We start from the raw sequence: 144,179 nt of genomic DNA on the forward strand, positions 1-144,179 counted from the left end.
GGCACTCTGCAGTGCTCAGAGTGTGGGAGATTCATTTTGAAAATCCCGCTCAAAATAACAGAGGGAATTACTCCCGTTTTTACACAAATTCGGCACTCAGAATTTCTTTAGGAGAATCCCAGCCAACATATCCCATCCAACCAGCATGACATCACATTGGCATGAATCACTAATCATTTTCAAAAACAAAACACAGGTAAGTATTGCCTGTCACCAGTCTTTGAGCAATTATATGCTTTTTCTTTAAGTTTGATACTGTCTTTAACATTTTTAATTAACCACAGATGGTGGGGGTGTCCATGGTTAACCATGGACTTCCTCTGGGGATTTTTCTTTCACATTGGAATGTGTTTACTCTGTGTATTCTGAAATATCCCTTTAAATGTCTCCTACTGACCTACTAACCTATTCCTTAATCACATTTTCCAGTTCACTTTAGCTAGTTTTGCTTTCATGGTCTCCTCACTCCCACTATTTAAGTCTAAAGTATTAGTTTTGGACACATTCTGCTCTCCCTCAAACGCAATGTAAAGTTGAATTATATTATGATTGCTGCAACTTCTATCTTCATCTCTGTTCTGATTGACTGTAATTCCCATGTCTGACAATCTCTACTGCCTAGAACAGTGCTTCCCAAACTGTGCATTGTAACCCCTTTTTGGAATCGTGGAAAGAGAAAATAGAGGGCTATAAAGTCCACTCCTCTGGTACTTGCCCTGTACTGGCACCAAGGTTCACACTACATCCAGCCCTGCCCTTGCCCTGATTATCTTTCAGTCTCTGAGCTGTGGTGGAGGACAGTTATGGACCCCCTGATCTTATGACCTGGCGAGTGAGCAGTGAGATTTCATCTTCTGTGGACTGCAAACCTGGAACGAGAAGCTACCATTCCCACATTTGCACAGAACGGGGTGGCAGCTGCAGGGCTTCTTTCTGGGACAGGGTGAGGTTAATTATCACCACCTATATAGAGGGAAATATCCAACTGAGCAAATCTGCCACCATCATCTTTACAGGGGGAAATGTGCAGTGCAGCAGAGGTCATATGCGGACAAGCTTGGCTAGGAAGCAGGATGAGAGGAGCTTTACTGAGTCTTCCATCACTAGTGAATATGGGGCGTTTGACTGAAGAGACTTTCTTATTTAGATCATGTATTAGATGTTGATCTACCAGAAGTAAATTTTAATAATTATGTACTGAATGTTACTGTGCGGCTTTATTGCTGTTTTAACTTTGTTGGTGTTGAGAGTCACATTAATTTTCAAGTTAAAATAGAATCAGACTGGAAAATAGTTTGCAAAGCACTGATCAAGGCAGAAGACACCAGTAGATTTAATCCAAGTCGCATACTATCCTGTCCTGGAAATATACACACCACTTCTTAATTATCTCTGAGTCAAAATCCTGGAATATCTTCCCAAACAGCAATGGAGAAAAACCTTCACCACATAGTTCAAGAAGGCAGCTTATTATTACGTTATGAACAACTCTGGTCAATAAATGTTGGCCTGACTTGCAACCGAAAAATAAATAAATGTAAAACACTAAGGTGTATTCAGTGTTGGTACTGTCTATCAACATATGTGGCATTACATTTCGGTTTTATTTTCCAGTGACCACTATTTACATAGGTTCCTGGCCTGCCTTCTATCTTCTACCCTCAGTGAACTTGAGCACATCCAAAGCCCCGGTACACATATTTTAATTTGCAGTAAAGCAGTTCAACATTGCTTCTTGATCCAAACACCATGGGGGCGATTCTCCCCAAAAACTTCGAAGTGCTGAATTCGCAGGAAAACTGGAGTAAATCATGATTATTTTTCCAGTGGGAGTTCACACTCGAATCTGCCACTGTGCAATGCAGAGGTCACAATCGTGAATATCATGAGAAGTCGGGGGGTGGGGCCTATTCACACTGGAGTCTGACGGTTCCAGAACTCTGCGCATGCGCAGATGCCCTGAATTGTCAGCCTGCATGTTGCTGGCCAACTCGATCGCTGGCCAGCCCAGGACCCCCACAGTGCTGCCCCTCCAGCGCCCTCCACAGATTGTGCCTAATCGCAGCCCCCACAACCATTCCCGGGCAGGCCCCAGCCCCCACCCGCCGTCCTGGAGGGCCCCGAACTCCAACCGCCCCCCCCTCTCCCTCCCACCAGCAGTGATGATTCCCACCCCCCAGCAGATCCCCCTCCCCACGGGAGGCAGACCTCACAGCAGACATCCCCATCCCCAGCAGACCCCCCCATGGGAGGCAGACTACCCCCCCAGCCCGCCCCAATCACTGGCCTCCCTCCAGTCCTGACCAATCCCCATGCAAGTGGCAGTGGGATTCCCATCCCCATCGATCGCCCCCTAGGCCCCACCCCCAGCTGTCCAAGCACCCTAGGCCCTGCCCCCTTGGCACTGCCGCATGCCCAATGGGCAGTGCTAAGGTGCCCCCTGGGCATTGCCACTTTCTCCCTTGCCCAGTGCCATTGACATAGTGGCACTGCCAGGGTGCCCATGCCCAGGGGGCACCATCCCTCCTGCTGCCCGATCCGTTGGGGGGCCCCGATTGCCCTCCCTTCTCTCCAGCAGGGTCAGGCCGCAAGTTCTCCAAAACTGGGGAGCTAGTCTGAACCCTCCTAGACTGAAATTGTATTGGTGGGGTGGGAAATGCTCGCAGGCCCGGATACTTCAGTCCCGGGCCCGATAATCATATTTACATAAGATTAAAAGTAGATTTAAATGACTTATATGCTGTTCCCGTTGGTTTCTAGTGGGGTCCTGACTGCGGCGGATATCCGGCGCTGGGAGATGCGCACATGTCGGGAACGCATGTGCGAATGCTGCGAATTGACTGGCATGTGATTCTGTCGGTCCGCTATGCTAAAAAATTAGCACGGCAGGATGAGAGAATCACTCCGCCTTAACTTTAAAATTCTCATCCTCATATTGAAATCCCTCCATGGTTTTACCCTTTCCTATCTGAAGTCTCCAACGTGTTCTCTGAAGTGGAATGTGAGTGCTGTGTAGTGTTCTCTAAACTCGGACATGAAAGCAGTGTGCAATCTCCTGACCTGAGAGCGTGAGCGCTTTCTGTTACCTGAAAGCAGCAGTGTAAGCAAAGTGATCCCTGTTGTTTGCTGACAATGGCTTTATCAGTTTTATTTATTTGTTCATTGGATGTAGGTGTCACTGGCAAGGCCAACATATATTGCCCAACTTTAATTGCCCTTGAGAAGATTGAAATTGCAAGTTGCAGGAACTTTTAATTACTCTTCAGCCTTAGGGTCAAATTAGACATTCCAGAGAAAAGGTTGGGTGTGTCATGTTCTCCAAGAAAAGAATCAGAAAAATGTTCCAATCCACTTTTGTTGCTGTCAAAAAGCAGAAGTAGTTTTAAGTGATAATTTGTTTCTATTGGTGGATATTAGAAAAAAAGTTAGAGAAACATCGAAACGAGAAGCAGGAGTAGGCCATTCGGCCCTTCGAGCCTGCTCCACCATTCATTTTGATTATGGTTGATCATTGAATTCAATATCCTGATTCCCCCCTTCCTCCCATATCCCTTGATCCCTTTCGCCTCAAGAGCTATATCTAATTTCTTCTTGAAATCACACAACGTTTTGGCCTCAACTACATTCTGTGATAGTGAATTCTACACACTCACCACCCTCTGGATGAAGAAATTTCTTCTCACCTCAGTTCTAAAAGGTCTACTCCTTATCCTCAAACTATGACCCCTAGTCCTGGACTCTCCCACCATTGGGAACATTCTTTCTGAATCTACCCTGTCTAACCCTGTTAGAATTTCACAAGTTTCTATGAGACCTTCTCTCACTCTTCTAAACTCCAGTGAATATAATCCTAACAGACTTCGTCTCTCCTCATATGACCGATTTGCCATCCTAGGAATCAGCCTGGTAAACCTTCACTGTACTCCTCTATAGCAAGAACATCCTTCCTCAGATAAGGACAGCAAACTGCACACAATACTCCAGGTGTGGACTCATCAATGTCCTACACAATTGCAGCAAAACATCTCTATCCCTATACTCAAATCCTCTCGCTATGAAGGCCAACATACCATTTTGCCTTCTTTACTGCTTGCACACTTTACTGTACCTGGACACTTACTTTCCTTATTTGGAGCAGTTGAGAGAAAACATTAATTGTTTGAAAGAAGATTCTAAAGTGTGTATTTTTGAGTGTGGAGTTTGGAATCATCACATGGAAACTGGAGTGTTGTGAGGCCAGTAAAAGTTATGTCTTTTAAGGCAGGTTTCCATCCACTCATAACATCAACTGAGATCGTAACATTGCAAAAATACGTAGCCCAAAATGTTTCACAATATCTAATTGCACTTCGATCTATTTAACTCTTGACAAATAAGACAGTTAACTCTTTATTCAGTAAATATATCCCAGTTTTGTAACATTGCCACATGGTATATTATTTAGTTTTCATTGAGGTCCTGATTGATCTGTTGCGTGCTTCCAGCATTTCCTGTTGCATGCAAGAATACATTAAAGCAAGCAATGATGTCACATCATTCCTGGTAAATTAACATTGCATAAATATGTAAATCTATTTCCCCATATTCCTGCAATGGACTTCTCTTTCAGGTATTTTTTAAATTGTCTTTTGAAGGTGACTATATAAACTGCAATGTCACACCTAACAGGCATTGCATCCAAATCCTAACCATTAATTGTGCCACATGTGTTCTCAGATTCCAATGTGCTTTAGTTATCCAGCCTTCAGTTACAATAAATTATTTCTCTTTACCAACTTTTTTATGATTTCAAATATTACCATCTACTACGACAATAGACATGCCCAAAACTCCTTTTCTCTTCTCAATGGAGATCAAACCCAGCTTCTCCAGTCTTTTTTTATTCCTGCATGGGACATGGGCATTGCTGGCTAGCCAGCATTTATTGCCCACCCCTCGTTGCCCTTGGATGGCAGTTGAGAGGCAATCACATTGCTGTGGTTCTGGAGTCACATGTAGGCCAGACCAGGTAAAGACAGCAGATTTCCTTCCCTAAAGGACATTAGTGAACCAGATTTCTTTTTCTGACAATCGACAATGGGTTCATGGTCACCAGTAGATTCTTAATTCCAGATATTTTTTATTGAATTCAAATTCCACCGTCTGCCGAGATGGCATTCAAATCTGGGTCTTTAGAACATTAGCTGATTTTCTGGATTAATAGTTTAGCTATAATATTACTAGGACATCGCCTCCCCTGTATATCCACATAACTTCAATTCCTCAGCCCTGGAACTATTCTAATAAATGTCTTCTGCACCGTCTCCAAAATGAATTACATATTCTAATTCATACTTGCTGGTTTAGACACTTGTACTTTCCTACCTATCTTTGTGCCATCAGCAAAGTTACCAACCACAGCTTCAGTCTCTTCCTCCAAGTTATTTTAATAAAATTTAAAAGGACTCAAGCACTGATCCCTGTGGTATCTTTTGTTATTCATTTACAAAATTTGAGCATCGCTATCTAGGCCAATATTTATTCCTCATCCCTAGTTGCCTTTGAAAAGATGGTGGTGAGCTGCTTTCTTGAATCACTGCATTCTCTGTGGTGTAGGTACACCCATGTGCTGTTGGGGAGGGAATTCCAGGATTCTGACCCCATGACAGTCAAAGAAGAGCAGTATATTTCCAAGTCAGGATGGTAAGTAGCTTGTGTTGGGGGGCTGTTCATATTCCCGTGGTGGTATTCCCATTTACCTGCTGCCCTTGTCATTCTAGATGGTTGTGGTCATGGGTTTGGAAGGTGCTGCCTGAGGAGCCTTGGTATGTTCTGCAGTGCTCCTTGTACATAGTACACACTGCTGCCACTGTTTGTCAGTGGTGGAAGGGTGGCACAGTTGTTAGCACTGCTGCCAGGGGCCTGGATTCAATTACAGCCTTGGGTGACAGTCTGTGTGGAGTTTGCACATTTGCCCCAAGCCTGCATGGGCTTTCTCCAGGTGCTGTGGTTTCCTGCTATAGTCCAAAGATGTGCAGGTTAGGTTGATTGGCCATGCTAAATTGTCCCTTAGTGTTTCAAGGTGCATAGATTAGGGGAATTAGCAGGTGAATATATGGGGTTACAGGGATAAGAGCTCGGTAAAATGCTCTGTCAACGTCGGTGCAGATTCGATGGGCTGAATGGCCTTCTTCTGCATTTTGCTTTTATTTAGCACAGTACTTATTTGATTTGATTTGATTATTGTCACATGTATTAGCACACAGTGAAAAGTATTGTTTCTTGCACGCTATACAGACAGAGCATACCATTCATAGAGAAGGAAACGAGAGAGTCTGACTGCAGCAGGGAAGAAGCTATTCTTGAGTCGGTTGGTACGTGACCTCAGACGTTTGTATCTTTTCCTGATGGAAGAAGTTGGAAGAGAGAATGTCCGGGGTGCATGGGGTCCTTAATTATGCTGGCTGCTTTGCGAGGCAGTGGGAAGTGTAGACAGTGTCAATGGATAAGGAGTGGTCTCATTGCAGTATGGTAGAGTTTGATCAGAACATGTTCTGACTTATTTGGTTATATAGTTCCATCTTTTATTCTATTTCTTGAAGCCGTCTGCATGGCTAGAGGTGTCTTCTTTCATATTAGATGATCAAATCTGCCTGTTCAGGCAAAAGTAAAAGATCTGATATCACTGGTTCAAAGTAGAGCTGGGGAGTTCTCCTTAATGTTCTAGCTAAAATTCATCCTTCAACCATCATACCTACTGCTCATTGTCTGCTCATTTACGGCATTGCTGTGCAAAATTTAGTTTCCACATTTCCTACATTAAAACAGTCACTCTGCTTCTAAAGTAAATGATTGACCGTAGAGGCTTTCGGCCACGCTGAGATGATGCTCGACACTACATGAAGCTTGTTTTTTTACCATCCGAAATCTTCAGGATTTGTGTTTCAAATATTTACTAGTTAACCTTTGACTAAATTACACAATGATTGCAACTATTCCAATGTTTTAGGATCACTGCTCTGATTTATGAATATTAAATTTATGACTTTTTAGGACTTGAATTGTCCAAAGTCAAAGTTAGTTCCATGTTGTTATCCTGTAATAACACTGTTCCTCCTGTGGTCTGCGCTGTTGCACTTCTAACGAAAACACAGTGCTGCTTGGGAGAACAGTTGTAGGTTATTACTGGTAGATAGATAACAAGTTAAACTGAAACTCTGAATGGTGAGGTTAACTTGATTTGGAAGTACAGAGGCTAGAATGCCATTCTAAACATGGGTAGAAGTTGATGCATAAAACATGACCCTGGCAAAATGTGCCTTTTAGTCAGCTTAACATCAGTGATAGGAAAAGTGATGCAAATCTTGCTAAAAGAGAGAATACAAGAACATCTAGAAATGAGAAATATAATAATGAATAGCCAACGATCTCAAAAGGAAAATCCTGCTTGACCAACCTCATTGAATTTCTTTGAGAAGGTAACAGAGAAAGTAAACAATGGCAATATAGTAAATAGAAATTTTCTGCATTTTCAAAGGGCCTTCAATAGACTAAAGAAATAAGTCAGAGAAAGTGGAGTCAGAAAACAAGTGGTAGAATTGACTACTAACTAGTTTCCAGACAGAAAACAGAGAGTGGGAATAGATGATGGTTATTCAGAGTGGCAGAAGGTGGGAAGTGGTTTTCCACAAGGATCAGTGCTGGCGCTACTGATGTTCACAATTTGCAATCATTATTTTGGACTTTGGAATTAGAAACACAACGACGAATGACGTCAAATTTTTGGGAAGAGGAACAATCAATACTGGGGAGTTTTGTAACAAGTCACAAGAGGACGCTGGTAAATAATTAGCAAATGAAGTTCAATATAGATCATTGTGTTATGGTAGGAATGTCAAGGAGACCATTATACTTGCATGGTGCAAGGTTTGGTGGACTAAACTACCGGGAGAAAGGAATTTCAAAATTCATATGCATCAATCACTAAAAGTTATAGTCTGGATTAACAAGGCCATAAAAAATAAACTAAGTACTCAATTTTATTTCAAGAGAGATGGAACTGAAAGTATGGCATTCAGGCTAAACCTACATTGAATCTTACTTAGTTCACATCATCACTATAGCAATGCAAAGGCAATTGTTAAAACCCAGGCCAAAAACTCCACGATGTTTTGTGAAGGTGGCCTAAATCCTAAGTTTTACATTTGATTTTGGCATGGATGAGCATAAGCTGTTCCACTTTAGGTATGACTTAAGTGACCCACAAGGAAGCTTTTATCAAACAAAGTTTATTTAAGACCACAGTTAAAATATAAAAGTACAAGACTTAAACACGACACTGTGTGAACTTTAACAGCTGGCTATCTCTGTTGTGATGTGGAGATGCCGGCGTTGGACTGGGATAGGCACACTAAGAAGTCTCACAACACCAGGTTAAAGTCCAACACCAGGTTAAAGCACTAACTTTCGGAGTCTCAAGCTCCTTCATCAGGTGAGTGAGGACTTGTGTTCACGAGTGTCACAAGTCCCCCCCCACCCTCCCCCCACCCATCCTCAGAAGCGGCGCACAACTCATCACTTTCCCAAAAATGACTGAGTGTGGGATGATTGCGATCTGATCTGCGCCAGAAAGATTGATATGGGTCGCTTTGGTTTTCTCGCCGTTATAACACCAAGGATGGAATTGTTTCCCAGAGGGGTTTTCTGCTCCTGCCGAAATTAATGAACTTTTGCATGGCTTGCCGCATTTTCCAGCCCCACCATTTCCACGTCAGGGCCATAAAATTCAGTCCTTTGGGAAAATTGCGACTAATGTTTCCTCTTGTGGGAAAAAGCTTAACAGAAGCCATCAATATCATAGTCACCAGGAGTTACAACAGGGAATTCAAAATAAATGTCTTTACAAAAAAAGTGATAAGAATGCGAGCTTGCTACCATAGGAACTGGATGAAGCCAGCAGTACATATTAAATGCATTTAAGGGGAAGCTAAACCAGCATTTTGGTAGACTGAACCAGGGCACGACTTACTCAGTTAATGGTAGGGCGTTGGGAGAGTTACAGAACAAAGAAATCTGGGGGTGCATGTTCATAGCTCCTTGAAAGTGGAGTCACAAGTGGACAGAGTGGTGAAGAAGGCATTCGGCATGCTTGGTTTCATCGGTCAGAACGTTGAATACAGGAGTTGAGACGTCTTGTTGAAGTTCTACAAGACATTGGTAAGGCCATACTTGGAATGCTGTGTGCAATTCTGGTCACCCTATTTTAGAGAGGATATTGTTAAACTCGAAAGAGTGCAGAAAAGATTTACTCGGATGCTACCGGGACTTGATGGATTGAGTTATAAGGAGAGGCTGAATAGTCTGGGACCTTTTTCTCCGGAGCGTAGGAGGCTGAGGGGTGACCTTATAGAGGTCTATAAAATAATGAGGGGCATAGACAAGGTAGATTGTCAATATCTTTTCCCAAAGGTAGGGGAGTCTAAAACTAGAGGACATAAGGTTAAACTGAGAGGGGAGAGATACAAAAGTGTCCAGAGGGGCAATTCTTTCACACAGAGGGTGGTGAGTGTCTGGAACAAGCTGCCAGAGGTAGTAGTAGAGGCGGGTACAATTTTATCTTTTAAAAAGCATTTAGTTACATGGGTACGATGGGTATAGAGGGATATGGGCCAAATGCGGGCAATTGAGATTAGTTTAGGGGTTTTTTAAAAAAAAAGGACTGCATGGACAAGTTGGGCCGAAGGGCCTGTTTCCATGCTGTAAACCTCTAAGACTCTCTATGACTATTTGAGGGAGAAGAGACTAAATAGTTACAATGGTAGATTTAGATGAAAAAAGATGGAAGGAGGCTTGAGTGGGGCATAAATACTGGCTTGGATTGGTTGGGTCGAACAGCCTGTTTCTCTATCTATATCTTATGTAGTATAATCCTGTTAAATGGTCTTGTGGTGCAGTGGTCACGTCCTTGCAACTGGGCCTAAAGCTTCAGATTCAAGTTCTACTTTAGGACTAGATGGCCACAGAAGGTGCATTCTTAATGTGGCCAAACTGGTTGATTATCAGCCTGTGAAACTTTCTAATACACCTCAAGGCAACTGGTAACAATGGGACAGTTCTCTGGTCATCTATTCTGCAGAAAGCAACGGCAAAGCACTGCACTAATTTGCCAAGCATACATTGTCAATATCCCCATAGGATATGGTACCTGAAGGAGGAAGAATGTTATCCTATGTAAGAGCCTTTGTTTAAAAAATCTCTCTTGATGCTGCTTGATCAGTTGAGAAATCACGAATTTTCTATTTTTACTTCAGGATCCAGCATTCACAACTGATTCAATATACTATAGAAAATACATATAAATAGCTGTGTCACACAGAAGACAATGGTGCAAGTCACAGGAGGAGGAGAATGGGAAAGTGACCTAACCTTTGTATGGTAAGATGACAGGGTAAAACTGGTAGGCTCTGTGGAACAGTGACAGAGTATCACAAGAGCATTGATTCTTTTGAATCAGGGTGGGTTGTATTCTTTGTGTGGAAATGTTTAATTTTCACTGTGCTGACACGATGAACTGCAGCCCATTTTGTTATTTTTCTAGGCTGATGAGGATGCCGGAAAATGTACCCGTGCTTCTATTCCCATCTGGCATCCCCAGTTCATTTGATCAATTACTTACATTTTCTTCTGACCTGAAAATACTAAGTATTTCTCCAATTATCTGCTATTGTCTCGTGTAAATTTATGCCAGTTAATTATCTCCCATTCTCTGATTTAGAACTTTATCGATTTGTTTGTGCAAATGTTGCGTTTGTATATGCATGTGTAAATACGCCTTTTCAAATCTCGCTCATCCTGCAGTTTGAAAAAAAATGTTTGGATGAGAATTGTCCATCCCAATTATCCTGACGCAGCATCCATCAAATCACATCATCAAATCTCAAGTATCTGCTGGCTACACAGATGCTGACTGACTGGGTTAATTTATACAGCATTTCTGTTTGCATATTCCTAGTGTTTTCTTGATGATCTTAGACATGGCGATGCATTTAAAATAATCACAAATATCGAGATCTGAAAAGCTGCGTTTATATTTCAGTGGTAAAAGGCCTAATTCAAAGTTGTTCACGGTCAATTGTCCACGAATGGACACAGGTATCGCTTTCCACGTCCCCTCTGCAGAGGGCAGAATCTCCACATTTAATGTTGCAACGCTGATGCCGGTTTAGCACACCAAAAACAGAAAATGCAGGAAAATCTCGGCAGGTCTGACAGCATCTGTGGAAAGAGAGCTGACGTTTCGTGTCTGGATCACCCTTCGCAAGAGCTGATTTAGCAGTTCACTATACAACAGGGATTACTCATACAGTTTCTTGGCGGCAGCGGCGCATGCGGTATAATTTACATCGATACAATCCCAACTCCTCCTTAATCCCAATTAACTCCCAAATCCCAATCTCCTCCTTAGATATCAAATTTCTCATTGGTGAAAATATAGATGAAAGATTTTTTACTTTACTCCTCACACTTCAAGCGTTGCTATCTAAAAGGAGTAACTCTTTCTCATTAAATTTGCTCAAAATGTTATAGAACATAGAACAGTACAGCACAGAACAGGCCCTTCAGCCCACGATGTTGTGCCGAGCTTTATCTGAAACCAAGATCAAGCTATCGCACTCCCTATCATCCTGGTGTGCTCCATGTGCCTATCCAATAACCGCTTAAATGTTCCTAAAGTGTCTGACTCCACTATCACTGCAGGCAGTCCATTCCACACCCCAACCACTCTCTGCGTAAAGAACCTACCTCTGATATCCTTCCTATATCTCCCACCACGAACCCTATAGTTATGCCCCCTTGTAATAGCTCCATCCACCCGAGGAAATAGTCTTTGAACGTTCACTCTATCTATCCCCTTCATCATTCTATAAACCTCTATTAAGTCTCCCCTCAGCCTCCTCCGCTCCAGAGAGAACAGCCCTAGCTCCCTCAACCTTTCCTCATAAGACCTACCCTCCAAACCAGGCAGCATCCTGGTAAATCTCCTCTGCACTCTTTCCAGCGCTTCCACATCCTTCTTATAGTGAGGTGACCAGAACTGCACACAATATTCCAAATGTGGTCTCACCAAGGTCCTGTACAGTTGCAGCATAACCCCACGGCTCTTAAACTCCAACCCCCTGTTAATAAAAGCTAACACACTATAGGCCTTCTTCACAGCTCTATCCCACTTGAGTGGCAACCTTTAGAGATCTGTGGATATGGACCCCAAGATCTCTCTGTTCCTCCACAGTCTTCAGAACCCTACCTTTGACCCTGTAATCCACATTTAAATTAGTCCTACCAAAATGAATCACCTCACATTTATCAGGGTTAAACTCCATTTGCCATTTTTCGGCCCGGAGAGTTATTGGAGAATGCAAACAATTAAATTGTGCTCAGAGAGTATAACCTATTCTCTCTCCATAGATGCTGTCAGACCTGCAGAGATCTTCCAGCATTTTCTGTTTTTGTTTTGGATTCCAGCAATTTGCTTTTAATTAAGTTGTGCTGCTCTGCGTTCGCTCGGACGAGAGTTAACAAATTTAAAAAAGTTACAAAATCTGATTTAAAACGTCAAGTATGTTCCTGATACTCAGAACGCCAGCCTGCATCTGAAAATACGGGTAATCTTACTTAAAAAAATGTTACCAGTGATGTGAGCAGTATTCGGTCCAATCAGCATTGCGGTTTCAGTGAATGAGTGAAATGATCTGCTGTTTACTAGGAAGAGTGGATCAGTCAGCGAGTGGAACAGGGACTGGCGCGGTTCTCAGAATGGAGACACTGACCGCCCTAGCTGTTTGTTTATTGATATCTGTGGGTGAGGATCACTTTCTCACATCATTTATTTTAGTAATTGGAGAAACTACACAGTAAAGAAATCCGGAGATGTTGTTATTAACACTTAGAAAAGTCTGTGTTGTGTTGAGTTTGACCGCTTCTCTCAATGTGATTTTCTTTCCTCAGCGGAGCCCCAGGGTTTAATCATCCAGACAGAAAACAGTCAGATTAATGTGACCGAAGGAGGAAACGCTTTTTTCTCAGTGAAGCCGTTAGCTGCGGTGAAGAGTGGGAACTGGGAATTCAAGGATGGAACTGTCGCTCAGTGGGTCGGTGCAGGTTTTATTATAAATAATGATTACGAAGGTCGGGCTGAGTTATTCCTTCCTAACGGATCGCTCCTGCTGAAGTCAGTGACGGTTTCGGACAGCGGGAAATACACTGTTAAAATTATACCAGAAACCGGCAGTGAATCAACAGCAACCATCACTCTGAATGTCCTTGGTAAGTGACACTTTTGCCATTATATTCGTGTGATTATTTAACATATGGAAGTCTAACTTACACCATATGCCGTATAAAAGTTTGAAGTACAGCCTGACTTCTTGAATTTTCCAATATGGGAAGTACAGGTAATAAATAATTTCTCGGTCGGAATGGCATTCCGCTGATAGTTTTAGGCTTTTAAAATTGCCTCCCTACATGAAACCATGTAAGAGAATCGAACTATCTGATCAGAAAGTCTTGGTATCTCTGCTAACTGCGGTGGAAGATCCCTGGTTCACGGCGCGGCACATTGAACCAATGCATTTGAGTTGTGTAAATCTGCGGTGAGGGCCCACCTGATCACAGCGCCAAGTGCACTCTGATCTCAGGCACTTTCTCCTCTCAGTTCTCTTATTCCATTAATTCTGGTCAGGCTGAATTTTCGTTAAAATTGCAACATTGTTAGAAAAATAACTCACTAATAACCGATTGTTGAATAAACATAGCCTAATAATGTTCGGCTAGCCTGTAATTTGAGAGTAATTTACCTCGGCAAAACTGAAGTGTCCAGATAATTCTCGGTGTTGTCAATTATTGTGCTTCGAGTGGAAACTCCGCACTTTAATATCTCAACATACCTTAGAACAAATTAATGATCCCTTGTCATTTTCTGTCTTGCAGTTTCAGCTACCTAAACTTAAATTACTGTTTCTCGTCAGGTTGGTGCTGCATAAAGGAAACGTGGTTAATATTTCTGTCAAATCTATATCTTTTCTGTTCGCAAATCAAGTTAATTAGCTTTTGTCAGAGGTGTTAACATAAAAACATAAAATCGACAGGTGCACAAGGTTCTGCTGCAGATAATTCTGAAAATAAATTAAAGCAGTGTGAAATAACAATGGCTGTGACAATCTGCCCTGTTTCAGATGAAATAAACCTCAACATGATACATATTAAAATTGATTAATAGCTCGATTACGTTAGTTTGAAAATGGTTTCTGATACTGCTTGCTGATGCAGCAGTTAGTGAATGCTAGGGATAGAATATTCTTACTAGGTGGTTGGTGTCTAGCTATAGAACTTAAAAAGGAGTTCAGCCTCAACTGGAACAGCTCCTGTTCAGGGCATCACACTGTAGGAAGGATGCAAATATAGGCATTAGAGAAGGTGCAGAAAGGATTCACAACAATGGTTTCAGTGTTGAGGAGCTTCAGTTACACAGATTGATTGGAGAAGTTAGAACTGCTTTCCTTGGAGAAGAGCAAGTTCAGAAGAGTTAAGACGTATTCAAAATCATTGGTGATCTGGATAGCATAGAGGAGAAACTGTTCCTCTTGGTGGAAGGATGGTGAACCATGGGCACAGATTTAAGGTAATCGGTAAAAGAAGTAACATGAGGAAAAACATTATTTTACAAAAGTGTAGCTGGGATCTGGAATGCAATGCCTGAGAATGTGGTGGAGGCAGGTTGAATCCAGGCATTCAGGAGGATTTTAGATTATCATAGAATCATAGAAACCCTACAGTGCAGAAGGAGGCCATTCGGCCCATCGAGTCTGCACCGACCACAATCCCACCCAGGCCCTACCCCCACATATTTACCCACTAATCCCTCCAACCTACGCATCTCAGGACTCTAAGGGGCAATTTTTAACCTGGCCAATCAACCTAACCCGCACATCTTTGGACTGTGGGAGGAAACCGGAGCACCCGGAGGAAACCCACGCAGACACGAGGAGAATGTGCAAACTCCACACAGACAGTGACCCGAGCCGGGAATCGAACCCAGGACCCTGGAGCTGTGAAGCAGCAGTGCTAACCACTGTGCTACCGTGTAAAGGAAAGTATATGGGCTTTGAGGGAAAGGAGGAATAGTGACATTAGCTTGGGAATACAGAACTTGGATACGCTAAAAAGAGAGACATGGTGCTGAAGGATTTTATCTTACACTCATCAGGATAAATAAAGAATGCCAAATTTCAAAGGATCAAATACCATAGAAGAAAAGGGTGCTGATTGGTTATCAAGTCAACTCTGACCAAGGTTTTGCCATGGACAAAGCGACAGGGAATCTTAGGCTCAAAAAGCTACTGGGTAATTCATAACAATAGCAAGTTTTGGATTTATTTATTTTGTTTGCAAAGAACGGGTCCCCATGTTTGAATGTTCTTCACTTCTGGCAAGTGTAAATGAACCATGTTATGAGCTCAACTGATTATCTTAAATTAGTTATTTCATGGTTATTAGAGAGTCAGGATTGCTCAGCAAGTAATAGACAATTTAGTTTGGGTTTTGCAGGTGCGGGCTGGTTGAGTATGAACTCTGCCCTGCTTATTAGAAACAATTGAAGAAACATGCTGTTTGGATGAATCAGACAACGATTGGGATTGCACCAACACTAAAATTTATGCACAATGTTGCTCCATTATCTGGTAGGTAGTACATTCTTTTGGACTGACTGCAGGGCCTTGTTAGTGGAAATAGTATTTATGCAGCCACTGAAAGTATTGTAAAAAAATTTGAACAACATGTTAAGAAATCCATTTCACAATGCTACTCCACAGTGGTCACTTGAATGATATTTTCCACTAACAGGATGCTACTCTCACTCCAAATCGACACTCTGCCTACCAATGCAGAAAGTTGCTTATGAGTTTCAGATACGTAAACCATAAATCTCAGCAGTTGACTGATCAAATCAAACTGCAATGGTCCTTCAGTAGTTTATGATAGGCAGTGTACAGACTTTATTCAACTAGTCTGCACTTGCAAAACCTAAATATACTATTAAATCTGATTCTGTGATTGGGCAATTCTCGCTGAACAATCCTAAGTGCATTAATCACTTCATTCAAACAATTTAAAATAATCAGTCAAGCTTGCAATGTGGCTTATTTATGCTTGCTGGAAGTAACATATATTGCTGCACAGGGGGCAAAAGAGTTCTCTGTCAAAAAAGTGGAATATGTTCAAACTTTACTGCTGTTCTGAATTACCCTGGAGCTTGGGGAACATGCAGTCCCCCAATGCTTTCCCAATGGCCTCAGCCATTCAGAGCCGACTTGCCAAGCAATCTGAACCCTTTCCTTCAGTAACATGATTTTCTGTGGTTGTTTGAAATTTGGCACTCTACATTTGCTCTGATGAATGCAAGATACAATGCTTCAGCAACAAGTCTCACTTTTCAGCAATATTCGGGTAACACAAGGTGAATTTGTTTGATTGTACTTGGAAAGAGAGGAGCTTAATCGGCAATTCAGAGTCCGAGAAGGATCAATAACATGTATTCCATATTATTCAAACACATTTTTCTGACTGCTTTTTAATGTTTATGATTTGAGTCAGGTTTATGAGGGGAGGCGGAGTGTAATTTTTAAGTCTCTTTTATGGCCAAAAGACACAAATTCATAGAATCAATGGTAACATGCCGTGGTGGTCAGCTGACCCAGTAGACAATGTAACCAACGGCAACATGCTGTGGTAGTCAGCTGACCCAGTATAAATTGAAAGCAGATGGAGATCAGGGAAAGCATTTGCGCGCAGGGCCTGGCTCAAGTGGTCGTGTAATGAAGTTTCTTCAATAAACTTTACTTTGATGTACTTTGTGGAGCTGCTTGCTTCTGGAGTATCCTTACTGCCGGATGAACATTGGTAGGAAAACCCATCATAGCTTGGTTTTAGTGTAAGGCTTGAGGTGATGCTACAGACTCAGGACGCAACAGTGGCAGAAGTTAAAAGCAAACTTACGTCATTTGATTGTCCCCCTGTCTTTTCGGATGCCGAACAATGGAAGGCAAAAGAGGAAATGTGGACCCTTATCACTATAATACCGAGGGGAAAAAGCAAGGGATGGCCTTTGCTGGTTCCAGCCAGAAGTAACATAAGGAGCAAAATGTTTCCTTACTGGACTGCAGATGCCCTAAATAAAGAAGAAGGGTTACAGCTCCTATTGCAATATCTGCATACATTTTATCAAAAAGATGCACTTTTGGAGAATTATTAAGAGTAGGTGATTTTTGACAGGATAAGTAGACAAGAAAACCAGTCCATGGAGGAATATATCATGGAATTCGATAAGGATCGTAACAGACGAATGAGATTTAAATTGGAAATTCCAGATGCGGTATTGGCCTTTAAGTTGTTGGACTGTGCATGCCTGTCTCAGAAGGATAGTCTTCTTGTAATGACGGGAGTACAATTCTTTGATCAAATGGTAACATTTTAGAAAATATTTTTCGGAAAATAATCGTTTCCACCACTTCTTTAAAATTCAAATTGGAATGCCATAGCAGCCAGAATAGAGGATTCAATAGTAGCTCAGCTACATCCACAACCAAATGGTACATGAATTTTGATTTGATTTATTATTGTCACATGTATTAACATACAGCGAAAAGGCTTCTATACAGAGACAGTTACACTAATGACAGACCTGACGTTGAAGACGGCTTGAACCGATTTGATAATGGAAATAGAAGACGCACATGGGATGGTGATAAAAGACGTGCAAACCGAAGAAATGGTAAAGGGATAATGAATCGCTGTTTTCAGTGCGATTTCCCCATATCACCACATGGTGAATTATCCAAAAAGAAGAAACTGCATCTTTGAAGTCACACACAAAACAGAATATGTAGAAACCGACAGTGATGACGATAAAAATCATGAAGGCATTATTTTGTTCATAAGTACAGGTGTTGTTTCAAGTGACATACCATTGTTATTAAGCAGGTCTGCTATGAAAAGAGCCCAGATGACTATCGATTTGAAGCGTGACAAAGCTGTGGTATTTGGATGTGTAAATCTACATTTTACGAGGTCAGGCTATTGTTGCCTTCCCTTAAGTGGACCGAAAACGTCTGACCAGAGGATTCATGATGCATTCGTGTCAATTACAAACAACAACTTGATAGACAAAAAGAAGATTATCCTGAAACTTCAGAAGCAGTTTGCACATCCAGCTCTACAGAGACTGAAAGCACTACTTCGGGATGCAGGTGTGCTAGATAGTGGTTATAATCTTGCAGAGCAAGTATCAGCCCAATGTGAGATTTGCACAAAACATAGAAGGGCACCTCCATGTCCATTGGCTTCGGATTTCAATGATACAGTGGCTATGGATTTGAAGATTTGGGATAAAGCGAAAGGCATCTATTTGCTGCACTTGGTGAACATGGCCACCTGGTTCAGCATATCTACAGTGATTTGTAGCAATGAGAAAAAGACTATCTTGAACAAAATTGTAACTTATTGGACTGGAACAGGGTTGGGGCACTGTCTAAATTCTTGCCGGACAATGGGGGTGAACTTGCGAATGATAAGTTCCAAGACACTTGTGAAAATTTAAATATTGTGGTGATGCACACTGCAGCAGAAAGCCCATTCAGCAATGATCTCTGTAAACCGAATCATGTGAACATGTGAATCTGTGAACATAAATCCATAGATTTATGCTGCACAAGGTTTTGGCTGATCAGCCAGGCTGTAAATTGCAGATTGTATTAGCAGGGGCAGTGCAGACAAAAAATCGGTGGGGGGGCTATATTCCGTACCAATTGGTATTTGGGAGGAACACAATGTTACCATCAGCATTGCTGGATACTCCTCCAGCATTAGAAGAGACAAGCATTAGCTCCATCCTTTCCTCACATGAATGCCACGCATGCAGGGAGAAATGCCTTTATTAAAATCAAGGTTTCAGAGCAGATATGACAAACTCTAATGCACAAGATAGTCAGAGGTATATTTCAGAAAAAGTGATATGGTCTATTGTAAAAGAAAAAACCTAAGAGTGGAAAGGGCTAGATAAAGTCATGGAGACAGATGGCAGTGTGGTCATACTAAAACACACTAACCAGACAGTGCGAGCCCACTCTTCAAGTGTAGTGGAAATTGATTGTGAATTTGGAGCAGTTGAACAAGATATAGAAATGCAAGAAACACTTAGTAGCTCACTTACACATACCTTGAGTAACTATGACAATCAGACAGCGATAGATGAGAAGGAATCTGATGACCAGTTAAATAACAGTGAAGCAGGAGATGAAGCCGTTACTCCAAAGTTTCAGCTACCCAAAGTGGGCACAGTGATACTGTATATACCCAAAGAACAAAGAACAATACAGCACAGTAACAGGCCCTTCGGCCCTCCAAGCCTGCGCCGCTCCCTGGTCCAAACTAGACCATTCTTTTGTATCCCTCCATTCCCACTCCGTTCATGTGGCTATCTAGATAAGTCTTAAACGTTCCCAGTGTGTCTGCCTCCACCACCTTGCCCGGCAGCGCATTCCAGGCCCCCACCACCCTCTGTGCAAAGTACGTCCTTCTGATATCCGTGTTAAACTCCACCCCCCCCCCCCCCTTGAACCTATGACCCCTCGTGAACGTCACCACCGATCTGGGAAAAGGTTTCCCACCGTTCACCCTATCTATGCCTTTCATAATTTTACACACCTCTATTAGGTCACCCCTCATCCTCCGTCTTTCCAGTGAGAAAAACCCCAGTTTACCCAATCTCTCATAACTAAGCCCTTCCATACCAGACAACATCCTGGTAAACCTCCTCTGCACTCTCTCTAAAGCCTCCACGTCCTTCTGGTAGTGTGGCGACCAGAACTGGGCGCAATATTCCAAATGCGGCCGAACCAACGTTCCATACAAGTGCAACATCAGACCCCAACTTTTATACTCTATGCCCCGTCCTATAAAGGCAAGCATGCCATATGCCTTCTTCACTACCTTCTCCACCTGTGACATCACCTTCAAGGATCTGTGGACTTGCACACCCAGGTCCCTCTGCGTATCTACACCCTTTATGGTTCTGCCATTTATCGTATAGCTCCCCCCTATGTTAGTTCTACCAAAATGCATCACTTCGCATTTATCTGGATTGAACTCCATCTGCCATTTCTTTGCCCAAATTTCCAGCCTATCTATATCCTTCTGTAGCCTCTGACAATGTTCCTCACTATCTGCAAGTCCAGCCATTTTCGTGTCGTCCGCAAACTTACTGATCACCCCAGTTACACCTTCTTCCAGATCGTTTATATAAATCACAAACAGCAGAGGTCCCAACATAGAGCCCTGCGGAACATCACTAGTCACAGGCATCCAGCCGGAAAAAGACCCTTCCACCACCACCCTCTGTCTTCCGTGACAAAGCCAGTTCTCCACCCATCTAGCCACCTCCCCCTTTATCCCATGAGATCCAACCTACCATGAGGGACTTTGTCAAACGCTTTACTGAAGTCCATATAGACGACATCCACGGCCCTTCCCTCGTCAACCATTCTAGCCACTTCTTCAAAAAACTCCACCAGGTTAGTGAGGCAGGACCTCCCTCTCACAAAACCATGCTGACTATCGTTAATGAGTTTATTCCTTTCTAAATGCGCATACATCCTATCTCTAAGAATCCTCTCCAACAACTTCCCGACCACGGACGTCAAGCTCACTGGCCTATAATTTCCTGGGTTATCCTTCCTACCCTTCTTAAATAACGGGACCACATTAGCTATCCTCCAATCCTCTGGGACCTCACCTGTGTCCAGTGATGAGACAAAGATTTGCATCAGAGGCCCAGCGATTTCATCTCTCGTCTCCCTGAGCAGCCTGGGATAGATTCCATCAGGCCCTGGGGATTTGTCAGTCTTTATATTCCCTAAAAAACCGAACACTTCCTCCCTTGTAATGGAGATTTTCTCTAATGGGTCAACACTCCCCTCCGAGACACTCCCAGTCAACACATCCCTCTCCTTTGTGAATACCGACGCAAAGTATTCATTTAGGATCTCCCCTACTTCTTTGGGCTCTGAGCATAATTCCCCACTTTTGTCCCTGAGAGGTCCGATTTTTTTCCTGACAACCCTTTTGTTCCTAACGTATGAATAAAATGCCTTGGGATTCTCCTTAATCCTGTCTGCCAAGGACATTTCGTGACCCCTTTTTGCCCTTCTAATTCCTCGTTTGAGTTCTTTCCTACTTTCTTTGTATTCCTCCAGAGCGCCCTCCGTTTTTAGCTGCCTGGACCTAACGTATGCCACTCTTCTTTTTGACCAATCCCTCAACTTCCCTGGTTATCCACGGTTCTGGAATCCTACCCTTCCTATCCTTTTTTACAGGGTAAAGTGAGTGGAGGGATGTGACTATAATCAGAAGAGCAGAAAATGCCTTACGAAAATATAAATACTGGCTCAACATTCAAGAGCAAGGGCAAAAAGCGAAATCTATAGATTGGGAAAATGGGTGGAAAGATGGAAGCCAAAAAAGTGAGATTTAAACTGAGTCAGTGAGCAGTCATGAACCCAGGAAAAAGGTCACAAATCTATGAACGAAATTAACAGAGGTCTGAAAGTAGTAGCCCTGACAGGGATAGACACAGCAGAGGTTGGAATTTAACAAGGGAGGCTAGGAATCAAACTGATGACAGTAATAGGATAGGGAAGTTTTGGTGATTGCCAATAAAATAGAGATTATGGAAATAAGAGGCCAAACAAAGAGAATTGGACAGTTGGAAAGAGTTTGGGGATGTACACTGAGATGCCAGAAAAATGGCAACCTACTCTGTCCCATTGGTGGGCTTGCACAGAGAAAGTTTTGCAAGATGCTTGCACAGACAACGTTTTGCAAGATGGGACTTTTAAAGCAACGGCCAGATTAGTAGTCCCTGAGTATGAGGAACACTTGGAGGTGCGAGACATTAGGGTTGATAGACCCACAATGGGGAAAGTGACACTGAATTTTTTTTTTTGCTATCCTAGCCTCTAATAATTGGGAATGTAAGTCTATAGATATCAAAGCAGCATTTCTACAGGGTGAAAGATTTCAAAGAAAAGTTTTTGAAGCCACCCAAAGAAACAGGCAATACTCAGACAGTTTTGGAAACTGAAGTAATGTGTGTATATAGAAATCATAGAAACCCTACAGTACAGAAAGAGGCCATTCGGCCCATCGAGTCTGCACCGACCACAATCCCACCCAGGCCCTACCCCCATATCCCTACATATTTATCCACTAATCCCTCTAACCTACACATCTCAGGACACGATGGGCAATTTTTTTTTTAGCATGGCCAATCAACCTAACCCGTACATCTTTGGACTGTGGGAGGAAACCGGAGCACCCGGAGGAAACCCACGCAGACACGAGGAGAATGTGCAAACTCCACACAGACAGTGACCCAAGCCGGGAATCGAACCCAGGTCCCTTGAGTGATGCCGCAAGGAAGGGGCTGATATCTTTCTGTACAATCTGTATTGCTGAAAACTGGCTGTGTCCAGTTAAAAGCGGATCCTGCAATGTTCTATTGTAAGTCTGAGGGAAAATTGGCAGGGGTTTTCCTGATGCATGTTGATGACTTCCTATGGAATGGCACAGACAAATTTGAAAAGAGGGTAGTTAATAGGTTAAAGATGGAATTTAAAGTAGGAAGTCAAGCGGCCAATGTTTTTCGATATCTTGATATACAACAAAACAAATACGGAATAACAATGAATCAATAGGGACATCTTGACAGCATTGATCCTATTCCCATAACTAGAGAAAGGGTGATTGAAAAAAGAGGAACTGGCTACGAAAAAGAAACTGAATTTTTGAAGTGTATGATAGAACAATTAAATTGGCTGTGCACACAGACAAGACCGGAATGTCCAAGAGCTAAGTAATATGTTGATGTGCTTCAGTCCGAGAGATCTTGCAGGCCAATAAAACAATAAAAAGCTGAAAGGAGAGGAATGTGTAATTAAATTCCCAGCGCTGGGAGAACTGGAAGATATAAAGTGTTTGGTGATGCTTCACATGCCAATCTACCAAATGGACATTCGAACAGTGCCAGTTTCATAATATTCTTGGTGGGTGAGGAAGGAAAATTTTGCCACTTAGCCTGGGAAGCAAAGAAAATAAAAAAGTTGGTCAAAAGTACATTGGCAGTGGAAGCAGTAGATATGGGGATATATCTGTCTGACACATTAACAGAGTTATTTTTCAAGGCAACGTTGAGGAAGAAGATACCAATTGAGTGTTATGTGGACAATGTTCACTTTACAAAGTGTAATAAAAATGTGACTGAGAATTGATTTGGCCAACATTAAACAAATTCCAGCTGGAATAGCCAATGCCCCTTGATTCATGCTGAGGCACTTTGCAGTGCACAAAGTCTGGGAGATTTATTTTGTAACTCCCACTAGAATTCTTTACACAAACTCGACACTTACAATTCTTTTGGGAGAATCGCCCCTGGTATTTTTATTGCTTGCTACTGGAATATCCTTACTGCCAGATGAACACAGCACAGATGAAGACTATTCAGCCTATCATGCCTGTTCTGGTTCTTAGACAAGACATGCTAAGTCCTATATGCCTGCTGTTTTGTCTTTAAATTTGTAGCTTCCATAATCTTATGTACCTATCCAATTCCTTTTTAAATTATTTCAGGAATCAGTTTACATCACTGTTTCAGGTAGAGCATTCCATGTTCTGTCAAATCTGAGAGAAAATAAATCACCTCATTTCCCCTCTTGATCTTGTGCCTATGATTTTAAATCTATGACCTCTTACTATTGATTCACTCACCAGAAGAAACAGTAATGCTCAATCGATTCTATCAAAACCTCTCATCTTGAAATCCTCAATTTGGTAAGCTCTTAATCTTCCCTGTTCCAAGGGGAACAGTCCTAACTTTTCCAATCTCTCCTCATAACACGATATTGGATGAGAATATAGGAGGCATGGTTAGTAAGTTTGCAGATGACACCAAGATTGGTGGCATAGTGGACAGTGAAGAAAGTTATCTTCAATTGCAACGGGATCTTGATCAATTGGGCCAGTGGGCTGACGAATGGCAGATGGAGTTTAATTTAAACAAATGCGAGGTGATGCATTTTCGTAGACTGAACCAGGGCAGGACTTACTCTGTTAATGGCAGGGCATTGGGGAGAGTTACAGAACAAAGAGATCTAGGGGTACATGTTCATAGCTCCTTGAAAGTGGAGTCACAGATGGACAGAGTAGTGAAGAAGGCATTCGGCATGCTTGGTTTCATAGGTCAGAACGTTGAATACAGGAGTTGGGACGTCTTTTTGAAGTTGTACAAGACATTGGTAAGGCCACACTTGGAATACTGTGTGCAATTCTGGTCATCCTATTATAAAAAGGATATTATTAAACTAGAAAGAGTGCAGAAAAGATTTACTAAGATCCTACCGGGACTTGATGGATTGAGTTATAAGGAGAGGCTGGATAGACTGGGACTTTTTTCTCTGGAGCGTAGGAGGCTGAGGGGTAACCTTATAGAGGTCTTTAAAATAATGAGGGGCATAGATCAGCTAGATAGTCAATATCTTTTCCCAAAGGTAGGGGAGTCTAAAACTAGAGGGCATAGGTTTAAGGTGAGAGGGGAGAGATACAAGTGTCCAGAGGGGCAATTGTTTCACACAGAGGGTGGTGAGTGTCTCGAACGAGCTGCCAGAGGTAGTAGTAGAGGTGGGTACAATTTTGTCTTTTAAAAAGCATTTAGATAGTTACATGGGTACGTTGGGTATAGAGGGATATGGGCCAAATGCAGGCAATTGGGATTGGCTTGGGGTATTTTACAATAAAAGGGCAGCGTGGACAAGTTGGGCCGAAGGGCCTGTTTCCATACTGTAAATCTCTACGATTCTAACCCAGTTGCATTTTGGTGAGCCACTTTGTGGATTTATGTTTATTATAATTATGCTGAATAAACTGGAGAAGATGAAATGGTGGCACATATTTCCAGTATTCTGCAGTACAGTGATAAATGTTTGCTGATTACTCTCAGAGCCTTAGTACATCACCCGATCATTTGACAGACATACCATGTTATGTAGGGACATAGTCCACTCACAGGAGTGGCCATTGATGCAGAATACAACTGTTTTGTATAAAAAATATATATTTATGGAGGATTGAACAGGTAAATTTAAAATACTCAGTACAAACACGATAAATGTAGTTCTATACAAATTTTGCTATTCTCCTCCTTAAAGTGCCAGAGCAACAATGATCTTATTTCTGTGTTTGTACTTGACAAAAAAAATCCTATAATTAATAACTGCTTGCATTTATATGGCACCATTAATGTAGTAAACTTCTCAATGTTTATTTCACAGGAGCCATTCTAAAATAAAATTTGACATCAAGATGTGTAAGGAGGTATTAGGGCAGGTGGCTAAAAACTTAATCTAAGACAAAAGTTTTAAGGAGATGAGAGAGAGGCAGAAAGGTTTAGAGAGGGAATCCATCCTAGCCAGTTCAAGACACTACTACCAATATTGTCAATAAAAATCAGGGATACACAAGGAAATTTATGAGAGGAAATAAATACAATCTTATGGCGGTGGATGTTATGTATTACTACTCATGCTTGTCATACTCCTTCAATAGAACACAGTTAGAATATAACAAAAAGAATTAGCATAACCTTTACCAATTAAAAAATGAAACATGACAAAATGCAATTCTTAACAGCTAGCTATCGGCACAGTGGTTAGCATGTCTGCCTCACAGTACCAGTGACCCAAGTTCACTGCAAGATCCGGCTTGCATCACTGTCTGTGTGGAGTGTGCATGTTCTCCCTGTGTCTGCGTGGTTTCCTCCGGGTGTTCTGGTTCCTCCCACAGTCCAAATGACAGGCGGCTAGGTACATTGGCCATGCTAAATTCTCTCTCAGTATACCTGAACAGCCACCAGAGTGTGGCGACTAGGGGATTATCACAGTAACTTCATTGCAGTGTTAATGTTAACCTACTTGTGACACGAATAAATAAACTTTAAACTTGTTCCAATTTAGCAGAATACCCCACAGAAATGAATCCCTTTTTCAGAACCATTTAGCAAAGAAACCAAAGATGCTTGCGCAGGAACTAGATTTCCAGCCTTTTGACACTTCTGGAGAGTGATCCAGACAGAGACCCATCTTCTAATTCTAAATGCAGCAACTTACAGAGAACACGCCACCTCCAAACAGCAGACTCTAAGAGGAAAAGGCTTTTTCTTTGCAGATTCCAGTCTCCACTTCAGACAGAGCAAAAGATACAGAGAAATCAACCTCTCTCTAAAAATCTCGAAACAGACTGCCTTGAGTTGTCTGTGAAAGCCTAGCTCTACCCAGTCATATGACCTTATCTGTCAATCAATCCAAATCAAGCCTCACTCTGAAATATCCCAGGGGAAAACACAAAACATCAGAACCTCGCATTAATTCAGATCAAAACAAACACCATCAATTAAAATCAATTATGCTGCTGTAGTAACAAAACAATGCTTCTGGATCCAGACAAAACAGCTTCAATATAATGGAAGACACTAGTAAACACATTCAGCACAGACATGACTAAACTACATTTCTTAAAGGCACAGTATTGTCATGCACCCTGCTTCTATTTTATCAATCCAATCATTTGCAATGGCTTCTCTTCCTGCTCCTGGGTTGTAATCCCTGGCATTTCTCAAAGGTTTATCTTTGACCATCACCTATTTCTCATGTACAAGCTGCCTTTTGGTGACATCACTACTTAATTTTCACATATACATTGAAACCCAACTCTACTGCACTATCACCTCTCTGGATTCCTCTACTTTTGCTGAATTATTATAAATTTCCTCCAATCAAATTCTGGGAAGATTGAAATCATGATTTTAGATCCTTGGTCCCTAGCTACCAACTCCATCCCACCCTGGCAATGGGCTGGGATTAAGCCAATCTGTTCACAACCTTGGTGTCACATTTGATCCAAAGATGAGCAATTAATATCATTAGTGCCATCAACACTTTCTGAGCTGAGCTTATTTAGGCCTTTGACTCCAGACCCAACTCTTCCGACACAATCCTGGTTAATATCCCACATTCTTCCCTCCGTAAACTTGAGGTCAGCAAAATCTCCACTGTTGTTTTTGTTGATCTGCTAATAGTAAGGATTTTCTGTAGAACTTGTGGGCTTAATCTTCTAGCTATTCCCACTGGTGGGATCTTACAGTCCACAGGTGGTGATCCTCTGTGGTGAGTTCCCTGGCAACACGGCCAGAAAACAAGGGGGCACTTGATAGACATCAGCGGAACCAGATGATCCCGCCTCCAGACAAAGATGGGCCCATTTGCTGCTGGAAACTAGGTTGCACAGGGGTGGGGGAGGAGAGGGGGGGCGGGGGGCGGGGGGGGGGGGGGGGGCTGAAATCCCACCCTTCATTTGATTTGACTGTCTCTGCTAAAAAAATTGGTACCAGCCAACATAAAAATTGTTCCTCAAATATGCTGAAGCATTTGTAAGCAACTTTGAATAGTTGTATTGAACTACAATGCAGTGCTGAATGACTTGGATCTGCTGCTGTTGCTCTGCAGGCAAACAGGAAAAGCAGGACTTGCATTTATGTAACACTTTTCATGGGGAGGTGAGAGTAAATGCCCTTGATATCAAGGAAGCATTTGACCAAGTATGGCATCAAGGAGCCCTACCAAATGTGGAGTCAATGGGAATCGGGGGAAGACTTTCTGCTAGTTAGAGACATACCTGGCACAGAGAAAGATGGTTGTGGTAGTTGGAAACAAATCATCTCAGCTCCAGGATATCACTGCAGGAGCTCCTCAGGATAGTGTTATTGGTCCAGCAGCTGAACTATCTTCAGCTGTTTCATCAATGGCCTTCCCTCCATCAAAATGTCAGAATTGGGGATGTGAACAATGTTCAGCATCATTTATGACTCAGAGACTCCGTTCAGAGCAGAAGGAGGCCATTTGGCCCATCGAGTCTGCACTGACCACAATACCACTCAGGCCCTCTCCCTGTAACCCCACATATTTACCCTGCTATTCCCGACACTAAGGGGCAATTTAGCATGGCCAATCAACCTAACCCACAGATCTTTGGACTGTGGGAGAAACCGGAGCATTCAGAGGGAACCCACGCAGACACAGGGAGAATGTACAAACTCCACACAGTCAGTGACCTAAGGCCGAAATTGGAACCTGGATCCCTGGTGCTGTGAGGCAACAGTGCTGACCACTGTGCCACCATGCCGCCCTCAGATACGCCTCAGATACTGAACCCATTCATGTCCAAATACAGCAAGAACTGGACAATATCCAGGCATGGGCTGACAAGTGGCAAGTAATATTCGCACCACACAAGTGCCAGGCATTGACCACCTCCAACAAGAGGGAATCTAACCATTGTCCTTAGACATTTAATGCCATTGCCAATTCTGAATCCCCTCTGAATCAATGGCCTGGGGGTTACCATTGGCCAGAAACTGAATTGGACACATAAATACTCTGGCTACCAGAGAAAGTGAAAAGCTAGGAATCCTGCTGTGAGTAACTCACCTCCTGACCCTCCCAAAGCCTTTCCATCATCTACAAGGCACAAGTCAGGAGTGAAATGAAATACTCTCCACTTGCCTGGATGAGTGCAGTTGCAAGAACACTCAAGAAGCTCAACATAATCCAAGAAAAAGCTGCCCACTTGATTGGTACCCTTTCTATAAACATTCACTCCCTCCACCACCAACGCACACTGGCAGCAATATGTAACATCTACAGGATGCACTACAGGAACTCACCAAGGTTCTTTAGGCAACACCTCCTTCCAAATCCACAACCACTACCATCTAGATGGACAAGGGCAGCAGATACCTGGGAACACTAGCACCAGTCCAAAGATGTGCGGGTTAGGTTGATTGGCCAGGTTAAAAATTGCCCTTGGGAGTCCTGAGATGCGTGGGTTGGTGGGATTAGCGGGTAAATATGTGGGGGTGGGGCCTGGGTGGGATTGTGGTCGGTGCAGACTCAATGGGCCGAATGGCCTCCTTCTGCACTGTAGGGTTTCTATGATCTATACAGGTTCCACTCTAAGTCACTCACCATCCTGAGTGGGAAATATATCACCATTCCTTCACTGTCACCGGGTCAAAACTTGGAATTTCCTCCCTAAAATCACTGGATGTACCTACCCCTCAGGGACTACAACAGTTCAAGAAGGCAGCTCAGCAACACCCACTGAGGGGCAACTACAGATGAGTAATAAATCCGTAGACGTAAAAAATAAAAAGCAAAGAACATCACCAATTGTCTGAAAGCTAAGGAAGGAGAAGGAAGAGGTTTCTAATTTTCCCAATTCACTGCAAGAATTCCAGACTGCATGAGTGCTTCAGTCCCAGTTCAGCAGCAGATAAAGCTAGAGATGGTAGAGAAACAGGCTGAGAAGTCCAAGCATGTAAATAAAAGATCAGCCTATGTCTCAAACTGCTTTAATGCCAATCTTGAAGTGAAGTCACTGCTGTAAGGGAGGGAAAGGATAGACAATCTGCTTGCAACAAACATCAACAAATAACAATATAATAATGAACAGATCATGTTTTATATGTTGATTGGGGATAAATATTGGCCAGGGCACACCTGCTGTTATTCATGGTAGTTGCTGAAAACCTCCATCCTCGTTCATAGCTGGGATTCTCCGGTGCCACTGAAAGTGAATGGTGTTTTGGCTGAAACACCAAATTCTCCGTTATTACTTGCAGTGGGGTGGCCATGGATGAGATCAGAGAATCCCACCCAGTGCCTGGATATTTTATTTCTAGCTAAGTAGGCAGGCAGAACTAATTTAATGTCTCTGCCAAAAGACAGTACACTATTGTTTCAATACTGTGCTGAAGTTTCAGCCTAGATTGTTGTGCTCAAGTCATGGAGTCAGACTTAAAACTACAGCCTTCTGATTTAGAGGCATGAGTTTTGCCAACTGAACCACAACTGACATGTAAGGGAAAATTGGAACAGTGCCAGTATGAAGCAGTGGGGTGGAGGTTACAGGCAAGTGTAGAAGTGGATGTTTGTGCTATGGGGCTATTCAATGGTGTTCTTTTCTTGGAAGATGGAATACAAAAGAATGACTGCAGTAATGTGTTTTTGTCATGGATCTTCTGTGACATTCAGGCATAAATCAATCAGTTGGTGTGGGACCTTTTTGGTACCAATTGACCACATGTGTGCTCCATGCAAAAGTATAAAATCCCTCAGACAGGGAATGCATGAGCTTACAGGTAACAGTCATATTGGAGAACATGGCTGTCCCAAAGGAGGAAAGACTGAATACTAATAGGGCTCAATGTTAATATCCCCCATGATGGACCAGAAGAAATTTAAATATTAGATATCAGGAATATACCCAAGCTCATTACGTATGCTCTTTATGGCAGTGGGTTACATGTTTGTGATTCTTTTTGGAGAGGTGAAACACTTAAGGATATTTAAATCAGGTTTACACAATGCAGTTGTGAGCAGATTTAAGTTTAACAGCTGTACGCCAGATCTTCATGGGCTCAGAAAGCCAGACGGCTAAATCGCGACGGGAGTAGCCAACTGCAGATCATTCCTTTTTAGAGAATTACTTGTGAGCAAAGAAGAGCCCCTCAAGCAAATCCTTGAGTCCCCTCATTATCATTATATTATTAAATGTTTCACCTCTCCAAGGAGAATCACAAACATGTAACACACTGCCATAAAGAGCATACATAATAAGTTTGGGTACATTCCTGATATCTAACCTTTAGATTTCCCCTGCTGATCACGCTTCCAAACCTCAATGATCCTGGTTGTAATTCATGCTCTTAATTTTTCCACATGACAGCTAGCCAGGTTAACAATCTGGCAAGAAGAAAAAATTAATAGAGAGGTCCAACTTTAAATTTTGCAGGATCTCCAAGTGCCTGGGATTTCTATGGAGGCGATCTTACCAAAATTTCTAAGTCCCGAATGAGCATGAAAACAGGAGCATTTCAGAACCGTTTTTCCGGCAAGGCCAAAAGTCCAATCTTATGCCACTCTGTGAATAAAATGCAAAATCTGTTTCCTGCCAGTCGGGGAGGGGTAGGGCCTAAGCTGGCTGGAAAGCCGGTAGTTCACAGCAGAGGGCACAATAGTGTTCTGTTCTGTGCAATTGCAAAAAGCAGAGATCTGTCACTGCCTCCCTGCCTCTTCCCACGATCGCTGACCTCCGCAGCCAATCACTCCCCCCATCCCGGCCAATCCCTGCCTCCCATCCAATCACCCCTGTTCCCGCCTAGCCAATGCCCCGTCACCCCAGCATGGCCCGGTCGATTGCCGGTTGCAGAGTGCACAGCATTTCCCCCATCCAATGTCAGTTGCAGATGCACAAGTTGCACCTGCTTGCCTCCTCTTAGGTCCTGCCCCATCCAGGCTCTGCCCCTCTCAGTAGGCCCAGCACCTTTGGCACTGCCCGGTGCCTGGTAGGCACTACCAGTGTGTCAGGCTGGCAGTGCCAGGGTGCCCAGTGGGCAATGCCAGGGTGCCAGACTTGCATGTCTTTCACATAATTCTTTGAGTTCTAGAAAGCACAGAAATCAATGGTTTTCCTGAACTGTTCTATTTTCTATTTAGCAACATATTTAACAGTTGCATATGTGTACAAAGTATATAGGACAAATTTTACATTGTTCCATATTGTAATTTTGGTCTTCAATTCACAAGATGCAACAGTATTTAAAGATTCCAAAGAAGCTCATGTACAAATTAATATAACTTTACCTGACTGTTCTGTACATTATGAACATGAACAATAATCTGCTGTATTTTGACAGAATCTATCTCTAATCCTATCATCTCATCCAATAATGCACATCCTGTAGAACACAGTGATATGGTGACTCTGACATGTAGCGCTTCAGGGCCAGTGGATTCATATTACTGGCGTGAAGGAGATACAATTGTCAATCCTGGTGGTAGAGTTGGTCTAAGTGGAGATAATACAACCCTCACTATAACTGGAGTATTGAGGTCGGATGGAGGATTTGTGTGCCACGCATACAATGCTTTTGATGGAAGAAGCAGTGACCCATATTATCTAAATGTTAGCTGTAAGTGTTGCAGAAAATTATTGATCCATTTTATTCAATGTGTTTATTATTACCAAACCAAGTGAGTTTAACATGTGAGAGGATTGGATAAGAAGTAATCAGATTTAACTTTTGAGATATCCAAAAAGTATGTTATAATATTTCGCTTCTATTTTTGGGTTTGAAATATATGCAATTTTATCTTCAGTTGGTTTGGTGATACATGAGAAAGTTGACTGATAGGGCATTTGATGTCATGGTGTTGATTCAAAATTCTATTTTCCATTGTGTAATAAAGTGTATATTCAACTTTTATATTACCTGTTACAAATGCCATGATCCAGGATGTTTTGCCTTGGATTTGCTTAAAGTCTATCAGTCATCTTAGCAACGTCTTGTCAGAATTGGCATAGAGTGTGAAAGAAAGCTTTAGATTTTATCATCTCTCAGTAATTAATTATTCCATTAAGTATTGTACTTCTACGGATGGTGACCTTGTTGTCAGAATTCTAAAGCAAATTACTTTTATCCCAACCAATAGAATCTGATCAAGTTCTTAAAATTAAACATATCCTAAAGCTTTGACTAATATTTAAAGTAAATAGAATCAATGTAAAATCTAAAATAGCCTAGTATCGCTCATTGACATGTTTAAAACTAAAATGCAACTGTTTAAAAAGTATCAGGAAGGCACGTGGAAAGGATTCTGCACAATAACTCTATCAAAGTTGTAAGTTTGCTCAGGTTGATACACAGGGAAAATATTTTCATGTATCTTTATTTTGTGAATAAATTTTGAAATTTGAGTAATTTGTAATCAAGAGTCAAATCCTAAATTTAAATTTGACACAATTTTTTTTAAAAGGACAACTAAGAATAAGAACAAACGTGGATTTGTGCAGAACAAACTCTTGTAAACAGCAAAGAGAAAAATTACTTATTAATCTATTTCATTGGTGTCAGTTGAGATATAAATGTTATTGACAACAGCATGTGATTGCTTGGTGTTATTTCTTGCACTGTTATTGTCTCTCATTTCAATGGTTTATATTCTATGATACAAATTTGTGCATTGTATATTTTTAAAAATGCCTTATTTCTCAAGTTTTGTCTCCCTAAAAATCTGAACTAAATTCTCCCAAATTCCACATCCAAATATTAAGAATCATCCTGTTACCTTCAATATCCACCTGTGCCTGACACTATGTTAAGGTCAGTATTTCCAAGATGTTTCTGAAATGTAACCTCTCAATCATTTACACAAAGGTCTTTACAAAGAGTCATAATCAATTTAGTCTCTTCCCTCATGTGATCCTTGAGCATCTCAAGACAACAATGACCATGTCCAAGATATAACCCTTTTAAACGTCTTCAATATCGATGAACATTTTAACAGTTAATCTAAATTACTGCAAAATATGAGACTGAAAAATACTTCATTTTGCCACAAAGCTTTTTTTCACATGTGCTCATGGGTATGTTTGTATACCTGTTAGTTTTGTTTCAATATAGTAAATTATATGTGGCATGAACAGAGTTGGTAGTGGATGGATTTGATTGGGCTTTAGTAAAATCAGTTCTGTGGTGATGGACTGCATGCTAGTTTTACAATCTGAACTTTCTGAACAACATGTTGCAACTAATTGTTTATTAATTTTAGATGGACCGGAATCTCTAACTATATCCATTAACCCACAACATGATTTATACATTTTGGGGTCAAATGTGATTTTTTCCTGTTCTGCTGTTTCAAACCCCATTCCTGAATTTCAGTGGTATCTCAATGGTAATTCTCTTCAGTATAATGGACAGCAGCTAATCATTTCTGATATTTCCTTGAATAACACTGGTAATTACACTTGTGAGGCCTTTAATAATGCAACAAAAAGATACAGCATGACAACAATGGACATCGTTGTCGTTGGTATGTAATGATGATTATCTAAAAAAGTAGAATTGTTGACATAACTAGTGAGCATTATTCTTGTTTGTTGCTGTCATGTGATGGTACTAGTTGTCGTGGTAGTTGTAGTTGGAATTGCACATCATTGTGTCTTTCTGAAAATTTGCTTAATTTTGTCCCTAATGTAATTGTGTGTTTATTTTATGTCAATTATGAAAATGTAAACAAAAGAGAAAAAAGAAGCATCTTTATTCTGTTTGTGCCTGTACCCTTTTTGAAATAGAATGTGAGGAACTGGAAAGTAACAACCCATCTGCAATGCTAGTTTTACAGCCAGGCAACAAGTTGAAATATTTCCACTGTGTTTTGTTTCATAACCTCAGTCATTGGGAAACACGTACTGACTGGGTAATAGAGGATGTTCAGAGTATGAGCTGCTTAGTATAGGGGAAAAATTACTTGTTAAAGGAATTTTTCACACGGTTCATGCCGGAGGGATTTTCTGGTCCCGCTACAGTGAATGGAGATTTGGCTGAGCACCAAATTTTGCATCCTCGCTGCAGTGGCAGCAGGACTTGAATGGTTGTTAAGATCAACCCTATATCTGAGAAATTTGCTTGAGTTTATCAATTCAATAATGGAGTGGGTTAATGAAGGTAGTGCCATCTTGCCATGCATATAGAATTTCACAAGGCATTAATGAAGTGCCTCATAATAATTGGGCAAGATTCTCCAGTCTTGTCTGTGGCGGGACCCATTGTGAGCGAGACTTGTAAAACTGGGCATTCCAGCCAAACTTTATTCCCTGTCAGTGGTGCCAGAAAATCCCAACTGTGAACGAGGACAAAAGATTTCGGCCAACGTTAATAAAATTGTGGACATGAGATAGCATGGATAAAAGTTGACTGAAAGGCAGAAAACAAAGAGCAGTAGTTAACTGTTTGAAAACTGTATGCAACCACGATGTCTCCCAGGAGTCAGTATCAGGATAACTGCTATTTTTTCACCAGATGAAAGATCCAGAACTGGGGTGCAAATTCAACTTTGCAGATAACACAAAACAGAAATATAGTAAACAGTATCATAGAATCATAAAATCCTTACAGTGCAGGAAGCCATTTGGTCCATCAAGTATGCATCAACTCTCTGAAAGAGCATCTTACTTTGGCCCACCCCTCTACCTCATATCCATGCATCTACCATGGCCCATCCATCTAATCAACATAGGACACTAAGGGAAATTTAACATGACTAAACGAACTAACCTGCACATCTTTGGACTTTGGGAGAAACCAGAGCGCCCGGAGGAAAGCCACGCAGACACTGGGAGAATGTGCATACTTCATGCACAGTCACCCAAAGCCAAAATCGAACCTTGGTCCCTGGCGTTGTGAGGCAGCAGTGCTAACTGCTGTACCACTGAGACTTCAGGATAAAATAAATTAGTGAAATGATACATGGCAGAAGAAATTTAATGAATGGATGTGAAAAGTGGTGTGCTTTGAAAAGAAGAAAAGTCAACTTTTAGTAAACTAAATAGCACAATTTGAAAAGGGTTTCCAGATTACAGAGACACCTGGCAGTTTTCAGACACAAACTATTATAGATGACAGAACAAGTAAATAAGGTTGTTTGAAAAAAAAAGGGCCAGAATTTTCCCGGTGTGTTTTCTGGTGGCAGAGGCAGCTCACCATTGGCTGCTGGTGCAAGTTTCCAGTCCCATCAAAGTCTATGATGACTTGAATGTCTCACCCACCCTGCTGCTGGGGAACCTGACGAGTGGCCTCATTTGGCAGGACAGGCCAGAAAATTCTGCCCATGAGATTCTGCAGAAACAGGAACAATACTTAGCCTTTTGAAATCAATGAATGGCCCTCATCCAGAGAAGTAGGCTTGATTTTAACCCACCAGGATGTGCCAGAGGGTAGGGGTGGAGTGGAGCTGAGCTATGGGGATTCAAATAATAAATTTTGGAACCTTACTTTGACTGCTGGATTTAAAGGAGGCAGGTGACCAAATGGCTCTCAGATGGAATGGTCACAAATATATTACGGGTGTTATGTGCCTTAATTTTGACTTTCAGTTTTAATGCCGGCAGGCTGAGTTTCCTGTTCCTTGGGCAACTGACAGCTGAAGAGATGTGTGAAGAACCAGATCAAATTATAACTAGCTATATGGAGATATTATGTTCTTGTACTCAAATCTCAGACTGTGGAGGGAGAGGAAAATCCCATCCACTATCTATTCATTTCTGTTGATTCACATTTTACCATTTTTGTGCATAACTTCACCAATTTCAGCTCCTAAGATAGATGCAATGTTGTGGACAGGAGGGGGTTTAATTAAACAGCACTGATTTCTCCTCTTACCACCCATCTGTAAACAGAAAGGTTTTTTGATTTTGATTTCTCCCTTTTCAAATGGTGGTGTATTTCCCAATTCATCGGGTTTTGTTGAAATCTAATTTCTATTAATAACCCCACGGCAAACCTGAAACAGGGTGAACTCAGAGGGTTAGATTATTTGCATATATGAAAAACAGGGGAGAGGGGGGTCACTACTTAGTCTCCTATACATTCAATAAATGAGGGATGAAGAAAGAAAGATTTGCAAGGCAAAAACCACAAAGTCTGAATCCAGAGTCCAGAATCAAAAGTGCACTGCTGAATCAATTTACAGAAGTCAACAGGGCTGAACTGATGCTGATAATTCGCTTTTCCAGTAGAGTGACCATCACAATGAAATAGGCATGCAGAGATGAATTAGTCTTGGGCAATGATATGGAATATCAGAAGTTCCAATAGAAACCGTGCAGGTGGAAACAGATAACCAAACCCAAACAGAGCTCGTTTTCTGAGCTGTTGCTTGGTAGATGGAAGATGGCAGACTGATTTACAGTATACTAAGACAGTATAGCTTGTTCTCCCATCTGGAGTGGGGGGAAAGGGGGGGGTGGGGAGGTGTCATGTCACAACCCCATATCTCCACTTTGGCTTTGACAAATGGTGTATACTTCTTTGTCTGTATTCCTGAGATTGTTTATGTTTCAACCATTAAGAATTTGGAAGGAAGTTTGCAGGTCTTTCTATCTGAGCAGACTAGTAGACATCAGTGGCCAGGCCTGACTTGTGAAATGTAGATGGCCTTTGTGTATTCTCTTTAAATTAGGTATCTGCAGCTCAAAGAGTCCTGAGCCTCTCTTCAAATATAATGAGGAGCAAGGAACTATGATATTGCCAGATCGATCTTATTATTTGAGGGTCACAGCCACACACAGCTTCAGTTATCTTGAAAAGTCATCGTCCAGTTTTAAAATTTTAGAAAGCAGTTCTCAGGATATGGATATTTCATTTATATATGACAAAAAATATAGAATATGAGGTCTTAGACTCGTTACAGTATACACTGTGTTTACAACATCAATGAGCATGATTTTAAATTGTAGCACAAAATATATTTGATAGTATTTCCACTATTATCAAAATAATTTTATATGAAGTTGTAAAGCCTTACATGCTGTATCTTTACAATGACACCTCGTTGGAGAAGCACTTAAAATCATTGTAAATATATGATGAATGTAACATGTATTGAACGCAAATAATTCCGCATTCTATATTGTTATATTCACATATCATAAAATATTCAAAACAATTCAAGCATTAAAAGATGAAATCCAACTATAATCTTCAGAAACTGTTAACTGAATTCTGTTTCCTCCACATTCTTTTACAAGCAATTAATAATCCGCTGTGTTTTGACAGAACCTGTTTCTAAACCCACTATCTCATCCAATGACACCAACCCAGTTGAATACAATGACACAGTGGCTCTAACATGCTATGCATCAGGGACAGCAGTGTTATATCGGTGGCTTATGGAAAATAAAACTATTGACTCCAGTGACAGGATTGGTCTGAGTAATGATAACAGCACCTTGACTATGTCTGGAGTGTTGAGGTCTGATGAAGAATTCACATGTTATGGGTACAACATGATAAATGAAAATGAAAGTGATCCATATCCACTAAATGTTAACTGTAAGTGTCACAACAAATCACTTAAGTACATCATTTGCAGTAAGTGATTTTGAAATGTGCTGATTTTTATACTGCACCATTTGAAATAGTGCATCATATCTCTAGTAACTTGTACCTAATTTTAGTTTCATTAACATAATAATGTTGACTGATGGAAATTGCAACATGCTCTGCTGTCCACTTTTCAAACCAGTTTATATTTTGAATCAACTATTATAAACGAAAGAAATTGACAATTACATATGTACCCAGGCAGCATGAACCATGTTTTCCATCATTCTGCTGAATATCTGAGTTATCTTGATGTTTCGATCACAGGGTAATTAAATAATTATGAAAACAAGATTCATTTCAGTACTTAAAGCTCATGGCAATTAACAATACAACTAAATAGTCACAATTCAAATTTACCTGTATGGAATCTATCAAGAAACGTAAAACTAAATAAAATTGTCAAATTAACTTATTGAAGTCACATGAACATGAAGTTCACAGATATTAAGTCATTAAAATTGACTTAATGTCATTCCACCATAATATACTTACTAAAGCATAAGTGGTGTAACATTTTGAAAATGGTAAACATATATCTGTGTTATTTTCTAAATTGAAGCACAATTGATGTAAAAAAAACAAACCTTATTTCTTGGTGCCTTATATGGGTAATAAAGAATCACTGATCCTTTCAGTTCAAAGGTTTTCCACTTTGATTTAGAAAATTCTCCTGAATTATTTAACCATAGTCAAGAGTACAAATTCAGGGCAAGTACAAATATTCAAATATTGGACTGGGATTAAAGCTTCAACAGTTAGTGTTATAACTGTGGGAAGATGCCAGAGTGAACCCCGGTTCAAAAGACTTCTACTTTGTTTTAGAAAATAAAGAGGAACAGTATCACAGGAGTACTAATTAGAGAAGAAAGATCATTTATTAAACATAGAAGATTGGAAACTCCTTTACTTCCCCCTTAGACAAGTACATACAGATTTCAGTATCAACATGAATTATAAAGTATATCTTAAACTATAGTGTTCTCAGTAACAGAAAGTCCCTTTACGTGCACAGATTGTCTGTGGTCAAATACACACACTCCACTCAAACCCAAAATGAATATCTATGGATTTTCCCTGTAAACCACCCCCCCCCCCCCCCCCCGAATGACCCCCAGGTGATTGTCACAGCAGAATTTCCATACTCGACTCCTAAAAAAACATGCTTTACAACCTTCTTACAGAGCATGCTTTCCATCAGCGGCTTGCATTCCGAAATCCAGTCCAGGTTTTACAAATTACTCTTTCAAATAAAGCTTCCATTCTACGTTTCGCAAGCAATCTAGTACCCAGATTTTACACTACCCCTATCAGGATTTATTTGCCTTGACTGCCGTACAAACTATTCACAATTGCTTCAATTGTCGATTCCCAGACTCTATTAAAATGGCATCAAACTTTTAATTTACCAGCATGAATCTAACTATATGTTTTATCCTGCTTTGCACAGAAACATTAAATTAAACCGACTTAAAATTATACCTTATTTCTAATGTTTGCTATTACAAATACAAATCCCTGAAAACTACCTTTGTTTTCTGAACAACCTTGATTTCAAAGGAGGAAAATTGGATGCATTTGCAGTCCTAGATCACTATGGTTCTCAGGCATAGATATATGTTTCATAATAGTTGGGCATCAATGTCCTCTACAATTGAAGACAATTATGACTAAGACTCACATGTGAAGAAGAATGTGAATATGCCTTTTTAGGGATAGCAGACTGAAACTGACAAATGAAAGGCTAACACAGAAACAAGAGGATGGATTTAATAGGGTGCTATGTCCCCCATAACTGCCTGAAACTAACCATGAAATTAAAGCTGTTGGGCTTCTCACAATGCATTGACCTCCTGTGGTGATGGGATGAAGCCTTTAATTCATCATTAATTCCCCACTTAAGGGCCTCAATAGACTGAAGGTGAGTGGACCACCGCCCAACAACTCCACTGTCTCATGTATAATTGTGGAGGGGACAGGCTGATAGGCATCAAACGTGACTCCCATTGGACTTAACATGCCAAATCTGCCTTCAAACATGCCAACAGGAGACCATAAAATCCAGCCCCAAGTAATGTTTTCAGGTTAGAAAGCAAATTAGCCAAGTGCAAATAAAGATGTATTTATACATTGTGACATGTAAATTGGCCCAGATGAGAAGACAACCTGATTTTTTTTGGCCCTAAAGATTAAATTTATGCATATACTCAGCGTGCAAGTCAAACCCCCTTTTCAGCTATGGCATGCTGTACAGGTTTTCATAGTCAGCCTCAACTCTGGAAGCAGAAAATGCTATGTCTCAAAGATGCTTGGGTGTTATGATACAGCCACACAAAGCAGACGCTACTTGGCTAAGATGGTGACTATCCACACCCATGCAGGTTTGCACACAGGTTAACCATGTTTTTGGAGGGATCTTTCAAGATTTCAAAAATTGACTTGACATCTACAGTAAATACTGTAGATACTGAATTTTTGGTCTGAATTCAATAAATTTGAAAAATAATGTAAATTGATGGAAAATCTAAATCAAAAAAAGAAACAGACTGCTTAAAAAGATTAAAGGAAGGAATGAAAAATAAATATTTCTGTGATGATTTTTCAAATAGGTTGCCAAACCATAATCATATGTCTGTAATATTTGCAAACAATATAAAACAAATAATTAAAATGTTGCCATGTATGAATCAGAGCCTATATTTTCTGAAAGTGGTTTGTTTTCATATCTATTTCTTCTATCTTGATAATGATATGAGAGCGAGTGGATGGTAGAATTAGTTGTGGAGATGCTACATTGGGATTTAGTTGGATTTAGTCCTGTGGTGATGGGTTGCATGTGAGTTTTACAGTCTACAGTTTTGACATGAAATGTTGCAACCGACCTGTGCATTTATTATAGATGGACCAGAATCCCTTAATATATCCAAGAGTCCACAACTTCTTTCCTACATTTCGGGGTCAAATGTAAAATTTTCCTGTTCTGCTGTTTCAAAACCCGCTTCTGAATTTCAGTGGTATCTCAATGGTAATTCTCTTCAACAAAATGGACAGCAGCTAATCATTACTGACATAACCTTGAATGACACTGGTAATTATACTTGTGAGGCCTATAACAATGCAACAAAAAGATATAGCCTGGCAACAACTGACATGATGGTTGTGGTAGGTACGTAATATTTCTAGAGAAGGTAGAAGTGATTTTTTTTTTCCCGTGGTGAATTTTGCTTGTTTTATTGTCTTATTTGTTAAAATAGAAAAATTGTATTTTTTGATTATTATATTTCAGGACCTTAAAGTGTCATACTAAGTAATGAGGCATGTATTGCAGTCAATATTAACACTAATTTACACAGAAATTGTGTAAATTTTTAATTTAAGAGGCAGCTGAAGACAAAAACAGTATATCGTGAAATTATAACCACACGTGGCTAAACAATATGAATACTAACAAAAATCTGTTATTCTGTTATCATAAGAACAGGCATGAGTTTTAAAAAAAATTTTTGGGTCCATTAGCATTTGGGAATAACTAAAATAAAAAATGAATTGAATAATTTGTCTTCAATGTTGGCTGTTTTGCTTCAATCTTGTTCTTGGAAACATGACTATTTCCAAAATTTCTTTTGTTACTTCTCAATGTGCTTGCATTGCACAAAAACATTTGTTCTTTCGAGATTTGTTTCCATATTTGAACCCTAATTTTCTCAAGGAAATTTCAACATTAATAACTTGCAAATGTGTAAGATTTTTTAATTGCAGATTGACAAATAATTTAGTTACATTCAGGTGAAAATGCTACAGGGTATTATGCTGACTCGGAGTACCCAAGTGGCTAAAGAAGCTGTTGAACTAGAAAACAAAATCCATTGATCAGCAAAACAATTGGAAAAGGAGAAGAAAGAGTAAATGTCAAAAGCATGTACATCATCTTTGTGTAATTTTATGCAGCCTTCACCCAGCATAGCCGTAATGGACCCACAATTGAATCACGACCCACCACTGCCTCTGTGAAAGCAAATCCAAATGAAAACCAATGAATTGATAGTGGATTTGTTGTCTGATTCATTTTGTATACAGGTTAATGACTAATCCTTTTCATTCCTGTGATTTTTGAAGCTAAAACTTGAAATCTCTCATTTGCATATTAAAAGCTATGCATTTTGAGTGATGTGAGTTGAGAATCCAATTATTTAACATCCTGTCTGTCATGGCTCAGTGCTGCTCATTTTGATTCTGAGGTAGAATGTTGCAGGTATAAGCCCCACTTCAAGAGTTGTGTGCAATCTCAGCTGATACACGAATGCAGCACGAAGGTGAACATAAAAGATCCCATGGCACTTTTGGGAAAACATCTAATGGCAATTTTTCTAAAAAAGAGCTGGTGGTCCTCTCAGTGTAGTTGCCAACCTTTACCTTGCAAACAACATCCCAAAGGTGTTTATCTAATTAGTACCTGTGGGACCTTGCACAAATTTGCTGCCACATCCAGGGTTTGGGAGATGTTTGTGCGGACAAAGCTAATGGGGGGGTGCACAATGCTTACGGAGCATGACTCACTGGCCACGTGACCTGATAATCTGCATGGTCAGTGTTCAAAGCAGTCTATCTGGCATGCACCCCTTCGATTGACAGGTTAATTCGCTGATGCTAAGACTTGTTCTGAACAACTGCGATCAGTAGCTGAGGAGTAAGATGCGCCAATTCCCAAGTCCCTTCGTTGTTGTCCACCTTGCGAACTTCTGTTTGGACCTTGTTGTTTCCTTAAACTTCACTCCTCTTTCTTTAGATCTGGTTGGAAGCTGCTGGAATTCGGGTCAATGGTAAAGTACCTACTTATCCCAAACTTCCTTCCTTGATGGTGTTTGCACCATGGGCCCTCCCCAACCCCCTCTGTTCCACTACATTGCGCTATGTTACTGAAAATTCTTTCAGCTCAGTCTCATCAATATCATGAGGTTCCCAACAAATAATTGATAACGCTCTGTCTGGGTATTGGATTAAATGCCATGTTTCTGCATCGCCAGATTCATTTTCACGGGCCTAGAGCCCCGTGGTAGCAAACCTGTTCCCTAATTCATTGATCACCAGGCCTTCACAGTGAAATCTGTGGCCAAGATTTTCTATTCCACCACGGTGGAGGTGGTTCGTCATTGGCCAGTAGCAGGATCTACTGGTCCCACTGAAGGCAGTGGCATTTTTAAAGGCTCACCGGCCAAGCTGCAGAAACCCACCAGCCAATAGTGAACCACCTCCTCATCTGAAAATGCCAGCCTGTACTGTTGATTTTGTCTCCTGTCAGGGCTGTGCCATCAGGGCTTTGACAACATGAGGTGGAATTCCAGTGATGGGGACAGTTTCCTGGAATCCTCAGCTACAATGGGTACTGGGTCAGCAGGTAGAGGTGTTGGAGATTTTATCGAAGAATACTCAGCAATTTTCACCTCCAATACAGTTTTAGGCTTTACTTCCTCCACAGGTGGATCCGATTATACTTCTGAATGTGGTCTTTGAAGGGTTTTACGTTCTTATGTTTCCTCCTGACCTCGATCCTTCCTCAATGGCTGGCATGATTGTGAGCGTATGTGTGTGAGTGTGAGAGTGAGAATGTGAATATGTGTGTGTGTGTGAGTATGAGATAACCCTGTGGACTGACACAAACCGCACAGCTTGGTGTAGGGGGAACACACCCTCTCCCTTCTCCTCTTCCTCCCTCTCTAAAATCTTATGCGCATACCCACACACTGGGCAGAAGAGGAAGAAAACTCAGACTGAAAGGCAACCCACACCTGACCCCCCACTTTCATATGAATTCCATTGAGGCCAGATCCGAGCATGCACCACCAGAGCAGAATACAAGGTTGTTAGTTAAACACAACTCCTTAGTTTGGACCTGGTTCCCTCCCCCTTCCTTGGTGGCCGGGACTTCTCTCTCTCTCTCACTCACTATGTTTCTTATGCAAATAAGCAAAAACAGGTTTTGTTAGTTGTTGTGGGAAAAGTACCACTAGGTCAGGCTTGAAGGTTTCAAGAATACAGTTTTATTTTAACGAGCCTTCGTGGAGAAAAGGCACTAACAAGCAGCAAAACCTTCTCTCAATGAGACAATAGGAGCGGTCCATCTTTATACCCTTTACACAATAGATGGACCAGACATCTAGCCATTATCACATAGTTGTAATCAAGTAGGTGATCGATCGTTAACACATCGTTATAGACAAATACAGACAGATACAGACATGAACATGTTAACATCGCATTGCCTTAGGAATGGATACATTTCCTTATGTCAGTGGCTATCAATGGTTTTTAGTTTCGGCCTAGTCATATAATAATTTACAGTAATTGGTTTTCCTGCAGTTATGTATTCCCGATCCCACCTGTAGTTAATCTCATTATCTATCCCTATTGTCCTTATCTTTAAGCCCTGGCTGGCTTCCTGTAGGATATGATTCCTGCATGTCTGTCCTTTATGTTTTAATCTCAGGTGGCTGTCTGTACTGAAAGTTTAATGTCTCTTTCCCAGGTGACTGTTTGTGTGCCAGGCAACCATCTTATGTGTACCCATCTGTATATTTTTCCTCCTTCATAGTTAATCCCTGCTGCTTGGCAGTTTTTAATAATCCTTGTATTAATCATTCACTTTTTAAAATTATCGATGTATTGACTTTTTTGGTTAGCGGGTTATTTATGGTTTCTTCATATCTCAACTTTCTTTTTGAAATTCACATATAATGTTGTACAAAATCAAATCTCAGGCAGCTGCTGCTGGGTTTCTTGCTGAAGGAGAATCAGAGGCACACAAAAAGCCTGATTGTTTTTTAGAAGGTCTGGCAAAAGGGGTTATTTTTGCTCCCTATAGAAACGAGAATGTTAGAAATGCTCAGCACATCTGGTCAGATCTGTACAAAGCAAAACAGAGGTCAAGGGCCCTTCTTCAGAACTAGTGTGGATTATTAACTTGAAGCATTGATCGTTTCTCTCCTGGCTGATTATTTTCAGCATTATTTTGTTTACATATCAGATTTCCAGCATCTCAGTACTTTGCTGTCCTATTGCATGCTCCATGCTGGGAAGTTGGAGTTATGGCTAGTTTCAATTTAGAATTCGTAAATATTGGTCGTATTGCAGTGTAATTTTTCTGTTAACAAAGCCCACTTGTGTGGATAGAAATAGCACATTATTGCAGGTGAATTAGTTGGTGCTAATTCATTGGAGGGTTTTGTCATTTTTAAACTGCCAAGGTAAACTAGGAGTCATGCACCAGATGGAATATGTCACTGTTAGTTCAAGGTATTCTCATTTATACATAGGATTGTTGTTTGCAATGCTTGTGCGTTTTTCTTTTGGGTATTACTGTCCAGATATTGCAGAGGGCCAGGTTCAAAACAGCAGCACTATTTACATAATTTAAATTCCCAAATTGTGCGTAATTGTCTGACAAAGCCATGGTTATAAATGGATCAATTACCGAAACCTGGATTTCACTGGATTTATAAATAGAGGCATAAACTACAAAGTTTTGCCAACCCCATATAAAAGAGTCTGACCCCACTGCAACTAATGTTCCCAATTCTGAGCACCCAAAGGATCTGAAGGCGGGAGATTAAGGCGGTGGGGAGGTGTGGTGGAAATAGGTCCCAGAAGCAGGGGACGCACCACAGTCCAGGATTTCTCTCCTGACCGCAGCCATATCTTCCTACATTAGAAGAACAGCTGCATTTGAAAAGTACTAAATTAGATGTGAAACACTTCAAAACTTTCTGAAGTGTATAAAATGCAAGCACTCCCTTTCCAATATGGAGCACTGCAGGTGTTCCTACATTGTAAGGACTGCAGAAGTTCAGGAAAGCAGGCCACCATAGCAATTAGGGATGGGCAATAAATGCTGCTTTTGCCACTTCCCATGAACAATTAAAAAACAAATGAAAAGAATGGGGAAAGAAATGCTTGTCTGATTAATGTATGAATGGGAAGAATGAATATGCTGAGAAATGGAGTAACTTGTAAATCAACCCAGACTTCATTCTTTGGGGTAAACAAGCTTCCATTCGAAACCAACAGATGTATGCCATCCAATCTTCAGCTGTAGACTGTCAAGGTGGGTTAAGTTGAAAGCTATCATGCAGGATTATACTGTAGGTTGTTGTGGAGTGAATTGATTGTAGGCTGGTGCTGGTGGCATCAAAGTTAATTGTGACAGTGTAACCAGCATTTGCTGAAACTGTCTCAGGAGGCACATTATCCCTACAATAACATTGGCCTTGAGGGAGTTCGCACAACGTGTACAGAATTTCTATTTAACAGACTATTGGAAGCACAACAACTTCTTACCAAAGGTTTACTTAATATCCTTTGGTGGTCTTCTACCCTTTAATCGCATGGAGGTATCTTTAAAAATTTCACTTTTTTTCTTTAGCTGTTACCTAATTATAAGTTGTTGATGTGCCTTTGCACAATGTAAATTTTTTTTCGCCCGATCAAATATCCGAGTTTATTATCTTCCATCTACATAACATCACTTTGCTCCACAAGGTACAGACTCATAGGTGGTCAGATTCTAATGTTTTATATTTCATCCTCTTTGTTCACTTTTACACATTTTGAAGCTAATTCACATTTAGAAGCTAAGGAATATCTTTTGTATGAATTAGACATATGTCTGAACTACAAATAAAAGTGAAATGTTACAAAGTGAATAAATCTTATTTTGAGAATGATCGGAAAAACAAAGTGCCAAACTGAAGTACAAATCTCTGTTGCGCAGGGTCTGATCTCTGGTATCAACATATGGAACTTACTAAGTTTTATCTCAAAGTATCAAGACTAATTTTCTGTAAGAGTCCTGTAAAAATTCAGCACACAAGTTCTGTCTTCAGAATCTGGCACTAAATTCACCATCCTCCTTCTGAAGTGCGCTAACTACTCTCCTGTGTTTTGACAGAACCTGTTTCCAAGCCCAATGTTAAAGCCAATGCCACCAACCCAGTAGAACACAATGACACCGTGGCTCTGACGTGCTTCGCATCAGGCACAGCAGTTTCATATCAGTGGCTTGAGGACAATAGCACTATTAATCCTGATGACAGGTTTGATCTAAGTGATGATAATAGCACACTGACTATTTCTGGAGTGTTGCGGTCTGATGGAGGATTCACATGCTATGCATTCAACTCCTTTAGTGGAATGACAAGTGACCCATACAATTTAAATGTCACCTGTAAGTGTCCCAAAGGATCATTATTTTTATAACTTATTACCATTCCTGCTGAATTTGAGATTGGAAAAGAGAAAATTTTGAATCTTTGCATGTAAAATTACTTATTGAAACTTGTAAAAATGGTGAGCTACTTGCATACAACATCAAGGCTAATTGGCTCTGAGTTTGTTTGAAGAAGTATGCTTGAAATATTTTGACCTTCAAACAGGATTGGTAATAAGGATATTCATTGATGGGTGGTGGTGGTGAACAGTGAACGGTTTGTGTTGCCTACACATCTATTTATTTACAAAATAATCTCACACAAAATAACTTTTTGGAGCGTGCAAGCTATTGAGTGATGATTCCAATTGCCACTGAACATAACTATTCAATTTTAACTCGACTCGTGGTGAAAGCAGATAATCTCATCCATATGGGTTAAATAAATAATATCAGAACAGTTATCACTAACTACTGATTCAATTAGAGTTTGATATTTGCATTTAAGTTAATCAGTTCATTTTAGATCCCAAATAAAAATGAAATTCAGGTAACAGTGAGGAATGAGATTCCTATTTGAATAAATTTAATAATTATATTTTAAAAATCACAATATTTGATACAACAGTACTACAGTATGAGGCCAGCAGGCTTTTACAAATCATGCATTTTAAGAGAAGCTGTACGTTATCCAAATTCCAGCTCACTACAGGAAATAGATCCTCTCTGAACTCCAACAATGTCTGTTTAACATGAGTGACTAGAAAGCATCAGAAGCAGAGTGCTTTTGCAATTTTGCCTATTCAAATCTTGTGTCACCATTGCTCCTGATTGAGCTTAGTGAAGTAGCCTCAAACTGCCAGACACACACTGCACTGCACTGTTGAACACATGGAGGGGTAAGGCCTGTTTGACTCCATGCCAAATCACTGTGGTGCTCTGTAGCTCTATCAATGCCAGGAGAAAAGCCATTATGGCCGTAGTCATCTACTTTCCAAAGATTACCCTTCAAATGCTTCACTTCCAATTGTGTAGTGCTAATTGGTTGCTCAGTGGTAGACTAGTATTGGGAAACTGATATTGTGCCCCACCAGTACAAACTGGGAAGTGGAATTTGGGTCTCATCACCACACAATGGAAAACTGGTATTGAGCCCTACCATTACATACTTGGGAAAATTGACACTGAGCCCCCAACATTACATAATGGGAAATTGACATTAGGTCCCTCCACTAAAACATTGGGGAAAATGGCACAATTTCTTGACTTTAGTACCAGCATGATTGACAGTGTGTAGAAAACACAAAGTATGTAGTTTCTGTGGTGGTGGTGATCTCCTCTCATTGTATAGTCCACTACTGCTTTTTGTTTTAGCATAATTTATTACAATACATTTGTGCATTTATTTTAGATGGACCGGAACTCCCTAATATATCCATAGACCCTGATATTTCTGCTTACTTTACTGGAAGAACCATTACCTTTTCTTGTTCTGCGGACTCAAATCCACCTGCAGAATTGGAATGGTATCTCAACGATACCTCTCTTCAACAAAAAGGGCAACGACTAATCATGACTAGCATTACTTTGAATAACACTGGAAATTATACCTGTCAGGCATTTAACAATTTAACAAAAAGGTACAGTGCCTCAACAAAACAAATAGTTGTAATAGGTAGGTAACACATTTCTCAATTTTATTTCTTTCTTCACTCGTGAAATTGTGAAGGTGCCTACTAGTTAATTTATGAATAGAGTGAAAATGAAGAGGTCATTGATAAAGAAAATGCAGCTCCATGGTCCTATTAGTTTTGCTGATAAAATTGTGGATTATGCTGTATTTTGCATTGATAAATAATCTTCACAATGCTATAAGTATCAAAATATCAAATTGTTTTAACCCTTGATCGGTTTCCTACTTTTTCTACTTGCATTTACATTTTCAAACAGAGCCTGCTTTCTAAGAAAGGGAGGATGCCGCCACCGCCCCCCGCCCGCGCCCACCCCCCCTCCCGGCCCGGCATCAGTGGTGAAAGCTATTTGTTAGTTTGTTTCTTATACATCTTAAAGCATTTCATATCAGCTGTAAACTTTTGTTTTGATTATATTAGTGAAGTGAACCGCAAATTTTATTTTGGTATTGTTGATTTACTCACTCAATCATGTTCTCATCCCTAAGTCAAAAAAAAACATTAGGCTCAATTTGGTTTGCTGCCTAATATTCCACAAATGATATTTAAATGGACAACTCATATTTTATTTGCAGTGAAAGTCCAGAGTGAGATCACAAAAGTTGCTCTCAGACCTTAATTGGCAAGCATTCTGTAAATCAGGAGGAGAGTCATGTCAGACCAGATTAGTTGATAGTTACACATCACCTGGGTTTGATGCTTTAATAATATTAACCAAATCCATACACTGTAGTAACCAAGTCTGGTTTTAAAAAGTGGACCCAGGCCTCCTGGTCACTTATTGCAACATTTGCAGAGACCATTTAAATATACCTTAAGATTTTTCTGCACGTCCTTTTAAAGTATTGATTATTTGGTCCAACAGTGCTGAATTCATGATTTTAAATGCAGGGGCCAGAATTTTATGCTTCCCCACTGCAGGTTCTGAAATGGTGATGGTGGTTGATGGGGGAGAGGGTGGTGATGGCTTGAAATTCCATAGACAGGATTCTGTCCAGATCCTGCCCACACTGACCTGCTCAGTTTTATGCTGGGCCTCAGATGGCCAGCCCCTGCACTTGCCCCAATTAAGGCCCTTATGTATCCATTTAAGGGCCTTTTCCCATCCAGCCTTAATTTTCAGGCTGGTGGGTAGATGATAGATCCTGGGAGAGCTGGAAGCTGAATGAACTTCGATCTCGTGTGCCAAGGGCAGGAAAGGAGAGGGCACCTCCGTCAGAAGCTGCGATCTTACCGTGGACGCCCTCCCCTTAGGGCCTTGTGACCTCTGGACCTGTTTTCCCCTCCCTTCCCCTATAACGTATCCTCTGGGACTTTGATTGCCCTCCTTACGACTGAATTCCCTGCCCCCTTCTTAATGGCAACCATTTTTGCTGGATAAGGGTGCAGGTTGCAAGCTCACACCTTGTACTCCTGACATTGCTGATTCCATTGTGGGGATGGACATTTGGGAGCTTGTGCAACTTCAATGCAGTTGGACCAGTTTATCCAGGAGACATGGTTTATGGCTCTGCCAGAGTTGCGAACCATGGGGAAAACTCTGGTCGGAGTTGGCAATCTTTTTGCAGGTAGATTTAAAGGCAGTTTATATGGCGTATGATAATACATTCTGTTAAATATTTAAGTATGTATTTCAGGCTTTTTAATGGCTTTCATTGTGTTTCTAATGCAATAATTATCATAAGGCTCTGTCTTTAAAAGATAAGTTGACTAATACATTGAGAGCATTGTGTATTGAGATGCATTAGGGCACTTTTTCCATGTCAAAAATGTTCTTATGCATTCAAACCCATTGTAGAATATGTATGAGGGACCCTGTTGTAAATATCTGAACATTTGAAAAATCTGGCTACCTGTTCTTTTAATTTCAAATGGGGCCATTGTATTCAATGCCAATTGGATGACCGTTACAGCTGAGTTCAGTTTGAATGATTGGCTGAATTTCCAAAACCACAGGCGGGATTCTCTGATCTCATCCATACCCGCTCCATTGCAAGTGAGCACAGAGAATTTGGAGTTCAGCCAAAATTGCATGTACTGCAAGAAGCTGTCCTTGGTACAGGTTTTCAGACTCTTGTATCTTTTCCCGGTGGAAGAGACTATGTCCAGGGTGCGTGGGGTCCTTGATTATGCTGGCTGCTTTTCCGAGGCAGCGGGAGGTGTAAAAGGTGTCAAAGGATGGGAGGCTGGTTTGCGTGATGGACTAGGCTACATTCACAACTCTCTGTAGTTTATTGCAGTCTTGGTCAGAGCAACAGCCATAACAAGCTGTGCTACATCCAGAAAGAATATTTTCTATGGTGCATCTGCAAAAATTGGTGTGAGTTGCAGTGGACATTATTACATCTCATAAGATGTGCATACAGTGGATATTGGGTGAGTGGCTATGGAGAGTTTTTGGGGGCATGCAGGTACGAGGGAGCAAGGAAGAGGCATGGGAAATATGAGGAGGCACAGGAGTTGACCTATTTCCTTGTCCTGGCTACAGCCCACTTATGTCTCGTGTAGATCCTGATTCTAAACTAACCTTGAAGGTACACACTGTGCAAATATCTGAGCTGGCGGCTCCTGTACTTAAGTCTTCTCGCAATGAAGGGCAACATACCATTTGCCTTGCTTGCTGTACCTGCATGCTTCATTTCAGTTACTGGTGTACTAAGACATCCAGGTCCTTTGTATATCAACATTTCTCAATCTATCAGCATTTAAATAATACTCTGTCATTCTGTTTCTCCATCCAAAGTGGCTAAATTCACTTTTTCTTTTCTGCCACACATTTGCCCACTCACTCAACTTGTCTGAATTTCTTCACATCCACCTCACCATTCACCTTTCCTCCAAGTTTCATGGCATCAGCAAAGTTGTACATATTACCATAGAAATCATAGAAACCCTACAGTGTAGAAGGAGGCTATTCGGCCCATCGAGTCGACACCGACCACAATCCCACCCAGGCCCTACCCCCATATCCCTACATACTTACCCACTAATCCCTCTAACCTACCCATCTCAAGACACTAAGGGGCAATTTTAGCAAGGCCAATCAACCTAACCCGCACGTCTTTGGACTGTGGGAGGAAACCGGAGCACCCGGAGGAAACCCACGCATACACGAGGAGAATGTGCAAACTCCACACAGACAATGACCCAAGCCGGGAATCGAACCCAGGTCCCTGGAGCTGTGAAGCAGCAGTGCTAACCACTGTGCTACCGTGCCGCCCACTACATTACCCATTACATCTGATTCCCTCATCCAAATCTTTCTTGTATATTGTGAATAGCTGGGACCCAAGCACTATGGGACCCCACTAGTCGGAAGAATCACATGTTGACCGATTTGTGGGATTCCCGCAAGTGTTTGTGCTGCAATTGTGCCTCCCAGGCCCGGATTTCTGGCGGCGTTGGCGCGGCGCTGAAAATTGGCTGGGAGGCGCGGCTAATATTTAAATAGTGTTTTAAATACAATTTAAATTTACTTAGCGGGCCCAGGACTGAATCTCTGGGCCGGCTAGCATCTCCTACCCCGCCAGGAGTATTTTTCACTCCAATGAAGTTCAGACTCCCCACTTTTGGGGAACAAGTGGATACACAATCTGATACACAACCTGTAACTGACACACAGGGCCCGATTTTACCAAAACTTTGTGCCCGTTTTCCACTTCAAACACCGTTTTCGGGCGCGAAGTCGCGGTAAAGTTGTGCGTCGGGCCTATACTGCGATCTGCACCCGATTCCGAGCAGATCGCGGCTTTACCGTCACCCGATTCGGGTGCGGGTCCGGTCTGCGCCCGAATCGCGTGGCCCGACAATTTAAATGCATTTGCATGCATTTAAATCGACTTAATGAACCGCGCGCTCAATTCCACTGCCAAATCCCACTTTACCGTCTTCTGGTCCGATGCGGATCCGCGCTCTAATCGACCTGCTGAATAAAAATCCGAAATCACCGCTGCTGCCTCCGAAGAGCGGGGTCACAGACTGCAACGGCTCTCTGACCCAGCTCCTCCTCTGGGGGCGGGGGCGGGGGGGGGGGGGGGGGGCGGTGTGACCTATCATCCTCTGGGGGAGGGGGGGTGGGAGGGGAGGGGATGTGACCAATCATCTCCTGTGGGGGGGGGGGGGGGGGAGGAGAGGGGGTGTGACGTATCCTCTGGGAGGGGGGGGGGGGGGGGGGGGCAGGGGCTTCCGCTGCCACTCTGCGGCCGATCGGTGGGGAGGGAGGGGGCAGGGGGTTCCGCTGCCACTCTGCGGCTGATCCCTCCTCCCCACCGGAGGAATGAATCCCTCCTCTCCGGAGTGGCCGCATACTTCAAACACCACAACTGTCATTATTCACCTCAGCATTCTGCTGAGGTGAATAATCGGTAACTGATACACAATCTGTAACTGATATACAATCTGTAACTGGAGTGAGGAGGGGGCAATTAGGGCCCCCCCAGGGGGTCAAGCGATTGGGGGGGGGTTGGTGGCCCATAGGCATGGGCACCCTGGCAGTGCCAACCTGTGCCCCCAGCATTGCCCAAGGGGCAAAGTGCCCATGCCCAGGGGGCACCTTGGCACTGCCCATCAGGCGTGGGGCAGTGCCAGCTGGGGTGGGGCCTAGAGTGGGGCCAGCTGGGGGCAGGGCCTACGGGGTGATCCATGGGCGTGGAGGTTCCCGCTGCCACTCTGCATAGGGATCGGTCAGGGTTGGAGGGAGGCCAGCGAATGGGGCAGCCTGGAGGGGTGGGGGGGGGGGGGGTCAGTCGGGTGGGGGTGGGGTCTGCTGGGGGGGTCTGCCATGGTGGGGGGTCTGCCTGCAGGTGGTAGGAGGGGGAATCTTCACTGCTGGTGGGGTGGGCTGGAGAATGGGGTGCTCCGGGACAGGAGAGGGCTCTGGGCTGGCCCAGGAATGGTCATGGGGCCAGCGATTGGGTCGTGGGGGGCCAGCACTGCGAGTGTCCCGGGCTGGCCAGTGGTTGAGCTGGCTAGCAAACTGCAGGCTGACAGATAGAGACCACTGCGCATGCGGAGAGGCTCGGAACTATCAGCCTCCCGCTGAATAGGTCCTGCTCCCCGAGCTTTTAATGATATTCCCCATTATGACCTCTGCATTACACAGAGTGTGGGAGATTCTTGTCTGAAGTCGCACTGAAAAAAACCCAGCGTGATTTACACCAGTTTTCCCACAAATTCGACACTTTGAAATTTTTTGGGAGAATCGCGGCCTCTGTTTACTGCCTGCGAACCAACGAAGGAGCAGCGCTCCGCAAGCTTGTGCCTTTTGCTACCAAATAAACCTGTTGTACTTTAACCTGGTGTTGTTAAACTTCTTACTCTATTCTCTCCCCACAGGTGCTGTCAGGCCTGCTGAGATTTTCCAGCATTTTCTGTTTTTGTGTCCCTTTTCCAATAAGTTTTTTTTCAATTCTGTTTGAGCTATGTTAATCATTTCCTCTCTCTGATGTTTTATAGTTCATTCTAACCCTTCAAACTTTTGCACAATTTCTATGTTATCTCAGTTTAGTTCTCAAAAGACTTTGGCAAGCTGTCCTTTTTTCCAAATGTTACACCTGGTGTAGTATTGCTGACAAATCAGTGTCCCAGGTCATTGACTCAAAGATCACTTTGCAATTTCAGTACAAAGAACAACGAACAATACAGCACAGGAACAGGCCCTTCGGCCCTCCAAGACCGCGCTGCTCCCTGGTCCAAACTAGACCATTCTTTTGTATCCCTCCATTCCCACTCCGTTCATGTGACTATCTAGATAAGTCTTAAACGTTCCCAGTGTGTCCGCTCCACCACCTTGCCCGGCAGCGCATTCCAGGCCCCCATCACCCTCTGTGTAAAATACGTCCTTCTGATATCCGTGTTAAACCTCCCACCCCCCTCACCTTGAACCTATGACCCCTCGTGAACCGACCTGGGAAAAAGCTTCCCACCGTTCACCCTATCTATGCCTTTCATAATTTTATACACCTCTATTAGGTCACCCCTCATCCTCCGTCTTTCCAGTGAGAACAACCCCAGTTTACCCAATCTCTCCTCATAACTAAGCCCTTCCATACCAGGCAACATCCTGGTAAACCTCCTCTGCACTCTCTCTAAAGCCTCCACGTCCTTCTGGTAGTGTGGCAACAAGAACTGGGCGCAGTATTCCAAATGCAGCCAAACCAACGTTCTATACAACTGCAACATCAGACCCCAATTTTATACTCTATGCCCCGTCCTATAAAGGCAAGCATGCCATATGCCTTATTCACTACCTTCTCCACCTGTGACATCACCTTCAAGGATCTGTGGACTTGCACCTGTGTACTTCTGGTTGCCAATTCATGTGTTACAATTTTGCAGGTACTTCAGTTGTTTTATTATTCTGCATTACCGACTGAGACATCAGTAATGTTACTTGGATCAGTTCTTTCCTCAATTGAATCATTGTTCAATAATGGGCAGAATTCTCTGATCTCGTCCCTGGCCAACCACTGGCAATGGGAATGGAGAATTTGGCACTAACCCAAACTCTATTTATGGCAGAAGCACCAGAGAAGCCCAGCCGCAGACGAGGTCAGAGGTTTTCAGCGAAGAAAATTTTATTCACAGGAACAATTTCGGAATTGTGACATTCCAAAATCTTCATTACTCCATTTGCTTTGAAATTCAAAAATCTCATTGTTCTTTTCCCAATTAAGTTCCAACAGTTCATTAGCTTTTTAATTCCGCATTCAACCAATTGTTCTGATAAACCAGAACTTTATTTTCTTTTTCACAGTATTTTCCACGATACTTCATAAATACTTCTGATGCTGGAACTTCGCCAAGTTTTAACTGAAGACCAACCTTTGCTAATTTTGCTTTTTCAAGTTTATCCTTAAGACAATTGAAACCCCCAGTCAAATGTTTCACTTGTTTTGACTGGTTTTCAATTGTTCTCATCAATTCTCTTTTTTAATTCACAAATTATTCTTCCATATGAGAGTTGATTTTCTATATCACTCAGGTTTTCCATCAATTGCTTGTTATCTATATAAATGCCTCATTTTTGTCCACAGTAGTTTTCAAAAGTTCATTAAGATCACCATGTTTAACTGCCTGTTGCAACACAGTTGTCATCACATCACTGTCTCCACAAGCCAAATCATTCCCTAGAATGAAATCTATTCATCCAATAGGTAATTTAGGAATAATTCAATTTACAAAATTCTTCTTAAACAAACTTTGCACAAAGAAACTGGTTCATCGCTTCCATTGATAACCCTTACTAATACTTTTGCCTTCGTAAAACTTTCTGGAATACAAATTGTATCATCAGCCACCATCAATGATTGATCTGCTCCTGTATCTCTCAAAATTTTAATTTGTTTACTTATTTTGGTAGATGAGGAGAGAATACTTCTCCCTTTTGAAACAAAACATCCAGTATCTCCAATAGTCTGAGGAGGAAGGAGTGGCAAGTCCTGCTCGACTGCCAAAAGTTGCACCACAGAGATTTGTCACTCAGAGATGACACCACTGGGCCAGAGTCGACTGATGGTGGATGATGTACCTGGGGTGGAGGAGGAGACTCTGTATGGCCAGCGACACTGTCACTCACCTTTGCCAGGTTCTGTATAAGTTGGCGCAACATGGTCTCAGAGGCCACCCACTACCTGTTGCCCTAAATCTCTATGCAAGTGGCTCATCTCAAGGCTCCACTGATAACCTTTGTGGCATCTCCCAGGCCTCTATACGGAGGTCACCAATGCACTCTTCACGAGAGTGTGTAACTACATTAATTTTGACTGGCACCAAGCTGCTCAAGACACTAGAGCTAGGGTTCCCCGCATAGCTGGCTTCGCACAAGCCCAGGACTTCATGATAGCTTCTCACTTCAGTGATGATCAGGACTAGGCTGGGCACTGAGATCACATTATGCAGAGTGGCCCTTCCTCACCATGTGGTGGCAGCATGACCAGCCCTGATATTGCTCCTGTCATGGGAAGGGTGCGGTTGCCCATGGTCCATATATGCAGGAGGGTGTGATGACTTACAGTGAGGTCAAAGCAATGCTCCTCAAGGATCTACTGCAAATGTCTGACTACTGCCTGGCTAAGGCAGCTTATGAACTCCCACGGACCTGGCTAATCTCAGGGCAATGATATGGGAATAGCTCCATCTCTGCTAATGCAAGCACCTCCTTAGTTAGGGAGTGCCAGTGCAGATCAGAGTCACTGGTGCCAGAGGAATGGCCCGAACAAGGGTATAGCCACTGGGACACTTGGGTGAGATCAGACTTCCCCAGATGATTGGGCTGCGTGGTGGCCTTGACCAAGGGGTTGGGGTGAGGGACCAGGGGTGGAGTTCCTCATTAGTATCATTGCCCCCCTTCACTGAGGGTAGAGCAAACAATAACTGTCAGATTCAGAGAGGAGATGGAGGCGGTGCCGTTAGTAGGCAACCTGTCTTTATGTGACAAATGGCAGGGCATACAGCAATCAAATGAGAATGGGGGTGCATAAAATGCAACAAGTGATTTTTAATGCATAACACAGATGGTCACATATTAATGTAAGTGTTCAAAATGTAAAAGTGCCTAACGTAACCCTTACCCACGCTGTGATACTATACGTTATTTACCTTCCTAACCCTACCGCAACATATTGGTGCTTCCCCAGGGTCCACAGCCTGTTGTCTGCCATGCCCTGTTGCCTGGTGGGTGTCCTCTGCAGGGCTGAAACCTTAAGGAGCCCGGCCTGCTTTCAGGGAGCATAGGTGTGGTGGTGCCACACTTCTTGGTATGTGAGGTCGGAGCTGTGTGGGTCACAGGAAGAGGGGAGTCAGATATGCTGGACACCCCCAAGGTCTCCTGGGTGGAAGGCCTAGGCTATGCACCAGCTAGCCTCCTCCCCATGGGTGCGTAAGGGCCCTGGATCCCTCTGACGAAGGGTCATCTAGACTTGAAACATTGGCTCTACTCTCTCCACAGACCTGCTGTCAGACCTGCTGAGATTTTCCAGCATTTTTCTGCTTTTGTCCCTAGATTCCATCATGGGATTGAGGGGCAGCTAGAGTGAGGTTTAGAAACCTTGCCATTCTTTAGTACTGACACTTGTGGATCACTGCTTGCACGTGCAGTTGATGCCCTAAACCATGGAGTTGATGCCCTGAACCATGACGTTCATGGTCTGAACCTGGAGTGGACATCCCCCACCATGGAATGAATGCTTTGCACAAAGATCTCCACTACGGACACCACCCTCAGTGTTGGTCTGGTTGCCTTGGAGTGCCAGCATCACCTCCTCAGACATAAGGTTCTGCCAGTCGGCCTTGATACCTGAGGAGAGAAGTTGACATCCCTTCCTGATGTTCACAACTCTGCTTTTGTAGCTCTAGCAGCTGAAGGATGACTGAGTCCAGGGGCATGTCACCTGACTGGGGCTCAGCAGTGTCCTGGTCTCCAGCAGTCCTCCGAGTGCCGGATTCTTGGGACATCCTTGTTTCCGCCTGCTGTGGATCATCAGAAGTGAGATATTCACCAGTGAGTGACTCAGGAGCCTGCCACTGGGTTATGCTGGTGGAAGGAGCAGGTGACAGCTGTGATGCCTCTTCTATGCAAATGTGTGAAAACCCGTCTTTGGAGCTGCTGTCCTTGGTGGTCTCCAGTGTCCTACTGCAGGATGGGCTCGGCTGCTCAACCGATTTACCTGCAAGTGCATGGCAGAGCATAAGGATAGATTTAGAATAGAATCATAGAATCCCTACAGTGCAGAAGGAGGCCATTCAGCACATTGAGCCTGCACTGACAACAATCCCACCCAATCGCCCTATCCCCCATAACCCCATAAATTTACCATGTTAATCTTCCTGACACTAAGGGGCAATTTAGCATTGCCAATCAAACTAACAGGTTTATTTGGTAGCACAAGCCACTAGCTTTTGGAGCGCTGCCCCTTCATCAGGTGAGTGGGACTCCCACTCACCTGATGAAGGGGCAGCACTCTGAAAGCTAGTGGCTTGTACTACCAAATAAACCTATTGGACTTTACCCTGGTGTTGTGAGACTTCTTACTGTGTTTACCCCAGTCCAATGCCAGCATCTCCACATCAATCAAACTAGTCCACACATCTTTGGACTACAGGAGGAAACCAGAGCTCCTGATGGGAAACCCACGCATACACGGGGAGAATGTGCAAACTCCACACAGTCACCTGAGGCCAGAATTGAACCCGGGTCTCTGGCGCTGTGAGGCAACAGTGCTAACCACTGTGCCATCATGTCGCTCCTAAATAGGAGAGACAGAACTCATGTGAAGCTGGTGGGACAGATGAATGTGGATCCTTTTTCCTGTAATGCCAATCTCAACTTCAGCATAGGAGCAGTCCTGTTCTTCCCTGGCAATTTCTCGGGCTTTCTCCTCAAATGGAGTGAGGATCCTCAGCTTGGGCATAACTCAACGTACCTGTGCTCGCTCCTTTCTCCTGTGAGCCAGCTTGTCTTGCAACGAGACAGATGGGAAGAGTGTAAACGGGATGCGTGCAGGGTCAAAGATTCCAGGCATGTGGTTGGTGAGTGGGAGCTGGGATGTGATGGAGAAAAGCCGCAAGGGAGATACGGAGGAATATGAGGGTGCAAGTGTTAGGGCTCAGTGAGCTGGCAGTGGGTGAACTCCCAGTGGATGAGTGATGAGTGTGCGAGTGGGTGGTGTTGAGAAATTGGAAGAGTGACTTAGTCTGGTTGCATGAATGAGGTCATTCATCCATTTTCTGCACTGGATTCCCACTGTCTTATTTAGTGAGCTTGTTTTTACCAATGCTGCCACTGCCTCCCTTGCCAGGTAAGAGGGTAGAGGAGGTCCCACCTCAGCTTCACCCCATTTAGCATTCTGGTCAGTGCTACCTCTAAGAGCGTTGGTGTTGTCTTCCTCACTAACTGGTCTTGGAACAAGTGCTGGGCAATGCTGGGAGGCATTAAAATTGAGCCTCTCCTGATGGAAGAGCTCAAGTAATAGGGGACAGAGTGATCAGAGTCAACATGCCATTGGCATGAAACTCATGCAATTTTTTTTCCTTTCGGGGGTGATCTTACCTGCTTGCCATGCCGACCGATTGATGTGCCGAGCCGGTAAGATCGGGCGAGAGATGAAAAATTGGGCTCATGCCTGGTTTCTTGCCTCTCCCAATGTTACCGGCCTTGTTCTGTCGGTGAAATCAGCAGGTGCAAGACTGATTTCAATATTCAAAAGATTATTAAATATAATTACTGAGTCCCAGACGCAATCATCTGGGCTCACGAGTCTTAACGACCTCGCCGATGGAGGTCCCACCGACAAGGATCACATATTATCCCACCAATGGGGATCTGACGTGACGAACTCACCGGTGGGACTGGAGGCCATTGAAGCCCCCCAGGTGGTCAGGGGCCAGTGCCAGTCAGTGCCCCTTGGGCAGTGCCTGCCTCAGTGCTAGCCTGGCACCCTGGCAGTGCCCAAGGGGTGGGGCCTAAGGGGAGAGGCGGGGTCTGAATGGGGTGGGCCCATGATGGGAGTCCAGGGGAAGCGGTACTCTGCATCGGGGATTGGCCGGGGCAGTGATTTGCCGGGAGGAATTGAGGATAGTGATCGCCTGGGGGAATGGAGTGTGAGATTTCGCAGTGCCCTGTGCATACAATGTACACGGTGCACCGGGAGATCTGAGCGCCGGCACAATGGTGCCCTACAGCTCAGCAGCCAGCTTCCCGGCGTGAATAGGCTCCACCCACTCCCGCAACTGGTGAGAATCACACTTTGCCTTATTTCTTTTCTAAGCTGTACAATTGCACTGGGGGCTCACTTCGGTTCCCACGCTTGTTCAGCACTTAGAATCTTTTTTGGTAAGGTTGCCCCTAAGTGTCTAAAAATACGGCAAGATATCTCAGCACACTGCCGGAGAACTACTCTCTACTTAACTCACCCAAAATGAAACATCTCCAACACAATGGAAAATTCCACCCTATGTTTTATGATTCCTTGTTTTTTTTGTCCAAATTTGTCTTAAAATTTCACAGCCTTGAACTTAGCTTGTAAGCCTAGAGATGGAGTCTAATTTTAATTTAAAATCATTGAAATGGCCTGAACTGAGTTTGAGTGGCCAAGTATTAAAACTGATTTTTGTTAATTGTTAATAGAATATTTATCCCAAGAATCGTTTTGTAGAGGTGAATATACCTTCTTAAAAGATATTCAATTGTCATTTCACTTTGCTTGAACTGCTGTTTGAAAGATTAAGGATCTGAAATGTTGAGCAGACAAGAAATTAAACCCCACCCATGCTCAAATAATAAGACGACAGGCAAATCAAAGGTCTGCCCTTTCCAACAGATAAAATCAATTTGGTTGTTGGAACTCAATTCTGGTAGCAATGATCCCACGGACTGACAAGCATTTTTAGTTTGTGGAGAAATTGTTCCATATTAGCGATACTAAGTTCCTGGGGAATGGGATCACTTGGATTTGGTCAGAGGTGTAGACAAATACAGCAGACAAAGACATAGGTAAACAAACGCAAGTTGTTGCCAAATATTTAAATACTAACAATAAAATGCTTCCAGCTTAAAGATATATATATATATATATATCAACGTTAAATTTAGGTTTAAAGTTGGAAATGTTGGCTTAAGGTGCCTTGTGATATTATTATCTATGATGTTAGGATATGTGTTACTTTCTTTTGACGTTGGAGTAATCGACAGCGGAATTTCATAATAACATATTAAGCTTTCCAGCTGTAATATCACCAAATCAATTTATGCCTTAACTTTAACAATCAAATATTATAATCATGCAATTATTATTTTGATATAAAGGAAATAATGCAGTCAAAAGTGGCCTTAGCTTGTTTATGTTTCATGGTTTAATATCTTTATGAAAAACAAAAACAGAGGGTTGGATTTCCATCTTTGAGGTAAAATAGGAAATCAGGCAGCATGTTCGAGGCAAAGGTGGAAGCAGGCTGATGACAAAGTGGGCAAGTTGAAAGGCCCATCTTCATTCAGCTCAGTGCATCATTGCAACGTCACCTCCAAATAATAGTAAACATGCAAATCGGTGTAAAACCTCTCTCAATCTCTTCCTCCACCCTGCTTCACCTTCCTCATCTCTCCGTTATATCCCCACTACACCACCACTATACACAAACCCACCTTACTCCCAGATGTGATGCTATAAACCCCCTTTTATCTTCAATCATCCCTCAATATTTTCTACGTAATCAGAATTCAGACTCATAATAACATTTGGAAGATGTTCAAAAACTCATAAATATGTTAAAACAAGCAAAGAATATTTTCCAAAGACAGTGGCCTGAATTCTCCATTATTGTACACCCTGCCACTGCTGCCAGGGAGAACAGAGAATTTGATGCTCAGACAAATCTCCATTCACAGCAGCAGGACCAGAGAATCCCATCCGCGGGTGAGGTCGGAGAATCCCAGCCAGTGAAATAACAAGCTGTACAGTTCAGCATTCATTAGCCTTGTGGAAGTCGGCTAAGTCACCAACTTCCCCAGGGGAACTGTCAAAACAAACTCTTTGTTGAAAACTGTATTAATGTTTTTGAGATCAGGCAAATGTCAAAGCTTTCAACTAGCCAAACACATAGCTGAGCTGAATGTCAAAGAATGACTGAGTGCTCATACATCTTGTCAAAGCCTTCAAATATTCAAACAGTTGACTGAGCTGAAATTTAAAGAATGAAGAAAGCGATGGGGAAGTTTAAATAAAAAACTCTGAATCTCACTTTGGTAAAGCCTTTCAGTATTGCACAGTGCAGAATATTTATCCAGTGGATAATTAATTCTAATGAATTGGAAGATATTTCAATTTCTATGCTGCTCTTTTCCCTTGACAACTTGCCAGTTGTCCGAAAGAACATCCAGCAACCAACTTATTTAATGCTCACTTACCTTTTCCAATCACAGCATTATCATCACTCACTTTAATAAATATAGACATAATTCCTGCTGGGACATATCATGATGACCTGTTAAATTAGCAACATTTTTACTTACCTTTTGGATTTTTACTACCTCCAAATCACTTTGCAGGAGTCCAGACAGCAGTATGTCGGCTTCTGAGCCACCCCCTTTCCAGCTATGGTGAAATAAGTCAGTTCCAGAATTGGGGGCGGAAATTCTGGAGTCACACTCCAGCTGCTTTTTTATTACCTGCTCACATCATTTTAGTCCTTTCTCAGGGCTCGAATTTCCAGAACGTTACATCAATTCAATGAATCTTTCTCAATTAGAAATTCTCAGTTCGTATCTTTATTAAGAATGAATGGTATATTTTTCTCTATTTTGTGATCTGTACTTTTAATGATCAGCATATAAAAGTGATCAATAAAAATACAATACATTGAGTCAAAAATCAAACATCGCCAATGATGCAGGGGCGGCACAGTAGCACAGTGGTTAGCACTGCTGCTTCACAGCTCCAAGGACCTGGGTTCGATTCCCGGCTTGGGTCACTGTCTGTGTGGAGTTTGCACATGCTCCTTGTGTTTGCGTGGGTTTCCTCCAGGTGCTCTGGTTTCCTCCCACAGTCCAAAGTTGTGCGGGTTAGGTTGATTGGCCATGCTAAAATTGCCCCTTAGTGTCCTGAGATGCGTAGGTTAGAGGGATTAGCGGGTAAATGTGAAGGGATATGGGGGTAGGGCCTGGGTGGGATTGTGGTTGGTGCAGACTCGATAGGCTGAATGGCCTCTTTCTGCACTGTAGGGTTTCTATGAATTCTATGATATTGTTGAAACCAACATCATAATTAATTTGAACTGAGGAATGAGCCTTGACTATCGCCATCACATAACACATAAGACTCATTAAACTCAAATCAAAATTTAAACAAAGGTGAAAAGCAATGATTTTGTTAGCCTTCCACAGACCTCTTGCTACTCTTCAATAAACCATGTTTTTCTGTGTTCTTCAAACACACAAATTTATTACTATTTTGCAAGTATTATTTATAGAATCCGCACAATGCAGAAGGAGGCCATTCGCCAATTGAGCCTGCACCTTCTCTCTGAAAGAGCATCTTAATCAGGCCCAAACCCCACTCTATCCCCATAACCCCACACATTTACCCCGCTAATCCACCTAAACTACACATCTTTGGACACTAATGGGCAATTTAGCAAGGCTAATCCACCTAACGTATACTTCTCTGGACTGTGGAAAGAAACTGGAGCACCCGGAGGAAACCCACACAGACATGGGGAGAACATGCAAACTCCACACAGTCACCCAAGCTAACCACTGTGCCACCATGCCGTCCATTTATGATCCTTTAATTGAAAATGCAAATTTCAAATCATCATCATCACACATAATTGCCAATTTTATGGATAACTACACCTTGCCTTTTTCCTTGATTGTCTGATTTCGCTCTGATGTAAATGTAAAAACTGTTAAAGAAGAAAGGTCATGAATTTAAGGTGGCAAGTTTACTACTCAAACGGCCACTGAATTGGATATAGAAAATTAAGTAACCCAGTTTCATTTTTAATTTTATTTACAGAACCAGTTTCTAATGTCATTGTATCGTCCAACAATTCAAACCCAGTAGAAAACATTGATACCATTTTATTAACTTGTAATGCCTCGGGTTTTATACAATCACGGATATGGTATAAGGATAAGCAAGTTATCAAGGAGGATGACAGAGTAATAACATCTCTGGACAACGTTACACTGACTATAATCAGTGTGAACAGAAACAATTCGGGGACATATGGATGTAATGCAAGCAATGATTTTAGCAGCGATTTTGGATCTACCAACCTGCAAATTAATTGTAAGTACATAGGGAGCTCAAAAGTTTGGATTTAATATTCGTAATTATTTTAGTCATAAAGAAACCACCTATTTTCTTGATTCCTTTGTAGATGGTCCAGACAAAGTCACAATTACTCCCCCAGGGCCAATTCAGGTAGAACTGGGGAAAACTCTTACATTAAATTGTGCTGCCCTCTCAGTGCCACCTGCTACATATGAATGGTACAATGGGAGTGGGCTGTTAAAGAGAGGACAAACTTATAACATTGAATCAATAAGCTTGATTCCTGGTGAGAATTACACTTGTCGGGTTGATAACAACATAACCAAGAAAAGCAGAAACGCCACCATACAGGTAACTGTAGAAGGTAAGTAAATGTGTCACTGTATAACTCACCAAGAACCTAACAAAATCGTCACCCTGATGTGCTTCATTTTGTGAATCCATTTCTATCCATTTCCAACTTAGTAACAAACTAATTGCCATTAAGATTTTTATAATTCTTGCATGTTGACCATCTTCTGATTTTTGGGGTCCAAAGGGCTCTTTAACTTCATCCTCATTCGGATAAACCACAAACTTAATTATTCCAAGGGTTGCATTAAAGTATTTGCAATTAAAAGCAATATGCTGGAAATACACACCAGCAAATTAATTTTATAGACATGTTAATTTTCCCAATCAAGTGAAGAACAGTTAAAGTTGAAAAAAAAAGTTGGTCACTTGCTTTCAAGATTAGGTAATATTGGCCATCAGTCAAGCCAAAACGCTGCTCGATTACAATTTCTGTTCTATCACCTCAGAACCTAGATAATTTATGAGAAGTTGTACTTTAGTTCATGCTTGTGGACTATTTTCTGGATTTTAGCAGGCCCAAAGGGCTTTAACTTGTTTCTCATTCTTCAAAACAAAAATAATTATTCCAGGAAGTCCACAAAAGTCTTTGCAATTAAAGAAAAGAAACTGGAAATACATGGCAATTATGTTAATTTTACAGTCAATTCCAGGCATTTAAGTAAAATCTGCCAATTCTGGAAACCTGACAGGCAGAATTGTATGAGCTCTGGGTGACAAATCTGCAGGCAGAAAGCCTGAAAAAATTCCCTAGTTGGTCTTCCTGCCACCTAATTATCTGCCTCCAACCTGCCAGTTATTGGTCACTTAAGGTCTGCTTTCTACACAGCCTCAATTTTGAGACTGATAAGAGAAATTCCGGTAGATAAGCTTACTTGGATCTTGGAAGGGGGTGGGGGAGTTGCGGTGTGAGATGGAAGCACCTCCATCACTGGCCCGCTTTACAGGTTGGGTACCCACCCCCAAGGTCTGCAATTGCCCCCCACCCCCTCCAAATCCCCAACATCCCAGGTGCTCTCTTCACTCCTGGCCTTGGTGTCATGAATCCTTCCCTCCAAGCTTCCCATCCTGACTCTGGTGTAAGACCATGACTTATCTGGTTTTTTGAGCTTTTGAGCTCCAGCACTTTGGACAGTGCGATTGTTTGGAGCCCCATCAGACCATAAGACTTAGAAGCAGAATTAGGCCACTCGGCCCATTGAGTCTGATCCGCCATTCAATCATGGCTGATATTTTTCTCATCCCCATTCCTTTTCCCCATAACCCCTGATCCCCTTATTAATCAAGAACTTATCTATCTCTGTCTTAAAGACACTCAATGACCTGGCCTCCACAGCCTTCTGCGGCAAAGAGTTCCAGATTCACCACTCTCTGGCTTAAGAAATTCCTCCTCATCTCTGTTTTAAAGGATCGTCCCTTTAGCCTGAGGTTGTGCCCTCTGGTTCTAGTTTTTCCTACGAGTGGAAACATCCTCTCCACATCCACTCTATCCAGGCCTCGCAATATCCTGTAAGTTTCAATAAGTTCCCCCCTCATCCTTCTAAACTCCAACGAGTACAAACCCAGAGTCCTCAACCGTTCCTCATATGACAAGCTCGTCATTCCAGGGATCATTCTTGTGAATCTCCTTTGGACCCTTTCCAAGGCCAGCACATCCTTCCTTAGATACGGGGCCCAAAACAGCTCACAATACTCCAAATGGGGTCTGACCATATCCTTATACAACCTCAGAAGTACATCCCTGTTCTTGTATTCTAGTCCTCTCGACATGAATGCTAACACTGCATTTTCCTTCCTAACTGCCGACTGAACCTGCATGTTAACCTTAAGAGAATCTTGAACAAAGACTCCCAAGTCCCTTTGAGTTTCTGATTTTCTAAGCATTTCCCCATTTAGAAAACAGTCCATGCCTCCATTCCTCCTTCCAAAGTGCATAACCTCACACTTTTCCACATTGTATTCCATCTGCCACTTCTTTGCCCACTCTCCTAAACTGTCCAAGTCCTTCTGCTGCCCCCCACTTCCTCAATACTACCTGTCCCTCTATATATCTTTGTATCATCTGCAAACTTAGCAACAGTGCTTTCAGTTCCTTCTTCCAAATCACTAATGTATATTGTGAAAAGTTGTGGTCCCAGCACCTACCCCTGAGGCACACCACTAGTCACCAGCTGCCGTCCTGAAAAAGACCCCTTTATCCCCACTCTCTGCCTTCTGCCAGTCAGTCAATCCTCTATCCATGCCAGGGTCTCACTCTTAACACCATGGGCTTTTAAATTTAACAGTCTTTATGCGGCACTTTGTCAAAGGCCTTTTGGAAATCTAAATAAATCACGTCCACTGGTTCTCCTTTATCTAACTTCCTTGTTACCTCCTCAAAGAAGCTGTGCTGATTCAGTCCTATTTTATCATGCACTTCCAAGTACTCCATGATCTCATCTTTAATAATGGACTCTAAAATCTTGCCAATGACCGAAGTCAGGCTAACTGGCCTATAATTTCCCATCTGCTGCCTCCTCCTTTGTTAAACAGTGGTGGTACCCTCCCTGACTCCAGTGATTCCTGAAAGATCACCACCAATGCCTCCACAATTTCATCAGCTATCTCTTTTCGAATGCTGGGGTGTAGTCCATCCGGTCCAGGTGATTTATCCACCTTCAGCCTTTCAGTTTCCCCAGAATCTTCCCCTTAGTGATGGCCACTAAACTCACCTGTGCCCCCTGATTCTCCTGGAGCTTCTGGCATCCCACTGGTGTCTTCCACTGTAAAGACTGATGCAAAGTAACTATTCAGTTCCTCTGCCATTTCTTTGTTTCCCATTATTACTTCTCCAGCCTCATTTTCCGGTGGTCCAATATCTATTTTTGCCTCTCTCTTACCTTTTATATATTGGGGAAAAAAACTCTTCCTATCTTCTTTTGTATTACTAGCTAGCTTACACTCATATTTCATCTTCTCCCCCCTGTATTGCTTTTTTAGTAGTCTTCTGCTCGCTTTTAAATGCTTCCCAATCCTCAGTCTTCTCACTAATCCTCACCACTTTATATGCTTTCTCTTTTGCTTTTCTGCTGTCCTTGACTTCCCTTGTCAGCCATGGAGGCCTCGTCCTCTCCTTAGCATGTTTCCTCCTCCTTGGGATGAATTTCTGTTGTGCCTCCTGAAAAATCCCAAAAACTCCTGCCATTGCTGTTCCACTGTCTTCCCTGCTAGGCTCCCTTTCCAATCAACTCTGGCTTGCTCCTCCCTCATGTCTTTGTAGGGTGCACCACTTCTGGGGGTGCTGCTGAGGCTACGTAGCTATTGGCCTGTCCAAAGCTCAGTAAAAGCTTGCCATGTTTGAGAAAATGAAGAAAATGGAAAGCCTGCTGAAGAGTTCTAAATATTCTGAAAAATTCGTGTTTTGGTGGCACGGTGGCACAGTGGTTAGCACTGCTGCCTCACTGCATCAGGGATCTGGATTTGATTCCTGGCTTGGGTCACTGTCTGTGTGGAATCTGAACGTTCTCCCCGTGTCTGTGTGGATTTCCTCCGGGTGCTCCGGTTTCCTCCCACAGTGCAAAAGACATGCTGGTTAGGTGCACTGGCCATGCTAAATTCTCTCTCAGTGTACCTGAACAGGCACGGGAGTAACTTAATTGCAGTGTTAATGCAAGCCTACTTGTGGCATGAATAAATAAACTTAAAATATTTTGACATCAAATTTCACTATTAGGTGCAATATTATAATGAAGGTGTGTTTTTAGTCCAATGATTTATCATAAGAAACTACTTTAAAGGTGTTTTGACCCTCTTCTGACTAGCTTTGTGTAATTGCTCATATACATTATAGTACTTTTCCAATGGATAAAGTATCATAATGCAATGAAAAAAGGTTACAGAATGTCAAGTAGCCTATGCTGTCATCTTTTCTACGGTGATTTAAAGAGTTCAGTCTGGTTAAAAAATCTTACTTTTGACATGAAAAACCCTAGCCACCTCTTCCTATCCATTGATTGACAGGCACTCTGTCTTGAAATTGAAATGAAAATATTCTATTTTTTCCTTCTCAAAGAATACTCCATTTTTTGGACAGCTATGGCCATTACAAATACTTGGCTGAGTTTCAAATGCTAATGGGTTTCAGCACAATGGGTGTTCAATTCACCTGAGAATGGAAAGAGTAGGTGGCAAGGAAGTTCATGGCAGCCATAACTTTCACCTACACTGGGAGCAGGTGTCCTGCTCTTGGTGCCAGGTGTGTGAGAACCTGGCATAGGTATCACACTGTGTCCCTGTGAAGGCACAGTCTTCGGCAGCATATCTTGACCAAGAACTCATGATAAGACCAGTGCTTCCTGTAGACATGTGGCCTACAGTATCACTCTCTTCTGACCCCCTCCTCATCCTGATGGGCAGCCGGCACTTGAGCTTCTGTGGCAGCCCCCGATCTTCCAATGTCACTTAATGTAGTGCTGGGTTGACCCTGGCGCTCTCTCTATTTATTTGCCTCAGCAGCAGTCAGCAAGAATAAAGCTGGCTGAAGAAAGAAATTCATCTTCAATCTGTAATGAGGTGGAAAGGAGAGAGGGTCAGCAAGGTCATCCATCATTTGCCCCTCAAATCCTCCCTCATGCCATCATGATATCATGTATGAAGGTTGGCCAACCCTCACCACTCCCACTGCCCAGCACAGACTTGAAGAGCTTCTGCCCTAACCAGCTAGTTTTCATGGGCAGGGACACAGCCCAATGGCCCTTCATATTTGATCATGGCATTCAGTCTGGCATATCCCTCCCTTCCCTTCATCAGTTATGGAGTGAATCATGTTCAAGTGAAAGGACACCTCTCAATGGCCCCGTGGCCCTGCCTGTGAATGCCTTTTCCCCTGAGCCATACCTAGATTTAGCACCTGGGGCATAGCCTATTCGTCGATGATGATGAACAGTTCATAGGAGGCTCAGGGCTCACAGGAATATGAGAGGGCATAGGCATTCTCAGAGGTGAAGAAGGATGCCAGGTGTTACCATCATGTCACCTTCTTCCTGGGTAGTTGTCACACTCCAAACAGCTGTGCAGCCACGGAAGCGCTGGCACTTTCATATCGAATGGCAGACCACTATTTGCCCCACTCTACCACCCCTCGTCCTTCCAGAACATAGAGTTGACACCAAGGCCGTGTCCCCTTCAATGACTTGTTTAGTTTATTTATTAGTGTCACAAGGAGGCTTACATTAACACTGCAATGAAGGTACTGTGAAATCCCATAGCCACCCATTGCCAGCTGCCCATTAGTCTGAAAAGCTTTCAGTCCTCACAATCCGTCCCGCCTATGAGGTGCTAGTGGTTGCAACATTAGATATGCTCTGTGTCCGTCTCCTGGGTTTCTCTGGGAATGATGTGGAGATGCCGGCGTTGGACTGGGGTAAACACAGTAAGAAGTCTCACAACATCAGGTTAAAGTCCAACAGGTTTATTTGGTAGCAAAAGCCACTAGCTTTCGGAGTGCTGCTCCTTCGTCAGGTAAGTGGGAGTTCTGTTCACAAACAGGGCATATAAAGACACAAGCTCAATTTAAAAAAAAAATGGTTGGAATGCGAGTCTTTACAGGTAATCAAGTCTTAAAGCGTCTGCATGGTCTCCCCAATGTACCAATGTACGTGTGCATGGTATATTGGGGAGCCCATGCAGAGCTATGACAACGGATGAATGAACACCGCTCGACAATCACCAGGCAAAAGTGTTCTCTTCCTGTTGGGGAAAACTTCAGCGGTCACGGGCATTCGGCCTCTGATCTTCGGGTAAGCGTTCTCCAAGGCGGCCTTCACGACACACGACAGCGCAGAGTCGCTGAGCAGAGACTGATAGCCAAGTTCCGCACACATGAGGGCGGCCTCAACTGGGATCTTGGGTTCATGTCACACTATCTGTAACCCCCACAACTTGCCTGGGCTTGCAAAATCTCACTAACTGTCCTGTCTGGAGACAATACATCTCTTTAACCTGTGCTTAAGCCTCTCTCCACTCACATTGTCTGTACCTTTAAGACTTGATTACCTGTAAAGACTCGCATTCCAACCATTATTTTGTAAATTGAGTTTGTGTCTTTATATGCCCTGTTTGTGAACAGAACTCCTAGTTACCTAACGAAGGAGCAGCGCTCCAAAAGCTAATGGCTTTTGCTACCAAATAAACCTGTTGGACTTTAACCTGGTGTTGTGAGACTTCTCACTGTGCTTCTCTGGGAACCCAATGCGGGAGGTCCTCAATGAGGGAACCCTGAGCTTTCTTGTCTGAGCTGTGGCAGCTGTTTGTGTGGTGCAGATGTTAATACTGTGCAGTTATGCAGCTCCTTATGAAGATGCTGAACTGGTGCCACAGACTAAAGATTATTGTAACTCAGAGATGTGTGCCTTTGCTGAAAACTTTGCAATATAGAATGATATAGCCAGTGTTTAAAATGAGAGTCTGTTCAAATAGCTGCTGAGATCTATGGGAAGGGTCCGAGATTATAAATGTTATCCAGTGAAAAAAGAATGAGAACAGCGTGATCAGCTGAGGGGCCGAGAATGTGTGCATAACTGTAATGGTGCAATGACTGACTGTGTCAACAATGGAGTCTTTGATCTAACACAACTTTCAGCTACTACTGGTGCAACAGATCCTTGTGTCTAGTAACCTCAGCTATGCTCCTCCCTCATCTATTATGGGCTATTAATGTAGGGAGATCAAAGAGGTGTGCCAGAAGCTTGGGCTCAGTGGAACCTGAAAGGAACAGAGCCCTAATGAATCTGACATATTCTGTAAAGGAATGGAGTTCAGAGAAGAGTGCTAATCGTGGTGGCTCGTGAAATGAACCAAGGGCAAGCTCAAATTGTGATTCAATTGTTGTAAAAAACATACTGGATTGAATGCATTGCTCCTGTCTAACCGCACCATGAAGACATTAAACCAAGGCACCCCTGTCTGGGGGTGAGACGGGGTGGGGGGGTACATCCAAAGGAGGTGACCCCAGGGTCACCCCCTTCCCACCACCTTAACTACCCCCCCCCCCCCCACACACTCCTCACCTCCAAGTGATTAGTACAACACCTCTCTATACCCTGGAATAAAGTTCAGAGGGGCACTTACCTCTTTGCTCCCCTTAGAGTCCATGATGTTAGGATCCCAATTTTCAGGACCTGTAACAAATCACGCCTGCGTGACTTCAGGCGGGGGAGGCAGGTGCATCGCAGGATGCTGGAGAATCAGGCTTTGAGCCTGCTAATGGTATTGCAAAGAGCAGTTTTGTATGTTCATCGGGTTCCAACCTGGCGGGAATGCTATTTTAGCCCTGAAGCCTGATTCAACGAGTTGCAGGATTCCCACCAGAGGCTAGTGGGAGCAGTGAATCCTGACCCTTATTTTATATTATTCTAATATATGATAATTGTGTTCATATTTTTTTCCAGCAATGCCTAATAATACAAAGAAGTTGGCTGTTGGAGCCATAATAGGCATCGTGATTGCAATTCTTATTGCTGTTGGTGGAACCATTGGGATAAGCACATGGGTGATCAAGAAGAAAACATGCAGGTAAATTGATTGTATACAAATTTTACAAATATCTTTATTGTTTTTCTGTACACATTTAGCCCAGCATTAAACAGGTCATTTTCATAATTAATTTCTATTTTATATTCCAAATGTCAGAATATGGGCTGAATTTTAATGATCCTCAAGAGGTGGGAGAAGGTGGGTGATGAATGAGGAGGGGGAGTTGGATTAGCTCCCCAACCACATCCCACCATCAGTGAATCCCGCCATCATTGCCCATTATTTACTGATGCCCCTGGATTTCTAACCTAAAATTAAATAAATTTACTCCCATAGAAATGTAGGAAAATAAGAGGCTGCTCAGCCTTTGAGCCTGCTCCACTATTCAATTAGATCATACTTATAATTCCATTTACCTATTCCTTGATACACAAATATTTATCAACCTCAGTCTTGAATGTTCCAGTTTTCCCACCCACAGATTTTGGGGAAATAATTCCAGATTTCTATCCATGTTTTAAAAAAATGTTTCCTGATTTTCATCCTAAATTTTAATTCTCAGATTATATCCACTGATTTTTGATGCCTCCATTCAACAACATTGTTTCTCGGTACCCACCTTTTCAAATCGTTTCATGTAGCCCGATTATTTTGAGTGGCAGATGATGGTTTATTTGCACCCACAACCACAAGGGGAAATGGCTTCATTGACAGATCTGGTGAATCACTGAGGGGTAATTAGTTAAAGGGACCTCTTGGGAATAGTTGGGATGTGGGAGGGTTTTGACAAAGGGCATACAGGCAGGCAGTCAGCAAGTTATGTTTGGGGATGAAGCCTGACCTGGCTTGGAGAAATAGACATCAACCTACAGACATTCATAATGAGCATTTTGATCAGCAAAATTGAAATTATAGGTATGTATAAGAAACAAGCATATGAAGGTTTGGCAAGGGAAGCAATAACAATGGAAGAAATTGATCTTTCCGATATGTGCCAAGTGTCTTGGTTCTCCTTACTGTACTAAATTTTCTCACCTATTTCACACAACAGGAGGGTAACATAGCAACTCTCAGTGCAGGATATTCTAGAGTGCCAAATGACAAACTCTGAATAAATCACAATGCATTCTGCCAATGCCAAAGACACTTAGCCTTGATGAAAGCACACATGTAGTGCTATGAACACCACTCAGAGGGATATATTGGACTTGGAGGGAGTACAGAACAGATTTTCTGAACTCCAAGTGTTAAATTACAAGGCAAAATGACAGGAATTGGTGTTGTGTTCCCCAGAATCAAGAAGAGGAAGAGATTATCTGGTCAAAGTGTTCAAGATATTAAGGGAGACAGCAAATGTAAATGGAGAGAAATTATTTCTGTTGGTTTAGGAGTCTAGGACTGGGGCATAGTCTTGATTTTGATTTTAGAGGCAACTCTTTTTTGAGTGAAATTAGGAAACATTTCTACACGCCAAGTTTGGAACTCTCTTCCACAAATTGCAGTTCATGCTAGATGAATTGTAAATTTTTATTAATAAAATGTATTAAAGTAAATTGGGCAAAAGTGAGCATATGGGGCTGAATTTTATACTGGGGGGTAGTGGTTCAGCCCATCTTTACTTGACTGTCTTGCAGCACAGCCATTAAAAGGCCAACAGCCCTTTAATTGGCCAAAGATGGGACAGTCCACTCCTCATCATGAAGAGATCCCAGCACAGAGAGCTGCCAGCCAATTGGAGGGTGCAGCAGCTTTTATGTCCCATTAGCAATAGTAGGAGGGTGGCCACTGCTGGATCTGCTACAGAGCCAAGATAAAAGGCGAGTTTGGTGTCACACCGGTGCCAGGTTGACAGCCTCAGGTGAAGTGGGTGAAGCTTTGGGACATGAACAAGGGAGTGGGTTCTTTGATGGGACCTCTGATTTTATCTGGCAGCCTGCTAATCAGGTGTCTGTGGGCCTCCTCCAGTGCAGGTAGAATCCCAGTGGCGATGAGAGGTGGACCTTAAATGGCCATTACTTGATGTCTTGAGGACCTCAAATGGCCTGTGGGCAGGCAGGCCAGCTGAAGTCTTCACTACAGCTGGTAAAATTGCAGGAGAAGGTAGGCACCAGGAAGGGCATCCGTGGCATGCATTAAATTTTAAGGCCTCTCCCCACATGTAAAATTCCAGCCATGGAGTTAGGTCACAGATCAACCCTGATCTCATTGGCTGGCAGAACAGATGGTTCAAATGATCTCCTCCTGTTTCCATGCTCCTTTGCACATCGTCAGATGTTCAGTTTTATTGGTGGGCTGGGATGAAAAACGGATGTGATGCTGCCTGTTTTGCATTGATAGTTGAGACAAATTTCTTCCCTGGGGAATTATGAAGGAGCACAGGATGTACACAGATCACTAAAATATTGCGGATGACACAAAGATTGGACGGGTGGTTAACAGTCAGGCATGTTAGGCTCCAAGAAGATATAGATGGAATGGTCAAATGGGCAGATAAGTGACAGATGGAATTTAACTCTGAAAAGTGTGAGGTGATGCACTTTGGAAGGAGTATAATTTGACAAGAAAGTACTTGATGAATGGTAGGACACTAGTAGTTCAATGGAACAAAGGGACCTTGGCGTGTTTGTCCACAGGTCTCTGAAGGCGGAGGACATGTTAATAGGGTGGTGAAAAAAGGCATATGGGACACTTGCCTTTATCAATCCATGTATAGATTATGAAAGCAGGGAAGTCATGTTGGAGTTGTATAAAACTTTGCTGAGGCCACAGTTGGAGTACTGTGTGCAGTTTTGGTCACAACATTGTTGGAAGGATGTGATTGCACTGGACGGGGTGCAGAGGAGATTCATCAGGATACTGTGTGAGATGGAAAATTTAAGTTCTGAAGAGGGGTTGCGTAAGCTTGGGGTGTTTTTGTTGGAGCAGAGAAGACTGTGGGGCAGCCTGATCGAGGTGTTCAAGATTATGAGAGACATGGATAGAGTGGATAAGAAACAGCTGTTCCCTTAGTTGAAGGTTCAGTCACAAGGGGACATAGGTTCAAGTGAGGGGCAGGAGGTTTAGGGGGAGATGGGAGGAAAAACTTTTTTACCCAGAGGCTGGAATGCGCTGCCTGGGAGGGTGGTAGATGGGCGGATTGCTTCACATCCTTTAAAAAGTATCTGGTTGAACACTTGGCACATCATAACATTCAGGGGTATAGGCCAAGTGCTGACAGATGGGATTAGATGGGAGTTCAAGTGTTTCTAATGTATCGGTGTATACTCGCTGGACCTAAGGGACTTTTCTGCGCTGTATGAATCTATGATTTTGTGATTGCATAGATACAAAAAAATGAAAAAGGTGAATGTGAAATTGTTCTTTATTTTAAAGAGGCTGATCAATATATTATTTAAAAAATAACTATTGAACTAGTGTGTCTATTCTTGCATGAAATGGAGAAACTGCACTTCAGTTGCAGAGCCTTGGTCAGATGCCTGAGCAATGCATTCAGTTTTTCCCACTGGACCAGGAATGATGGGTTAAAATACAGATTCACCAGTAAAATGCCAATGATTAAATTATGCTAGGTTGGTTTAGAATACCGCAAAATTGAAAGTTTGAGATGTAATCTAAGTCTGGTAAATGATAAATGGATTCATTCAATAGGGTAGATAGAGGAAAAAAATCTTCTTGTGGGGGAATTCAAAACATGGAGCATAGTATTAAATTTAGAGCCAAGACATCTGGCAGAAAAATTAGGAAACACATTTTCACACAAAAGGTAATCTGGAATTCATTCGCTCAAAAGACTATACATGATGAGTCAATTGGAACTTTTGTGCCTGGGATCAGTATATTGTTCTTGGGCAAGGATCAAGGAAATGGGAAAAAGGAGGGTAAATGGAGTTGTGGTACAGATCAACCACAATTTAACTGACTGACAGAATAGGTTCCAGTGACCAAATAATCCTGCTTCTGTGTTCCTGTGAAGAATAGGAATGTTCACTTAATGGAATGACAACAAAGGTATTTTCAACATAATGGCCTAGAAATTGGATAAGGCCTGAAAACAAGCACAGAGTTTGCAATGTGTGATCAACCCATACTAGTTCCTTCAGATGCAGTCACCATGCAAACCTTGCACTGCCTGACATTTCACAATGCAGCCCAGCACTGAATTTGCTTTTGAGTGGCTGATGTCCATCGGGAGTCCAAGTGCATGTGAGGACAGCACGGATTAAAGCTATCTTATGCAAATTAAAGCTCTTAAAGGAGAGGTGCAGTTTGATGACACAAGGTACCGGAATTAATTGCAGAAGTGGCTTTGACTGACAAAGATGACATAACATAGGTTCTCTGATGCTACTTGGCGGCTTTAGGTGAGAAGTGAGGAGGAGACTGGTTTATTCTCACAGGGGTCCAGGAGGCCCACTAATTGAACATTGTGAAAGCATTGGAAATAGATAATAGTGTAAGTCAATGCCAGCACTGTGCTTAAGATAGTAAATTGATAAAATTTAACTCCTTCATTATGATTTTGCAGAGTGATTTTGGATATCAGCCAAAATGTAATTTAGTCTTTTAAAATTTATCAGTTCCTCAGTTTCTATATCATAGTTGTTTAATTCTGCATGTAGTTACAATACTGTACCACATTTCTATTGTACAGTCTTAAAACTGGCATAAACATTAAGTAAATTGAGACATTTGGAAGGAGCACAAAGAGAAAAACAGTGAAGTGTTGGAAATCAGATATTCCCTCTCCTTTTGTTCCCACATTCCACTGCCTTCTATTTCTCTGCAGTAGGGTTATCATTATTTTTATATGCTTTCTCCTTCTTGATATTTTCATTTATTTTGTTACCTATTTACTAATGTGTAACGCCTACCTTTCACTCTGAGGAACATTATATATTAATTTAATTGAACTAAAATGTATTAATGACATTCTAAGTTGTGCACACGTGATTGGAATAATATGGGTGCAATAAATATCGCCATTGGATTTTTTTTTAGATGTTAAATGAGCAGAAATACTTTTATCTTGCATGCAGCCAATTTTGAAAAGGATATTTAACAAATATCATCACCATTGTTCCTGAACAGCTTGACTGGATGCAGGAAATTATGAGATGGTTAAAATTGATGCACATAGTTATGCAGAATTTTACTCTGCATTAACACTTCAACAGTAATTGCTTGACCTTGACTATAGTAACAATCTGAAATAGTGATGAACTTGTTTATCATCACTAAATAACCAGAAACATCTGCAATGCTAGCAATGAATGTAGATATAATTATAAAGTTCTCAGATCTCTACCACCGTTACTTGATGTGTTTAGATTCAAAAATATTTTTTAACTCTGTTTATGTATATCAAATGTATTTCAGGAAAATCTCTGCTCTATACTCATGAAGTTTTAGTGCCACTCAGCAAAATCTACGTTTTCTTTAATATTTATCAATATTCTGAGGATATTAATAAATATATCATTTACTTTGGTTATGAATGGTAATTAGTGAATGTAAATTAAAAGATTTTAAAAATATTCCTGGGAAACCTACAAGCCTGTGTAATATTCATTCAGGGCAAAAGGTGGATCACAACGAAATAATATCAAAATGGCTGGACCAGGAAATGGTAAGTAAAATAGTTCAGCATTCGCCATACCGCTATGCCAGTACAATTCTTATTAACTGAAGTGTTTGAAAACTTTCATAAAGTAGTATTAATTATAATTTCGTAACACTATTTCTGCACCTGTATAACACAAAATTAATGCATTAACTATATCATGCTTTGCAATAAATTGCTTGCATTTTACGATCAGTAAATGACCGTTATCCTTTCCCTGCAACCTTGAAAATGTTCTCTTTTCAGGTGTTAATCCAACTCCCTTTTAAAAGCTCTGATTAAATCTGCCTTCACCACACACTCAGGTTGTGCATCCCAGATCTTAAGCATTCATTGCAGAAAAAGGTTCTTTCTTATACCGGTGTCCTCTGGTTCTCAACCCCCTCTGCCAATGGGAAAGAGTTTATCTTTCAACTCTACCTAGACCCCTCACAATTTTGAACGTCTATCAAATCTTTTCTCATTCTTCACTAAGAAGAACAGCCCTAGCTTCTTTAATCTATCCTCATAATTGTAGTTTTCCTCATCCCTATAATCAGTCTTGCAATCATTTTCACACTCTGAAGCCTTCACAACTCTCCTCAGTGTGGTGTCCAGAATTAGACATTTGAGACCAACCCAGTTTTATCCAAGTTTTATCAAAGTTCATCACAGTGTGAAACAGGCTCATTGCAAATTAAACGCCGATTTTAAACCACACCCAATTTTCCATTGTCTTGCCTTCAAATTAATCAATAAATTAATTCCCGAGTCAAAGTATAATGCTTTGGAACAGATTCAGCAAGAAATATAGAAGCTTATCACAGGGGCATACAAAATAGAGAACCATGCCAGTGCTACAGCTGCAGTTTGATTATATAGGGAAATAAATAATATAGTACAGTTTTCTTCAGATGGTGCATACATCAGCAAAAAGTGATTCCCATGAACCACTCTGTTCCTGAACCAAGGTGTCAACAGTTTTTTATATAGCAATGCACTCAGTAGTTTCTAAGGACCATTCTCAGTCATGACAAAGATAGAGCAATCATTAAGAGAATAAATTAAAGCAAACTGATTGGGTTTTCCACAAACCTTCACAGGAAATCCATTGCTGTGTTAATGTAAGCCTACTTGTGGAAAGTAATAAACACTTAAGCCTTTAACATTCTACAATCCTGTACAAAGCCAGATCCTGATATATGCATTCCTCAAAAGAAAAAAAAATTGTGTTGCTTCGAAAAAAAATTGCACTGCTTTGATGCATTATCATAAGGCTTACTCTGAGGCAGCTCATGCAATTTATAACTGTACTCGTATAATATCTGCTAAACTGCAACGAGGGCCTGTGTGATGCAGCTGGGCATACTTACAGGCAATAATTAATCATAGAAATGCTACCCAGTGATTTTTGCTAAGGCTCTAGACTGCACCTTGACAGGTCCATGTCTCTATTGACTTTGTCCCAAACACTGGATCCCTAACAACCAGCTCTAAACTCTAAGTACACTAGTTGAAGGCAACATGGTGGCACAGTAGTTAGCACTGCTGCCTCACAGTGTCAGGGACCTGGGTTCGATTCCCAGCTTGGGTCACTGTCTGTGTGGAGTTTGCACATTCTCCCCGTGTCTGCATGGGTTTCCTCCGGGAGTTCCAGTTTCCTCCCACATTCCAAAGATGTGCGGGTTAGTTGGATTGGCCATGCTAAATTGACCCTTAGTTTTAGGGGGACTAGCTAGGATAAATGTATGGAGTTATGGGGAAAGGGCCTGGGTGGGATTGTGGTCGGTGCAGATGCAATGGGCCGAATGGCCTCCTTTTGCACTGTACGATTCTATATCTATATATCCATATCAAGTTGGAGGCAGTTAATCCTGATAAAAATGTTACTCCGAGAGAAATGTTTCAGTTAAAAAGTAGAATGTTGCCTATCCTTGTTGACTGGCAATATTACATTACTTTATATTTAAAATATAACAATGTAAAATAATGTGCAAAAAACTTATGTCACATTTTTTCCATATTACGTCATTCTGTCTGTACAGAATGGAACAGGACATGATACTACATAATTTTAACTTGTTTGTCACTCTCTTTAGAACTGTTTCTTCAGATTTCTCTTCACAGGAAATTCCAACCAGCAGCAAAGCACTTGTGTCATTTGCAGTAGCCTATTTACAAATCGCGTACAATATCCCAAAACTAATTGAAAAGCATGCCTTCAGCAAAAACGGAAAAGGGTGGTGACCATCTTTAGTTAAACAATTACAAGAAATGATTAAAGCAATGTAACTTATGGAAGATAATGGTGTTCGGTGGAGTGTTAAGTATAATATCTTTCAGCCATTTGAGCTGTTATTTCACAGATATGTTATATTTATTATTACCATGCTCGGTTCATCAACATCTCATGACTCACCACTTGTAGCTCCAACCTCAGCCATTGAAGTGTTTCAAGTTCCAAGATGATTCCCTTTAGCTCAGAGAATGAACGAGTGAGAGGTTCTTCAAAATTCAACAGTAGTGATGGAAGATTTGCTAATAAGATGTTTGGACTGGTATATTATACCTCTGGGCTTGGGAGAATAGTTTAGAACAGTCATGGACAGCTATGACAGCTGAGCTTTAAAATCCTATTATTTTCCAAATAAGTTACAAACGAAGTGGATGAATTTCTAATGTGTGAACTTGTGTTTGGAAAAATAGGAAGCTTAGTGAAGAAGGGAGTAGCATTACTGAAACCCCAAATTTCTTCAAGTGATATCATGATTAATAATTATATTTATTGTCTTTTCAGAACCAGTGCCATTTAGCAATGGGGCCAATACAGAAACAACAAAGGTAAAACAAAATGACTTCAATTTTGATGTTCTATTGTTAATTTGTTTGCACTTTTTGGCAACTTAAAATATTACACCATTGGCCTTCATTAACAATATTTATAAATTAACGGATAGAATAGTGAAAATCCAAGAACCAGGTTTGACTCCTGATATTTGCTGATTGATTATATTATTTATATTAGTTGATGACAGCTGAAGGTCACCATAATTATAATTGGCTTCCGTGTTCCCATGTTAGAGAGAGAAAAAATATTTAATTTCATTCTTGTTAACTAAATTGCTGGATAAAAGAGTCGTGATTTTTAACTCTTGAAATGGGTGGAAATCTGGAAGTTGTTGATCTAGCTATCCACTGTTTATAGAACATAGAACAAATACAGCACAAACAGGCCCTTCGGCCCACAAGTTGCGCCGGTCATGTCCCTACCTACCGAGGCTTATGAATAGACTTACCTATAACCCTCAATCCTATTCAGTCCCATGTACTCATCCAGAAGTCTCTTAAAAGACCCTATCACGTTTGCCTCCACCACCACTGACGGCAGCCGATTCCACTCACCCACCACCCTCTGAGTGAAAAACTTACCCCTGACATCTCCTCTGTACCTACTCCCCAGCACCTTAAACCTGTGTCCTCTCGTAGCAGCCATTTCAGCCCTGGGAAAAAGCTTCCGAGAATCCACCCGATCTATACCTCTCAACATCTTGTACACCTCTATCAGGTCACCTCTCATCCTTCGTCTCTCCAAGGAGAAAAGACCGAGCTCCCTCAGCCTATCCTCATAAGGCATGCCAACCAATCCAGGCAACATCCTTGTAAATCTTCTCTGCACCCTTTCAATCATTTCCACATCCCTCCTGTAATGAGGCGACCAGAACTGAGCACAGTACTCCAAGTGGGGTCTGACGAGGGTCTTATAAAGCTGCATCATTATCTCCCAACTCCTGAACTCAATCCCTCGATTGGTGAAGGCGAGCACACCATACGCCTTCTTAACCACCTCCTCTACCTGCGAGGCCGATTTAAGAGTCCTATGGACCCGGACCCCAAGGTCCTTCTGATCCTCTACACTGCTAAGAGTCTTACCCTTGATATACTCCTTCATCCCATTTGACCTGCCAAAATGGACCACTACACATTTATCCGGGTTGAAGTCCATCTGCCACTTCTCCGCCCAGTCTTGCATCCTATCTATGTCACGCTGCAGCTTCTGACATCCCTCCAACCTATCCACGACACCACCAACCTTCGTGTCGTCGGCAAACTTACCAACCCATCCCTCCACTTCCTCATCCAGGTCATTTATGAAAATGACAAACAGCAAGGGTCCCAGAACAGATCCCTGGGGCACTCCACTGGTGACCGACCTCCATTCAGAAAAAGACCCATCTACAACCACTCTCTGCCTTCTGCAGGCAAGCCAGTTCTCAATCCACAAGGCAACAGTCCCTTGGATCCCATGCCCTCTCACTTTCTCGAGACGTCTTGGATGGGGGACGTTATCGAACGCCTTGCTGAAGTCCATCTAAACCAGATCTACCACTTTTCCTTTGTCAATGTGTTTAGTCACATTTTCAAAGAACTCCACCAGGCTCGTAAGGCACGATTTGCATTTAACAAAGCCGTGCTGACTACTTTTGAGCATACTAAACTTCTCTAAATGTTCATAAATCCTGTCCCTCAGGATCTTCTCCATCAACTTACCAACCACTGAGGTTAGACTCACCGGTCAGTAATTTCCTGGGCTATCCCTATTCCTTTTCTTGAATATAGGAACCACATCCGCAATCCTCCAATCCTCCGGAACCTCTCCCATCTCCATCGATGACGCAAAGATCATCGCCAGAGGCTCTGAAATCTCTTCCCTTGCCTCCCACAGTAACCTGGGGTACATCCCATCCGGTCCCGGCGACTTATCTATCTTGGTGCTATTCAAAATTTCCAACACATCCTCTTTCTTAATGTCCACATACTCAATCTTTTCAGTCCGCCTCAATCCTGTAGTACAACCACCCAGGTCTTTTTCCACCGTGAATACCGAGGTAAAGTATTCATTAAGCACCTCTGCTATTTCTTCCGGTTCTCTACAGACTTTCTCACCTTCACCTTTTATAGGTCCTATTCCTTCACATCTCATCCTTTTACTCTTCACATATTTATAGAATGCCTTAGGGTTCTCCTTAATCTTACCTGCCAAGGCCTTCTCGTGACCCCTTCTGGCTCTCCCAATTTCTTTCTTAAGTCCCTTCCTACAAGCCGTATACTCATCTAGATCCCTATCATCGCCTCGCTATCTGAACCTTTTGTACGTTTTCCTTTTCTTTCTCACTAGGTTCAGCGCAGCTTTCGTGCACCACGGTTCCCGTAACCTACCAACACCTCCCTGTCTCATCGGAACGTAGTCATGCAGAACTCCAGACAAACATTCCTTGAAAATCTGCCACCTTACTTCAGTACTTTTCCTCAAGAATGCCTCTTTCCAATTTACTCCTCTAATCTCCTGCCTGATGGCTTCATATTTCCCCTTACTCCAGATAAACACTTTCCTAGCTTGCTGGATCCTATCTCTTTCCAATGCGAGCGTAAAGGAGATAGAGTTATGATCACTATCCCCAAGATGCTTCCCCACTGAGAGATCCGACACCTGTCCAGGCTCATTAGCCAGTACCAGATCGAGTACAGCCTCCCCTCTTGTAGGCTTATCCACATGCTGTGTCAGGAAACCCTCCTGAACACACCTAACAAACTCATCCCCAGCCAAACCCCTTACCCTAGGGATATTCCAATCGATGTTTGGGAAATTAAAGTATCCCCTCACGAGAACCCTGTTATTACTACATCTCTCCAGGATCTGTTTCCCTATCTGCTCAACATCCCTGTTACTATTGGGCGGCCTGTAGAAAACACTCAGCAAAAGTTATCGACCCCTTCCCGCTCCGAACTTCCACCCATAGTGACTCCGTAGACAATCCCTCCACGGCTTCCACCTTATCTTGCCTTCTCCTTCTGTACGACCATTCACATTAAGGGCAGCACGATAGCACAGTGGTTAGCACTGCTGCCTCACAGCGCCAGGGACCCAGGTTCAGTTCCAGCCTCGGGCCACTGTCAGTGTGGAGTTTGTACATTCTCCCTGTCTCTGAGTGGGTTTCTTCTGGGTGCTCCGGTTTCCTCCACACTCCAAAAGATGTGCAGATTAGGTGAATTAGCCATGCTAAATTGTCCCTCAGTGTTAGGGGGATTAGCAGGCTAAATATGTGGGGTCTTGAGGATAGGGTGTGGATGGGATTGTTGTTGGTGCAGACTTGATGGGCCAAATGGCCTCCTTCTGCACTGTAGGGATTCTATGATTCTTCAAAGTTTCCTTCAAAGTCAGATTGAAAAGGCAAAATGGGAAGGTTTTTTTTCATGGCCAGCCAAGCTGCAACCTTGAGTTTGCTGAAAACAAAGATAACCAACGTGCGGTAATTTTATTGTACAATGATATGTAGTTATATAGTTAGTCTTTGTTGCTGGCATCCTATCATCTATGAAAGATGATGGACACACAGCAAATAATCCATTTCATTTGGGATATCTCATATGGTATATTTTTACTGCAGGCTGAGGAAGTCAATCCTTAAGAGGCAGGTTCTGCCACAAGTGCCGCACATGAACCTATTGAGTGTCATTGCAGGTTGTTGTTTGTGGCATTGATATTTGTTGCCAAGGTAGCCACTGATCATTATGATAGTGCACACCAGCCAACAGGAATTCTCACCATTTCCCTCTGTCAACAACGAGTAGTCAATTAGGGCCTTCATGTTGCAGTCATTCTTGAGGCAGAACTTTAGGGATCCCACTAGCTTCTGGCCAGCTATCTCATCATGCAGAAAGTCTTTAGGTATGCAAACACCTTCCACCTTGTAAATGTGCCCAAGCCACCAAAGCTGCCTCTGCTAGATGAGGGCTAACAGAAGTGGGAGCTCTGCCTTTGAAAGAACACTACATTTGTGTTTTTTTCCTGCCAGATATACCCACATTGCGTTGCAGAGAGAAAAGATGGAAATTGTTGAGCTTCTTTCTTGGTAGCTGTAAGCTTTCCATGTTTCACTATCATTTAACAAGGTGCTGAGAATGTAAACTTTATAAACTACCAGCTTGGTCCTCAGCTCCAGTGAACTCCACACCACGTATATGCGAGATTATAACTTCAAATAATGCTGGCATGTCTGGAAGCTGGCAGAAACCCACGAGTTTCTACATTTAAATGGGCTGCATTTGTGAGCACGTGAGAAACCCGAATGGGACAGATCATCTGCCATTAACATACGCTAAAAGCCAAGTGTCTGCATCCTTAACTATGGCTTCTGGCTTTAACAGCCAGGTTTCCTGGAACTTGCCAGGTTGAATAAGGGGAACAAAGAACAAAGAACAGTACAGCACAGGAAACAGGCCCTTCGGCCCTCCAAGCCTGTGCCGCTCCTTGGTCCAACTAGACCAATCGTTTGTATCCCTCCATTCCCAGGCTGCTCATGTGACTATCCAGGTAAGTCTTAAACGATGTCAGCGCGCCTGCCTCCACCACCCTACTTGGCAGCGCATTCCAGGCCCCCACCACCCTCTGTGTAAAAAACGTCCCTCTGATATCTGAGTTATACTTCGCCCCTCTCACCTTGAGCCCGTGACCCCTCGTGATCGTCACCTCCGACCTGGGAAAAAGCTTCCCACTGTTCACCCTATCTATACCCTTCATAATCTTGTACACCTCTATTAGATCTCCCCTCATTCTCCGTCTTTCCAAGGAGAACAAGCCCAGTTTACCCAATCTCTCCTCATAGCTAAGACCCTCCATACCAGGCAACATCCTGGTAAACCTTCTCTGCACTCTCTCTAACGCCTCCACGTCCTTCTGGTAGTGCGGCGACCAGAACTGGACGCAGTACTCCAAATGTGGTCTAACCAGCGTTCTATACAGCTGCATCATCAGACTCCAGCTTTTATACTCTATACCCCGTCCTATAAAGGCAAGCATACCATATGCCTTCTTCACCACCTTCTCCACCTGTGTTGCCACCTTCAAGGATTTGTGGACTTGCATACCTAGGTCCCTCTGTGTTTCTATACTCCTGATGACTCTGCCATTTATTGTATAACTCCTCCCTACATTATTTCTTCCAAAATGCATCACTTCGTATTTATCCGGATTAAACTCCGTCTGCCACCTCTCCGCCCAATTTTCCAGCCTATCTATATCCTGCTGTATTGCCCGACAATGCTCTTCGCTATCCGCAAGTCCAGCCTGGGAGAGGATAGTGGGAATCGATAGATCAAGCAATTGATAGGAAAGAAAGACTTTAAATACTAAAATATGAGAGCTGCTTGCCTTGCCGAATTGCTCACAGAACTTGTTCTGAGTGCACATTCATTGCTTTGGAGGTGAGTTCTACGATCTGGAAATCATTTATGCTATCCAGGAGCTCTTTGGCTTTGATCTGTACTTCCCTCTTGTCAGCCCACACAACAATGTGGGAATTGCTTATGCAGCTTTACTTTGGATGCCTGATGAACAGGAGGAGAAGTATCAGCAACAGGTACATCGTTAGCAAGAGCGACAACTGCCTTCACCTCAGCCACCTGGCATTCCACAGGAAAGAAATCAACAGAGCTCCAGCTCACAGGAGACAATACTCCCAGGACAGGATACATGACACAGAATCAACTATTTTGGACATGACAGTGCACTGATCCCTCTGAAAACTCAGAATCTCACAGCAAAACATTACTGATATCAGCAGCCTCTTAAAAGACTAAGAAGACTTCCTGACAAATGGATTAGGTGAGAATGCTTTGCCAGTGACAGTCAAAATCATCACAGTCCGAGATGCTTCCCAGGATCTGGTGGTGATGTTTGTAGATCCCACCGTCAGCATACAACTACACCTCCCAGGCGACAGATGCCATGCTTGCCAGAGCCGCCATTTACATCCACTTTGCTAATCAGAATGAGAGGGCCCTCAGGCACACGGAGCCATAGATTGCACACATGTGGCAATCAGGAAGTCCTCAAATTAACCATAAGTATTTAAAATTTAATATTTAATAATATTTAATAATATTTAATAGCAATAAAGTATTCATCAATTGAAGGGATTCCACTCCATTAATGTTTAGTTGGTCTGCAACTACTGAAAGATTACAGTGCATTACGGCACAGGATTCCCAGGAAGTTGCTATACTGTTGTTATTCTACATTCATCAAGTTTCCCACAGGTATTTACACTTCCATGTAAAGTCAGCAGTTGGCTCCTTGGAGACAAGGGCTACCCTTTATAGATGTGGCTGAGAAAGCCAATGGCTGACACACAGACAGGAAATATACAACAGAAGCCACATGAAACCAGAGTGGAGATTGAGCAAGCCAGGACTTGGATAGACCTGTGGGAATCCTTCAGTATGCTTCAGCAAGGGTCATTGCCATGGTGCACGCTAAGAACAATAGTGGTGTGTTGCACCATGTGTAACATAGCAATGCAGGAAGGAATAGTGTTGCAGGAGGAGGAAGGTGATAATCATTCTGCATCTTTGGAGGAGGAGACAAAGAAAGACCAGGAGCAATGGGTACAGGGTACCTGCAAACACAAAATTATCTGTCAGGGATGCACGGGACAAACATATTCAGGCGTGCTTCAGCCGGTCTGAGGCCATGCAGTCATTTGGCACACCAATTTTGAACCCACTGTACTCAACTCTGCCTTCAGTACAAAACAACTCCACAGTCAACATCCCTCTAACTGACATCCATTGCTCATCTACTCTTGTCATAACTGTTTTCTCAAGGATAAAAAGTACTTGGCAAATGGTGGACAACAATGGGAATGATTGGTCAATGGTGCTTTATACTTTTAGCTCTTGATTTGTCAAATGTCTCTCTTATAAATGCAATTTTAATTTCCCTATTAATGCAATGGAGTCCAGCTTTTGCGGCACCATCTTTCCTTCTTGTGGGAATATGTTTACATTAGCAGATTATATTTGAAAATTAAGATGGTGAAATTCTCCATGCTTCTTGATTTTATTTGGTAAATCAGTACTTGACAATAGCAGCAAAAAATGTCATTTGAGTATTTTAAACAGACTTTTAAGTTAATATAACAAATAGAACAGACCTTGTCGAAAATAGAGTCAAGGACTGTGCCTGTTTGATTTTACAGTATGTACTCCAAGCAGATGTAACTCTGTACCAGGAGGCTAAAAGGAAAAAAATACTTTCATAAAGCAGTTAGGTTTAATATCAAAATTAAAAAGGGGAAAAATCAATGACAAAGGTATTTTATGACATCCGTCACAAGCACATTTTTCCTACTTCATATTCTATCTCCTTTGTCATCCAGGGAGTTCTGGCTTTGGGTTTTCTACCATTCAAGAATTGCAGAAATGTTCATTGACTGAACTCAAACTATCCATTGCAGTCCCTCTTTTCTGATACCACCAAATCCCTTATTATTTCTTTCTTACTCCCATGCTATCTGCTGCTCCCAATTTTTTGTGTATATGTTTCTCCTCCTTTCTAATGTAAAAATATCTTGGTTCATCTCTCCTTGTTATGTTAATTTAAACTCTCTCCAACAGCATTAGCAAATTGCCATACATAACATTGATCTCAGTTTCATTGAGGTGCCACCCATCTAGCCCATATTAAATTTTAAAGTTTACATTTATTTATTAGTTTCACAAGTAGGCTCACATTAACACTGCAATGAAGTTATTGTGGAAATCCCCTAGTCGCCACACTCCGGTGCCTGTTCCGGTACACTGAGGGAGAATTTAGCATGGCCAATGCACCTAACCAGCACGTCTTTCAGACTGTGGAAGGAAACTGAAGCACCCGGAGGAAACCCACGCAGACACAGGGAGAATGTGCAAACTCCATACAGTCAGTGACCCAAGCTGGCAATTGAACCCATGTCCCTGGTACTGTGAGGCAATTGTTCCCCATTGCTTTCTCCATGGCAATGCCAATAAATCAGCACCCTGAAAAGCAGATGAACTGAGCGCATCACTGAGTTAGGAGATGTAATGGAAATGAAAGCAAACATTCTTGGTGATGAGGCAAATAGGTGATTGGAAGTTCATCCCAGAGTAAATCCAACAGTTAGGTTGCTAGCCTCAGACAGTTTGAAAGGGAGAGATGTAAGATCCATAGCTAGGAAATGAGTTTAGCGAGGAAATTAGTTTATGATGGGGGCCAAGAAGAATAGCTTTGGTCTGCCCAATATTGAGTTGAAGATTTTTGCTCATTCAGTGCTAGATATCAGACAAGTGCAGGAGGGGTCAGGAAAGGTGGTGACAGTGTAACAAGAGAATGTTGTCAGTGTACATGTGGTACCTAGGCAGAATAATAATTATATTTAATTAGATTTTTATTTCACTCCCTTTCCCTATGTACGTACATGTCAGTTGGAAGTTCAAAGCACATTTCAAATCCTGACATACAATTCAGCATTGTTGTTCAGGAATTACACAGAATTGTTAAAAAGATGCAATCACATGGCACTAATGAAAGAAAAACAGGTCATTGTCCTGGCCAACCTTTCCTCCACAACGATGCTTCAGCTGAATGACAAGGGTGCAACGTATTCTACAACTTCTGCCAATGTGATTTTGTCATTAGGAACTGAATTAACGGCAGCTGTTGCTAACTGAGTTGAATTTGTTCCAACTCTCGTTGAGGAAATACTTAATAAATTGTTGAATGGGCTAAAAGGGATAAATAGTTCCATGGACTAGGCTTTTTTCTCATGATCTAGTCGAGGTCGAGAAGGTGATTTGAAGGATTTGATTAGATATATGAAGACAAATTGTGGAGTTAAATGTCATCTCAGTTCGTGGCACAGAGAGTTTCACATCGACTGCCTGTTATAAGCAGCAGCTGATACTTGGTTCCTTTTTTTCCACATCCCCCTGGGCCTGACCCTTTTATACCAAACTAATATCAGTGCTCTTCGAGTGGAATATTTTTTATATTCGATTGTCCCCTGTCTGTTTTCCTAATATTCTAAACTTACCGCCCCTTGCCATTCAATGGTGTTACCATCACTGAATTTCCCATTGTCAACATCGTTGTGGTTACAATTAACCAGAAATTCAACTGAACTTGCCACATAAACACAATGTCTACAAGAGCAGATCAGAGGCTGGGAATACTGTGGCGAGTAACTCACCTCCTGACTCCCCAAAGCCTGCCCACCATCTCCAAGACACAAGTCAGGAGTGTGATGGAATAGTCCCCACTTGCCTGGATGGGTGCAGCTCCAACAACACTAGAGAAGCTCGGCACCATCCTGAACAAAGCAACCCTGCTTGATTGGCACCACATCCATAAACATCCACTCCCTCCACCACCGACACTCAGTAGCAGCAGTTGTACTATCTACAAGATGCACTGCAGTAATTCACCAAAGATCCTTAGACAGCACCTTCCAAACCCACAACCACCCCCAGCTAGAAGGACAAGGGCAGCAGATACATGGGGACACTACAACCTGCAAATTCCCCTCCCAGCCACTCACCACCCTGCCTTGGAAATATATCGCCGTTCCTAGGTCGCAGTCGCTGGGTCTAAATCCTGGAATTCCCTTCCTAATGGCATTGTGGGTTCAACCCACAGCACATGTTCTGCAGCATTTCAAGAAGGCAGTTCGCCACCACCTTCTAAAGAGCAATAAATGCTGGCCAGCCAGCGAATCCCATGTCCCACGAATGATCGTTTAAAAAAAAAATCATCATCACAATTTCCTAAAAACTCTCCCACTGAAATATGACGTCAAACGTGACGTCTCGCTGGCAAGGGGGGCAACATCTGGGCGGGTGGAAGCAGCCGTGCCGAACCCGGTAAGTGGATGTTAATGCAGGCAATCCTATGTTAATAGGCTTCAAGGACGCAAAGCCATTCTCGCTGGTAAAAAGGGGCCGGGAGGATAGCAATTGGGCACGAATCGGATTTTTGGCCTCTCACTCTATTATCCCGGCTCGCCACGCTGATTGATCGTTATGGCAAGCCGATAACATCACGCCCGTTAATTGTTTCTCCCACCACAGATGCTGCCAGACCTGCTGAGTTTATCCAACATTTTCTGTTTTTATATGGCTGTGAATGTTGTAGAAGAGAACCTCATTATCCAGGAACCCATTGGAGCCCTATCTCAGAGTGCGTCACGAAAGGGACAGGCACCATCTCTTGGACCAGCCAACAGATGGAGTGTCTGTCTGAAGGGTCAGAGGACAGTGAAATTTCCTCTAAAAGCATGGAATACTCATCCTCTTCCTCAATGCTGAGTCATTGGGGTGGTGTCCTGATAGATGGACAGGCTGTGGTACTGGGGCATAGTTGCCACACCCTCTAGTCACTGTAGCCTCAAGATAGTTCAATGACTTTAGCTCCCCCACCACTATTGCAATTGAGGTATTGCCACTGCACAGTATATCTCACAGCCCTTCCTAGAGGTCTTGCACTCCTTCATGCACTGCATATGCTGCTGCATGGAGCTTACCATGAGGTTGGCCATTCTCTTGTTGCTGCTCACTATGCACGTCTCAACCCATTGTCAAAGTGATGATAATAACATGCTCCTCAAAGTGCATGATCTCACAATACCTCAGGAAACTCTGCTGGATGAGTACTTATCTGCTGCTACAGGTCCAAAGAATCACTCCCAAAGGGGCATTCTGGAGGCAGTACCTCATTTACCATAGAGCAACTCTGCCACTGCATCTGAACTTCGGGGCGAGTTGAATACAGACACCTCTACCTCAAACTCCTCCTCCAGCCCACAAATGTTTTGCTCTTAACTGAGTGCTTCCCAATCTACTTCTGAGCTAAAACCCACAAGAGTTTGTATCTCTGAGTTGGTGACTAGTGCTTCATGAAGTGTTGATAACTAGGTCTTCTCCTCCAATCTGAGGTGGGACTGTTCTCAGGTGGGCGAGATCACAGCTCATTGATCTGTGAGAGAAGCTGTTTAAAAGAGGCTCTCTCTCTCTCTCTGAGAGCTCCAATACTGTTCCCCAAGTCAAAACAAGTATATCTGTGTTTTGCTAACTATATGAAAAGTGGGGTTTAAATATGTAAGAGAAATGTTGCTTGATTGGAACTGAAATATTGATAAGTTAGACATCACGCGTTGTTTCTTTTCATGTTTAAAAAATGTTCGACAGTTAAGAGTTAAACTGTTTCATTTTGTTGAAGTTATACTTAAACTGTATTACGAATAATGTTTGTTGAGAAAGATTGCTAGTTTGTCCTGAAGCAAAGCATATTTTATGTCAAAATAGAAAAATTGTTGGGGAGTAGTCTTGCTTCATAATATACCTTGGGGTTCTGGTCTGGCACCCTAACAATGATCTTGACTCAAGCCATCTTGGTATCATTGGGAAGCGCAGGAGGGTTTCCAGGTCATGCTCAGTGAACTGTGGAGCACCTTTTCCCAGGATTCCCGGCTGCTATTAATGTCGGTCATGCTGAAATAAGGCAAGAGGAGACATATGTACATGTGATGCCTTTCCGGGATGAAAGGATTGGCGTATGAGGAGAGATTAAACAGTTTGGGCTTATACTCGCTGGAGCTTAGAAGGATAAGAGGGTATCTGATCGAGGTATATGTTGTAATTCAACTCAGAAACTCCAAAGTGTTTTATGAAGTCCGCCTGGATCATAAGTTTTGCACTTTGAATTTGGAGAGGGTGAGCATAAGATGTTTCACTTCAGGTATGATTCAAATGACCCACTAGGGAGCTTTTATCAAACATAGTTCATTTAAGTATAGAGTTAAAAATAAAGTATATTTATTAGTTACAGGTCAGCTTACATTCACACTGTAATGAAGTTACTATGAAAATCCCCTAATTGCCACATTCTGGTGCCTGTTGGGTATTCTGAGGAAAGATTTAGCATGGCCAATGCACCTAATCTGCACATCTTTGGACTGTGGGAGGAAACCGGAGTACCCGGAGGAAACCCACGCAGACACAGGAAGAATATGCAAACTCCACACAGACAATGATCCAAGCAGAAATCGAACCTGGGTCCCTGGCATTGTGAGGCAGCAGTGCTAACCACTGCGCCACCGTGCCACCCTTAACATGTATAGAAAGAAAATTAGCTATAACGTTTGCCAATTACAAACAAAGAAACAACCATGATATTGTATAAAGCTTAACGAATATAGGAAATGTCCCAATCAAACCAATCCCATAAACAAAACCCTTTCCACAACTTTAAAACAGCAAAGACTAATGTTCACATGATACTGGAGTTCAGTCCTTCGGTTGAATGCCTGTTTTATTGAGGCAAGCTTGGAGTCAGAACAGCTTCCCAAAACACCAGGGAGGGAGAATCTAGTCAAGCCAACCACCAACAGCAGATTTTCTACTCCAAGAATGCCAGGAACCTTGCTTCCAACTAACAGTAGAATCTCCAGGGGGAGAGAGAGCGAGAGACACTGCTTGGTCACCCTCTTCTAAACTAAAACTGAAAATGAATGAATCCTTAGATTGTTTCCCTGGGAAGGAACCATCTGACTTTGACTTGTCAATCAATCTTCACCCTCACATTGCAAGGTCATAGAAGATTCCAGAGTAAAAATAAACAAAACACCACTTAAGCTATTCAAGTAGCAATAAAAGGACTTCTAGCAGATGGCCCAGCAACAATGAGAAATAAAACTGAAAAGATCTGCAGAGAACATGATTTAAAAAACCATTTCTTAAAGGTACACGTCACATATATAAAATTTCAAAAGGGATTGAGAAAGTAAATGGAGACCAAATGGGTCAGTCTCGAACAAGAGGTCACAGGTATAGGTTGACAGGTGGCAGATTTAAAACAGATGAGGAGGAACTACTTCTTGCAGAGCGTAGTGAATTGTGGAACTCGCCGCCCCATAGCACGGTCGAGTCTGAATCGTTGAATGGTTTCTCATAAAAAAGGGATAAGAGGATGTGGGAACAGGTGGGGAGATGGAATTGAGACCAGGGAGAGATCAGCCATGATCTAACTGAATGACGGAGCAGGTTTAAAGAGCTGAATTTGCCGACTTCTGCTCCTAATTCCTATGTTCCTTTCCTTTTCATGTCGATCATGAGAAGAAATATTCTCGGGGAGCAATATTGCTGTGTGGGTAACATGGGAAAGAAAGATATGGCTGGTGACAGTTTAGTGGCCTAATAATTGCACAGCTAGTAAGAGGGTGGCAAGCCATGTCCCAATGTTAGAATGACAGGAGGTATAGAGAGGATTTTTTGGCTTCTGTGATGCTGCTGGGGTAAGCCAGGTGGTCCTCAGTGTGCTGCATTCTCTAAGGCTGAAATGCTTCAAGGTGGTTGCTGTGGATGGGAAAGGTCTGTGTTGAAGTGAGATGCTACAGGTGAAGTGTGCAGCTGTAGGGACTTGCAAAGTTTTACATAAGAATATATAAACATAAGAACTAGGAGCTCGAGCCTGCTCCACCATTCAATAAGATCATGGCTGATCTTTTCGTGGACTCAGCACCATAATCATAGAAATCATAGAAACCCTACAGTACAGAAAGAGGCCATTCGGCCCATCGAGTCTGCACCGACCACAATCCCACCCAGGCCCCACCCCCATATCCCTACATATTTTACCCACTAATCCCTCTAACCTATGCATCTCAGGACACTAAGGGGCAATTTTTACCATGGCCAATCAACCTAACCCGCACATCTTTGGACTGTGGGAGGAAACCGGAGCACCCGGAGGAAACCCACGCAGACATGAGGAGAATGTGCAAACTCCACACAGACAGTGACCCAAGCCGGGAATGGAACCCAGGTCCCTGGAGCTGTGAAGCAGCAGTGCTAACCACTGTGCTACCGTGCCACCCCTTAATTCCTTTACTGTTCAAAAATGTATCTATCCTTGCCTTAAAAACATTCAATGAGGTAGCCTCAAGTGCTTCACTGGGCAGGGAATTCCAGATTCACAACCCTTTGTGTGAAGAAGTTCCTCCTCAACTCAGTCCTAAATCTGCTCCCCCTTATTTTGAGGCCATGCCCCTTAATTCTAGTTTCACCCACCAGTGGAAACAACTTCCCTGCCTCTATCTTGTGCATTCCCTTCATAATCTTATATATTGCTATGAGATCTCCCCTCATTCTTCTGAATTCCAATGAGTGTAGCCCCAGTCTACTCAGTCTGTCCTCATAAGCCAACCCTCTCAACCCCGGAATCAACCTAGTGAATCTCCTCTGCACCCCCTCCAGTGCCTGTATATCCTTTCTCAAGTAAGGAGACCAAAACTGTACACAGTACTCCAGGTGTGGCTTCACCAGCACCTTGTACAGCTGCAACATAACCTCGCTGTTTTTAAACTCCATCCCTCTAGCAATGAAGGACAACATTCCATTTGCCTTCTTAATTACCTACTACACCTGCAAACCAACTCCTTGTGATTCCTGCACAAGGACACCTGGGTCGCTTTGCATAGCAGCATGCTGCAATTTTTTACCATTTAAATAATAGCCCATTTTGCTGTTATTTCTACCAAAATGGATGACCTCACATTTACCAACATTGTACTCCATCTGCCAGACCTTTGCCCACTCACTTAGACTATCTATATCTCTTTACAGACTTTCAGCGTCCTCTGCACACTTTGCTCTGCCCTTCATCTTAGTGTCATCTGTGAATTTTGACACACTACACTTGGTCCCCAACTCCAAATCATCTATGCAAATCGTAAACTGATCCCTGAGGCACACCACTAGTCACTGATCGCCAACCAGAAAAACACCCATTTACCCCCACTCTTTGCTTTCTGTTAGTTAATCAATCCTCTAACCCTGCTAATACATTACCCGTAACACTGTGCACCTTTATCTTATGCAGCAGTATTTGGTGCAGCACTTTGTCAAATGACTGAAAATCCAGATACACCACATCCACAGGTTCCCCATTGTCCACTGCGCATATAATGTTTTCAAAGAATTCCACTAAATTAGTCAAACATGACCTGCCCTTCATGAACCCATGCTGCGTCTTACCAGTGGGGCATTGTGACCATTTTGTGGTCATCTGCAATATGTTTGTTCAAATCCCAGAGACTAAACAAAGTAACCATGACAAGACTGATGCATTAGGGAAGTGGCAAAATTGTCAGAATAATTAACACAATAATTAAGAGAAAATGTAATAATCATACCAAAGCCAGTTTTCCATCACCAGTCAACCATTTATTTACAGTGGTATTTGAGTGCCATTTAACTACTGGAGTGCAGGCAAGTCCCGAGTCTATAGACTGCCAGCCTAAGTGGAGCCAGCTGGTTTTAAACCCCCCGTTTCTCCTTCCCTATTGGGTGAGCCTCCACACTCCTAATCGGGAGGCTCATACTCGAGGTCCATGGTAGATCAATCCCTCCCCCCTCATGTCCATTCCTTCCTCTGCACCTCTGCCACAGACAGGGGTTGGGACTTCTCCGCCACTTAACAATCGGCCTGGGATCGGCTGGAGGCAGGACTGGATCTGGGAGTGTGAAGTGGATAGAGACCTGCTCTTCCAGAGAGTGTACCGCAAACCACCAACCCTGGCTCTTCTTGAGGTCTAATTTCAGTGTGGAGGTGCCAGTCTCTAATGCTTCCATGTCGGAGTGCATATATTTATCATCCAGAGAGGACAGTGTGGGGTTGACCTCCATTTGTGGCTCAACTCTGGCAGTGGTCATCCCCACGGCTGGCAATGAGACCTGGAAACAGTTCCCTGCCCCTGAGATGATCCAGGTGTTTCCTGACAATCTTGTCCTGTACTTGGACTTTGTATGACAAGGATCCTGTCTTCTCCGCAATAATCCCGGGGACCCAATGAGGCTGTTCCTGAAGTTCCTCACGTGGACTGGGTCACAGCTCACGTGGGCTGGGTCGTGGGTTTTAAATTTTCTGTGTTTTTACAGAATCATGGTTCTTCTTCTACAGTAAAGTTTATTTATTAATCACAAGTAGGCTTACATTAACACTGCAATGAATTTACTGTGAAAATCCCCTAGTATCCACAGTCCGGCATCTGTTTAGGTACACTGAGGGAGAATTTATCATAACCAATTCACCTAACCTGCACATCCTTGGACTGTGGGGGGAAACCAGGGCACCCGGAGGAAACCCACGCAGACACAGGGAGAATCTGCAAACTCCGCACAGACAGTGACCCAAGCCAGGAATCGAACCGGGGTCCCTGGCGCTGTGAGGCAGCAGTGCTAACCACTTGTACCACCGTGCTGCCCCAGGTCTCCTATTGGGACTCCACCCTCCCTATCAAGTTTGGGAAGAGTAAGCTTTATCTTGTCCCATTAACAATTCCTTTCGTTGTATGATGAGTAGTCCTGTAGTCAAATAAAAATTGTGCCAGTTTAGTCTCTATTGATGCTGCAGGTTGCTTCTACATGCTGAGTTTAAATGTCTGCACCTCCTTGTTTGGACAATCCATTTGATGATGTGTGATAGGGTGCTACCCTAATGTGTTTGATTCCATTCGAAAGAATGATGGTCCCAAAAAGAGGCATGTTTCTTACTGGAGGATTCCTTGCCTTGATAGTAAAGATGATCCAGAGGGAAGAAAAAACTCGCTTTTATCCTCGTCACCAATGTAATAATCTTACTGAGACCAGTTTTCCATCACCAATTTATTTACAGTGGTGGTCAAGTGCTGTTTCATGGCTACAGAGTGCAGACAACTCCCGAGTCTATCAACTACTGGCTTAAGTGGAGCCAGTTGGTTTTAAACCCACCTCCAGTTGCTCCTTCCCTATTGGGTGAGCTGATACTCAATGAGGTCCACAAGGAGATCTATGATGATTCTCCATGGCCATCATAACAGGGTTAGTGGATGCTGTTTGCCAGTCATGATGTGATCCGACTCACATTTTGCAACCAAAAGACAACAAATTCGGCTGTTGGTCTCCAAAATATTTGAATAACAATATCAGCACAGCATTTGCCATTTTCAGGACCTATATATTAGTGTATAAATAAAGAAATAATACATTATTCCAATTGTGTGAGAATCATCATTTTCAGGAGAGACACACAGTTTAACAACTCGTAAGTTTTGCTGTTTAAATTAAGAGCTTAATCTTAGAATGAAAAACATGAAGAAAGATAATTCTATGAAGTGCACAGAGTAACGAATGTGGAATGGAGTCCATGTCCTAGAAACTATGACAGCGAAGATCTATTTTGCATCCAAATCTATATATTAGTGTACAAATATAGAAATAATACATTTATTCCAATTGTGTTATCATAATTATTTTCAGGACCTATATATTAGTGTACAAAGTATAAAAATATAACATTATTCCAATTGTGTTATAATCATTATTTTCAGAATCTATATATTAGTATATATATATATATATATATATATATATATATAGAAACAATACATTATTCCAATTGTGTTATAATCATTATTTGCAGGACCAAATATTAGTGTATAAAGTGTAGAAATAATACACTATTCCAATTGTGTTCTAATCATTACTTTGTTTTATTCCAGCCAAGGGAAGTAGACGTTGTTTATGCCCAACCTAACCTTTTGCAACAAGGTCCAAAGGCCTCAACTGCAACAACTGAAAGCAATAAGACTGATTATGCTGAATTGAAGTTCAAATAATTATTTATTTTAAAAGGACATAATTTAAATTACTATCAATCCCAAATGTAATACAGGTACATGAATGTGTGTTGCATTTTTATTTCTCAAGCTTGTAAAAAAAACCAGAAATTATAAACTTCTGAAATAGAATAGAATGACATACAACATCAATTTAGTTATATAATTTGTTTTTAAAAAAAGATTCATCAAGGGACTGAATTACATTAATTGGTATCACCCCACTGTGCCATTACATTGTAAACTTAGGTCAAAATTGTTGAATTGAAAGACAAAATTGCACAGACGTTGATAGTTCATTCATTTCTTACCAATGAGTCAATTCTTCCCTACAAAAATGCTAGGCCTATTAAATTAAACTGATACCACCAGACTTACAACAGGCTCTAACCTGAAGTCACATTAACATGGTACCTATCATGTGGGGCACATAAGCAAACCTGGCCTTTCTGATCAACATGTCAATGCTCTTCTTTGACTACTAACTGGCTCTTCCACAGATATGTCCCAAACTTGCTTCAGGAAGGGTCCTGAGGTGAGCCAAAAGCAAGAGACCTCTTTCTCTGGTTTTGTTTATGCTTTTATTTTACTATGTTGCTTTTAATATGCAAAGGTTGGGGAAGGGAATCAAAAGATTCCCAGCATTTTTAGCTTGGAAAGCCACTATCTTGCATAAATATAATTGATATTTTCATAATTCACTTATTTTTCCCATCATATTTAATGGAGATGTGTGAATGGGTTTTCTTAAAACACAAAAATTTAATTCTATTTTCCAGGCCAATTTTCTGATGTTGCTCTTGTTCTGCAAATAATTATATGAAGGACTCAAATGTGAGAGTTCCGATATTGAGATGCAAGTGATGTTTGCTAAGATTTTGTGTAACTTCCTTTTACAATGGAGCCGGATTGCAGGTGGGATTCTCCCATTCCGCTGCAGTGAACAGAGATTTGGCTGAGCACCAAATTCTCCGTCCTCGCTGACAGCGGCGACGGGGCTTGAACGACCGGAGAATTCCAGCCCAAATTACACACAGTGTCACAGCACTATTACTACCTGCAGTATTGCCTGTACAAACTGAGGGTGTATATTTTATTCTTTCTGGTTGGAAAAAACTCTTGTGTGCACAATCTGAAAGAAAACAGGTGATTTAAATAACTATGATATTTCACTGTCAATGATTACACAATTATATTTAAGATGGAGCTCAGTACAATCTGTGCTATTAATATGAGCTAACAATGTAACATATGAAGAAAATGTTCACTGGAACCAGTGGCTAGACTTTAGTTACTGGCGTACTATGATTTAGACATAGAAATAATTTTTGGATTCTGTCCATATTTTCTGACAATCATACTAATTTTTCATATTTTTCTAAGATCATATTCATTCTTCTAGCCACTAGCGAATCCAATTTATTATCATTCCACTCATTCTATGGCACACTTACACTCTGTCCAAGGGTGCTGGGAAACTATCTCACACAATGAGTCTGCCCAAGGCCAGGCTGAATCTGGCCACAAGAAATTATGCTTAATGTAGACCAAAATGGCATCTATAAATTTTCCTAGCATAGTATAATTAAGGTGCATCTTCTGCCTCAGATATACAATGACAGGACTGCACTGGTTTCTAAAACATTAATGAGAAACAGCACAAGTCCAGCGCAAGTTTCTTTACCAAGATCTCAGGACCTGAACAGCAGCTGCACATGTTTTTAAGCTATTTAGGTCAATAAATGAGTTCAAACTGGTGTCACAACTTCCAGAATTAAAGGAATGCAAATTGTTGATACACCAAATAGTTCCAATTATAGATTGCCAAAGATTGGTAATAAATATAAAATTGTGGATTGAAACATATCTATAAAAGTCTTCACATTGAAAATTCTGTTTATTAGCATTTTGAATACACACTGTATATGAACATGAACAATTACATTTGAAACTACATACTTGGGAAAAATTATAAGTCAACACACCGGTTGTTTTCATTTTCTATTCTGGACTGATGAGCACATCTATAATCAGGCTTCATAACTCCAAACTAAAAAGTACATTTTCTAATTGCTATTTGGATTAACATTATTTCAAATGATATTTTGAATAATGTGCCTCTTAACATTTGTTCAATATAGAGCAAATTAAGAAGTTCTTGTTTTAGCCATTAAAGATGTCACAAAGGTTCATCAACTGAAAGATACAGTCCAAGTATTCAAATATAACTAATAATCTACATTTTATAGCAAAGTTTTGTGTGGGTCAATTTAAATTTATAATATCAGAACCAGCTCCATATGCCCATGTATATCTATACTTGTAATTTCTTTTTCATCTTTGGTCCACATTCTTCTCTACAAACTTTCCCTAAGTAAGTTGAAGCAACTCGACTGTAACGATTCCAATGATTCTTTCTCGCCCTATGGGAAATACCTAGCCTTCTCTTAATATCATCTGAAGATGGTGGAACAGCTGAGATTTCCAACCCCAGTGAGACACTGCAGATACAAAATCGCATTTGACACCTTTGTGAACTGGAGCCCCTACCCTGCACCATTAATATGAATACTTATTTGTATATTATATATATATCCATCAGTTGTAAATGTGGACTCCAATTATCATGCTATTTACTAGATTTCTTGAAAACAATTTTACAATGCTGTTTTAAAGCTCTATATTAATAAAATATATTTTTCTCCAACATATGCGTGAAATGTTTTTTTAAAAGATTAGTACTAATTTTTGTAACAAAAGTAAATGTCATGAGTGTCAGCTGAAACATAAACAGAAAATACTGAAGACGTTCAGCAGGTCAGGCAGCATCTTTGGACAAAACAGTTGTCCCAGTGAAATTGTATGTTTTGATGTTCTTAACCCTTTCAGCAACTACATTATTTTATAAACAGACTACAATGCGTTTCCCTTTCTCCTCAGGACAATAAGCCACTTAAGGGAGGCATAAAACTCCAAAATACAACTGCATCCAAAGTTCGGCCAATATCTCTCAAATGAGACAAAAAACCCTCCAGTTGTACCATACAAACGTACAGAATTCCCAGCATGTCTCACTCTGCCTCACATGTCCTTCTACCGAAGGGTAAGACTGTAGGGTCTGTGAGTCCATGGACCCGGTTTTATCAACAAGTTGCGCCCTTTTTCGGGCGCAAAAACGTGGTAAAATCGGGAGTGAGGCGAGTAGGGCGATCCACGTCCACCTCCGTGCCGATTCCCCCTTTACCAAGGCCCGAAAATGGCTGTGATCGGAACCACGCCCGAAACAGGGGAGTGGGGGGGGGGGGGGGGGGGGCAGTCCGCTGCCACTCTGCCTGTGATTAGTGAAGGGGAAGTCCACTGCCACTCTGCCTGTGATCAGTGAGGGAGAAGGGGGGGTCTGCTGCTACTCTGCCTGTGATCATTGAGGGCGAAGGAGGGTCCACTGCCACTCTGCCTGTGATCAGTGAGGGAGAAGGGGGGTCTGCTGCTACCCTGCCTGTGATTAGTGAGGAGGAAGGGAGGGTCTGCTGCCACTCTGCCTGAGATCAGTGAGGGGGAAGGGGGATCCGTTGTCACTCTGCCTGAGATCAGTGAGGGGGAAGGGAGGGAGGGGCCCGCAGTCGGTCTGGGTGGTGGAGGGGGTGGGGGGAATAAAGGGGTCAGTAATGTTGTGGGGGTGGGACAATGTCTGTGGGGGCCGGGGGAGGCATTGTCCGGCCCTGGAGTGGTGTGGCAGTGGAACCGCATTCCATCTTTTTTTTCTGTGCATGCGCAGTTGAAGGCACCGATCGGAGCTGCAGGGTTTCAGGCGTGTTAAGCCCCGCCCACAGGCTTGTGCAGCGCGATTCAGAATCGCTGATATCTTTTCAGGCAGAGTGTGTATAAGGGCGTCTGAGAACGGGTCAAAAAGTCGAATCTGAAACACTCCCAGTTTCAAGTCCGCCCAGCACTTAGAATCAAAATGGTAAAACAGAGCCCCATGAGTGCTGAGCTGGGAACATAGGAGTTATCCAACCCCATCCACCCATCCCAACATCCCACACTGAAAAAGCTGACCTGACCGCACTCATCAGTGTGGGATGGTGGGATGACTACTCCAGTAGAAGGACATGTGAACCACAGTGGGACATGCCGATTCACAACTATACTACTCTTTCTGCAGGAATCCCTCACCCTTGGCCAAGCCCCCATCGGACTAACCATGGGCCACATGGAAGTACCCCCATCACCCACTTAGTGATGGAAAGGATGATCAGTAAAACATCTTGAGGTAGGCAGAAGTCAAATCTCTTGTTATCATGAGGAGCACTACGGCTTTCCTCACAGCATCGTCATCACCCTCCTGTACCAGGGCTTAAGGTGAACAATGCTCGAATGATGATATGTACATTCAGTGTCCCCTTCTCCATAACTAACGCTTCCATATTTCACCCGTGCCAACTCAGTGATCGTGCAACTTAACTTTTGAAGGTCTCCTGCTCCTTCGAGGTACTCCCCCAGACTGCACATTGGAAATGGAGGCAGCCTGCTGCGTTCCATACCATGTGGCCGGTGATGCCTTTGGCGAGTAGCCTCTGGAGGGCCTAAACCTAGAGGGGCGCAGTCGACTTTTGGGTGTCACTGGTGACGCTGTGACACTATGTTCTTCCTGAATCCCAGATGCACCAGCGTCAGGAAAAGGGGTATACAGAAGGGCTAGAGACTGCCAGGAGCTCCCTGGTGGAAAGCCCCGGGATGTTCTCCAGCACTTCCTCCTCCCTTGGGGTGCCTGATGGCCCCACCAGTCACTCCATGGGTACCTGGAGTGTGATCCAGTTGCCTCAGTGTCTTCTGGTGATGCCAATCCTTGAGTCCCTCCATAGTCTAAGCAATGTAGGCGATGCCCTCAGCCAATGGTCTGTTGGGACAGAGCCAAGTTCTTGAGTGCTTCTACTATGTCCACCTTGGCCTCTGACATGCCCATAAGAATGCTGGACAGGCTGCCTTGGCCCTAGCACAGGGTGAGTCAGACCTTGGACATCATCAGTCACTCCTTGGACCTCTTACCCCAGGCTCTCCACTGTGTCCGCCACCATTGCAGTGTTGGCCTGGGTGGCATGCATTGCTGGCAACAGAAGCCTGGCAGACTCCTCCAGAGAGCCTTACAATTGCTGGAAGATTTTGGATACCCTTTCCTGATAAGCATGACTTTGTTTCTGCATCTGTGGCAATGCTGGGATGAGCTTTCCTAGAGGATCAATATCTGCCTTTGGGGCAACTAGTTCCTGGTAGCCAGCAGTCCTCCATCTGTTGGTTCGTCTGAAGGTTCCTGCCTCTACCGGTGTGCAGCAGCAGCTGTGTGGTACTCACCAGGAAGTTCCCCAGAAGCCTAACCACTAACATTTCCCACCGAGGTGAGCGTATCTGTGCTGGTGGATGGTGCAGGTGAAGGCTGTGCCGAAAATTCAGTGTCATCCCTGGAGCTGTGATCCGGGATGCTCTGAGGGGTTGGACGAGGGGCTGCCACACCAGATGGCTCAGCCTCATTGGATGGTGATCCGGGAAGAGAGGACATGGGTTAGCTTTTGGAATCCTCAATGGTGTGGGATGTTAAACTCACTTGAGATGTGGATGAATGTGCCTTGGACTCTCACTTCTTTGGGCCATCCCAACCTCGCAGCTGGCAATTGTCTGTTCTGAGGCCTCCCCAAGATCCTTTCTTCGAAGAGGGTAAGGATCCTCGGCACGGGTATACTCCCATCTGCCTTCCCTCTCTCCCCCCTGTTATGTGCAATCTTATCCTTTGGGTAGTATACACCGCTGCCAGCCGAAGTGCAAATCACTCCCTCTTCCCAGCCGGCGGGAGCACTTAGTCAAAACGAGAGGATCAGGCACATTGTGTCCAGCCTAGAATTCTCCAATGACCTCCCAAGTTTAACCTACATAAACCACAACTTGTTAAAAGGAAACACAGATTCTGTCCTAACATCCCCAATATCCTATCAACCTTATCTTCGTTTGTCCACCATTGCAGGGAATCATAAAAACGTTTGCCTAATTTACAAATGCCTCCATTGCCTTACCTCTTCTTACCTCTCTGATCTTCCACAACAAAGTTGTTCTTACATTTCCAGGGTTCTGTCTCTCTCTCTCTTTCTCTCTCCCATTCCCCATGTTGCTGCTGAACCCTTACCCTTAAAATCTTCCACTGGGATAAAGATTTATTTTAGCACAAATAGTACATATTACTTTGATCAGCTATTGCATTCACTGTCAAATTCCATTGACTGAATATCAGATGGTGAGTATAATAATCAGTTAATACGATAACATTTATTTTGCGCTAGCTCCCAAAGTCAAATCTCTACCCCTTTGTCTCTTGGTCCACAGAAGGCTTCTCTTTCTTTCCCTTCCACTCACTGCCTGATCTTTAAATGATTCTGCCATTCTGCATTGTGGTGGACTTTGAGGAAGCAGCTGATTCCCTGCAAGCAATTATCTGTGTAAAAACAGATGGTGATGATGACATTAGTTCATTTTGGCATTTTGATTAATTTAGAGAAATGGGTTTTTAGTATCTGCTTTTTAAAAAATGGAATAACCTGGTAATGTAATTTAGCGACTAAGCAAAATGTCTTATCATGTTCAGTCTTCAGTGTATTATTTGCACATATAATGCATTTCTTCATCTCTGGAAAATCAATGGGGAATGCCTTTTAGAATCCAGATTAGAGCATGTTCCCCATCAAATCATGTTTCAATAACATAATTTTGTAATGGTTCTTCATTGAACTGCCCAGTCAGGTAGATGGTTCTAAAAAGTGTAATATTTTCCTGATTTCTTTTCTAATTTATTTCACCGAAATTTCACATGAAATGCAGTTTTCAGTGCAGATTGTAATTTTCAGAATATGGGAAATAGGAGCAGGAGCAGGCCATACATAGTGATATACCCTCCATTATTATTGAATTGAGTATATATTTGACAATACTTGAGTAGTACAACATCATCATGGGGAGGCAATGCCTCGTGGTATTATCACTAGACTATTAATGCAGAAACTCAGCTAATGTTCTGGGGACCAGGGTTCGAATCCCATCACAGCAGATGGTGGAATTTGAATTCAATAAAAAATATCTGGAATTAAGAATCTAATTAATCGCGGCACGGTGGGATAGTGATTAACACTGCTGTCTCACAGCTCCAGGGACCTGGGTTCGATTCCTGGCTTGGGTCATTGTCTGCGCTGAGTCTGCATGTTCTCTCCGTGTCTGCATGGGTTTCCTCTGGGTGCTTCGGTTTCCTCCCACAGTCCAAAGATGTGCGGATTAGGTTGATTGGCCATGTTAAATTGTCCTTTAGTGTCCCGGGATGTGTAGGTTAGAGGGATTAGAGGGGTAAATGTGTGTGGTTGTGGGAATAGGGCCCACGGTGGGATTGTCATTGGTATAGACTCGATGGGCTTCCCTCTGCACTGTAGGGTTTCTATGATACTGATGACCGTAAAACCATTGTCGAGTGTCAGAAAAACCCATCTGGTTCACTAATGTCCTTTAGGGAAGGAAATCTGTCATCCTTACCTGGTCTGGCCTGCATGTGACTCCAGAGCCACAGCAATATGGTTGACACTCAACCACCCTCCATGAGCAACTAGAGATGGGTAATAAATGCTGGCACAGCCAGCGACACACATGTCCCGTGAATGAATAAGAATAATCAGTATGAAGTAAAATGAAGTTGAGAATGGCACATGAGGTAATTGATAGCTGGCTGATAGCTACTTAGTGAATTTAACATCGAAAATTTTTGGAACATTTTAGCTATGACCAATCTTCAATTTAGTGCTTACACACAAAATGTATATCGCCAATGTGATTGGAAAGGTGTGCTGTTGCATGAAATATATTTTTATTTTCACACTGAAGTATGCCTTTTAAAGTTGAGAATACATTTTTTTCTGAAATCATGAAAACGTCACATTACTGTTTAAGTTTAGAAAAAAATGAAGTCCCTTTTGACGGAAATCCCCCTGAATGGAATGATGCTTGATTGCTAGTATTGCAGACCACATTAAAATTGTGCAAAACTGTCTTTACTTTAAAGAGTATAATTTATAATATTCTTTTTTGTTTACTCTTCTGTTTACTATCAGTTTACCCAGTTCATATACACTGCCAGTGCAAGAGTATTAGGCACCTTCGGCGAAACCTCAGCCTTACATAGAAACATAGCAGATAGGAGCAAGAGGAGGCCATTTGGCCCTTTGTGCCTGCTCTACCATTCATTACGATCATGGCTGATCAACTCAATAGCCTGATCCTGCTTTTCCCCATAACGTTTGATCCCATTCGCCCCAAATTCTATATCCAGCCGCATCTTGAATACATTCAATGGTTTGGCATCAACTACTTCCTGTGGTAATGAATTCCACAGGCTCACCACTCTGAGTGAAAGAATGTCTCCTCACCTCCGTCCTAAATGGTCTACCCTGAATCCCCAGACTATGACTCCTGGTTGTGGACTCCCCCACCATCGGGATTATCCTCCATGCATCTACCCTGTCTAGTCCTGTTAGAATTTTATAAGTCTCTATGAGATCCCCCCCCTCATACGTCTGAACTCCAGCGAAAACAATCCTAACCTAGTCAATCTCTCCTCATGCATCAGTCCCAACATCCCTGGAATCAGCCTGGTAAACCTTGCGCCCACCCCCCACAATTAACTGTCAAAATTAATATTGTGAAAATGAATCTTAGTATGAATTAAAATTCTGCATTTATAATTAGATTAAATTTACATGGAAAGGGCAATATTTGATACTGATTCTACATTCTCATTGTTTTACACTTTTCACAGGATGTGGACGAGAACACCTCCCTCTGTAACTGGACCCTGAACTTCCTAACCTACAGGCCCCAGTCTGTTAGGTTAGGTAGCCTCACCTCCCCCAACCTAACCCTGAGCACCTGGGCTCCACAAGGATGTGTGCTGAGCCTCGTTCTCTACTCCCTCTTCACCTATGACTGTGTGCCTATCCATGACACCAATAGTATCATCAAGTTTGCGGACGACCTGATCACTAATAACAATGAGTCAGCCTACAGGGAAGAGATCCAACATCTGGTGATGTGGAGTGCAAGAAACAACCTGGCCCTCAACACTAAGAAGACCAAAGAACTCATTGTGAACTTCAGGGAGTCCAAAGGCAGCACACACACCATTTACATCAATAGGGTAGAGGTGGAAAGGGTCTGCAGCTTCAAATTCCTGGGTGTCCACATCACGGAGGACCTCTCATGGTCCCTCAACCCCTCCTTCCTAGTGAAGAAGGCTCAGCAACACCTATACTTTCTGAGGATGCTAAAGAGAGCCAACCTGTTCCCCCAGCGTCTCTCAAACTTCTACCGGTGCACAGTATAGAGCATCTTGTCGAACTGCATTACGGTATGACAGTTGCTCCATTTCTGACCAGAAAGCTCTGCAGCGGGTAGTCAAAACTGCCCAATAAATCATCGGCACCCAGCTACCTGCCAGCGAGGACATTTGTCACAAACGCTGTCTGCGGAGATCTCTCAGCATTACTAAAGATCCCACCCATCGCAGCCATAAACTGTTTGTCCCCCTGCCATCTGGGAGGCGCAACGAAGCATTCAAGCCGTACGACCAGGCTCAGGAACAGCTTCTTCCCCAGAGCTGTTACCCAGCTGAACTCCGTCCTTTAACATATTCCCAGGCGATTGATATTGTGCAGTATGCATGTATACACTTAGTGACTATTGGCACTATTTTATAATGGCTGCTTGCATTTGCTTTTTTCTTTGTATCTTGGGAGCCTGCAAGCTCACTTTTTGTTGTATTTGTATTTGCGCACTATACAATGACAATAAAGTTGAATTGAATTGAATAGACAAAATGCATATTATAATGTGTAATATGGATCATATGATACAATACAGTTACTAGATGATTTTATGTGATTGTACTCAATCAATGATCATGACGATGGAGTGGGCTAAATCAAATGTTTTTTCATATTATTTACTGGTTTGCAGTTTTGGAATAGTCATGACGATATACAAATTTGTAAAATTTACATGAACAAAATATGGGATTGACATTTAAGGAAAGACTGCAATGTAAATATATGGAAGCCTATACGTATGTCAGTATATGTTTATTTATTAGTGTCACAAATAGGCTTACACTAACACTGCAATGAAGTTACTGTGAAAATCCCCTAGTCGCCACACTCCGGTGCCTGCTCGGGTACACTGAGGGGGAATTTAGCATGGCCAATGCACCTAATCTGTACATCTTTGGACTATGGGAGGAAACCGGAGCACCTGGAGGAAACTCATAGACATGGGGAGAACATGCGAACTCCACAGTGACAATTCTGAAACCTGTTTGTTTATTTATGTGATTTCATTAATAGTTCATTCAGTTTTTTGCCAAATTTAAGTTTTGCCACTTGAGGCAACGGCCTAGTTTGGCTAATATGTGTGCCAGCCATTGATATTAATGCCTCTTAAAGTTATGCACCAAGCAAGGTAAGAAAAAACACTTCCAATGGTCAAAGGACAGAAACCAGTTTCAAGTTAATCAAACTCTATAATCACAAATTTTTAAAAAGACCAAATATGGAAATACTTATATTTTCAAAATTTTAAGCAACTCAACAGTTTTTCAAGAGATTAATTACCCCAAAAGTTAGTTAATCTGTGTAAGCAGGACAATTTCCGTTTTCAAAAAATTCAGGAAAGCTCGACAGATTGTTCCATGTCGAATATAAGCATGTTTTATCAAGAAACAATACACAAGATCGCACAATGCGTACAAAGATGACCTTGTAAACCACACTTGGCAACATTGTCAGCACATTTGTGATGCTTGTTGTAATCCATCATCAGCGCCGCCCAGTACTGCACGATATTAGGTATCCAATGTTTTCCCAGCCCCATATGAACAGTGCAAATAAGGAATTCATGTAGAAGCCAACAAATAGACAGTTGGCAGCTCAGCATAACTTTGTGAAAGGTATCCCTAAACTGCAGAGACAATCAGACAAAACCTCTTAAATAGCAATTCAATCTCACAAGTCCCAAAACCTCAAACCAATGTTTGACCACTGTATTCACATTTATTATTGCTGAAGCACAATACTAATCAAACAATTTAAATCATCCATTCACAAACAATCCAGTATATACTCAGTGCATTAAACCAACATTTGCATGACAATTTGATGCTGTACCTACTGCTGTGCACTTTTTTGCATCGGACTCATTGATTATTTTGCATTCTTACGCTGACCCTCATCTTTTGTCTTAGCTTTGGTATAGCTTGCCCAAATTTTTTCATCTCAAGGGAAAATGCTGAAAGACATGAATTATGTAAAATAAGGCTGATTTATTAGCTTTGTTTTACTTAAAATGCAATAATGCAAGAGAACACAGGGATAAAGTTAATAAAGGCACATGCAATGAGTAAACTTGTTGCAGATATAGAGATCTGCCATTTCAAGGCTTACAACAGCCACTTGGACAAGGTCCCCTTGGCTACAGTATTGCAGCAATGAGAGATGAAGTGCACATGAATAAAGGAATGCATGTCAAGGCAAAGCAAAGATTGCTAGAGATTTCCCCCCAACCAAAAAGTGGATATTCCATCAAGGGAGTTAATGCTATGCCAAATAACATTTATTTTAAAGTAAAAGGCGAAATATCTCATTATCAAAGGCACAGATTGTGCTCCCTCAGTTTGAGGAAGAAATTGGACCTCACTGCACCTGCTTTGAATGTAAAAAGCTGATATAACCAGGAGCCAAAGTTATATGATCCAAGGACGCCATAGAGATGTCCAACCAAATATTGAGTTGAGCCATTTCTTAGGTGCCCTCAGCAGCCACCTAAAAGCAAGCATTAGGCTGTTTATGTGGGCTTAGACTACTTAGACTAATGCCTGTTTTTAGGACCCTGCCCTCCTAAATTAGTGAACAAGCAGTGCAGGTCTCATCCCTCTTCCTTTTAGGATTATTTGGTGGGTACGGCTTCATAAGGAGCAATTGTCCAACCAAACGGTTTTTCTTCTTTTCAAAAACATTCTTGTGGAGCCAGGGGGATGGTTATTCATTCTAGCTCCACACAGGCCTTTTGAGTCACTGCCTTCCCACAATCAGACTCTTTCTGTTCCCTTTCTTCAACCTGAGAGCTACAGTCAGGCAGCTTGGTTTGAACTGGGGCATAATGAGAAAGTAAGAAATAGGAGCCGACTACCTCAGCTTAAAAGATGCTACGTTCCCTTTGGAGATGAGGCCCGAGGCACAATCTTCAGCAGATGCTGGGTGTTATGTTTAAGAACATAAGAATATAAGAACTAGGAGCAGGAGTAGGCCATCTGGCTCCTCGAGCCTGCTCCGCCATTCAATAAGATCATGGCTGATCTTTTTGTGGACCCAGCCCCACTTACCCGCCCGCTCACCATAACCCTTAATTCCTTTACTGTTCAAGAATTTATCTATCTTTGCCTTAAAAACATTCAATGAGGTAGCTTCAACTGCTTCGCTGGGCAGGGAATTCCACAGATTCACAACCCTTTGAGTGAAGAAGTTCCTCCTCAACTCAGTCCTAAATCTGCTTTCCATTATTTTCAGGCTATGCCCCCTAGTTCTAGTTTCACCCACCAGTGGAAACAACCTCCCTGCTTCTATCTTATCTATTCCCCTCAGAATTTTATGTTTCTATAAGATCCTCCCTCATTCTTCTAAATTACAATGAGTATAGTCCCAGCCTACTCAATCACCCCTCATGAGCCAACCCTCTCGACTTCAGAATCAACCTAGTGAATATCCTTTGCACCCCCTCCTGTGCCAGTATATCCTTTCTCAAGTAAGGAAACCAAAACTGTACACAGTACTCCAGGTGTGGCCTCACCAGCACCTTATACAGTTGCAACATAACCCCCCTGTTTTTAAACTTCATCCCACTAGCAATGAAGGACAGAATTCCATTTGCCTTCATAATCACCTGTTGCACCCACAAACCAACTTTTTGTGATTCATGCACAAGGACACCCAAGTCCCTCTGCACAGCAGCAGGCTGCAACTTTTTACTCTTTAAATAATAGTCCATTTTGCTGTTATTCCTACCAAAATGGATGACCTCACATTTACCAATGTGCTCCATCTGGCAGACCCGTGCCCACTCACTTAGACTATCTATATCTCTTTGCAGACTTTCAGCGTCCTCTACACACTTTGCTCTACCACTTAGTGTCATCTGCAAACTTTGACACACTACACTTGGTCTCCAACTCTAAATCATCTATGTAAATTGGAAACAATTGCGGTCCCGGCACTGATCACTGAGGCACACCACTAGTCACTGATTGCCAACCAGAAAAACACCCATTTACTCCCATTCTTTGCTTTCTGTTTGTTAACCAATCCTCAATCCATGCTAATACATTACCTGTAACGCCGTGCACCTTTATTTTATGTAGCAGCCTTTTGTGAGGCACCTTGTTGAATGCCTTCTGGAAATCCAGACACACCACATCCACCAGTTCCCCGTTGTCTACCGTGCTGATAATGTCCTCAAAGGATTCCAGTAAATTAGCTAAACATGACCTACCTTTCATGAACCTATGCTGCGTATGCCCAATGGGACAACTTCGAGAACAAACAAAGAACAAAGAACAATACAGCACAGGAACAGGCCCTTCGGCCCTCCAAGCCCACGCTGCTCCCTGGTCCAAACTAGACCATTCTTTTGTATCCCTCCATTCCCACTCCGTTCATGTGGCTATCTAGATAAGTCTTAAACGTTCCCAGTGTGTCCGCCTCCATCACCTTGCCCGGCAGCGCATTCCAGGCCCCCACCACCCTCTGTGTAAAATACGTCCTTCTGATATCCGTGTTAAACCTCCCCCCCCTCACCTTGAACCTATGAACCCTCGTGAATATCACCACCGACCTGGGAAAAAGCATCCCACCGTTCATCCTATCTATGCCTTTCATAATATTATTAGGTCACCCCTCATCCTCCGTCTTTCCAGTGAGAACAACCCCAGTTTACCCAATCTCTCCTCATAACTAAGCCCTTCCATACCAGACAACATCCTGGTAAACCTCCTCTGCACTCTCTCTAATGCCTCCACGTCCTTCTGGTAGTGTGGCGACCAGAACTGGGCGCAATATTCCAAATGCGGCCGAACCAACGTTCCATACAACTGCAACATCAGACCCCAACTTTTATACTCTATGCCCCGTCCTATAAAGGCAAGCATGCCATATGCCTTCTTCACTACCTTCTCCACCTGTGACATCACCTTCAAGGATCTGTGGACTTGCACACCCAGGTCCCTCTGCGTATCTACACCCTTTATGGTTCTGCCATTTATCGTATAGCTCCCCCCATGTTAGTTCTACCAAAATGCATCACTTCGCATTTATCTGGATTGAACTCCATCTGCCATTTCTTTGCCCAAATTTCCAGCCTATCTATATCCTTCTGTAGCCTCTGACAATGTTCCTCACTATCTGCAAGTCCAGCCATTTTCGTGTCGTCCGCAAACTTACTGATCACCCCAGTTACACCTTCTTCCAGATCGTTTATATAAATCACAAACAGCAGAGGTCCCAATACAGAGCCCTGCAGAACACCACTAGTCACAGGGATCCAGCCGGAAAAAGACCCTTCCACTATCACCCTCTGTCTTCTGTGACCAAGCCAGTTCTCCACCCATCTAGCCACCTCCCCCCTTATCCCATGAGATCCAACCTTTTGCACCAACCTACCATGAGGGACTTTGTCAAACACTTTACTAAAGTCCATATAGACGACATCCACGGCCCTTCCCTGGTCAACCATTCTGGTCACTTCTTCAAAATGTCGATTCAGATGTCTCGCTATTTCTTCCCTTTAAGGAATGGGTGATGTGACCTGGGGTGTGGGGTTAGGGCAGTAAATGTTTGGAATGTGGAGCGAGTAGATTGAATAAAGATCTCAGCTCCCAGAGGCCTAGCTGTGGGGTAGTTCTTGAGAAGTCACCTCAATACTCAGAGATTTTACATTGTGCTTCCAGTCGGAGCATATGCTCAATGCCCAGAACCATGTCAGCCCGATGCCAGCATTTCAATGTTGGGATGTCAGAAGTAACATTCATCTGCGGACGGCTGGAAGGGGTGAGGGGTGGGGGGGGGGGGGCTGAGGGATGGTCGAGAAAAACATCCTACCAACTGGCTACTGCCCAAGACAAATCTCACGCTCAGCAATCACATCAAGCAGGGCACTGGCCAGAAGTGAATAATGCTGGCTTTTGTTTTCCACCATTACCTTTCCGAACAGATGTGCCATGGGGTCTTTAACTTCTAGGGGCAATTTTAAACACTGGCTAACGGCAAGAATTTATTGAGAATTGGTGAAATGATGAGGAAGAGAGGTTCCTATTCCAGGGCAAAGCTTCCTGTGATTCCATAAAAGGACAAACGAAAAGTTTGGCTCTCCTATTACGCAGCACCCAACAGTATCAGTGCCTCCCATCTGCGTCTCAGCCCAACCGTCACTCCGCTCCCGTTTTTAACACCTCTCTTTGCCCCTGCTTGCGACCACATTCCAGGCGACCCCGTTCCGCCGCGAGCGTCGGTCTCCGCCAATCGCCGGGCCGCACGCGGTGGGCGGGCTGTTGCACGCGGTTTTTCCGACCATTAGTCTAGCTGAGCGCGCGCTTCTTTTGGTGCTGTTTCAGGTCTGCTTTGAACGAGTCCTTTCTGTTGGCGCTTTCTTGCAGTCCACTGGGTTGTGTACTTCGATTGTCATCTTTGGGTGCGCCACCTTTTCCCCCTGTGCTTAGGGATTTCCCAGTTTCTATCACCCTCTCCACAACGTCATTACATTTTGCATCTCACTGCCTCTAACACACCACTCACCCACCCAGGCTGACCACCTCTCCCTGAGAAAATTAAGGAACACCCTGGCATGGGATGCCATTAGAATAGGGCGCCACAGTGGTTAGCACTGCTGCCTCACAACGCCAAAGGCCCAAGTGATTATGTGGAGTTTGCACATTCTCCCCATGTCTGCATGGATTTCCTCCGGGTGTTCTGGTTTCCACACACAGTCCAAAGATGAGCAAGTGTACTCTCTACAAGATGCATTTCAGCAACTCACCAAAGATCCCGAGGCAGCACCTTCCAAAACCACTTCCATCTAGAAGGACAAGGGCAGCAAGTACATGGGAACACTACCACCTGCAAGTTCCCCTCCAAGTCACTCACCATCCTGACTTGGAAGTATATCGCCGTTCCTTCCACGGTCCCTGGGTCAAAATCCTGGAATTCCCTCCCTTATGGCATTGTATGTCAACCCACAGCACATGGACTGTGTAGTGTTTCAAGAAGGCAGCTCACCATCACCTTCTCAAGGGCAATTAAAGATGGGAAATACATGCTGGCCAGACACAACGCCCATGTCCCAAAAAATAGGTTAGGTGAATTGGCCATGCCAGATTGTCCCTTCGTGTCCAAAGAGGGGGGATTAGCGGGGTAAATATGTGGAGTTACGGGAATAGGGTGGGAGTTGGGCCTGGGTAAAATGTTCTGTCAGAGAGTTGGTGCTGACTCAATGGGCCGAATGGCCTCCTTCTACGCTATGGATTCTATGATTTTGTGAATGAAGGGGAACTAGTGCTGCCTGAGTTGAGCACACAAATATGATCCAAGCAGTTATAAGCACATGAGATTAGAGTTCAAATCATGGGAAAACTGTGTGCGCAGCACAAGGCACAGGGCAATGGGTTCCAGAGCAATCCTGTAAAGTAAGGAACAATTCGTCACCCTGCACCTATCCCAATCTATTGCTCCTCGACTTTCCCGAAGCTTTTTGGGGGTCAACTGTTCCCCTAAATCACTTGTTTTCAGCATTTTGCCATTACTGCACCACTCCCCCTCATCACCACAAGTCATCGATGGTCGGAAATCCCAGCAGACATGGGGAGAATGTGCAAACTCCACGTAGTCACCTGGGCTCTTGGCATTGTGAGGCAGCAGTGCTAACCACTGTGGAGCCCTATTCTAATGGCATCCCATGCCAGGATGTTCCTTAATTTTCTCAGGGAGAGGTGATCAGCCTGGTTGGCCAAGTGGTGGGTTAGAGGCAGTGAGATGCAAAATGTAATGACGTTATGGAGAAAGAAGGTGATAGAAACTGGGAAATCCCTCAGTACAGATGGAAAAGGTGACGCATCCAAAGGTGACTATCGAAGGGGTGGCACAGTGGCTAGCGCTGCTGCCTCACAGCATCAGAGGACCCGGGTTCAATTCCAGCCTCGGGTCACTGTGGATTTGCACATTCTCCCCATGCCTGTGTGGGTTTCCTCCGGGTGCTCCGGTTTCCTCCCACAGTCCAAAAATGTACAGGTTAGGTGGATTGGCCATGTTAAATTGACCCTAGTGTCAGGGGGATTGGCAGGGTAAATGTGTGGGGTTATAGGAATCGGGCCTGGGTGGGATTGTGGTCAGTGCAGACTCGATGGGCCGAATGGCCTCCTTCTGCACTGTTGGATTCTATGATTCTATGATCCCTCACTCCCTGTACCCCACCACAATACACACAAATCTTTCATTTCCTCCCAGAATTTCTCCTTGAGTATAATCCTGACAGGAATAACCATGCAGTATGAATCCCTCTGTACGCTGCCTTTTGTGGAGGTAACCCTTTAGAAACATAGAACAACTACAGCACAAAACAGGCCCTTCGGCCCCACAAGTTGTACCGAACATATCCCTACCTTCTAGGCCTACCTATAAATAGAAAGCCTACCTATAAATAGACTTGGCGAACATATATAGACTTGCATATATAAATGGAATATATAAATGGAACATATAAATAGACTTGCCGAACATATCCCTACCTTCTAGGCCTACCTATAAATAGAAGGCCTGATGTTTCGAGTCCAGATGATCCTTTGTCAAAGCTCAAAGCTCAGCTTTGACAAAAAGTCATCTGGACTCTAAACATCAGCTCTTTTCTCTCCTTACAGATGCTGCCAGATCTGCTGAGATTTTCCAGCGGTTTGTCTTTCGGTTTCAAATTGCAGCATCCGCAGTGATTTGCTTTTAGGCTGATGATTTTTAATATGTTCAAGTGCGAGATTAGCCACTTTGTGTGAAGAAAGATCAGAGTATTTTCTCAATAGTGAGAGACTTGGGAGTCCAAGCATAGATTTATTATTGTCACTTGAATTAGTATACAGTGAAAAGTACTTTTTCTCGCAAGTTAGACAGACAAAGCATACCGTTCATAGAGAAGGAAAGGAGAGAGTGCAGAATGTAGTGTTAAAGTCATAGCTAGGGTGTAGAGAAAGATCAACTTAGTGCGAGGTAGGTTCATTCAAAAGTCTGATGGCAGCAGGGAAGAAGCATCTATTAACTCAGTTAGTACATCACCTCAGACTTTTGTATCTTTCTCCCGACGGAAGAGGTGGAAGAGAGTATGTCTGGGGTGTGTGGGGTCCTTGATTAGACTGACTGCTTTTCTAAGACAGCGGGAAGTGTAGACAGTGTCAATGGCTGGGAGGCTAGTTTGAGTGATGGACTGGGCTTCATTCACAACCCTTTGTAGTTTACTGGGGTCTTGGACAGAGCAGGAGCCATACCAAACTGTGATGCAACCAGAAAGAATGCTTTCTCTGGTGCATCTGTAAAAGTTGGTGAGACTCGCAGCTACGTGCCAAAGTCTTCTGAGAAAGTAGAGGCGTTGGTGGGCTTTCTTAACTATAGTGTCAGCATGGGGGGACCAGGACAGGTTGTTGGTGATCTGGACAGCTAAAAACATGAAGCTCTCGACCATTTCTACTTCGTCCTCATTGATGTAGACAGGGGAATGTTCTCCACTATGCTTCCTGAAGTCGATGACAATCTCCTTCGTTTTGTTAACATTGAGGGAGAGATTAAATTATTTCTTGCTACTGGCAGCTCCAAAAAATAAATCCAAAATCATAAATATGAGCAATGACCAGCTGAGCTAAATATGTTAGTCCATAAAATTTAAAATGTGAAAAGGCTAATGGGATGCTGGACTTTCATATCAGCGAGGCAGATTACAAAATGAAGGAAATTTTCCTTCAGTTTTGAAGAGCCCTGGACAGACCTAATCTGGGTATTGAATTCAGTTTCTGGCCTGTACCTCAGAACCAATAGCTGGTCCTTGATGTGGGTATAATGCAAGTTTATCGGAATGATACTGGAGGATAAAATTATGAGGATAGGTTGATGAAAGTTGGTTTGTATACTCTTGAAAATAGACAGTTAAAAATTAATTCGATCCAAGTGCTTCGATTGTTAAAAGGCTTTAGCTCCCGGCCATTTAGGAGCAAAATCCAGGAGCAGTTTATTCATAAAACTGTAACTGAAATTATCTCCACCAAACGGCGATGGATGCTGGAGGACAATTGGAAATTTCAAAGCTGAGACTGATAATCTTTTGTTGGGTCAGTGTGTCAAGGGAAATGGAGTGAAGTCAGCTAAATGGAGTTGAGGTACAATTCAGCCATGATCTAATTGAATAGTGGAGCGAGTTCGAAGGACTGAATGGTCTACTTCTGTTCTGTTGCAGAACAATTAATTAGAGTCACAATTTGGAAGCACTCCTGCCTTCCTGATTGTCACTACCTGATGCAACTTATTTTGCGAGATTTGATGCGAAGAAGAGTGGCAAAGCAGCATTTAATTAAGCAATTGTGGTATGTCTCAATTATGCAAAGCTGTCAGCATTGTGTCAATTGCAGGGTGCTGCAACATATTGGTTCAGTGTCAGGCTGGCTAATTAATGACATTCTCTTCTCGGAAGATTTTGGGTTCCAATTTTTACTCTGAATTTGATATTTCAGTGCCATGATGATATGGTGCTGCAATGTAAGAGGTTTTGCCTTTGGAGCAAGCACTTAACTATCGCTTACTCTATCAGCTCAGTATGGTCATTTTCTGGTGTAACTGGGTACAAGTATCATACAGGAGTTTAGTAAGAACCTGAAGTTTTGTGGCTGCCATCTGACTTGATATTTTTCATTCAACCAATATTACCAAATGTAGATTCGCTAAGTATTTATCTCATATGTTTATGGTATCTTGCAAGTGAATCCTAGCTCATTCCAACACACCCAGAGTCATTCCTGTCCCAATTCCCGCCAAATCTGCTGCTCACCCATGTCCTCTAATCAAGTTGTTGCTCTTCCTATGTTTTCTAACTGTAACCATCCTTGCAGCTATCAACAGAGTAGGAAAAAAATGAAGAGACCAAAGTAATTGGATGTGAAAACCTTAAGGTCAATTGGGGGGGTGGGGGGATGCAGTGTGGGGGATGATTAAAAGTAAGGTTGAGGAATGAGGAACTTTCACTTTCGCTGGTAGATTGGCAGGGGCAGGCAACAAGGCTGAACAGTACCATACAGGGTTAGACATGTGATGTGGAAGTTAAAAATGTGATTGAAGTTTCATAGTTTGGAAGTTAAATTGTGCGGAAGTTAAAGTGTTCACGTTAAAAAATGCCTTCTCTGTCCAGTAGTGGAAAATGTTTATCAGCTTACTGACCTTCAAAAGGAGTCAGCCTCTGATATTTCTTCACAGGCCCCCATAACATTTTCCTTTTTCGGCCTCCACCATAGGGTGAACAAGACCAGATTTTTTTCCATAACAAATACCAAAGGCAAGATATGAGGATATGCTATGCAAATGAAGGATTACCAGAAGTCAATTTTTAATCAAGTGAGAAAGGATGAAAGGTTGGGATTTAATTGGCAAATATGTATGTCAATGAAAGATGTGAAAAATCTCTTGTTCCTGATTTTCTGTAATTGGCTATAACTGCTGAGCTGTTTCTCTGTAACCTCAGAACTGCTCTGGTCATTCCAATTTGGCCATGGAGAGTTCTCCTTGTGCACAAGTAATTAAAGATCTTGCATTAGATGCATGGTGTCCAGCGCTGTTTGTGTAAGGAGTTGACTGAGTGCCTTTAGATTGCTGTTACTCAAGAGAACTCTAACAAGAGAACTGCACATCTATTCCATATTGGGATAGACTGGGATGCAGAGGCCATGACTAATTTTGAATAGGTCATGTCAAGCTGCTGCAAAAAGCAGCAGTAGCTCATTGGACATTGGATTTCAGCAGTAGCAATTTATGGAACCGAATAGGATAAGCTAAAATACTTGAAGATAAGTAAAACTCGATCCCATAATTGAAAGCTTAAGGCACATACTGAAAATGAGACCTCAGTATAGCACAGGAATAGGCTTTCAGGGAGAAAATAGGCCTTTTGTTGTAGGCTATAATGGACAGAAAATGTATCAGCAGAAATTAGCATTATTGTTTTGTTTTCATTGGGTTGCAGAGAGATTTGGAACTGCCCATTATTAGGTGTCTCAGCTATACAGTACTATCTCAAGCCCTTGATCAAATTCAAGAGGTGTGAGGAGCACGGACCTTCATCCTGAGTACTATCTCATCATGTATATGGTACAGTAGTAGGGGGCCCACACAACCTAGTATCCAATTATATCACGGTAAGTGATGTGTTTCAATTTTGGGAGATTGGAGGAGGAAAGCGTTGGCTTCAGGTTCCACGATTGGGATTCTGTAAGAGATTAGATAGGAAGATGCAGGTTTGAGGGAAACCTGTTGGGCAGCTAGGAGGTCATTGTCAAAGCTAGGGCTGGACTTTGTTTTTATTTATTCATGGGACATGGGCGTCGCTGGCTGGCCAACATTTATTGCCCAGCCATAATAGCTCAAGGGCATTTAAAAATCAACCACATTGCTGTGGTTCTGGAGTCACATGTAGACCAGCCAGGTGAGGATGGCAGATTTCCTTCCCAAATGGACATTAGTGAACAAGATGGGTTTCTCCAACAATTGACAATGGTTTCATGGTCATCAGTTGATTCTTAATTCCAGATATTTTTTATGGAATTCAAATTTCACCATCTGCTATGGCGGAATTCAAACCCGGGTACCCAGAATGTTAACTGAGTTTCTGGAATAGTCTAGCAATAATGCCACTTGGCCATCGCCTCCGATGGTAAGGCCTTGAGTTTGATATTGTGAATGACATCAGAGGTCTTGGGAGTAGGATCAGCGAAGATTATGGCAAGTATTTACCTTTGCTTACTTACTTACATACTGGAATACTGTGAATTGTTTTGATCCTCTTAGCCAACCCTGGAATACTGTGAACAGTTTTGGTTCCCTTATCAAAGGAAAATACATACTGGCATTGGAGACAGTCCAGAGAAGATTCATTTGGTGGATCCCAGGTATGAATAGATTTTCTTATGAGGTCAGGTTGAGTAGTTTAGGTCTGTGCTCATTGGAATTGAGAGGAATGAGAGGTGACCTTATAGGAGTCTCATGTGGCCTGACAGGATAAATGCTGAAAGTTGTTTCCCCTTGTGGGAGAGTCTAGCACCAGAGAGCATAATCGCAGAGTAAGGGGTCACCCAATTAAGACAAAGATGAGGAGGAATTTCTTCTCTCAGAAGGTAGTGCATATGTGGAATTCTTTGCCACAGAGAACCATAGAGGCTGGGTCATTAGGTACGTTCATGGCTGAGATAGATAGATGTTTAATCAGTAAGGGAATCAAGGCTTATGGGGATAAGGCAGGAAAGTGGAGTTGAGGATTATCACACCAGATCAATCATGATCTCATTGAATGGTGGAGTAGACCTGATGTGACGAATGGTCTACTTCTGCTCCTATGTCTTATGGTCTCGTCGTCTTATGTGATTTTTAGAGTTAGCTTTCCCAAAATGGTCATCTGGGGCTCTGGCGACTTTACCTTTATAAAATTTTATAAATAGAGCATATTTTTTGAAAAATTAAAAGAAAGATTTCCATTTGTATAGCATCTTTTATGACCCCAAGACATCCCAAATTACTTTTCGAAACATAGGCACCGCTGTAACGTAAGAATCACGTAAGTCAATTTGCACACTGCAAATTCCCAAAACAACAATGTGATAATGACCAGATAATCTGTTTTAATGATGTTGCTTGAGGGATAAATATTGGAGAGGACATTACGCAGAATTCCCCTGACCTTGTTCAATAGGGTGCCATGGGATTATTTAACAGCCCAAGAGAGAAAATGGGACCTTGCTTTAACATCTCACACGAAAGACAGCATCTCTAACAGTGCATCATCAGGTTAGCCTGGGTTTCTGGACTCTAGTCACTGGAGCGAGAATTGAAATCACAGCCTTCTTACTCAGAGGTGAGAGAGTCACAGCTGACTCATGTGACTTTGTGCTATGATCACCTGATGATTAAACACAGCTCTTTGAACCAAATTTCTTTCCTGTATGCTCTTCATTTTCTGAAAGGAATAAGGATTCAACATTAGCCCTTAATTCTATATACTCCTATGCACTGTTGTTTGCACCTTGAACAACCTGAGGAATACACATATCCTTGGGAGCAGTCATTAAAAGTAGATTACAACTGGTTTCAATCCTATACTTGTGGGGAGTGAATTCTTCTTATTTTGGTCTGTTTCTTTGCATCATACTACCATCTCTTTGGTTTAGATCATGCTTTTCCATTTTGTTTGCTTTAATATTATTGCTTCTCGACTACTTTTCAGATGCTTTGCCTGACAAAGACTATCTTCCCTGTTCCCTGGTCATTCGCAGAATCCTGCTTTTCCTGGAACAATCCACTCCACTCTTAAACAATCACTCACAAAAGCGATAACAGAGAATCTCGTAACAACTGCAGCAGCTAATCGACATCTCCTCTCAAACCCATGACAGCAATCACCTCAAAGGATGAGGGAAAGTAGGCATGCAGAAACACCACCACCTCTAAATTGCCCTCCAAGTCACATACTACCCTGACTTGGAAAAATATTGCCATTCCTTCACTGCTGGGTCAAAATCTTGGAACAAGCCCCAATGACAGTACAAGTGTACCGAACATATGTGGACTGCAGTGGCATAAGAAGGCAGCTCACCATCTTCTTCTCAATGGCAACTTGGGATGGCCAACACATACTGTCAGCAATGCACACATCCTGCGATTAATAAAAAGCAGAAAAAGTGCACATTTTTAAGGACTTTTGTCAACAGTGTGGGCAAATGCCAACTTAAGAAAATGCAGCTTCACTTATGTGCTCTTGTTCAAGAATTGCTCCCTCCCCTTTTATCACTCATGCTGCTGTCAATACAGGATGGAATAGAGTGCACATAAGAACAATATAAAAGACTGAAAGTGAAAATAATTGGTGGGAAATGCACTGACGTAAATATGCAAGAATTACCACTCATTGAAATTTCAGTGCTGGCATGTGCCAGACCAAGGTATCCCAAACTCAGCCATGGAACTCTTTTGACCTCCCAAGAGTTCTGAAGGAACCACTGAGAACCATTATATTGTGCTGAAGAGCCAAAACACAAAAAATGATTGTTTTTCCACAATAGATACAAAATATAAAAACCTAATTCATAAAATCCCTAAAGTACAGAAGGAGGCCATTCAGCCCATTGAGCCTGCACTGACTACAATCCCACCCAGACCCTATTTCTGTAACCCCATGCATTTTACCCTGCTAATCCCCCTGACGCTAACGCACAATTTAGCATGGCCAATGAACCTAACCTGCACATCTTTGGACTGTGAGAGGAAACCGGAGCACTTGGAGGAAACCCACACAGACACAGGGAGAACGTACAAACTCCACACAGACAGTGACCCAAGGCCGGAATTGAACCTGGGACCCTGGCGCTGTGAGGCATCAGTACTAGCCACTGTGCCACCTTGCCACCCGAGTAAAGGAAGTCTTTGTTGGAAGCTTTTAATTGATGGAAGTCTTTTCTATTTATTATATTTATTTCTTTACTATCATTGAAAAGTTCTTCTCAAAAAATGTATTTGGGTCTTATGGTTTTGTGATTTCTAATGGGATCAGTACTGCTGGAATGCTGGATTCTCTCACAGACCCACACATACACATGCATCTCTCTCACATTCATCTCTCTCTCTCTCACACATACACTCACACATATACACACACACATGCATCTCTCGCACAGACATTCATCTCTCTCTCTTTCACACACATACACACACACACACATGCATCTCCCTCTTTCACAAACACTCATCTCTCTCTCTCCCTCTCTCTCGTACATATACACTCCTCTCACACACGCATCTCTCTCTCTCACACAAACACTCATTTCTCTTTCTCACTCATCTCTCTCACTCATACATATCTCTCTCAAAAACACTCATCTCTCTCATGCACACACGCATCTCTTTCAAAGGTCGGGGAGTCTAAAACTAGAGGGCATAGTTTTAAGATGAAAGGGGAGAGATACAAAAGGGTCCAGAGGGGCAATTTTTTCACACAGAGGGTGGTGAGTGTCTAGAACGAGCTGCCAGATGTAGTAGTCGAGGCAGGCACAATTTTGGGTAAGATGGGTATAGAGGGGTATGGGCCAAACACGGGCAATTGGGACTAGCGTAATGGTAAAAACTGAATGGCATGGACAGGTTGGGCCGAAGGGCCTGTTTCTATGCTGTGAATCTTTATGACTCTGTGACTCTATTAGTCTCTCTCAACCATACATGTGCGCGCACACACACACACATACACATCGCTCTCATGCATGCACACACATCTCTCTCATGTGCACACACACACATACACACACACGTGTATCTCTATCTCTCATACAATCTAATTTCTCTCTCACACATTAATCTCTGTCTGACACACATGCATCTCTCTCACAAACACGCACTCATCTGTTTCAATCACTCATCCCTCTCTCTCTCTCTCTCTCACACACACATATACCTCTTTCCGAACCTGAAACAGCCCACCCATTGCAGGTCCTGCTCTCCCCCTGTCGCATGCCCTGCTCTCTCCCCCTTACATAGCCCTGCACTAACCCCCCTTCCCCGCTACCTCTCCCTCTCACAGGCCTTGCTCTCTCTCCTTCTCATAGTCAGTTAAGGCAGGTGACAGGTCAATGGAAGCCAATTAACCAAGACTGACTGGAATATTCTAGTTGGCATACAGATTTCCAGAGTCATGGGGAACTAGGTCAGCTGCCTGAAGGTAGCCTTTCAAACTGGGAACAGATGGAGGGCCATTTCACCCTGTAGGCTTTCAGGCCCTCCCTGACCACTTTTGTGACCACATGACTCCCTGTAAAGGGGCTCCCTTCCCACATTGGTTACTTAGAAGCTGTGGACACTTCAGGGTTTTAAATTTGCTGAAAGGATGCCTCAAGATGGAGGCATCCTCTCTCTCTTGCTCTCTTACCTAAAATGGCAGACTGATGCTCCTTGTATTCGTTCAGGAGCATCGAAACTCTGCCCAATCACATTAATTGACGAGCGTGCCTTTTGACTTCAGGTTAGCCAAGCCGGGCAAATCATTGGTGATGGTTTCCACACAACGTGGAGTTGGGCCCCCATATCACCCCAACACTGGGGGGCTCCACCCTCAAACCCAAAATCCACATCCTTCCCAAGTGCTTCACAGCCGGCAAAGCACTTCGAAAGTGTAGTCCCTGTTTGCAATGCAGCAAAAATATGGCATCCACCACAAGGTCCCACAGACGGCAGTGAGATAAATAAACAGAGGATTTGTTTTTTCGCTGATGTTGTTGGAGAGGCAAACATTGATAGGACACCAGGGAGAACTGCTCCGCTTCGGAGTGGTGCCATGGGAATTTTGACATCCACCTGAGACAGGGCAGTCAGGGCTTCACCTGAAAAGCTACACCTTGACCGTGCAGCTCTGTCTGTTTCAATCATGGGCTATGAAATGGGACCTGAATGACGTTTGGACTCAGAGTGCCATCCACTGAGTTACGGCTGATGGACAGCTTCATGCAGTTAAGTGGTTAAGTGTTTAAGTAACCGAAGCAGCGCATTCGCCCAATTTGCTTATATAATCAAATAATTGTAAATCCCATAAAGCAGCAATTTGTCTGCTGAATTTCTTGTGGTTGCAGGCAAGGTGTTACTGTACAAAAATACAGAACTGTGGAAGTTCCGCACACGCTGTGAAACATGGCCCCTTTTTGTTTTCTGCTCAACAGGTACTGTACAGCAGTGATAGGTAACCTCTACCAGTGAGTGGGCCACATGAGTGGGCCTCCTTCATCTCAGTGGGCCGCAAGATTGAAATCAGGCTTGTTCACTAACTATGACCCTTTGAATAAGATTGAATTCATTTATAACACACAGAATATTTCATAACGTGTCATAGAAAACACTTAATCATTCTTATATTAATAGAACTGCCATCAACTTCAAGTGTTGAAAACAAAATAAATATTTACGCTTAATTGGATGCAGAGGGAGCGCACGGCTCCCACAATCAATGTTGTGAGCAATCAGCACTCACCTCATCTCACGTGCCCTTGCTTTGCATGTGTGTATCTTCACTTAAACTGGGAGGAGAAAAGCTACGTGGATGGAAACCAGAGGAATGTGGCAACCCTGCGCGTGGGCAGCGGTCAACAAAATGTCTCATGGGCTGCACTCAGAATTTTGATTTGATTTGATTTATTATTATCACATGTATTAACATAAAGTGAAAAGTATTGTTTCTTGCGCGCTATACAGACAAAACATACCATTCATAGAGAAGGAAACGAGAGAGTGCAGAATGTAGTGTTACAGTCATAGCTAGGGTGTAGAGAAAGTTCAACTTAATGCAAGCTAAGTCCATTCAAAAGTCAGCAGGGAAGAAGCTGTTCTTGAGTCGGTTGGTATGTGACCTCAAACTTTTGTGTCTTTTTCCCGAAGGAAGAGGGTGGAAGAGAGAATGTCCGGGGTGCATGGGGTCCTTAGTTATGCTGGCTGCTTTGCCGAGGCAGCGGGAAGTGTAGACAGAGTCAATGGATGGGAGGCCGGTTTGCGTGATGGACTGGGTTACATTCACGACCTTTTGTAGTTTCTTGCGGTCTTGGGCAGAGCAGGGGCCATACCAAGCTGTGATGCAACCAGAAAGTATGCTTTCTATAGTGCATCTGTAAAAGTTGGTGAGAGTCATAGCTGACATGCCAAATTTCCTTAGTTTTCTGAGAACGTAGAGGTGTTGGTGGGCTTTCTTAACTATCGTGTCAGTATGGGGGGACCAGGACAGGTTGTTAGTGATCTGGACACCTAAAAACTTGAAGCTCTCCACCCTTTATACTTCATCCCATTGATGTAGACAGGGGCATGTTCTCCTTTACGCTTCCTGAAGTCGATGACAATCTCCTTCGTTTTGTTGACATTGAGGGAGAGGTTATTGTTGCCGCACCAGTTCACCAGATTCTCTATCTCATTCCTGTACTCTATCTCTTCATTGTTTGAGATCCAACCCACTATGGTGGTGTCGTCAGCGAACTTAAAAATCGAATTGGAGGGGAATTTGGCCGAACAGTCATAGGTGTACAAGGACTATAGTAAGGGGCTGAAAACACAGCCTTGTGGGGCACCAGTGTTGAGGAGTATCGTGGAGGAGGTGTTGTTGCCTATCCTTACTGATTGTGGTCTGTGAGTTAGGAAGTTCAGGATCCAGCCGCAGAGGGAGGTGCCGAGGCCCAGGCCACAGAGTTTGGAGATGAGTTTCGTAAGAACTCTGTTAAAACCACAATTGTTGTCAGTTAACCAAGTGTGGGGACAGGTTTACTTGGAATCTGGAAGTGCCAACCACTGCGATTAATGAATTTTAAACTGTAACTCACAGTGATGTATATTATTGCCGAAAAATGTACCCAGCTCAGGGCATTAATTGGATTCATATTGCTGATTATGTAAATTAAAGTTCCTGAGTGTTTTCTGTTTGTTTTTAATCAGTAGAATGCATGTGTTGTAATACAGAAGTGGTTTTCTTAAATATTAAATCGATGAAAGAGCATGGCAGCTGATGAGTGAAATTTCATGCCTTTGGTAAGGTGACAGTCTCCTGTTGACCAGCGAAGTGCTGCACCCATTTATTTCAGGCAGCATTTGATTGTGACTTGCACAATCTGGTTGAGAATCAAGGGACTTTCCACTAGTTTGAAGTTGGAACATTAGCCAGCTCATATTCAGTGCAACATGACCTCTGTTAGCCTCGAGTGTCAGCTGTGGCTCACTCTGTGGGGAACACTTCTGACTTTGGGTCATGAGATTGGGGGGAAGGGGGATGGTTGACCCCTATTCCGGCCATCTGAGTGTGTGTCCCTGCAAGTCATAGAATTATAGAGTCCCTACAATGCAGAAGAGACCATTCAACCCATCAAGCCTGCACCGACCCTCCGAAGGAGCCGCCGATCTAGGCGCAATCCCCCACCTATTCCTGTAACCTCACACATCGATCATGGCTAATCCACCTAACCTGCACAACTTTGGACACTAAGGGGAAATTTAGCATGGTCAGCCCACCTAACCTGCACATCTGGACTATGGGAGGAAACCAGAGCACCCAGAGGAAACACACACAGACACAGGGAGAATGTATAGATTCCATACAGACAGTCACCCAAGGCTAGAATCGAACCTGGATCCCTGGCGCTGTGAGGCAGCAATGCTAACTGCTGCACCACCAGGACACCCTGTTTTGGTGAAAGAAGCAGCGGATCGCACCTTCTGAATTTTGGGAGAAAGGTTCGACAACAATAAGAGCACAAAAACCCTCACTATGGTCTCAGTCACACCAAGGTTCAGCTGAAGTTTGACAGGGCTGTCGAGCCAGATTTCTAGCTCATAATCTTTTGCTTTTTTTGGAAATTTTTTCGGTGACTTTACTTTCTGCCCACTTTTTGAAACAATTATTTTAACTCAAATTTTAACCTCAATGCATTGCAGTTCTCATCCGCCTTTTATCCTTCTTCTCCTTTCTGGCCCACAAGCTTGTCTGTGTGGCAGCGATTACTGATTGAAACCTTTATGTGGCTCAATGAAACACGCAGGTAAACACAATAATTGTCTTGGATCTTAGCATGTTTATGTACCAGCTTGTTAGTTCGTGGCTTCTTTTCTATTCCTCCCTGTGCACAATTGCATACATCAGACAATAATTTACAGGATAAGGGCCTTACAGACTCACGGTTCTTATGTTCAGTGAGCAGAGACGCTTCAGAAAAATTGTATGTTACATAGAAAAGCACAGTGCAGAAGCAGGTCAACCAGCAGAACCACTTCCTGCCAGCTTCTCATTTATGGTCCACTAGGTCCTCCTCATCTAAGTCGACAGGCAGACCCTCTATTTCCTTACCTTTGTGTTCTTGCTTAACTTCTCCTGAAATGAATCTACTCTGTTCATCTCAACTGCTCCCTATTGAAATAAGTTCCACATTCTAACCATTATTTTCTGAATTCCTTTTTTGATTCCTTTATGAGTGTTTTTTCTCTTAGCCACAGGAGGCACAGTGGCACCATGGTTCGCACTGTTGTCTCACAGCACCAGGGGCCCGGGTTCGATTTCAGCCTTGGGTGATTGTCTGTGTGGACTTTGCACATTCTCCTCCGGGTGCTCCACAGTTCCTCCCACAGTCCAAAGGTGTGCAGGATAGGTGCATTGGCCATGCTAAATTGCCCCTTAGTGTCCAAAGATGGTTACATTAGATGGATTGGCCATGATAAATGTATGGGGTTGCAGGGATAGGGTGGAGGGGTGCCTATACGGGTGATGGAGGCAGTCTTGATCAAGGATTTCAACATGAATTTGGATGTCAGCTTGAGGGAAATAAACATACAGAACTATGAGGGTAGAGCGAAGAATGGGACTTGCTGGGTTGCTCTTCAAGGTAAATGTTGGGAGGATGTTTCCACTCAAAATACCTTACAGCCAATGCAGGATATTCACTGCACTATGAGAATCAAGGCAGCCCATTTGAGCACAGCAAGCCTCCACAAATTCCTCCTCATTTTAAATGGGTGACGCCTTACTCTGAAATTATGCACTTTGGTCCTAGACTGTTCCACAAGGGGAAACAACCTCTCAGCATCGACCCTGTAAAGCCTCTTGAGAATTTCATATGCCTCGATAAGGTCATCGCTCAATCTTCTAAATTCCAATGAGTGCAGGCCCAACCTACGAACCTCTCCTCAAAAGGAAATCCCTCCATACCCAGGATCAGCCGAGTGAATCTCCTCTGGGCTGTCTCCAATGCCAGTAGATCTTTCCTTCGATAATGGGACCAGAACTGTTCACAGTATTCCAGACATGGATAAGGGGAGCAAAACTGTTCATCTCTGTCATAAATGAACAATCCCTTACTCTGAGATTATGCCCTCAGGTCCTAGATGCTCGTACAATGGGAAACAACCTATCAAGAATCCTACTTGTCTCAATAAGGCTACTTCTCGTTCTTCTAAACTCCAATGAGGCCCAACTTACTTAACCGGCAATAAAGTATATTGCTCAAAGTTCCAAACCTGGACATAGTTTCAGAGGTAGCACTGTCCCTTCATCCCCCACATGCTCTTACTTTACACAGGCAGATCCCATTGTAACACCCATTAAACACTACTAGTTTAAGGGTGTCATTTCAAGGCACCCACTTCTTGCTTCTATTTTGATTGCTAATGTGAGCTGTTGCAGGTTAATGATAGGCTTGAGTCACAAGATTATTTCTTTATGCTTGCAATAGCTGTGGGGTATGTGCAATCCTCACCATGAGCAGTATGCAACTAAAATTTCCCAAATGATATGACCTCAATCAAGGTGCTTAGAAGGTTGTATCGGAACACAGGAGCAGGAGTAGGCCATTCAGTCCCTCAAGTCTGTTCTGTCATTTAACTAGATCATGGCAGACCTTCTACCTCAATGCCTTGTTCCACAATGAGCCTCACTGCTCCAAGGACCTGGGTTTGATTCCGACCTTGGATGACTCTGTTCTCCCTGTGTCTGCATGGGTTTCCTTCGGGTGCTCTGGTTTGCTCCCACAGTCCAAAGATAGGCAGGTTAGGTGGAGTAGCCATGATCAATGCATGGGGTTATGGGAAGAGAGCAAGGAATTGGGTCTATGTAGGATGCTCTTCCGGAGGGTCAGTGTAAACTCGATGGGCCAAATGGCCTCTTCTACACTGTAGGGATTCCATCATTCTAGATTTTTCATAATTGTCATGGTATTTTCTGTTGAGAACAATTGTGTTCAAAATAGAATAGTTGAAAGGGATAATATAAAAATATAATTGGAGAGAACAGGAAGGTGACGTTATTCTAGTTGTTTCATGGTGGAAAAAAAGGATGTTTGGGGTGTTGAGGCTGAGGGAGAGAGATCAGAGAGAGGGGGTTAGGGAGGCAGTGGTAAGGTGGAGTTCAGGTAAGGAAATGAGAAAATTGAATGTGGGAGATCGGATCAGAACAGGAGTTGAATGTTATTCTTTACTCCAGCTGATCCCTTGAGCTGGTTTCCCTGAGTGTGGCCCACAATAGGACTGGCTGTCTCAGAACAGTCAAATCTTGGAAAGGGAGATCTCAGACATGGAAATCTGGAGAAATGTGGAGATGCCGGTGTTGGACTGGGGTGGGCAGAGTAAGAAGTTTCACAGCACCAAGTAAAAGTACAACAGGTTTATTTGGAATCACGAGCTTTTGGAGTGCTGCTCTTTCATCAGGAGAGTGGAGAGGTAGGTTTCACAAACACAGCATATATAGGCAAAGACACAATTGCAAGATAATGGTTGGAATGCGAGTCTTCATAGGTAATCAAGTCTTTACAGGTACAGACAGTGAGTGGAGAGAGGGATAATCTTAGGTTAAAGATGTGTGAATTGTCTCAAGCCAGGACAGTTAGTAGAATTTTGCAAGCCCATGCCCAATGGTGGGTGTTACATGTAGTGTGAGATGAACCCAAGATCCCAGTTGAAGCTGTCCTAATGCACGCGTGAAACCTGCCTCTCCACTCACCTGATGAAGCAGCAATGCTCCGAAAGCTCATGATTCCAAATAAACCTGTTGGACTTTAACCTCGTGTTGTGAGACATCTTACAGGTGCATTGAAGGGATGTGAATACACACGGCCCATTATATATTATCATCCAAAGTCAAAAACACCCCCAAAGAAACATCCTCACAACCTGCATGGGGTGGAGGATGTTGCGGTTGGACAATATGGCACAACTGGCTGGATGTGAAGATTGTTGAGGGTTTTTAGGTATGGAGAAGCGGACAGAGACGGGGAGGAATGGGGCAGGAGAGGGATTTGAACACAAGAGTGAGAATTTAAAGATCAAGATGCTACCAGACCTGGAGTCAATGTCGGTCAGCTTGCACAAGAGTGATCAGTAATGAGTACATGATGTGAGTTCAGAGCAAATTATTGGGTAATCTGAAGTTAGTGGAGGCTGGAAGATCAGAGGCCCGCAAGGAGAGTGTTGGAAAAGTCAAGTCTGAAGTTAGCAAAGGCGTGAGATTTCAGCAGAAGATGGATTGAAGCAGGAGGAGCGTTGGGCAGAGGAGGAAGTCAGCGACTCTAGTGATGAAGAGGATATGGAGCAGATACCAAACTGAGTTGGACAAATTAAAGATTAGGAAAGATTTTAGACAAATAATGAACTCTGTAGCGAACATTATGATCATACATGGAACGTTGTTGGAAGACCATATTCACAACATGTTGTTTGAAGAGAACTATAGGTTCTGATCATAAGAACATCGGTACATAGGAACAAAAGGAATCCATTCAGCCCCTCGCATCTATTCTGGCATTCAGTTAGATCATGGATGATCTGTATCTTAATTCCATCTCTGGCTTTGTTCCGTGTCCCTGAACACTTTTACCCAACAAGAATTTATCAATCTCTATTTTATAATTTCAGTGGGCACATTCTAAACAAAGTGTGAAAGAGGGATTATGTAGAACCACTGATTTTCCAGCACAAAAGCAGGCCTTTTGTCCCAACTGGTCTATGCTGGTCTTTTACACAAAACTTCTCCCTCCCCTCTACATTTAGCACTTAGATGTCTACGTAACAAGGCTACGTAGTACTAGCAATAACACCACCTTTCAGCGAGGGAAAAGTAGCAAATGGGAAATGAAATGGATGTAATTCTCCTATGGAGTTTCAGCAAGTTCAAGATGTCAAGAAAATGTCCTCAAAGAGTCTTCCCTCTGCCGACGCCATCCATTAAACAACAATACCTCAGTTACACGGATATTGTTTTCTAAAAATGCACCAGCATTATGGGAATAATTATGGGAGCAGTAATCTTCACCTACAGTTACTAGTCAGTGGTATTTATTTAGAGGCATCCACATGGGAGGAGGTTGTAGGAACAAGAGGTCAGTCACAGTTTGAGCCTGGCCCATTTATGCATCCCCCTTTTTCTGTCACCCTACCATTGTAAGGCTGTGCCTACGATTGCTGAGGCCTGAAGCTCTGGGGTTCCCATCCTAAACCTCCCCATCTCCCTATCTCTTCATCCTTCTTTAAGACACATTTTTCACCCAACATTTGGCCACCTCTCCAAGCGGCTTTGGCATAGCAAGAAGTTTTACCTGATTATGCTTCCGTGATTCATCTTGGGAAGTTTTGCTACATTAAAAATGTAGGAATTTAATGTTGACTGTACACTGAGATTGCTCCAAGAATAACATGGAATGTTTAGACCGGACTAAGATGTGTGGTGGTTTCTCAAAGCAGATTTTGATCATTGGAAGTGACTGAGCACGAACCAAGAACAATGTAAAGTTTTGGTCCCCTTATTTAAGGAAATATATATGTGTGTGTATATATATATATATATATATATAGGGACAGATTCTCCGAGCTTGTCTGCAGCTGGGATTGTCCAGTCTCGCTGCAGTGAACACTGATTTGGCTGAGAGCCAAATTCTCTGTTCTGACTGGTAGAGGCAACAGGATGTGAATGGTCAGTGAATTCTAGCCATGTTGTCACTGGAGGCAGCATATGGAGGTTTACTGGGATGATCCCGGGTATGGAGGGGCTGCCATATGAGGAAAGATTCACCAACTTGGGTCTGTACTCCTTGGAATTCAGAAGAATGAGAGGTGATATGATTAAAGCATATAAAATTCTTAGGGGGTTAGCCAGGGTAAATGTTGGGAGGATGTTTCCCCTCATGGGAAGGTGTGGGACCAGAGGGCATAGTCGCAGAATAAGGGAGTACTTATTTAAGATGGATTTGAGGAAGACTTTCTTCTCTCAGTGAGTGGTGAATCTTTGGAATTCTTTACCCCAGGAAGCTGTCGAGGCCGAGTCCTTGAAGGTGAGATCGATAGGTTTTTAATCAGTAGGGGAATTAAGGGTTATGGATGTAAGGCATGAAAGTGGACTTAGTGAATGTTACATCCTATTAAATGGCAGAGCAAGCTCGAAGGGCTGAATGGCCTATTCCTGTTCCTATTTCTTATGGTCTTATGTTATTGAAGGTTATCAGGTTGAAAAAGTTCTGGTATGATGACCTGCCTGCCTTTAAAAATGACAGCAGAGGAGATGCCTAGTTCATCTCAGAAAGGCCAAAATGGTCTCACGAATACGCCGAATTGAATTAGGCCATCATTCAATGATGGCTTTCCAGAGTTTTTGTAGCATGGAATCTTTCGCTGTAACTTCTTGTAGCCGCTGGCATTTGCATTGCACAAAATGTACCTGATCAATTGACAGACTTAGATTCTCCTTTCGAAAAGAGAGGGCAGCTTGATTGAAGTATATAAGATCCTGAACAAAATAAAAGATAAAAGCAAATTAATGCGGATGCTGGAATCTGAAACCAAAAGAGAAAATGCTGGAAAATCTCAGCAGGTCTGGCGGCGTCTGTAAGGAGAGAAAAGAGCTGACGTTTCGAGTCCAGATGACCCTTTGTCAAAGCTAAAAGGCACAGAAAGTGGGAGATATTTATAATGCAGGGTGAGGGAATGAAAGATGAGTCATAGCCACAGAAACCAGGGGAAAACACTGTTAATAGCTGTCCATAGAGAGAATAAAGAGTGTGAATGGCCAAACGGCAGAGGAGTTGTAAGCTGTGCCAGATGAAGATGGTGGGGGGGGGGGGGGGGGGGGGGGGAGATGGGACAGAGGTAGAATGTAGAAAAGGGGAAGTGGGGGGAGAAAAGGTAAGGGAAGGGGGATAAAGTAGGGGGAAAGAATGGGGGGAAGAAAAATGAAGAAAGACAATAAAGAAATAAAAGGTAGAGAACAGTAAAAAAAATGTTTAATAAATAAAATAGAATGAAAACAGAGTTGGGGTAGAACAAATCATCTGAAGTTGTTGAATTCGATGTTGAGACCGGAAGGCTGTAAAGTGCCTAGCCGGGAGATGAGATGCTGTTCCTCTAGTTTGCATTGAGCTTCACTGGAACATTGCAGCAAGCCAAGGATAGACATGTGGATATGGGAGCAGGATCCGGAAGGTCAGGGTCCTGATTGCGCACAGACCGAAGGTGCTCAGCAAAGCGATCACCCAATCTACGCTCGGTCTCTCCGATAAAGAGGAGACCACATTGGGAGCAGCGAATGCAATAGACCAAGTTGAAGGAGGTGCAAGTGAAATCCTGCTTAACCTGGAATGAATGTTTTGGACCTTGGATGCTAAACATAGAAGAGGTAAAGGGACAGGTGTTACACCTTCTGCGATTGCATAGGAAGGTGCCATGAGTGGCGGGAGAGGTGTTGGGTATAGTGGAGGAGTGGTCTCTGCGGAATGCTGACAGAGGGAGTGAAGGGAAGATGTGTTTGGTGGTGACATCACGCTGGAGTTGATGAAAATGGCGGAGGAGTATGCTTTGCATGCGAAGGCTGGCGGGGTGAAATGTGAGAACAAGGGAAGCTTTATCCTTGTTCTGGGAGGGAGGGGAGGAGGTGAGGGTCGTAGTGCGGGAGATGGACTGCATGCTGTTGAGGGCCCTGTCGACAACTGTAGATGGGAAGCCACGATTGAGGAAAAAGAAGCACATATTATAAGCACCACTTTGTAAAGTGGTATCATAGGAACAAATGCGACGGAGGTGAAGGAGCTGAGCGAAAGGGATGGAGTCCTTACAGGATGTGGGGTGTGAAGAGCTGTAGTCCAAATAGCTGTGGGAGTCAGTGGGCTTGTATTGGATACTGGTAGATAGTCTAATGTCGGAAGTGGAGCCAGAAGGGTCAAGGAAGGGAAGGGAAGTGTCTGAGATGGACCAGATGAAGGCGATGGAGGGGTGGAAACTGGAAGCAAGGTTAATGAATTTTTCGAGGTCTGGATGAGAGCATGAAGCGGCAGCAAAATAGTCATCGATGTACCGGTAAAAGAGTTGTGGGAGGGGACCTGGGTAGGCCTAGAACAAGGAACATACCCTATAAAAAGACAAGCGTAGCTAGGACCCATGCAGGGTATCCATTGCTACTCCTTTGATTTGGAGAAAGTGGGATGAGTTAAAGGAGAAGTTGTTGAGAGATAGAACGAGTTCAGCCAGGCGGAGGAGAGTGATGGTGGATGGAAATTGTTAAAGCCTCTTTTCAAGAAAGAAGCGAAGAGCTCTCAGGCCGTCCTGGTGTGGGATGGAGATGTAGAGAGATTGCATATCGATGGTGAATAGGAGGTGGTTAGGGCCTGCGAACTGGAAGCTGTCAATATGACTCAGGGCATCAGAGGAATCCCGGATGTAGGTGGGGAGGGAATGGACCAGAGGAGTGAGGATGGAGTCAAGGTAAGAGGAAATAAGTTCAGTGGGGCAGGAGCATGCTGACACAATGGGCCTGCCAGGACAGTCCTTTTTGTGGATTTTGGGAAGTAGGTAGAAGTGGGCTGTCTGGGGTTGGGAGACTATGAGGTTGGAAGCTGTTGGGGGAAGGCATCCGGAGGAAATGAAGTCGGTGATGGTGTTGGAGATTCTGGTTTGATGTTCAGTGGTGCAGTCATGGTCCAGGGGGAGGGAGGAGAAAGTACCTGAGAGTTGGCACTCAGCTTCTGTGAGGGAGAGGTCAGTACGCCCGACGACAACAGCACCCCCTTTGTCGGCAGGTTTGATGACAATGTCAGGGTTAGACCTAAGGGAGCGAAGGGTGGAAAGTTTGGAAGGAGAGAGGTTGAAATGGGTGAGGGGGGCAGAAAAATTGAGACGGCCAATGTCCCGACGACAGTTCCCAATGAAAAAATCGAGGGCAGGTAATTGTCCCAATGGGGGTGTCCATTGGAGGCAGAATGTTGGAGGCATGTGAACAGATCTGTGGAATGGGGGGGAACTCTTGCCCAAAGAAGTGGGCACGGAGACAAAGGCGACGGAAGAAGAGCCCGGAATTCATTGAGTTGGGGACGTAAGGGTACAAAGCTGAGTCCTTTGCTGAGAACAGCACGCTCATCCTCAGAGAGGGGAAGGTCGGAGGGTATGGTGAAAATACGGCAAGGGCTGGGGCTAGAACAGATGGAGTTTGAGTGATTGGGACTGGTGGAGGGCCTGGGATGGGCAGTGGTGTTGATAAGTTGTTATAAGATCCTGAACAAACTGAATGAGAAAGTATGGCAAAACCTATAAAATTCTAACAGGACTCGGCAGGGTAAATGCAGGAAGGATGTTCCCAATGCTAGGGAATCCAGAACCAGGGGGTCACATTCGAAGGATACAGGGTCAATCTTTTAGGACCGAGATGAAGAGAAATGTCTTCACCCAGAGAATGGTGAAACTGTAGAATTCTCTACCACAGAAAGCAGTTGAGGCCAAAACATTTCATGTTTTCAAGAAGCATTTAGATATAGCTCTTGGGGTGAAGGGGATCAAATGATATAGGGGGGAGGCAGGAATAGGTTACTGAGTTGGATGATCAGCCATGATCATAATGAATAGCAGAGCAGGCTCAAAGGGCCAAATGGTCTACTCCTACTCCTATTTTCTATGCGGATGGGGAAAGGATGTTTCCTCTGGTGGGTGAGTCCAGAACTAGGGTGCATTGTTTTAAAATTAGGGTCCACACCTTTAGGACAGAGATGAGGAGAAACTTTTTCTCTCAGGGTGATGTGCAACTTTCAAACTCTCAGAAGGCAATGGAGGGTCGTTGAATATTTATAACATGGATGTAGATAGATTCTTGTTAGGCAAAGGTAATCGGGGGTAGTACAGAATGTGGAACTCGAAACAAAAACAGATTGGTTGATCTTATTGAATGGCGGAGCAGACTTGAGGGGCCGAATGGGCTACTTCTGCTCTCATTTTTTATGTTCGTATGTTCTTAATCGCTAGTGGGAGAAATAGCAGAATTGCTTTTAGTCTCTGAACATTGCGGTCTTGCCCTACATTTTTATTTTTCTGTCACGTAATAACAGACCTGAAAAGGCAAACCATGGCTTAACCAGGAAGAGGATTCATGTCGGCCGTACAGTAATAAGGCAGGTTATCAAATTTCTCCCTGACTTTGAAAACAATGGCCTGACTGTCATGAAGTTTAGTTGATTAATTTTTCTCTCAGTGGACTTTGATGAGATGGAATTGATTTTTAAATGATCATAATTTAACCCTTATTAAGTAATTAGTCAGCTTCCTCATTGCTATGGAAAATTCATTGATCTGGTTAGCTGTACTTGTGGTTATTGCTTGCTGAGGTGACATTGCTGGGTGATAGTGTACGTTTCGTCATGACATTGACCAGCTTGCACCAGTAAGGCAGTTTGCACTGAATCACTTTACATAGAGTCACATAGGGTGGGATTTTCCAGACCTTTCTGCCAACAGGATTCTCCTGCCCCACTGAAGCCTACTCCACGTATTTCTATTTTATCTGCTTCCACCAATCCCTCAAGCAACAAATTCTGAAATATAGCAACTCTCTATTTCTCTCTGAGCTAAATCACCAGGATGATGGTGTTGTGGTAATGACACTGGATCAGGGATTCAGTCTAATGTTCTGGAGACATGTGTTCATTGAATCCATAGAATCCCTACAGTACAGAAGGAGGCCATTCAGCCCATCGAGTCTGTACTGACCACAATCCCACCCAGGCCCTATTCCCGTAACCCCAAGTATTTACCCTGCTAGCTCCCCGACACCAGGGTTAATTTAACATGGCCGATCAACCTAACCCGCACATCTTTGGACTGTGGGAAGAAACTGGAGCACCCGGAGGAAACCCATGCAGGCACGGGGAGAATGTGCAAACTTCAGACAGACAGTGACCCGAGGCCGGAATTGAATCCAGGTCCCTGATACTGTGAGGCAGCGGTGCTAACCACTGTTACACCATGCCACCCAAACCCCACCATGGCAACTGCTGGATTTTCAAAAAATTATGGTATGTGAGTGTCGCTAGCAAGGCCAGCAGTTACTGCCCATCCTTAATTGCCCTTGAACCTGTATGGCACTTCAGAGGGCAATTAAGTGACAATCAATCACATTGCTATGGGTCTGGAGTCACATGCAGGCCAGACCAGGTAACGATGGCAGATTTCCTTCCTTAAAAGACATAAGTGAACCAGATGGGTTTTTATGACAATCGACAATAGATTCATGGTTACCACTCGACTTTTAAATCAATTTCTATTGAATTCAAATTCCACCATCTGTTATGGTGGTGAGTTTGGAATCCAGGTCCTCAGAACATTATCCTGGGTCTCTGCGACAACATAGATTTTAATAAGGCTTTCGACAAGATCCCTCATGGTAGGCTCATCCCGATTAAGATGCATGGATCCATGTGACTTGGATTCAGAATTGGTTTGCCCATAGATGTCAGAGAGTAGGGTGGGTGTTTTACTGGCTGGAGGTCCTTGACAAGTGGTGTTCCACAGGGAGCTGTACTGGGACTTCTGCTGCTTGTGATATATATAAGTGACTTGGATGAAAACATAGATGGGTGTGTTGGTAAGTTTGCAGACGACACAAAGATAGGTGCAGTTTTGGAAGTGTAGAAAGTTGTCAAAGTATATAGTGGGATATACAGCAGGTGCAGATGTGGGCAGCGAAGTGGCAGATGGAGTTTAATCTGGGCAAGTGTGAGGTTCTGCAATTTGGGAGATCAAATGTTAAGGATAAGTATATACTTAATGGCAGGACCCTGAATAGCATTGGTCTACAAAGGGATCTTGGGGTTCAAGTACATAGCTGCCGAAAAGTGGCCACACAAATAGACAGGATGGTAAAGAAGGTGTATCGCATGGTTGCTTTTATTGTTCAGGGCACTGAGTACAAGAGTCAGCTTTTATAAAACTTTGGTAAGGCCGCACTTAGAGTATTGCATTCAGTCTGGTCACCACATGACAGGAAGGATGTTGAGGCTTTGTAGAGGGTGCAAAAGAGTCTTACCAGGATGCTTCCTGGATTAGAGGGTATGAGCTATGAGCAGAGACTGGACAAACTAGGGTTGTTTTTTCTCCAGAGTGGCAGAGACTGAGAGGCGGCCTGTTAGAACTCAATAAAATTATGAGTGGCATAGTTTGACAGTCAGAATCTTTTTCCCGGAGTTGGAATGTCTAATACTAGGAGGCATGTTCAGCACAACACTGTGGGTCGAAGAGCCTGTTTCTGTGCTGTGTTCTATGTTTTATCATTACGCCACCGCTGCCCCTAATTTTAAATTTGGTTAATTAGTAATTCTGGAAATTAAAACCAGATTCAATAAAGGTGACCATAAGCAATCATTGTAAAAATCTATCTGGTTGAAGACACATCCTTACCTGGTCTGACATCCACTTGACATCAGGCCCAAAGTAATGTGATTGACTTAAGGGGCCAGCAAACAGCAATGGGGGCGCAAAATCCCATGATAGTCTGAAGATGAGAATCATCCAGCAAGATCTCATTTTCAGAATCTCCCCACTCCCCTTGCTCATTGGTGATGTAATGTTATTCCTACCCAGAAAGGTCCCACCCTGTATGTCACCAGTCCCTCCCCCTCCACCCCTCCCCCCCCCCCCCCCCCCCCCCCCACCCCCCACCCCGTCAACTCCCATATTGTGTCTTCCCCCTCGCCTGAGTTCTGAAAAACGGGAGCCAGGAGCAGGGAAGCTACCGGGGGCACACAGCATTTATGGTCCATCCCAGCCTACAGTGGGGAAAGGGGCATGCCCAGGCAATACCCTGGCACTGCACTGGAATTGCCCATTGGCACTGCCCCCTGGACCCTGGTAATGCCTCAGACCCTGGCACTGTGCTCCAGTCCCTAGTATTACCCCCTGGCACTGTTCTCTCATATCTGGCACTGTCCCCTGACACCGAAACACTCCACCCTAGCAGTGCCGCATGCCCTCTGGGGGCTCCATTTGGGAGGGGGAGTTCCCCTTTTCCATGGGAGGGGGTGGGGGCTGCCTATGGGGATGGGGTGGGGGTTTCATGTATCTGTGGGAGGGAGCATTGCCGGTGTACATGGGGGTACGGGGGGGAGGGGGGGGGTTGATGGTCACTGTGTGCATGTGGGGGGGGGGGGTTGGTTCCTGCTTTTCTTTAATCAGAGGTTGGGCACCTTTCCAGCCCTCCCTAACCAGCCTGACCACATGGGCCATGCCGGGAGATTTTTCTCTGTACAGAGGGCTACACAATGTTGTGAGAAAAGCCAGCTCTGGAGCTGGCGAGCTGCACACTGGTCTTACCACCTCAGTAAGGAATCTAACAATACCAGGCTAAAGTCCAACAGGTTTATTTGGTAGCAAACGCCACTAGCTTTCGGAGCAGCGCCGGCATCTCCACATCATGCTTACCACCTCAGCCAGCACTCTGTGCAAAAAAAGGAAAACTCTGCCCATTAAAGAAGATTGGGGGGGTGGGGCTATGGAAATTAATTAGATAGTTCTACCAGATAACTGACACAGGCACAAGGGGTTGAATGACCTCTTTCAGTCCTCTATCATCCTGTGATTCTAATTGGAAACTTTTTCTGTTGTTTCGTGTCAATGCACATTGCCTCCAGTCGAAGTCTCCCAATTGTCTGCTGTGTGCAGCTTCGGATCACAGTTTTTTGACTAAATTAACCACTGTGCCTTGCCTATTATGTAAAATTACCTGTCCTTTGGAAGTCTTGCCCCAGGCTAACTTCCTTGTGCTGTGTTTAATGGTTCAGTTTGGAAATAAAAGCCGTTGTATTTCTGAGTACTAAGTACAATGCAAACATCCTGCTTTATTTCCCTGTTATGATGTGGAAATGCCGGCGTTGGACTGGGGTAAACACAGTAAGAGTTTTAACAACACCAGGTTAAAGTCCAACAGGTTTATTTGGTCGCAAATGCCATTCGCTTTCGGAGCGCTGCTCCTTCGTCAGATGGAGTGGAAATCTGCTCGCAAGCAAGGCAGAGACACAAAATCAAGTTACAGAATACTGATTAGAATGCAAATCCTTAGAGCCAACCAAGTCTCAAAGATACAGACAATGTCTGTATCTTTGAGACTTGGTTGGTTGTAAGGATTCACATTCTAATCAGTATTCTGTAACTTGATTTTGTGTCTGTGTGCCTTGTTTGCGAGCAGATTTCCACTCCATCTGACGAAGGAGCAGTGCTCCGAAAGCTAATGGCATTTGCTACCAAATAAACCTGTTGAACTTTAACCTGGTGTTGTTAAAACTCTTACGTTATTTCCCTGTTGGCAGCTGAACACAGCACCCTCTGACCCTCAATGCATCCATGATGTGTCTGAAACCTTTATTATTAAAGGTTAGTGATGACATTGCTCGACCATAGATTTATTGTGTTTGGCAAATTGTTCCTTGTAAATATGTACAATGTTTCGCGTGTGTACAGAGCTATTTTTGTGAACCAATATGCATGAACACGCATTAAACAGAATGACATTTGAAGATTCCCACAGTGGTGTGTGATATTTCCTTCTCTGACAGTGAGAATTTCCTGAGTTTCCTGTCCAACCCTTTCCTTCGTTTGAAGAAAAGTGCAGCCACAAGGTAAATTAGTTTGTTAAAGGTTCATGTCATTTCATTCTTCTGGAATATGCGCAAACAAAAGTCTGTTGGCTGTCATTTTGCTGATTTGGCAAAGTGCCTAATGCCAGAGGATAACATTCTACAATGCAAGATAATTCTGTTTCACACAGTGAACTATGTCCTGGAGTGCACTGCCTAAAGGGCTGTTAAACACACATTAGGGTAAATTTTCCACTCCCGCCTGCTGCGGGAATTGTCGCAGGCTCAGGTAATGAGTTCCAGCTGGGCAGGCCACTGCCTCTGTTACCAGGGGCACTCATACTCACTGAGCCCCACAGGGAGATCAGTCAGTGATTCCCCATGGACCTTGTGGGGGTTATCACAGCTTCAATGGGATGCGGCCATACCTAATTGTCTTGAAAGTGGGTGATGTTCGAGGCCATTTCAGTGTCAACCACGTTGGATCTTGAATCATATGTAGACCAGGTAAGGACATCAGATTTCCTTCCCTAAAGGGCATTAGTGAACCAGATAGTTTTTAGCAACAACCAACAATGCTTTCATTTTCACCATTATTGGGTCACCATTACTGAGATCAGTTTTTAATTCCAGATTTATTAATTCAATTTAAATTTCAGCAGCTGCCTTTGTGGGATTTGAACCTTTGTCCATGGAGCATTAGGCTGGGCCTCTGGACCATTGGTCCAGTGACATTACCAGCACACCATCATCTGCCCATAGGCACCATCTTCCAGCTTTGAGAGTAATCCTGGACATCCATTTTCTTCCTTCAGAAGATCCATCTCCTTCCTTCAGGGGATTCACCTCCTTCTTTCAGCAGATCCATCTCCTTTCTTCAGGGGATCTTTCTTCTTCCTTCAGGAGGCCAATCTTATTTCTTCAACAGTGAATCCGTTGTGTCCAGCCGCCTTTTAAAAATGGCCCCCAAATATGATTGATGGGGCATAAGATAAACAAACCACTCCACCGTGCAAAACATCACAAAACCCCCAATGCACATTGACTGAGGCTGTGGTCATGTGATATAGCATACATTCCCAGCAGCCTCCATGACATAAAACACTCCCTGTAACCGGCCCCACCACAGGCCCAAAACCTAGGCCTGGAATGGAAAATTCTACCCGAAGAGTATTTTTTTAAATGGGAAGAAGTTGGGAAATGTTGATGTCGAAAGGGACCTGGGTGTCCTTGTTCATGAGTCACTGAAAGTTAACATACAGGTGCAGAGCACTTAGGAAGACTAATGGCATCTTGGTTTTTATTGCAAAAGGAATTAAGTACAGGAGTAAAGATGTCTTGCTGCAATTGTACAGAGCCTTGGTTAGACCACACCTGGAGAACTGTGTATAGATTTGGTCTCCTTATCTCAGAATCACAGAATCACAGAATACTATAGTGCAGAAGAGGCCCTTCGGCCCATTGAGTCAGCACTGACACATGAAAGGTCCTGGCTTGCCCACCTAATCCCACTTGCCAGCACTTGGCCCATAGCCTTGAATGTTATGGTGTGCCAAGTAGTTATCCAGGTACTTTTTAAAGGATGTGAGGCATCCCGTCTCCACCACCCTCCCATGAAGTGCAGTCCAGACCGTCACCACCCTCTGAGTAAAAAAGCTTT

The 144,179-nt window shown here is 43.0% G+C and overlaps 1 protein-coding gene across 3 annotated transcripts; it reads left to right on the plus strand.

The window, feature by feature from the left end:
- The first annotated feature begins 12,753 nt into the window (after nucleotides 1-12,753).
- LOC144508393 (cell adhesion molecule CEACAM5-like) lies at nucleotides 12,754-101,476 on the plus strand. 3 transcript variants are annotated; one of them, XM_078236263.1, is made up of 10 exons: nucleotides 12,754-12,838; nucleotides 12,985-13,302; nucleotides 47,082-47,357; nucleotides 48,751-49,014; nucleotides 64,540-64,815; nucleotides 64,907-65,164; nucleotides 72,579-72,702; nucleotides 78,237-78,289; nucleotides 81,060-81,103; nucleotides 98,653-101,476. In XM_078236263.1, exons 1-10 carry the CDS (start codon nucleotides 12,793-12,795, stop codon nucleotides 98,767-98,769), a joined length of 1,776 nt encoding a protein of 591 aa, XP_078092389.1. In that variant the 5' UTR covers nucleotides 12,754-12,792; the 3' UTR covers nucleotides 98,770-101,476. The 3 variants fall into 3 exon arrangements, with proteins under 3 accessions (XP_078092389.1, XP_078092390.1, XP_078092391.1); XM_078236264.1 differs by lacking the exon at nucleotides 78,237-78,289; XM_078236265.1 differs by lacking the exon at nucleotides 64,907-65,164.
- The last annotated feature ends 42,703 nt before the right edge of the window (nucleotides 101,477-144,179 follow it).

The sequence above is a fragment of the Mustelus asterias genome, chromosome 20 (genome assembly GCF_964213995.1).
Source record: "Mustelus asterias chromosome 20, sMusAst1.hap1.1, whole genome shotgun sequence".
NCBI classification, from domain to species: domain Eukaryota; kingdom Metazoa; phylum Chordata; class Chondrichthyes; order Carcharhiniformes; family Triakidae; genus Mustelus; species Mustelus asterias.

Excerpts from the sequence above, each read along its gene's own strand:
- LOC144508393 (XM_078236263.1), top strand. The coding sequence starts at position 12,793 with ATGGAGACACTGACCGCCCTAGCTGTTTGTTTATTGATATCTGTGG. Across the intron at positions 47,358-48,750 it reads ATACAATTTAAATGTCACCT|ATGGACCGGAACTCCCTAAT; the intron begins GTAAGTGTCCCA and ends CATTTATTTTAG. Across the intron at positions 64,816-64,906 it reads TACCAACCTGCAAATTAATT|ATGGTCCAGACAAAGTCACA; the intron begins GTAAGTACATAG and ends ATTCCTTTGTAG.